Source organism: Erinaceus europaeus, chromosome 13, assembly GCF_950295315.1.
Source record: "Erinaceus europaeus chromosome 13, mEriEur2.1, whole genome shotgun sequence".
NCBI lineage: Eukaryota > Metazoa > Chordata > Mammalia > Eulipotyphla > Erinaceidae > Erinaceus > Erinaceus europaeus.
In genome coordinates this window covers 38,708,467-38,851,275 of record NC_080174.1, presented here as the reverse complement: position 1 = coordinate 38,851,275, position 142,809 = coordinate 38,708,467, and the positions used below count along the sequence as shown (strand labels likewise).

The following is a 142,809-nucleotide window of genomic DNA, read 5'->3' as shown; positions in this document are numbered from 1 at the left end:
AAAGTGTAATACTATCGGCATGGCATTGGTTCAGCCATCACAAAGAACAATTTTCAAAATCTTTTAAATGGGGACCAGGTGTGTTGTGTACACATTATAATGTGCAAGGACAAGCTTTCAAGCTCCCAGCCCCCACCTGCAGGGGAGAAACTTCACAAGTGGTGCAGTAGTGCTGCAGGTCTCTCTCTCTCTATCTCCCCCTCCCTCCCTTTCTTAACTTCTCTCTGTATCTATCCAAAATAAATAACTAAATGAAAATATAAAAGTTCAAATGCACACATCCTATGACTTGATAGAGCCATATCTCTGCATTACCTGTCCCAGTGACAAACCTACCCAGTTGTATACACTTGAAGGATAGAAGTGGTCATTGTAATGCTTTGTCATCATGAAAAATTACAAACATTCTGAGGACTCATTGATTAAAGAATAATTAAATAAAATCTGGCATATCTGAATTGTGGCATACCTTGAAGAGTATGCATATGAATGGGGTAGGAGTGGGGGCTGTCCCCATATATAGCTATAGAAAACTCATCAAGGAATTTTGTTGAAATAAAAACATCAGAAATAGGCTGCAGAATGGTAGAATATGACACAATTGATGTAAAAACCACACAAAGAGACATACAATTACATATATATTTTCTACGGTTCCACTAGAAAAGATTGGGGGAAAAAATCACCCCTAAACTGATGATGGGGGAATCTGCAATTTTAACGTGTGAAAAAAATCATCTATTGTTTATTTAATTTAAAATGCATTATTGGAAAGGTAGAGATAAAAGAAAGAGATGTGGCACACAGTGGGCCCACAAGGACAGGCAGTCGGGGATGGAGGCTGAGGTAACTGAATGGATTCTTCCAGAGAGGAGCAACAGCTCAGGCCAGAAGAAGGATTCCTGGGGTGCAGATTCGTTCACTGCCGCTTCCGCTTTCCCATGTGCAGCCCTTGTGCCTCCAGCTCTGGTCGGGTCTTGGCAGGCACAGAGCGGCCCCTGCAAGCCGGGCCACAGATGCACCTGGGCACCGTTATCAAATGCCTGGGGGCCTTTCCCAGGCCTGGAAAGAGTGAATAAAAGCAGGTTTGCAAAGAGCTTGGGTGTTCCCAACTGAAAGATAGAAGATTACAGGTTAGGGTGGCCCTCCCCTGTCCTTGCTCCTGGTGGGGGTGTAGTGGGAGGTGGGTGGCAACTGTAGCACTGCTCATAGAATCCTTCACCAACCAGCCCGCTTGATGCACAGCGGGTGAGTTTGAGTCCAGAAAGGGAAGAAAAAGGTGACTCAAGACCAGAATTTGCGAACTTTTTCCCAGGCTGCCATATACCCTTGGGCTCAAACCCAAACCTCAGCCCCACCTGTCTCCAACTTTGTGACTAAGAATCCTCCCCTCTCCTCTAATGGCAACATCATTCATCTGCCGTAAAATTCACTTTTAATAATGTACAACTTCTCTCCAAGACTTTCAATTAATTTCACTGTGGATCAAAATTCTTGTTTCTCTCTCTGCCTCTCTGTGACACACACACACACACACACACACACACACACACACACACACACAGTTTAACAAGGAACTAACCCAAGTGAAATGGGAAGATCAGATTTTCTTCCACCCTATAACATGATGTATTAGAGTTAGAATCAATTCAGCATTGCTCCTGAAGTGCGGAGCTCAGACCAGCAGTATATAGGAACTTGTTAAAGTGCAACTCATATTGGTACACACCCTTGTCCTCTGGTCCTGCTTTTGCCAATGTCCATTGATTCAACCTTGTACCCTTTGCAGGCTCAGGCAAGAGGGAGAGCCTATGAGCTCCCATTCAATAATGCAGATTTATTTCCCTGCTATACATTGTTACATATTATTCTCAGGATCTATGAAAGAGCTATAATTGCAAAATCCCATATGGAGGGAGGCATGACCATGAAGTCATATTTTCAAAAGAGATACTGAGGTCTTTCATGTATGAATCATATGCCAAATTCAGCTCAGTGAACACTTGCTACCCAATTAGTAAATTTAGCTGCTGCAGCTAACCATGTGCCAGCTATGAGCCAACAGTAGGTCTGGGTTGTTCTGGGCATTTGAAATTGTGTTTGGCTGAGCCCTGGACTTTAAAGGTCTGGTACTCACTACTCATTGAGTATCTACTATATACCAGACCCTGAAAATGTGCCCAGGAAGAGAAACATTAAAGACACAAAAATTGTTTCTTTGGAATTACTAATTAATAATAATTAATATTAATACTAATGAATAATTCATAATTCATAATAATAATTACTAATTAAATACTCCCTAAGGACACACATGGAAGCTGGGAACAAATCAGTGTAGGAAGGGTAAACAGGGCTCCCTGAGAAAGTGACTCATAAACTGTGAAGCTAGAAGCAAGAATAGGAGCTGGCTAGAGAACGGGAGAGAAGTAGAAAGAGGTAATGCTAGATATGGTGTTTGAAAAGGCCCAGAGGGCCTGAGTGGTGGCACACCAGGTTGAGTGCACGTTATATGCACAAGGACCCAGGTTCGAGCCCCGGTCCCCAGCTGCAAGGGGAAAGCTTTGCAAGTGGTGAAGCAGTGCTGCAGGTGTCTCTCTGTCTCTCTGTCTCTATTACCCCCTTCCTTCTCAATTTCTGGCTGTCTCTATACAGTAAAGAAATAAAAGATAATTAAAATAAGAAAGAAAGAAAGGAAGGAAGGAAGGAAGGAAGGAAGGAAGGAAGGAAGGAAGAAAGAAAGAAAGAAAGAAAGAAAGAAAGAAAGAAAGAAAGGAGAGAAAAGAAAAGGCCAGGGGCCAGGTGGTGGTGCATCTGGTTGAGCACACATGTTAGAATGTGTAAGGACCCAGGTTCAAGCTCCCAGTCCCTACCTGAAGGTGGAAAGCTTTGTGAGTGGTGAAGCAGGGCTGCAGGTGTCTCTCTGTCTCTCTCCCTATCACCCCCTTCCCTCTCAATTTCTGACTGTCTCTATCCAATAAATAAAGATAGTTAAAAAAGAAAAAAGAAAGAAAAGGCCCAGAGTGGAGAGGCAGAGGGAAAGGTGAAAGGAAAGGGAGAGGTAAAGGGAGGAAGAGTGAGAGAGGGAGTGGAAGATAGAGAATCAGTCTAGTGGACAGGTAACTTCAGAAGGTAGATAGTGGAGGCCATGTCATAAAAAATATAAAAAACATTGCTATGTAAGAGATCTTGAGTTGTGAGTTGTGAGCTATGGACCAGAGATGTTTTCTTTTTTTTTTTCCTCAGCTTTAAAAAATTTTATTAGTGATTTAGTATTGATTTACAAAATTATAAACAGGGGTAATTCCCACCTTTCCACCTTTCCATACTTTTCAATGCCTTTTCACCTTTCCACCACCAGAGTTCTGTGTCCCCATTCCCTCCTTTGGAAACTACATTAGATCTTCCAAAGTCACAGATATGGGCTGACTGTTATTTCTATAACTATCTATATTTTTATATATTTTCCAATTTTTTTCTTATGGTCCTGCCTTCTTTTCCTTAGTAGTAGTAACACCTACTACTTCTGAGTGTCCTTCCCTATTTTTTTTCCTCTTCTCTTTCCAAGTTCTGATGGAATAATTGGAGTTCAGACCCCTCTGGTCATCTTCCCCTAACATTTACCCCTCTGGGAGTATAGATGAAAAACCTTTACGGGGTGCAGAAGGTGGAATGTCTGGTTTCTGTAATTGCTTATCCACTGGACATGGACATTGGTAGGTCAAGCTATGCTCCCAGTCTGTTTCTATCTTCCCCTAGTCCCCACTCTGGAGAGGTGAGGTTCAGGGACACATTGGTGAGGTCATCTGCCCAGGGAGTTTTGAATGAAATCATAATAGCTTCCCCAACTTGGTGGCTGTGGCATAATAAGTTTCTGGAGAGATTATTTTTGTATTTTGTTGGGTTTTCATTGTTTTTTTCCTAGTTTATCAGAGGTGCAATCTGAAATGGCTCCTATTCCATAGCCACACCTTCAGAAGTCTGGACCAGAGATTTTCAGCATGAGTCCCATTGGCTACTTAGTGTCTAGGACATGGTTTATTCTTAACATCTGAAAGTTTAGTTATAGATCTCTGACCCTGTGGTGAGCTTGAAGTAGGCTGGTACAAACTTGGGAAGGCAGATGATACATATTTCTTCTCAACTCTGTGTTCAATGACTCAACATTGAAATTGACAGTAGCAGGGGTATTTACACCACAGAAATTGACACGAGCTACAAGAAGGGCTTCACCATGCCTCCTCTACCCCCTTCTCCCAGACACAGTTGCTAAATATTTACCAGCACCACTGATTCCACCTAATATTTAGTGTAGAGAGGAGGTTGATACTTGTGAGAGTTTTGTGCTCTGATCTTTACAAATTGGGAAGTGCTCAAGACTGGGGGATTTTGGTTTTGTCTTCCCTTAACCATCTCATGACTGAGTAGTATCAAAACCATAGGATCACAACCTGATTGGAGTCTAAATCCCAGCCTTGTATCTAATTAGCTGTGTGACCTTGGGCAAGCAATGTCACCTCTCAGAGCCACATCTGTCAAAGGTGAGTACTAATAACCATCTCATGGGATTGTTTAGAGGATTAAATAGTATATGTAAGTGCCTAATGCATAAAATCTTAATAAATATCAATGCTATTGAACACTGTTTTAGGTAAAGAAGTTGCAACAGGAATATACCCATTTCATTTCAGAATGAGTTTATTATTAATGTTTGACATATGCCCTCTCCCCTGACAAGGAAAAAAAAAACACCTAATACAACATATTAGGACTTATTCAGAGGTTGGATTCTTAAAATTTCTTCTTGCTTTTTTTGTTTGCTTTATTTTTATTTTTTCTTATATTTGATAAGACAGAGATGAATTGAGAGGTAAGGGAAGAGGTACAGAGGGAGAGATAAAGAGTGACACCTATAGCACTGCTTCACCTCTGATGAAGCTTTGCCTGCAGATGGAGACTGCAGGCTTGAACGTGGGTCCTTCCACATGTTAAAGTACAAGCTCCATCAAGTGCAACCACCTGACCCCCTGGATAAGATTTTCTATCCTGCATCCAAAATTACTGTTTTCTTGGGGGGAGAGAGTGGTTTGATAGAGGACACTCCCATGTTTATTATCAACAAATGTCCTTTTATATTGATGTACCAAGGTACCAGACACACAACTACCCAACTTGAAAATCTGGACTGGAGGGGAATGGAGCAAAGAAGAGCAATTTACAACAGATTTTGTCAAAAGAGCAGGTACCAACACTATCTGAGTGCTAGGCTGTTGGAGAGGAAAGACTCGTGAAAAATGAAGCAATTCTGGGTGTAATAGCATATCCCATCAAAAAACAACTGAGTATGAATATCTGAAGATGAAGAGAAAGAGAGAGGAGCAGAGGTCATATTCAAAGAAATCATAGTAGAAATTTTTCACACCTGGGAAATGCTATAAATATAAGCATAGAGGAAGCATAGAAGAACAGCCAAGGCTTATAACTTAAAACAGCCCACACCCCCAACACATCATTGTAAAACTGTCTAAAAGCAAAGACAAAGAAAAGTTAATGCAGGCTACTAGGGGGAAAAAAGAATTTGATGTACAAAGGCAGAACCATCAGGCTATCTTCAGATTTCTCACCATAAACCCTAGAAGCAAGAGGAGAATGGTATGACATATCCACTGTACTAAAGGATAAAGATTACCAGTCACAAGTGATCTACCCTGCCAAATTATCTTTCAAATATATAGAAACAAAAGGAAATCACCATCACCAATCCTGCCTTGCAAGAATTACCAAAAGGAGTACTACATGATAAGAAGCAAACTCCAGCTCTAACTGAGTTAATCAGTAGTTGAATAAAATTGGAAACACAACAGCAACAAAAGGAGCAAAGGCTTCAGAAAAACGAGGACAAAAGAGAGCAATATGAACCAATGTTGACGAGCCAAGACCAAATATCAAACAACAAATACTAGACCAGAAACTCTAAAAACCCAATCTTTTACCAAATGGTCACACATCTGGTTAAGTGCTCACATTACAGTGTGCAATGATCCAGCTTCACGGGTGCCAAGCAGGGTTGCAGATAACTCTCTGTCTCCCCCTCTCTGCTCAATTTCTGTCTATCTCAATCCAATAATAAATAAATAAATAGCTCAATATTTGCCTCACCTTGGCTAGGTGAGGTGAATCAGAGACAGCAGGAGGAATGCCAGTTGGCCACACATACGACAGAGTCAGAAATGGAAAACATAGGGTAAAATTTGGACTAGGGGTGGGGTACTGAACCAAAGCAAGGAACTCTAGGGAAGGAATGAAAAAGGGGGGATTAGAGTGCTAGGTTGGGAGTGAGAGTGTTTTTCGGACACCTGTTAGTATGCATGAGACCCCTTCTGTTTCATTTGGTTTAAATCCCCCCTGCTTAATACTATTCTATTTACATAACCACTTCATTCTATTTACATAACCACTGTTAACAAGTTCCACCCTCCTTCCAGGGCATTTGTGCTTCAGTGATAGGATTCTCGCCTAATCTGCCCCCTCTTTGTCACACTCTGATTTTCACCAGTCACTTTTCTCTCCACCCTCTCTATGTCACATCCTGTTTCCACCTTACTTGGCAAGTATATATAAAGACAGCATTGTGAGTTTTACAGTACTTTACCTTTAGTTTAGCTCAGCTCAGCTTAGATTGCGCTGCGTCCTGCATGAATAAAGAGATACTGCCTACAGCTCAACCATGAGTCCCTGGTTGTCTGTTACCCGCCCGTGAAGCCAGCCCGGCGAAAACAACATAACCCGTCGAAAACAACAGACACCCATGATTTGTAGCTAGGAAATAAGGCTCATGTGTAGACAGTTGTGCTATAAACCATGAAACTCTTAGTAAAATTGGGGGAGGGGAACCTTATTAGAAACAAAACCAAAAAAAGAGCAGGTACCAGCTTCAAATAAGCCAAGTAGGTGAAGCAGATGACAAACGAAGACAACTCTGTCTCCCACTACCAGTTCTACAGGATTCTGGGTCATCACTCAGATGAAGTCAGTTTCAGAGGAGATTAAAAGATGCTAAGATACCAAGGATCTTTTTCATCAGTTGTCTTTTGAGGTTCCAACATGACCTCTGTGAGCCCCTATTAAGAAGTACTGATTGCGGGTCCACAAGATAGCTCACCTGCACGTGGCCCAGGTCTGAGTCGGATCTCCAGTCACCGGGGAGAAGTTTCAGCACTGTGTTATTGTAAGGGACAGATTAAAAGGAACAGATTCAGGGAAAGATGTATGCCTTCTTCTTTCCTGAGATTGTCTTTGCAGAGATATTAGTGACATATTAGTGAGGAGGACTAGAAAGTGGAGTGTAGAGACAAAGAGAAGACCCCAAGGACAAAAAACATCAGCTTCAAGCTGTGACTCTTTCTCCTGAGATAAAGCAACTCATTGTCAATACATACTCAAGGGTAGGGGGACGCTGGTACTTTGAACCAGGGCAGGGTAATAGATAAACAGTGTAAGACTACACCACCTATATAATAACCATTAACCAATGTATGCCTGCCTGATAGCCTTAGAAAAGTATAAAAAGAACGCTGTGAAGTGTAACAGGACCTTTCTGTCTCTCAGTGGCTCACACATATTTCTGTGTGTATATTTCTCTAATAAACTTTCTCTTGCTTGCCTGAACCTGAGATCTCACTGGAAAAGCAATGCATGTTGATAATGAAAAGCCTAGATACTAAATACAAACAGAAGAAAGGCAGTGGGCAGTAGCACACCCATAGACCACAAACATAGAGGGTGAATCAGTGCTTCAGGTATCTTTCATTCTCTCTCTCCTTTTCCCCTCTCAAATTCTCTCTGTTTCTAACAAAAAATAAAACAAAATAAAATATCCTTTCTGTGGGGTTAGAGATAATATGTAGAAAGTGTTTGGTTTAGTACATGGCATGTAGAACACATTCAGAAAACAATGATAAAGCTAATAGTGTCTGAGACTGCACTGTTCAGCTGACCCCGAATTCATCCCTTATCCCTATTAAGAAGTCTCATCTTTTAGAACCTGAACTGGAATTGGCGTATTGCATCAAAGTAAAAGACTCTGGGGTGAGTGAGGGGGAGAATACAGGTCCAAAAAGGATGACAGAGAACCTAGTGGGGGTAGCATTGTTATATGGAAAACTGGAAAATGTTATGCATGTACAAACTATTGTATTTACTGTTGAATATAAAACATTAATTCCCCAATAAATTATATAAAAAAGAAGTCCCATCTTGGGGGCCAGGTGGTGCTGCACCCAGTTAAGTGCACACATTACCATGCATAAGGACCCATATTTGAGCCCTTGCTCCCCACCTGCAAGGGGGGATGCTTCACAAGTGGTGAAGCAGGTCTGCAGGTATCTTTCTCTCTCCTTCTATCTCCCTCTCCCTTCTCAATTTCTCTCTGTCCTATCCAATAAAATAGGGAAAAAAATTCCCATCTTATATACAACCACCTGGGTTCAAGCCCACAGTTGCCATCTGCAAGGAGGAATCTTCAAGGAATGATGGAACAATGCTATATGGTGTCTGTCCTGTCTTTCTCCCTCTCTGTCTCTCACTCTCTATAAAAAGGAAAAAGGGTGAACAGGCTGTGGTGCCCTTGGTAGAGTATACATGTTACCATGTGCAAGGATCCAAGTTCAAGCCCCTGATTCCCACCCGCAAGGGTGAAGCTTCATGAATGGTGAAGCAGTGCTGTAGGTGACTCTCTTTTTAATTATTTTACTTTATTTATTTTCCATGTATTGGATAGAGACAAAGAGAAATCAAGAGGGAAGGAGGAAATAGGGAGAAAGAGAGACATCTACAGCACTGCTTACAACTGGTGAAGCTTCCCCCCTGAGGGTGAGAGAGGGCTTGAACCCTGGTCCTTCACTCAGCCCGGTGGGCCACCACCTGGCCCCTCTCTCCCTTTCTAACTCCCCCATCTCTTTCAATTTCTTTCTACCTCTATCTAAAAGGGGGGAGGAGTACTGACTACAGGCACCAAGTCTCAGCAAAAACCCTGGTGGCAATAAAAACTTAAACAAAACAAAAACCGAAACAAGAACAACAACAAAAAACAGTCCCACCATACCAGGTGGGAAGGTGGCTCAGCTGGTTACAGACAGCAGGTCCTGCATGCTCGGGGGCTCCTGCTTTGATCCCCTTATATATACCGCAACTATTCTCTACCTACCCCACCCCACCCCCATAAATAGTCCCATCTTTAGTCCCATCTTGGAATTCCTCACTGCAGTTAATAATAAAAGTTTTCATCCGCTCCCTTCCCCCATATACGAACTTATTGATGCACGCCCTCCTCTCCCCTCCCCTCCTTTTCCCTCTCCCCCGCAGAAAGCAAACAAGAACCAGTGACTGCACTGCAGCACTGCTGAGTTTGAGGGTGACCCGCTTAAGGCCAGCGTGAGGATGCCTCTCCCTGCAGAGGTGCTGCGGAGGTGGGTATAGCTCCTAGAGGAGTCGCGGCCAGCATGGGGGCGTGGCCTAGGCTCGGCCTCCCATTGGCTGCGCGTCGCGTCACCAGGTAGGCCCAGAGGCTGGAGGCTGGAGCTGACTCTGCTGAGCCTCGGAAGAGCGACATGACCTGGGCGTTTAGCTGGGCGCCCCTGCTCCTGTGTCTGCTGCCCTTGGTTTCAGGTAAGGGCGCGGGGCTGCGGGGCATTCTGGACAGGTTGCGCTCAACTTGATCCGGGAGAAGTGGGTGGGTCGCAGCCAGGGGAGCGAGGGACCTGCCTACCCTCCACTCAGGCTCTTTCCCCAAGTTTCTCTCTCTCTCCCTCTCCCTCTCCCTCTCCCTCTCCCTCTCCCTCTCCCTCTCCCTCTCCCTCTCCCTCTCCCTCTCCCTCTCCCTCTCCCTCTCCCTCTCCCTCTCCCTCTCCCTCTCCCTCTCCCTCCCCCCTCTCCTTTCCATCCTTCCTTCCTTCCTTCCTTCCTTCCTTCCTCTCTCCCTTCCTTCCTTCCTTCCTTCCTTCTTCCTTTCTTTCTGTTCTTTTCCTGAAACTGATTCCGTTTCCTAACTTCAGCCCAACTTCAAGTGAACAGGAAAGAAGAGGCAGTTTAAAAAAAAAGAATCTGCACCATTTTAAAAAAGATTTTTAAAAGACTATTAATGAGAAAAATAGGAAAGAGAGAAGGAACCAGACATTATTCTGGTACATGTGCTGCCAGAGATTGAACTCATGCTTGAGAATTCAATGCCTTATCCACTGTGCCATCTCCAGGACCACACACTTTTTTAAAAAATAAATAAACTGGTTTTTTTTAGGGTGACCCATTGTCCCCTACATTAATCCCACACTGGACTCTTACAAGGAGTCAAGGAGCTCCCACAAACGTGCCCTTCCCCTCCTGGCTGGTGTCATACTTGCCACCAAGGACCCAGATCAGAGCTGTTGTTTTCACAAGAGGCGCCTCCCCCTAAAGACCAACTGGTAAATAAGCGGGCAAGGTACAAAATACCTTGGAATAGGGCCCAACTCTTCCACCCCCAATCAATTCGGGTTCCCAAAAACTGCACAGAGAATAGCTTCCTGATCTTGGATTCTCAATTTTAACAACTGGAAGAGACCTCACGCATAGCCTGATGATGTAATTAAATGTTTAATATTAAAACTAAATGACTAATATTAAAACTCACCTTTTATCATACAACTTCTGTGTACCAAGCACCGCGTTTATCCTATTTGGGTTTCACAGCCCAACCATCCTACAAATTGGGTATTATTTTTTCCCTTTGCAGATGAGGGAAACTGAGGGTCAGAGCAATAAAGGAAATTGCCCAAAAAGGAGGCAAAGGAGAAATGCATAGAACAGAGACAAGGCTGAATCAAGCATGTCCAGCTTTGGGCAGGCAGCTAGAGCAGGACCATTCATCTACCTAGGCCATCAGGTCAGTGCTGCCCAGCCCTGGCACCTCTGAGCATTAAGTGTTATTTACAGTTGATGAGGGACAATGTACTTCCAGGGTGTGTGTGTGTGGGGGGGGGGAACAGGGGGATAGGAGGGAGGATTAGTCCTCTGTCCCCCACCTAACTGTCAGATTTTTCTGTCTGAACATAATTTTATCTTTACTTGACAGATTCAGTATACAATAAAAACTGTGGTGTAAATCTTTAGGTATGATTGCTAGAATACAGTGAGATCCAAGTTCAAATCTTGGCTCTCATACAAATTAGTAGCCTCAGATAAATTACCACCTGTTTGTCTCTAAGCCTAATGTCCCTCCATAGAAAGGAATGACACCTATCCCATAAGGAATTTTGTCATGAAGACTGAATGAGGTTTTGGGTGATAAATGCCAAACCAATTATACTTGGCACCCTTTGAAGACTCAGTAGAGGCTAGTTATTGTAGTTACTATTACTTCACTGTGATCGAGTTCAGCCTCTGCATCTGTTCTGCCTATGAGCTCTATTATAAGCACAAGCAGATAGACTATGGTCTCCTCCTCATCACCCTGCAGAAAGTCCAAAAGCTGAGAACAATGATAACATAAGAGTCGCTATGATCAGTTCCACCTAGAGGACACAGGCTGGGAAGGCAGCAGGCACCCACATTTTGGTCTAAAAGGCTAGCAGTGGAGGTGCTGAACTGAGAGCCATCAATAGAACTGGTCCCTCCCTCCCTCATGCCATTCTGTAACTTGCATGAATTTTTATCATAGCCCATGTTAAAACACAGAACATTGAATTTTCAATGGGATCATGAGCTCCTGAAGGACAAGAATGGCATTATATTTCTCTCTCAAGCTTCTGGCATGTAGTGATCAGCAAATGTTGGAAGAATAAAGCTGATTAGGACTGACAAAATAGCCTGAACAGTGCACCTGCTTTGCCATACACGTGACCACATTCACACCCAGCCCCCAGTCACATTAATGGTAACTTTAATGCTCGTGCTATCTTTCATCCTCTATATGCCTCTTGATCTCCATTTGAAAAAGCATCCCAGAGGGGGTTGGGCAGTAGCACATTGGGTTAAATGCAAGGACCAGCATAAGGATCCCTGTTCGAGCCCCTGGCTCCCCAACTGAAGGGGAGTCGCTTCACAGGCAGTGAAGCAGGTCTGCAGGTGTCTATCTTTCTCTCCCCCTTTCTGTCTTCGCCTCTTATCTCCATTTTTCTCTGTCCTATCCAACAACAACGAACGACATCAACAACAACAATAATAATCACAACAAGGTTACAATAACAAGGGCAACAAAGGGGGGGAAAATGGCCTCCAGGAGCATTGGATTCACGGTGCAGGCACTGAGCCCCAGCAATAACCCTGGAGCCAAAAAAAGAAAAAAAGAAAAAGCATCCCAGAGCTGAATGCCTTACAGCAGCAATAAAACAAAACAAACAAAAAACTGAGTAAACCTAAGGAGGACCTGAGAAAGGAAGTGTGTAATCAAGAATTCGGATTTTGAAGTTGGCTAGACCTGGATTTGAATTGTGAGTCTCTTAACTTACTAGCTCTAGTGGCCTCACTTTTCTCATCTGTAATGTGATGGTCATAATTAGCGTCCATCTCCTAGGAGTACAGGGAGCCTTGAAAGGTAAAATACAAGTGAAGTGTTTAGCAGAGTTCCTGGCATATACTTAGGACACATAACGTGTTAATTACAGTTATTACCACCACCACCATCATCATCACTACTACCACTTCTTAAAGATGTCAGGGAAAATTCCCTGGAGGAAGTAATATTTCAGTCAAGTTTTTAAAGTATTAGTTGGTGTTCACACCTGGCAATTGTCAGACACTTGAGAGGATACAATAATTTGACAACAATTAAACCTAAAATAGGGGAGCTGTTAGGAAGAGGCTGACTAGATGACTCAGTCGTGCCCAGCTGGGTAGGGTCTCATATACCTTGATAAGGACCATGGACTTTATTCTGAAGGTAGGGGAAGGATATGAAACTGGGGAGTAATCAGATACATATTTCAGATGATGCTGGTTAGCAGTGAGGAGAAGGACATGCTAAGGAAGGGAGATGAGAGCAAGTTAAAGGTGATCAAGGAAAATCACTGAGATATCAACATCTGAGTAGAGAGATGAAGGAACAAAGGTGTGAGCCAGGCTCATATCCAGGAGGAGATCATTCTAGGTGAAGGAGCAGCTAATGCAAAGGCCTGAAACCAGATGTTTGCTGTGGCATGTTTCAGGGACAGCAAAAAGGCTAGTGTGATAAAAGAGGAAGAGAAGAGTAGTAGGTCAGGGTAGGTGGGGTCTTATGGGTGATAATTTCTTTCAGTTTTACTTTGAATGAAATTAAAACCATTTGACAGTTTAAAGCAGTAGGTGACATGATTTTCATTTAACTTTTGCTGCATGTAGAGAATGAATTGAGGAAACAAAGTTGGAAACCAAGGGAACCAGTTAGGGAACCTCTGGGATATTCACTCACCAATGATCTGTCAGAATCTACAGATTCTGGGGACATGACTGATAATGGGACAGAGTTCCCACTCATTGACACCCAATGAGTAGACCATCCTAGAATCCACAAGACTCAGGAGTTCATTAGGTGGTTTCTGTTCTTGGCTGTCCTGCTGGACCCCTCAGATGCCAGAGTGAGCAGGACTGCCTCTCCTAGCTCAGGAAATCCATCCAATGAGGCCTTGGGAGGGCTCAGAGCTGCAAGACAGTTAGTGGGTAACATAGCTGTGACTGGAATCCTGATCCCCCATCCCCGGCCCATTTCCTACCCCACACCACGCCACTCTAATTGATTCCTGTTTCCGCAAACTCAGTAGCTGGGGCTGTTCTTCTGCTCTGACTGGTCTGTGTGAAGACAAAGCAGGAGCTCCAGATCTCACAACCTCTTTCTCTCCCCCCCCCCCCCCACAGGGAGACACTGCCTGGCCCCTCCTCAGAACGTGACACTGATCTTTCAGAACTTCAGCGTGTATCTGACGTGGCTTCCAGGGCTTGGCAATCCCCAGAATGTGACCTATTCTGTGCACTATGAGAGGTAGAGAGGGGTCTCCAGCCTGGGTGAGGAATCTGAGAGGGTGAGCAAGGGGCTAAGGATTTCACTGGGGAGAGCTGCATTTGGTGTGTCAGCACTGGCTCTTCTCAGTCCCATGGGAGATAAGATATGGTAAGTATCCGGAAAGGGATTTAATAATGTGAGAATCATGTGAATGGAGAATGGTACATAGGTGATAGGCTTCCTGGGGAGGAGTCTTTGAGAAAAGTCAGAGCAGGGCTTGAGTGGAGGAGCTGTGAGGAGCCTGTAATGCAATTTTTTTTTTTTTTTAGTTTCTTTATTGGGGAATTAATGTTTTACATTCAACAGTAAATACAATAGTTTGTACATGCATAATAACATTTCCCAGTTTTCCATATAATAATACAACCCCCACTGGGCCCTCTGTCATCCTTCTTGGATCTGTATTCTCCCCCACCCACCCACCCCAGAGTCCAGAGTCTTTTCTGATGTCATACATCTTTTCTGATGTATGACATTCTCATAGGAGTGAAGTGGTATCTCATTCTTGTCTTTATTTGCATTTCTCTGACAATCAGAGACTTGGAACATTTTTTCATGTGTTTCTTTGCCTTTTGGATCTCTTCTGTAGTGAATATTCTGTCCATGTTCTCTCCCCATTTTTGGATGGGTTATTTGTTTTCTTGTTGTTGAGATTTGCAAGTTCTTTATATATTCTGGTTATTAGCCTCTTGTCTGATGTATAGCATGTAAAGATCTTCTCCCATTCTGTGAGGGGTCTTTTGGTTTGGGTAGTAGTTTCTTTTGCTGTGCAGAAGCTTTTTAATTTGATGTAGTCCCATAGGTTTATGCTTGTCTTAGTCTTCTTTGTAATTGGATTCGTTTCATTGAAGATGTCTTTAAAATTTATACAGAAAAGAGTTCTGTCAATATTTTCCTCTAAGTATCTGGTAGTTTGTGGTCTAACATCCAAGTCCTTGATCCACTTGGAATTTACTTTTGTGTTTGGTGAAATATAGTGGTTCAGTTTCATTCTTCTGCATGTTTCAACCCATTTTTTTCCAACACCATTTGTTGAAGAGACTCTGCTTTCCCCATTTAATGATCTGGGCACCTTTGTCAAAGATTATGTATCTATAGTTGTGGGGGCTTATTTCTGGGCTCTCAATTAGATTCCACTGGTCAGTGTGTCTATTCATGTTCCAGTACAGTACCAAGCAGTTTTGATGACAGCAGCCCTATAATACAATTTGAGATCTGGGAGTGTGATGGCTTCGGTTCTGTTCTTTCTTCTCAGGATTGTTTTGGCAATTCTAGGTCTTTTCTGGTTCCAGATAAACATTTGTAGCATTTGCTCTGTTCTCCTAAAAAATGTGGTTGGGATCTTGATGGGGATAGCATTCAATTTGTAGATGGCTCTGGGTAGTATGTTCATTTTGATGATGTTAATTCTTCCAACCCATGAACATGGAATATCTTTCTACTTCTTTGTGTCTTTTTCAATTTCCTTTAGCAGTGACTCATAATTTTCAGTATAGAAGTCTTTCACTTCTTTGGTTAGGTTTATTCCTAGATATTTTATTGTTTTTGTTGCTATAGTAAAAGGAATTGATTTCTGGATTTCAACTTCTTCTAATTTAGTGTTTGCATAGAGGAATGCCACTGACTTTGACTTTTGAATGTTAATTTTGTAGCCTGACACCTTACTATATTGTCTGATGATATCCAAAAGATAATTGCTGGATTCCTTAGGTTGTAATGGAATTCTTGAGGTCTAGTACTGAGAGTGGTTCCATCATAGAGCGTTAATATATTTGTTATAGAGCTGGTGCTAGACACCACCAGGTGATCCCCTTTCCTGCCATGGAGTCTTAAAGTCCTTCTCAATTTATGGTTCAGACAGTCACTATGAATTCAGAGAAATCTAAACTTGGAAATCATTTACCATCTCTGCACATAGGTGGGAATGATGTGAAGTTCTTTAGTAGAAGAATAAAAAGGTAATGGCAGATACTCAGGAGGATTGCTCTAGAATTGGTGAGAAGGAGGAAGTAAGAAGGGCAAGGAAATGCCAGATAATCTGGGCTACCCCATATCAGGTCTAGTGTGGATCTGGTTCACGCCTTCTAAGAATGAATACAGCTAACACTTAAATGATCCATAGGCCAAGGAGGCTGGATATAACACCACCTTCCCATTGGAAATCTATGTAATAACTTTTAACTTCCTCCCAAAACTTAACTCCAGTTATCCATTGATACAAAAACTGGCTTCATGACTCCTGTGGGTACCAAATCTGAGACTGCTCAAGCCCCTGACAGTCAGCTCTCCTTATCTGTAGGTTTTATACCCAAGGATTCAACCAATCAACTTCCCTAACTGATGGAATCCATGAATACACAACTACAGATATAGAGAGCCAAATGTATTTACTAAAATGTCCACATATAAGTGGGCTCTTACAGGTCAAGACTATATTGGTCAAGAGTGGACTGTATTTCCTTTCTTCCTCAATGTCACCAGGCAGGCGCACACACATCCTTCATTTTGGAATAGATGAAACTGAACTTAGCTCAAAGAAGTTCTTGCCCAAGGAGGCCAGTGAGAGAGAGAGAGAAGAAAATCCAAGTCTCTTTGACCCCCAAACTGGTGCTTTTCTTGTTCCATCATTACCCCATCTTTCCCTTTCTATCTGAAAATTATGGCTGGGAGTGGTAAAGCCCTGATGATAACCAACAAACAAACAGAAAGAAAACCTCTTCAATAGTGAGAGAGAGAGCTCACCAAGTAGGGTGCATGCACACAGCTCAGGTTTGAACCCCAACTCCACATGGAATTGCCATGGTACTAGGATTAGCTCTGGTACTGTGTGATCTCTTTACTCTCCATCTGGATGGGATAAAAACACTACTTGGTCTAGGAGTGATGAAATTGCACACTTGAGACTCTGACCCAAAAATAAATAAATAAAAACTTTCAGCCTGTAACCATTACCCAGTTGCAAAACCATTTTCACATTTTAGGTATTTGTTATATTGATTCCAATTATAACAAATCTGCTTTAGAGCTGCCATAACAAAATGTCACAATGTAGGGGACTAAATAACAGAAACTTATTTCTCACAGTCTTAGAGGTGAAAAGGTAGAGAGAGAGCAAGGTGACAGCAGGCTTGGTTTCTCTTAAAGCCCCTCTCCTTGACTTGCAGGTGTCTACCTTCTTGCTGTGTCCTCATGTGATCTTTTCACTGTTTGTGCATCCTTGATATCCCTTCCCATCCTTATCAGACACTAATCCCTGCTCTTAAGTAGGGCCCCACCATTAGACCTCATTTAATCTTAATACTTTAAATGCCCAATTTCCAAATATAGTCACAAATTTGAAGTGGGTAATACAATTCAGTCCATAATAGGACTATTATCAATTCAGCTGCCAAACATATACTGTGAACAAGTCTTTATATGGGCAAGTGTTGTCATTTCTCTTGAATAACAATCTCCAACTAGACTTTAGGAAATTTGGCAACTAGATATGTAACATTATAAGAAACTCTCAAGCTGTTTTTGAATGTAACCATTATGCACTCCTGCCAACATTGTATGAGAATCCTAGTTATTGGGTTTTCTGGTCAACAATTAATGATGTTGAACATCATTTTCATGTGCTTATTAGCCATTCATTTGTCTTTTGTAAAGTAAATATTCAATTATTGGAGTGATTTATTATCTTATTGAGATATATCAATAGAAGGTTTTTTATTGTCTTTTTATATTTATTGGCTAGAGATAGCCAGAAATTGAGAGGGAAGGTGGTATTAGAGAGGGAGGGAGACAGAGAGACACCTGCAATGCTGCCTCACCACTCGTGAAGCTTTCCCCCTGCAGGTGGGTACCGGGGGCTCGAACCTGGGTCTTTGCACACTGTAATGTGAGAGCTTAAATAGCTGCACCACCGTTCAGCTCCTCAATAGGTTTTTTTTGTTGTCGTTTTGTTTTGTTTTATAAAAAGGAAACATTTACAAAAGCATAGGATAAGAGGGGTACAACTCCACACACATTTACTGAATAAAGTATTTTTTCTCATTCTATGAACTTTCTGTAGTTTTGTTTGTTTTTACTGTGCAGAGTGTAAAGCTACTTAGAATTTTATATCTGTTGAAGAAACTCATTTGTCATTCTTTTCATCTTTAGTGTTTCTTTGGGCTTTGCTTCATATTTGGTTCATATTAGTATAAATGCAACTGTACTAGTTCCTTTTCTGTTAATATTCTGGCACAAAGCAGGTGGTCCACAAATTCCTGAGTGAATAAACACACAGAATATGTTACTTGTACTAGCAAAGGTGGCTCCCACAGCAGCCCAATGAGGAAGGTAGCAGATGAGGAGAATAAGGAGTAGGGGCACCTAAGACCCCCAGAGTCAGTGAATGGCTTCCAGAGCCTGAGCTCCTACCCTCACTGTACCCACCCTGTCTCAGCTACTGGCTGTCTGACTGGACAGCTGGACTGAATGGAAAAGAGAGTGGTCTTGTGTTCTGTAAGCCCCCTCGGCCCCAGAGGCAGACCCTCTGACTTGAACTCTCCTGCCTTCTCTCCCAGCTCTCCCAAATATGGACAGTGGCGAAGAGTGAAAAACTGCACACAAATCAAAGAGCTGAAATGTTCTCTGATGTGTCTGGAAAAACTGGACCTGTTCAACAAATTCAAGGCACGTGTTTTGGCAACTTCTCCCAACTCCAGGTCCCACTGGGTGGTGTCTAAGTCTCTGGATTACCTTTTTGATGGTAAGTCTGTGTGAGGCCCTTTGCACAGTAATTTGGCTTGGTGGCACTACTATTTGTCTCTCACCTCTCCAGAGCAGAGGACCACCCTCTCGGGCAGCTCCCCACAGGCCCAGTTCCTGTCTGAGCAGCCTGACTTTGTGGCAGGGAATTGTGGAGAAAGGAGAGAGGGGAGAGAGAGAGAGAGAGAGAGAGAATAGATGGGTTAGTAGAAAGTAGACTGACAAGCTAGAATAAATGAAGGAAATATATATGAATAAGAAGAAAAGGTAGATTGAAAGAAGGAAAGTTGGATGGAAGTAAGAAGGAAGGGTGATTAATAATGATGGGTGAATATAACAGTTCTGCAAAAACTTTCTTGTGTGAGGCTCTGAGGTCCCAGATTCAACCCCTGCCACCACTATAAGGCAGAACTGAACAGTTCGCTGGTAAAATAAATAAACAGGCAAATAGATAAAGAGGGGCTGGCTGGTGATGCACCTGGTTGTGTGCACATGCTACAATGTACAAGGTCCCAGGCTCAAGTTCCTGTTCCCTACTTGCAGGGGGCAGGGTGGGGGGACCTTCCACAGAGTTGAAATAGTGTTGTAGGTCTCTCTTCCTCTCTGTTTCCCCTTTCCCTTTCAATTTCTCTGTCTCTAAAATGAGAGGGGGGTGGGAGAGAGGCATGTTAATAGGAAAAGAAAGAAAGGTGGGTGAGGGCAAGAAATAAAGGGTGGGAAGGCAGGCTGGGAAGCAGTCTGGCTTAAGAGTGCTGGAAGAGGGAGTCGGGCTATAGCGCAGCGGGTTAAGCGCAGGTGGCGCAAAGCACAAGGACCGGCATAAGGATCCCAGTTCGAACCCCAGCTCCCCACCTGCAGGGGAGTCGCTTCACAGGCGGTGAACCTGCAGGTGTCTATCTTTCTCTCCTCCTCTCTGTCTTCCCCTCCTCTCTCCATTTCTCTCTGTCCTATCCAACAACGACAACAACAACAATAATAACTACAAAAATAAAACAACAAGGGCAACAAAAGGGAATAAATAAATAATAAAAAATAAATATAAAAAAAAGAGTGCTGGAAGAACCATTGCAGTAGTTGAGTGAATAATAGAAGATTCAAAGAGGTTACTTTTTTTTTTTTCTTTTGCTTCCTCCTTTCCTAGGTTTTCTTGCAACACACCCCCAATCTAAGTGACCCTCCCCTTTCCCTCTCAGTTTTTCTCTATCTCAAAAAGTAAAAGGGGAAAAAAATGGCCACCAAGAGCAATGGATTTGTCATGCAGGCACTGAGCCCCAGCAATAATAACCCTGGTGGCAATAAAATTAGAAAAGGAAGGATGATCCCACCTGAGAAATTTTACACATGTACCAACAACTGTATTTATTGTAAACTATTAATACCACCAATTAAAAAAAGGGGGGAGGATGATTCATATAGTGTAAAGTGAACAAAGCTGAGAGCCAAGAAATATTTCCAGACCTTGAATAAAACCTGCTGGAGCTTGTCTAAATTACCTAAATTAAGTTGCTTTGAGTCAGCACCTCCTTTTTATTTTTATTTTTTTACTTTCAGTTTCTTCTTACATGAGCCAGAGAAGATAAAACTGTTATCCTGGGTCTGTCTCACTATTAATTTGTTTTTTAGTGTCACTGGCCACAAATGGCCAACAGGTGTGCCACCAGAGGTGTACTGGAATGTTTCCCAGAGCTTCATCTGACCTGATGTAGATACTTTAGATGGTCAGATTATAAAATTTGAGTTGATACTGTAATGGCATGAGACACTTGGGAACCTGGGGTAAAGTGAGTGTATTTTCTATGTCAGAGGGACAGGAGTTAGGAGAGAATCTCAGAACCGTAGTAGGCAGACTGACCTCCATCTCTACCCCCACCCTCCAGAGATGTCCATTTCCTAATATCTAGGGCCTTCAAATATGCTAGCTATTAATATTTCATGGTACAGGTGTTTTAATTAAGTGCATAGACTTTAAAACAGTGATATTATTTTGGATTCTAATCCCATGAACTCTTAAAAGCAGAGAACTTTGCCAGCTGGAGGCAGAAAAAAATATATAGACTAGGAAATCAGATTTAAAGTGTGAGGAGACTCACATTCAGCTAGTAATCAGGAAGGAAGCAGACCTCAGCTTTATAGTTATGAGGAGCTGACTTTTGCCAACAATGTAAATGAGTATGGAAGTGAATTCTTCCCTAGAGGTCCCTGATAAGAGTCCTGGCCAGACAACTCCAGCCTTGTGAGACCCAGAGACAGATCCTGCCCAGCCTCCTAGACTCTGACCTGTAGAGCTATGAGATATTGAACGTGTGTGTGTGTGTGTGTGTGTGTGTGTGAGAGAGAGAGAGAGAGAGAGACCATAACATCAAAGCTTTCTTCAATATAGTGGGAATCAGGCTTGAATCTAGTCCACACACGTGGTGAAGCAGCACACTATCTAAGTGAGCTGTTTTGCCAGCTCACTAGTGTGGTTCTGAGCCACTAAATATGTGGCAATGTACTACAGCAGCAATGGAAAACCCACATAAATGGGTGGGATTCTGACAGACCTGTGCTATGTGGAGGGCTCTGAGTTGGAGGAGACAACATGAATTTGCTTCTGTAGACTCAGTTTACCTATGAAATGAGAATAATGATCTCTCCCATCCAGGGTCACAGCAAAGCTTAAATAAAATCACGTTTAGGTTGACAAGCACGTGGGTCATTTTCCCCTTCCCAGGAGAGTTCTCCAGGTGAGAAGAGGAACAGGCCTGCCTGGAGGTGGCAGTGGCTTGGTCCCCAGAGGGTTCTGACAGGCCATGTTCTGTTTCTGCCAGTGGAGCCTGCACCACCTGTTCTGACATTCACTCGGACAGAAGAGTTCCTGAGCATCAATGCCATGTACCAACTGCCACATTGCGCACCCCTGCAGAATCTGAACTATAGGGTGGCTTTCTGGAAGGAGGGAACTGTGAACCAGGTAGGAGGCCCTTTTCTTACCCCCACTGGTGCCCCACCTAATCCCCATGCTCTTCATCCTCCTAGCCTATTCTCTACACATTTTGTCCAGAAAGCCTTTCCAGCATGCCCCTCACTCCTGGCAGCTACCCTCTGATTCCACCCGCATGACCAGCCTGTGTGCCCCCAGCCCTCCTTCACTTACAAGGCCAAGCACAGTCCGTCTGACTCTTGCATGGGAGGCAGCTGTCCAGGTTTCTTTTTTCTTTTCTTTCAAGTGTCCTTCATGAGACCTGAAGGTTTTCCTTTGTTTTCTAAATAATTTATTTTTTTAATGGCGAGTGAGGGGAGAGAAAAAAGAACCAGAGCATCATTCTGACACATGGCATGCCAGGAGTTGGACACTGAGAGAGAGTTCAACGTTCACTGTGCCACCTCCCAGGCCCCTAGCAACCCAAGTTTCTAACTAATATTTTATGCTTTTTTATAATAAACTCTGTTTGAAGTATGGCCTGCTTGCCAAGCCACTTGGTTTAAAAAAGAATCAGAAAAAAAGAAAGCCAAATAACTCTCTGTAGATATCCAATTCTAGACTTATTTTCTATGTGTACATCTATGTATGTGAATGCCTGTGCATGTGAAATTATTTATAGCAGGGCTTGGCCAACTTTTTCCTGAAGAGTCAGATAGTAGGGACCAGGTGGTGGCGCACCTGGTTGAGCATACACATTACAGTGCTCAAGGACCCAGGTTCAAGCCCACCTGCAGGGGAAAAGCTTTACGAGTGGTGAAGCAGGGCTATAGGTCTCTCTCCATCTCTAGTCAGATAGTAAATATCTTTGGCTCTGTAGGCCATATGGTTTGTCACAGCTACTCAGCAAAGCAGTTGGAACACAAAAGAAACCATATGCAACTGAGACAGGAATGGGCAGAGCTGTGTCCCAGTAAAACTGTTTATTCAGAAAGGGCTCAGAGTGAATGAGGGCCACAGGTCTTAGTTTATTAATGTGTCCTTTTTCCTTCTTTCTTCCATGTATACTCTAGACCTCTTGCATACTCTGGCTCCTCAGGATTTCTTCATGTCATGGTCCCTGCACAGACCTAACAACTATTCCAGAGCAGTACTGCCCAAGAGAAATAGAATGGGATCCATTTAGCTAATATTTAATGCTCCACATTAAGCCCTGTAAAATAGAAGCATGTGGATTTTATTTTAATTGTAGGTTTTATTTCATCTGATAGTTTTATTGTTTTTGTTGTTGGCCATCACCAGGACTCCACTGCCTTGGGCCAAATTTTTCAGATAGAGAGAGAGAGAGAGATGCCACAAAAGCTTCCTCCAGTATAGTCTGGGTTAGGCTCAAGCCTGTGCACATGCCAAAGCAGGTACTCTATCCAGGTGAGCGATCTTGCCAACCCGGAATTTTATTGTGAAAGTAATGTTAACACTGTTGAAATAGTCTACATTCTTTTTCAGTGAGATTTGAAAATTAGGGTGTACCTTATACTTGGAGCACAGCTCACAGTGGACCAGCCATACTTGAAGTGCTCACTGGCCTCTATACAGACAGGGACTACTGCACTGGGCAGGGCAGCCCTTGAGTTTTATGTGTCTGTAATGGCTAAGTGACGTTCTCCACCCCACAGTATATTAGGAGGCCTGAGGACTCTGCCCCACAGACTGAGGACCTGGTAGAGTGAGCCTGCATGTGTGACTGGTTGTGAGCCCAACCTACCCCTACCTCAGCTGAGCAGAAGAGAAACCAAGGAGCATTGGGAAGGAAGTGATAATCTTAACACTTGAGCTCTAATGCAGGAAGTGAAGATGCAGGGTTCACGGCAGGTGTGCCCTACTTGCCAGTCTACCCCATCTTGACTTTGTGGAGCCAGTCCTCACAGCAGGTCCACTGCCCTCTGTTTCTCTATCCTAACAGACCCTCTTCCCAGTCACTGCCCAAGACCAGACAGTCCAGATCCCCCTCCCACAAGCCCCCAATGGGAGATACTGCCTCAGTGCCAGAACCATCTACATCTTCACTGCTGTCAAATACAGCAAGTTCTCTCCACCTACCTGCTTCTCACTGGAGGCCCCAGGTGGGTACAAAATGGTAGGGAAGGAGGGCATTGATCCCAAGCCTCAGGATCTTCATATCAAAACGGTAAGACTTGTGACTTGAGAGATGAACTCTGACCCTCCACATGTCTGTGTGTGTAGGTGCAGCTATTTATGTAACCTTTGTGAACCTTGGTTTGCAAATTCTCTGGGATGGGTTATTTCTCTGAGGATCAAGTAGATATTGTATACAGAGCCCCACACAGCTGATAGATGGGAGTCACAGCTGTTGTCGCTGTAGTTGTTATTATTTTTCTTCTCTTAGGAACTAATTGGGCATATCTGGTGCTGTTCCTGCTGCCGGTGCTATTGGTGATCACCATAGGGTATGTGATGTGGAAGAGCCTCTCAGGGAACCCCTGGTATCAGCCAGCAGAGCTGCCACAGGCCCTGGTAAGACAAATAAGGGGTTGAGGGGTGAGAGGGGGAGGCATTGAGGAAGAAAATGAGGCCAGATTTAGAGGTAGTTCAAAGTAAATATCTAGTTGATCTGGGCAATAAAACATATTCTATCTCTGCATTTCAGTTTCTACCATTAGTTATTTGGCACTTTAGGATCTTTCCTGGGAAATGCAAATTAGAGCAGACAAGCTTCAGAAAGTCCTGACTTCTCTCTTCTCTCCCCTCCCCAAATCAGGATTTCTCTGGATACAGATACTCCATGGCAACCTTGCAAATCAGTGGCGCAGAGTCCATGGATAACTTGGTCCTTTGTCCCCCACAGAAGCTAATCAGAAGGTTCATGCTGACTCCTCAAGTCAGGACACTAGTCACTGTGCATACAGGTACTGAGAAGGACAGTTCTGAGGAGGAGGAAGAGGACACTGATGACAGATTCAGTTTCTGTCTGTACACTGAACCACCTCCCTTTCTGGGAAAGGAACACCAGGTTCTGGGGCACTCAGAGGCAGGGGACCCCAGGATTCCTCTGGTCTGGGTCAAAGAGGCCCCTGCTTGGTATTCCTCAGGCCAAAGCTGGCCCAGCAGTGCTGACTCCTCCTCCTGGGATGAGGCTGGGTCTTCTGGCTATTTGGCCAAGAAGGGGAGAGGCCACAGGCAAGGTGTCGACCAGATTCAGGAACCACTCCCTCTTCTAGAAGTCTCTGAGGACTCAGGTTCAGTGGTAAAATTCTCCAAAGATGACTTCTTGGTCCACTGGAGCTCCTTATCACCAAGACAGAATCTAGTCCCTGGGGAGCCCCAGATTTCTCTTCAAACACTGACCATCTGCTTAGACAGCGACCCTGAGGAGGACAACCAAGAAAAGGAAGAATGGAGGGAGAGAGAATCAGAAACTGAGGACAGTGGTGCTGGCAGCTGGGAGGCTGAGAGCTTCCTAGAAACTAAGGACAGGAGCCAGACCCTGGGACACTACATGGCCAGGTGACACACACACACACACACACACACACACCCATCCTATCAAATCTACTGCTACTATGGCTGCAGAGCTTCTCAAGAACCCCTCAGGCCACCAAGACTTGTAAGCCTAGGGGTATCATCACCATTATACCAAGGCAGCAAATGGTTCTTGCAGCTCTTGGGGGAACCCCACAGAGGCTATCAGTCTGGGTGAGCAGTAAGAAATAAGCTGGGCATCAGATCATCCCACTACCACTAGAGCAAGAAACCAGGTTGAAGAATCCTCCCAGGACCACAAGAAAGCCCTGAGGACTGGCCAGACTGGACACAGGCACTGAAAGACCAGCTGCTATTCAGGGAGGGTGAAAAGTGGAGGGCATCAACATCAGAGTTTTATGTCTTTCCCCTGGACTTGAAGAACTCTCTCTCCCACAAGTCCTAGCCAGGATTCTAAAAATACCCTCGGGTGAGGACAGATTCAATTGGTAGAGGGCTGTCAGCCTCCAAATCGCATTCTCATAGGATATTTTTTAAGTTTATATATATATATATATATATATATATATATATATATATATATATTTATTTATTTTCCCTTTTGTTGCCCTTGTTGTTTTTTATTGTTGTAGTTATTATTATTGTTGTTATTGATGTCATCATTGTTGTATAGGACAGAGAGAAATGGAGAGAGGAGGGGAAGGCAGAGAGGGGGAGAGAAAGACACCTGCAGACCTGCTTCACTGCTTGTGAAGCGACTCTCCTGCAGGTGGGGAGCCGGGGGCTTGAACCATGATCCTTAAGCCGGTCCTTGTGCTTCACACCACATGCGTTTAACCCGCTGCGCTACTGCCTGACTCCTTATAGGATTTTTTTTTAATGCCAGGCAGACCCAGATCTCAAGCCCAACTCTGTCGTTTACCGGTTATATAACCCTAGGTAAGTCATCTCCCTGTTCTGTGCCTCGGTATCCTCATCTGCAGCTACACCCTGGGATGTGGTTAGGATTCTGAGAGAAAGAGTTCAGTATGACATGCTCCCTGCCCTCTCAGGCTCTGGACATCTCCTACCAGTGACCTCTAATCTCTGAGCAGCAAGAAGTGCTCCCCTTCCTACTCTGCTAGTCTACCTCCTTCCACTGTTGCTACTACCCCCACTTTCTCAGGAAGCCAGGTTCTCAGAAGTCACAGCCCAGATAAGGGTACCCTGACCCCTTTCCCTTTTCCTACCAATGAAAGAAGTGAGTGGTCCTCTTTCCAGGGATCCAGTTTATTGTTGGTGAGGTACCAGGGGTAGGAAACTGGACTCCTTGGCCTAGGCTTTCTGTTCTAGCACTTTAAACAACTTGGTTGACTACTGTGATTATAAAGTTCCATTTTTCCTGCCACTTATGGAATGCCATTATCTCTGAAAATAGATGACTGTCCTTTCCTGGGGGTAGTGCCTGGTGTTGTCACTCTCTCTTTGTGCATGAGCAGAACTGAGTTCCCACCCAAAGAGAGGACCCAGTACTTTCATAATTTTTGTGGCTATGGTGTTGAGTAGTCTTGACTCGGTAAGGAGGGCCCTCCACTTAGCCTGTCAGGACTTAGATTTTTCTATCTGTAAGAAAGGGACCTTCATAGCATTTTGCCCACAACATAATATTGTTTTGAAGCCAAAATGAAAGATTTGGAAAAAGGTCTCAAGGGCATCTGGCCCAGACATTGTCAAACTATGTTCTCAAAAGGACTTCCATTTCATGGGTCAAATTTCAATGGAGGAAGAGCATGATGGGACAGTGACATCCAACTCCCTTCAACATGGTGGCCTCCATGTCCTGATTTATTCCAGCAGTCTTCCACATGGATTGCACTTAAGCAATTCCCCTGCTAAAGAAAGGAAGACTGCTTTTTAAATTTTATTAATGAGTTAATAACTGGCTTATCAAACGTATAAAATAACATGGGTAGAATTCCTCACTGTTGCCACCACCAGAGCTTTGTATCCCCATTCCCTCTATTGGAAGCTTCAGCAGTTCTCCCAAGGTTGTAGATATGGGTTGACTATTGTTTCTATAACTATCTGTATATATATATTTCCCATCTTTTTTTCCCCATGGTCCTGCCTTCTCTTCCTTTCTAAGTCATACCTACAACTATTATTATGAAGGACCTTAATTTTTCCTCTTCTCTCTCTGGGTCCTAATAGAGTTGGCATTCAGAGCCCTCTAATTATCTTCCTTTAACATTACTTCCCCTCTGGGAATATAGATCAAAATTCTTTTTGGGGTGCAGAAGGTGGGGATTCTGGCTTCTTTAATTGCTTCTTTGTTGTACATAGATGTTGGCAGGTTGATCCATACCCCTAGCCTGTTTCTGTCTTTTCCTAATGGAGTAGGGCTCTAGAGAGGTATGGACCTGGGGCACATTGGTGAAGTTGTCTGCGCAGGGAAGTCATGATGGAATCATGATAGTATCTGCAACTTGGTGGCTAAAAGGCAGTAAGATAATAAAGCAGGGTAAAATGGTTAATGAACAGGAATGAAAAAGTAGGAATAGAGCAGATGAGAATAGAGATTTTAGTGTGGAAAGAAGTGAAGAAGTCTATTTTAGGTATGTTCCAAGGAGCCCATAATTTTCATAGTTTTTGCTTGAGTTTGATAGCTAACATAGAAGTGGACAAATATATTGTCTAGAAGATGGTCTCAGAGTTGAGAATAGGGTTAGAAAGTTGGATTAGGGCAAAGAGTAGCTCCCAATCTTGAAGAAAATCTATGAATAAAATTAACTTTACCCCATCAACCGGGGGCCCATATGTATTCATATTTAGTATAGGAACTTGTGTAACCTCCTTGTCAGTCTGAGATCACAGTTCATTGTCACAGCTGGGAATATTCTAGGCTGCCTTCATTTCAGGACCAGTGTTCCTCAAATGGCAGGGTAGGATGACCCAGCCTCTCTTCTGAGAGTGGAACAGTCCTACCATTGCTATGTTACAGTGAGGACAAGTTCCTGGAGTAGCCCACAAGAGAACTTATGATGGTATTCCTGATGAAAGTGACCAGTGATGGTGGAGTGATCTATTAGACTTCTAGGCCCATCATATCTGTGTGGAAAAGAAAGACTACTTTCTAACTTGAACATCTGAAGCTGAAAGGTTGATTTACTGGGTTTGCCCCTAAGGGTGAGACGTCTCTTTGATCTCAGGCCACTTGGACCAATTTTTGTCCTTCCCTTTGGATGGCAACAAAGCCTTTTCTGGAACTGATGTTCACACATATATGCACATGCAATCAGACTTGTTCATATCACTGAACATAAATAAAGGAGAAAGAACAGACCAAAACCATTGGGACTGGAAAACACTGGGTCTCAGGCCAGTTCCTGGGAAATGTCTGGAACAAGTTGAAATGTTTACAAAACTGTCATGTCTAGGTGCTGGGAGCTTCACAGCATGAGCCTGAGGGCCCTACTTGGAGAGTGTTAAGTGAAGAGTAGGTCAGGTTCAAGCAGCTTCCCCTGCCCAGGTCCTATTAGCATACTGCAAAAGTTATATATAGTTCTAGGTATTTTTTATGTATTTATAATTCTCTTCTGTGTTTATGTCATATTTAAACAATTTCTAATGTTTGTTCTCATGACCTTAAAACTGTTTTTAAATAAAGAGCTCTATTTTTAAGAAAAACAAAATTGAATGGGAAAGTATGTGCTTGTATTTTTCAAACTTCTTACCACTTGTAGGGAAATCTATTTGTTAAAATTGTAAGAGCCTTTGGTGGTAGAAATGTAAACGGGTGCAGCTATAATGGAAAAGTTGTATTTGAATTATTTTTAATATGTATGGGTAGCTCCAGGATCTCACACAGAAGTACAAATTGCACTTCTCCTGTGCTGAGTTTTTCACTCCTTTATCTTATATAGAAAAGGAGAGACTCCATACCACCACTCAGCTGTTTGTGGAGCTTCCCCTGGTGTTGTCCATAGTGTTCTCATGTGGTTCCAGGGCTTGAACCTGGATCTTGTGCATGTTGAGATGTGTTCTCTACTAACAATCTATTTGCCAGCCCCCTAATAAAATAGAAATTTATGACAGAAATTCCATACAATCCAATTATCTCATTTCTGGGTTTCCAATCCAGAATACAAAACATTAAATCAAAAAGAAGTACACACATTTGTTGAGGTACTATTTACAGTAGCTAAGAGTTGGAAATAACCTTATCAATTATCAGCAGATGATGGATAAAGAAGATACAGTGCAAATGTGTACTCAGCCATTCAGTTATAATGGAATGCCACTCAGTAAAAAAAAAAAAAGATGGAAAGGTGGCTGGGCAGTAGTGCATCAGGTTAAACACACACAGTATGAAGCACAAGGACATGTCCAAGGATCCCGGTTTCAGCCCCTGGCTCCCCACATGCAGGGGGTTGCTTCACAAATAGTGAAGCAGGTCTTCAGGTGTCTTTCTCGTCCCTTTCTCTGTCTTCCCCTCCCCTCTCAATTTCTGTCTCTCCTACCCTATAAAAAAATAAATGGAAAGATAGTTCTCTTCCCCCCTCTGTATATTCCTCCCCTCTCAATTTCTTTCTGTCCAAAAAAAAAAAAAAGGAAAGATGGCTGCCAGGAGCAGTGGATTCGGAATGCCAGCACCAAGCCTGAGAAGAGAGAGGGAGAAAGAGAGAAGCTTATGAAGCTTCCCTGCTTCAGGTGGAGGCCAGGGGATTGAGACCAGGTCCTTTAAAAAGAAATAAAAATTAAATAAAAAATATAAATCATGCCACTTGTAACAACATGAATGGACCTAAAATGTGTCAAGCTTAGTGAACTTTCAGAGAAATATGAATCCATATGTTACACTCATAAGAGGTAATACAAAATTGAACCAAATAAATAGACCATGTGAAAATTAGTGGTTAATTAGACAAAACAAGTGGTTTCCAGAAGGGAAAAGCATAGGAGAGTCAACAGAGTTTAAGAGATCAATTTTATGGTAAAGGATAAAGTTGTGCTTTGAGTGAGTAACTTAATGTGGTTTATACAGGTGATGATTGTCATGATGTACACCTGAGACATATAAGACAATCTTCAGTAAAAAAAAAAAATCAATGGACAGGTGGTGGTTCATCCAGTAAAGTACACATATTACCATGAGCAAGGACCCCAGTTCAATCCCCCAGTCCCTACCTGCAAGGGAGAAGCTTCATGAACAGTGGAGCCGTGCTACATGTATCCCACCTTTTCTCTCTCTTTATCTCTGTCTCTCATGTTCTTATCAGAGAAAGAGTGAGGGGCCAGGAATGGTGGAGCCATGCAGACATCAAATTTCAGTGATAGCCCTGACTAAAAAAAAAAAAAAAAAAAAAAAATCCATGAGGGAGATAAAACCTGATTTAGAGAAATTTACTGTTAAATACATGTCATCAAGTTTAGGCAATAGAATGCATAAGTACTAAGTGGTTAATGGGTTTTGTTTTGTTTCCAATGAATGTACCAAACTTAAAGGTTGAGCCCCCAACAGCAGGCCCAGAGAAAGAATTTCAGGTTGTAAACCAGGCATAGGTTGCAGAAAGCACCCAGAAGCACCCAGGGGGGGTGGGGTAGAAAATGAGACAGGAAGGCAACCAGCCCAAGTTCATCATCAAACAGCTCTTTACTGTGGGCGGTGGGGCTCAGTTACCCTGGGAAGTCTCTGGGAGATCAGTGTCCAACCCTCCAGACTTGCTCCCCTCCCAAGACGGGCTGAGGAATTCACACACCAATTTTTCTGGTTCTGTATAGAGGACCACTCTCTCTAAGAGAGCTGCAGGTCCTCCTAATTGGAATCCATCAAGCCTAATGCCACAAAAAGTCAAGAAAACCTTTACTGGAACTTGTGCCCATATGTACACATCACCTGCTGCCATGTGGTCAGAAGCAGGGCCACCAGCTCTAGCAGCTCACCTACCTGCAGCTATCACCCATGGAAAGTAGAGAATATCCTCTGTGGCTGGTCCTGCATAAGATCATAGACAATATATGTCTCTCTCTGATTCCTGAAATCCCTATGATTCTCTTAAGTAATAAGAGCACTCATGGAATATTTTATTTGAATATGTGGGACTTTTACCCACCCCACTTTCCTGACACAGGACTTCTGAAACTCTGGTCATTTTCTGGATAGTAGAAGCACCTTTTGTTCTAATAAGATGATTCTGAGTGGATTCTTCATTGGCTTTGGATAGGAGTTTGTCACCCAGAAAAACTAAGTCATGATTAGAGGCTTGGGGCTTTCAGTTCTCCCCCTTGAAATAGAGAAGGACTGCAAATGGAGTTAATAATTGATTATGCCCCTGTAAGGAAACCTTCATAAAACCCAATGGTATGAGGATCAGAGAGCATCCAGGCAGGCAAACAGCTATATCAGAAGGGTGATACATCCCAACACTGCGGACAGAAACTCCTGGACTTGGAAACCTCTTGGACCTCACCCTGTGTATCTCTGCATCTGACTGGTCATTTATGCCTTTTATGTATATTTTAATAAACAATTAAGTGTAAATGTGTTTCCTTGAGTTCTGTGAACTAATCTAGCAAATTAATCAAGGAGGGTTGGGGAGGGCAGAGCCTTTAAATGTCAGATCTAATGTTCTCTCCAGTTAGTGTCAGAACTGAGTAATTATAGGTTGGCAGTGGGGGTTGTAGAATTGCTTGGGTGTGACGAAAATGTCTGCATATCTGTCAGAAGTGGGTGAGTGTAATAGTGTGAAAGTTAAGGAGAAACCTGATAGGAAAATCTAGAGGTTTTGTTTGTTTGCTTGTTTTTATTTCTGTAAAACATTCTGCAAACTCAAGCCACAGCAGATATCTCTTAGGGACAGTTTTCCAACTTGCAGCTACTGGGAACAGTGCCACCTGGCAATGCCTGGGCACTATGCTTACATATTGTCACCATTTGACAGCACCAGGTCAGGTGCAAGACAAAAGCTGAAAAGAGCCAAAAGTTCCTGCCTCTTAAAACTAGAAGTCTCCCTGGCTGGCAGGGCCAGAAACAGTTCCAACCTACTATGGCCACATTTCCCACTCTGAGGAACTAGAAATCCCAGTGTGTAGAGTCCAGAGTGTGATCACTACATGAGCAATTGAAATGAGAAACAAAAAAGCCCTGGCTCCAGTCCATTTCCAAGGCCCAGCTTCAGCACTCTCCTCAGCTTCACCACAACCTAGTTTTAGCCAGCATTTAAGCCTTCTCCCAGGATACTATCTTCTATTACTTGTTACCAAATAGCCTTGCTAGTTCACAAAGAGAAGGAGTCTGTCAGCTTGTGGCCACGCTTGAGTACCTGCTTCTTGGCCTGTTTTGAACTATGGCAGGATGGTAGTACTGCTGAATGGCCTAGAGTTCAGACAGCTTCAAGAGGGAGGGTTGGACATTGAGTTATGAGAACTCCTTTGAGGAAGGGATTCTTCCTCCTGGCACCAGCACATGGCAGAAGGTGGAAGCTTGCTGTTTGACAGATAGATAGATAAATAAATAAATAAATAAATAAATAAATAAATAAATAAATTGATGTATGGTATGAAGCACTAGTAAGGAACTGACTGACTTACATATGTAGGTATCTCCCACTTCTCAAAAGTTCACATTCCGGGGGCCTGGCGGTAGCGCAGCAGGTTAAGCACACATGGCGCAAAGCACAAGGGCTGGCACAAGGATCCCAGTTCGAGCCTGTCTCTCCACCTGCAGGGGGATCACTTCACAAGTGGTGAAGCAGGTCTGCAGGTGTCTATCTTTCTCTCTCCCTCTCTGTTTTCCCCTCTTCTCTCGATTTCTCTCTTTTCTATCCAACAACAATAACAACAATAATAATAACAACGATAAACAACAAGGTCAACAAAAGAGGAAAATAAGTAAAAAAAAATTTTTAAGATTTTTTTAAAAGTTCACATTCTTTGTTTTCATGGAAGAGCTTTATTTTGAAGCAAACAATTAGAGCATCAGTGCACCCCAAAATAGTGAAAGTGATACCTCCCTCCATAAAACTACCATACAAAAAAATGGAAAAAATGGCCACCAGGAGCAGTGGATTTGTACCTGGAGGTAAAACAAAAAAGACTATTTACATTAGTATGTATCACATCACTCTTGCTTTTACTATATGTTAGTGTGATCGTGGATTTCGTGTGTTATTTAGTATTATTTTGTAGATTTCTTGTGTGGGTGGGTTAGGAACACTATAAATCTGAGGCAACTGCTTCTTCATTAGATGCCATTTAGACTTGCTAAGTTTCATAGAAATGCTCTGCTTGGGGGCCGGGCAGTAGTGCAGTGGGTTAAGTGCACATGGCAAGAAATGCTCTGCTTTTGGACAAGGGAGGAGTACTGTAATGCAACTGGACATCTTGCCTTAAACTATGCCATACTAAATTCCAAATTCCTTTTGCATGGGGGTGCCTGTCTTCCTTCAACCCAGCATTGGCTCTGACAGAGGGATCAGTGCTGCTCAGTGAGGGAAACAATGATTTGATTGATGGAGGAGGCAGAAATGGGAAATAAAACAGGACCTTAATCCACCAGCTGTAACTTGTTATTGTCACTCAGCTCTAGCTCTGCCTTACAGATCCCTGAGCTCATTATTATGTATACAAAGTGGAAAAGTGATGATATTTTATGTTATTTTATTTTATTGCCACCAGGATTATCACTGTGGCTCTGTGCCTGCACAATAAATCCACTACTCTCAGCAACCATTTTTTCCTTTCTCTTTTTCCTTTATATTTGATAGGATAAAAAGAAGTTGAGAAGGGAAGGCAAGTTAGAGAGGGACACAGAAAGAGAGACACCAGCAGCACTGCTTCATCACTCATAATGTTTTCCCCTGAAGGTGGGGACCAGAGGTTTGAACCCAGGTCCTTTGGCATAGTAATGTGTGTGTTTAACCAAATGTGCCACCATCTGGTCCCACAATTTTTTTTTCAAGCAGAGCCCAGGTTTGATTTCAATCCCCACCATGGTGGAGGAAGCTTCAGTGTTATGGTGACTTTTCCTCTTTTTCTATGCCTCTCTGTCTGTCTCTCTTTTTCTATCAGAAAAAAAAAAAATGAACCTAGAAGGGGAAAGCCCTAGTGATAATAAAAGTCCAAGTCATATGTTATATCTATAAACTCTGAATGAATGAGTCAGTTCTGTGAGTCAGTTACTCAAGAGGTACTGATGGGTGGCAGGTCCCAGTTCTAACCCAATGAGCCCCACCCCTCAGTGTGTGATGGAATAAGACATGAAAGTGTGGAACTCCTGAATAAATTTTGAAGTCTCTCCTCTAATTGCCTCTTTAAAGAGGTTGAGAAGAAGGAAAAGTGTGAGTCCCAAAGTCGAGATGCTTTGTAATACCCTGTCCTTGGAAAACCTCAACTGGTGTGGGGGAGCTCCTCTCAAAGTGCCACCACTAGGGGGTGTCTCATCCATTATTGCACAGTTTATCCTAGCTCACTTGGTTTCCACTTCTCTAAGACTAGATGGACACCTTGGAAATCAGATTCTGATAGATGCTCAGAGCCCTACTCTACTCCCTCCTCTGAGCTTCACAGATTACTTCCAACTAACTCTAGCCTGATTTAATCTGATACAATATCTTAAACCCCCTCCTTCCACATGCCCAGAATTTGATCTCAGAAACTACTGCCAATTCCTACTTCTGAAGGAATGCCTATCCTTGTCCTCATTGTTCCCACCTGCCACCCATAAACATATACATCCCAGAGTCTGGGTTTTTGCAAAGAATCACAGGGACTTCAAGTGGTCCTTGGTTCCTCATTTGTAACAGAGGAGACTCTCTGCATATTATCTTCTCCACATCAGCTATTTTATCCTCCCATCAATACTGAAGGTCAGAAGCCATTATTTCCCTTATGTAGATAACAAATTTGGAGTTGAGAGATTTAACAGTCTATCAGTTGTGGGATAGTGGCAGAGCTAAGATTTGAACCTGTGACTGTATCACTATAGCACAGATGCTGTTTCCCTCCTGGCCCCTGGAGGCTGTATGAACCCATCCCCTAACACTGGTATGAGATGTGGAAAATTAAAAAATATTTTATTTATTTATTCATTGAATACAGGGAAAATGAGAGGGGAGGAGAGAGAGAGAGTGAGAGAGAGAGAGAACACTATAGCACTGTTTGTTCACTTATGAAGCTTCCCTCCACAGGTGGGGACCAGGGGCTTAAGCCAGAACCTTATAGCAGATGATTTACCAGATGTTTCACTTCCTAACCACCATGAGATGCAGAACTTCTTGATGCTTTTAAAGAAGAAGAATGGTGTTTTGAGCAAGCTTCTGGAAGTCCTTATCCTGAGAGCTGAAGTTGTAAACAGAATCAATAAATGCTGAACTGAATGTTTCTCACAAATAGTAACCATGAAGAAAATTCTGGGGGGAGACAAGTTTCTAATTACACAATGACACAGAAGCAGAAGTAGTTCAAGTTCTAAGATCTTTAGAGTTTTCTAGAGACATTCAAACATAAAGAAACTGAGGTACAGAAGGGACAATATCCACTCAAAGTCAACTGGAGTCAGGTGCAGAATTAAATCAGACCCAGGCTCCTAATCAGGGGCATCTGTGAGTGGCACAGCCTAGGCTCAGAGCCAGATTTCCCTTGCTCCTCCCATTCCTGGATGGTCAGGGGCCCTCTAAGTCTCTCTTAATATTGATTCACCAACCACAGTACAGCTCCCAGCTCCCAAACACACCCCACTGCTTTTTGATGTTCTTCTTACTTTCTGCTGAAAAAGTCCTGACATCCCTGGGATGAGAGAAGGAATGGACACAAACTGCATTCCTGAATATTGTCGTCTTAGGATATGCTTTTTTTCCCCCTACAGCTCAGGATGTCCCACAGCCAGCACTGAAGCCCATGGCTAATTCCACCCAACACACTCATCCATTCAACAGATGTTGCAAGTACCCACTATATGGAAGTCATACTGGACACTGAGACAGCAAGAAGGGTAAATCACAGGCCTTGTCCCCTGCTCATCAGGAGAAAACAATATCAGCTACACTCAGTGATGAGGGGGTAGTGGGAGAGGCATGGGAACATACAGCTGGGACACCTAACCAAATCAAATGAACAGCTCACATGGGGAAGGCTTCCTGGAGGAAGCAGTATGAAAAGAGATCTGAAGAAAGAACTAACAGGAATCAGACAGGAAAGGTGGTGGAAAGGGTGTTCAGGACACTGAGCACAACTTTAATATATACCCAAGGCAAGTCAATGCAAGCTGAATTGGAGAAATTTATCAGAGAGAACAAATACAATTTTTCCTGGAAGTTTGAGCTAAAGAGAATTAGCAGAGTAAATTGGCTGCCATCCTGACTTCCCTGGGCAGACAACCTCAACAATGAGTCCTGGAACCACAAATCCCCAGAGCCCTGCCCCACTAGGAAAAAATAGAAATAAGCTGGGAGTATGGATTGACATGTCAATGCCCATGTCCACTGGAGAAGCAATTACAGAAGCCAGACCTTCCACCTTCTGCTCCCCATAAAGATCTTTGGTCCATACTCCCAGAGGGATGAAGAACAGGGAATTCCCCAGTGGAGGGGATGGAATATGGCACTCTGGTGGTAGGAATTGTATGGAATTGTGGCCCTCTTATCTCACAATCTTGTCAATTATTATCAAATCACTAATAAAAAACAAAAAGAATAAATTGGCTTCTCTAAAGGTCAATTCCATAGATTAATGTTGAATGACTGGACTATATTCAGCTATAAGAAGGGTACAGAGAAGTGCAAGAGGTGCTCTTTGCATTCAGACTATTTCCTCACTTTCTATGAAGACAGGAACCATTGACTTTTAGAGACCAAAGAATGAGGTTATTCAGGGAACACACATCAGTGGACAGGGTATCTCATCACCATCCTCAACAGCCCAGAACAGTCCAGTCTCAAGTCAACCACACTATTGTAGCAACAGCTATTTCCTTAAGTCAGCAGAAATTAGCAACCTGGGGGATGGCTCTGCCAGTAGAGTACATACTTTACCACAAGCAAGGACCTAGATCCAAGACCCTGCCACTGCTTGGGGGCATCAATGCACTGCACCAAAGGAGCTTCATGAGCAATGGTGTGTCTTTCCTTCTCTCTCCTTCTCCCTAAAATTGAAAGGAAAAAAAAAAAGTCCAGGTGTGAAGTCCTGGTAAAAGAGAGAGCAGGAAAGAATGAGGGAAAAGGAAGAGAGAGAGAGAAAGAGAGAGAACGAGAGAGCGAGAGAGGGAGAGGGAGAGAGAGAGAGAGAGAGCGCTTTGTGACATGCTGCCTCATTATCCCCCTGATTTTCTTGCTTAGAGGTGATTACATGTAAGGGGCTCAACCCTTCTTACTCAATAGCCCCTCTGATATTTGAAGACAGTGCTGGAGTCTTCTCAAATCACTTTATTAGGGGTAAATAATGAAATGCAAGATAGCTGTTGCCATGTGAGCACATTGTATTTCCACAGGATGAGTGTCTGCACAATAGTGCTGGAGTTTTACCTTGCCCCTACCCTGCTGAATGCAAACACAGCTGAAGCAGAATATTAGACAATGCCAAAGGCACAGCTGACCAGAGTCAGGATGGATTTCCTAGTAATAGCATGGTGGGCTGGAGCTGTCCTTAACATTATGTAGGAGAAAGCATTTCAGCCACCTTCAAAAAGGGAGTTTGACTGACAGAAAGGAAATGACATTCCAAGAGGGGGGCAATTCAGACAAAGGCACTTTTTATTAGAGAGAGAAAGAGAGAGAGACACCATGGCACCAAAGCTTCCTTCAATGTAATAGAATCTGAGCTCGAACCTGAGTTACACACAAGCAAAAGAGCACACTCTAGTGAGCTACTATGCAAAAAAAAAAAAAAAAAGCACTTATTTTTGTTAGTGATTTAAAGATGGTTTACAAGATTATACGATATTAAGGGTATAGTTCCTCACCACTCCCACCCCAAAGTTCTGTATCCTCTCTCCCATGATAACTGCTGTAGTTCTCCCAAGGTCTTAGAGATAGGTTGCCACCTTTTTATTAATTAATTTATTTTTTGCATGTTCATGTGTTTCTTTTTCTTTTAATTTCATTGTTTCAATTCTTTATATTCCACGTATGAGTGAAACCATCTGGTAGTTGTCTTTCACTTCCTCACTTACTTTTAAAAGTATAATCATTTCCAGTTTCATCCATTATCTGCAACCCTAGGAGAATTGCTGTAGCTTCCAGCAGAGGGAATGGGGACACAGAACTCTGGCGGTGGGAACGGTGTGGAATTATACCCCTGTTATCTTGTAATGTTATAAATCATATTGAACCACTAGTAACTTTAAAAATATATGTTTCCTATAAAAACACTGGAAAATGAGGTGCCCGGCAGTGGCACACCTGGTTGAGTATACATGTTATAATGCACAAGGATCTAGGTTCAGATCCCTTGTCCCTACCTGCAGAAGGAAAGCTTCATATGGTGAAGCAGAGCTACAGATGCCTCTCTCTCTTTCCCTCTCTCCCCACTCCCCTCAATTTACATCTCTATCAAGTAATAAAATAATCTTTAAAAATACTAGAAAAAATGAATATAAGCAAAGGAAAGAACCACTTGTGATTTCTCTCCCACCTAGAGACAGCTTCATGTGTGTGTGCTGTAGCCAGGTTTGCACTGTCCATAGCTTATACCACTCCTCTCTTCATTTGACGAAATACAGTGACAGTTTGCAAGCTACCATATATATTTCTTCAGCATTGTGCTTGTGCAAGGCTGCTTTCTTCTTGCATCAGGTAGACATAATTAATTTAACCAAACCCCTGTCACCAGACAAGAAGCTGTTCTCACTTGTGAGAACTGCAGTGGTTGTCTTTGGGAGGTGGGAGGGTGCAGACACAGAATTTAGGTGGTGGATGTGATGTGGAATTATACACTGTAATCTTACAATCTTGTAACCTATTATTAATCACAAATTAAAAAAAATTAAAAAGAGGATTATCTCAAGTGTTGTGTTTTCTTTACTATCAGAAATGAAGTTCTTTAAAAATCCAGGTGTCTTTATTCCTATTAATCCATACATAACCATAGTCCCTCAAAACTATATCTACTCCACCACATCCCAGACCAAAAAGTCTAAAGATTAGAATAACCAGGCTCCCATCCCAGTGTTCTCTTGAGGAAGAAAGTTATCCCCAGGCCTACTGACTAGCATGGGATGGGAGGCATTAGGGTGCACAAGGAGTGACAGCACATACCTTATATCTCCTCCTGCCAGGACCAAACCAAGGAGTCATGGCTTTGCCACTCCCTTGCTGGCTTCAGTTTTTCCCCCTCAGGGTAAATCCCCAACAGCAGAATGACTAGGGCAAAAGATATGAATGTGTTGCAGGCTTTCCATGCACAGTGCCAAATGGCTCTCCGATAAACTCATGTGTGATAGATTATTTTTACCTTTTCTTCATCTCAGCTCTCTGGTAGGCCATAAGAGTCTTGGGATGAATCAGCCACCAGACCAGATAAACAAGCCGGCCTGTCATTGTTGCTGCTTTCTGTAACTAGGAAGGGAACTCCCTTGGATCCCTCCCAAGAGCTGGAATTCTGAAGCACACAGACCAGGTACCTTTGTACCCCGCTCCCCATGGCTCTGGTCCCACCTCCCTTCTTTCCCCGCCCAGGGTGGAGCCATCTGCCAAGGCGCCAAAGCTTCCCACTCTGCCTCTGTGTTCAGTCTAGACTGGAGACCAGATGAAGGCACTGTGCAGGGACTTGATGAGGACTCTACTGATGACCATCCTGGCTGCAGGATCCCTGGCTGGTGAGTTTCCACCTTTGGTCATACAACCCCCCCCACCCCGCTACCTGCCATTCCCCAACAGATACACTCACTGCTACTCTGGGGCCATGGATCAATGTCATCTCCTCTACACCTCGTCCTGCCCCTGTGTGGTTGGTTTCAGTTTTATCTCTGCCGAGGCTGAACTGGGATCCTCACTTTTCTGGAGGGGGCTCAGGTTACCGGGAAGGCTAAGAGGGTACCTCAGACCATGGGCTCTTCCAGAGAGTTGCCTGACCCTCATCACTTGGGAATGGGGCTGAAGAGATGTCACAATGGTGAAACACCAGACTTTCATACCTGAGACCTCGTTGGTGACAGGGTCAATCTCAGAAGCACCATATGTCAGAGCTTTCTCTCTCTCTCCCTCCCCACCACTCCCGTATAAACAGTAGCACTTTTTAAAGATTTGGGGGTGCAGCCAACCGTCTGAACTGGGAGTGCTAGACCCCTAGCTCATGCATGGAGACTTAGCTCAAAGGAGGCAGGTATATTGTGACCCCTTGAAATCATTCTGGTCGAAGTTTTACCATCCATTCAATTGCTCCCGGTGGTGCTAATTTAGTAAGCAGAGGCAGAGAAGGGGCAAGATGGATAAGTCCCTGGAAAATAAAGAGAAGTTTTTTTTTTCCCCATAGTAACTTCCACAGCATCTACTAGATAGTTATGTCTGAAAATGCCATGGCCTGGGAGATGGTGCAGTGAGAAAAGTGCTGGACCCTCAAGTATGAGCTCCTGAATTAGATTCCCAGCAACACATGCCAGAATAATGCTCTGGTTTTCTATTGCTCTCTCTATTTCTCATTAATAAACATTTATTTTAAAAATGAATCTTTTAAAAATTCTGGGGCTGCTTTGAGAACAGGATTGAGGGACATAGTTTTCAATTCCATTAAATTGGATTTTTCTAATTTATCGTTATGGATAGTTGTTATCGTTATGGATAAGTCTTCAGACACATGAGATCCTAGATTGCATAATAAAATGCAGAAAACATTGTCAGAAAGTGAAAGTGTAGGCCTGGCTAAAGAAGGAATGGAATAGTTTCTGCGAGTCCCCTTCTAGAGTCAGAGGGTCCAAAGCTCTTCTGCTACCCTTCTCAGTCAGTACTCCCAGCTGCTACTCAGCCCCTGCACTCTGCCCTCCCTGGGGAATTAAATTGGCATGCCCAGCCCATGGGTCCATGCTGAGATGGGAAAACTTGATGCAGCCTCCCAAACCTCCCAAGATGTTCCACTGGATTCTCATCCACTCTGGCTAGGAGTTTTGGAGGCTCCTGATCACCTTGTTTTGTTTTGACAAAAAGTGTGTGTGTGGGGGGGGGGGGGTACCAAGTGGTGGCACAACTGGTTGAACACACAAGTTTCTGTGCACAAAGACCCAGGTTCAAGCTCTTGGTCCTCACATGTGGAGGGGGAGAGCTTTGCAAGTGGTGAAACAGTGATGCAGGTATCTCTCTGTCTCTTTTCCTATCTTCCTCTTTTCTCTCAATTTCTCTCTTTCTCTATTTAATGAATAAAATATTAAGAGAGAGAAAAAGGAAAGACACCATAGCACTTATCCACGGTTTGTGACACTTTCCCTGGTGCCATGCATGGTTCTCCCATGTGGCATTGGGGGAGGGGGTCAATCCCACCTTGCACAAGGTAAAGTGTGTGCTCTTTACCAAGTGGTTGACCTCTCTCCCACCCCCACCTTACTCTTAACAGTTTCCTAAAGGCTTTTTTCCATGGCCCCTCATCTGATAAGACCAGGGTGTTTTGCCATGAGCCCAGTCCCCACTGCATTAAAGGTAGTTTTGGCTCTCTCTCTCTCTCTCTCTCTCCTCTCTCCTCTCTCCTCTCTCCTCTCTCCTCTCTCCTCTCTCCTCTCTCCTCTCTCCTCTCTCCTCTCTCCTCCTCCTCTTCTCTTTCTCCTCCTCCTCCTCCTCCTTCTTTTCTTCTTCTTCCTGAGATTAAAAGAAGTGGAAAAGATACAGCTGAGAGTGGAGGAATCCCAAAGGTAGACGGAATCTAGGTCTCCTCTCCCCAGCACTCTTAGGCTCATTCCATAGCAGGTTGAATTGTTTTTCTTTAGCTTCTCAAGTGGTTGACATAAAATCATTTTTCCAGGAGATATTAAGACTTCGCTTTCATAAAGTCTACCAGTTTCTAGACAGCACACATTACCCCTGAATTTCACAATGTGGATTTTTACCCCAAAATTGTAGGAAGAAATTGGACTGAGGAGTGGAGGATAGGTCTGAAAAGGAAAAGAAGGGATACGATGAGAGGAGGGGGGTCTGGATCACCCTCAGTGTCCCCACAAAAGGAGGATGAAACAAGGTACATGGCAACTCACCTTAGGTGGTCAACTTCATTTCCTCAGATATGATGGAAACCACCCCCATCCAATGGGGTCGTTAGTCTGCCTTTACCTCCTAAGCCCCAGCCTCAGTCCACAGTCTCCCCTGAACTCACACTGCCCCTCTAAGATACAGGCCCTAATCAGCAACTACCCCCATAGGTCCTAACCCATTTCTAAGGGATCAAGCCCAGGTCAGGGTAGACCCCGGTTTACCCTCAGACTTGAGCTCATCAACCTGCTGGAAGTCAGCATTCAGCTCTGACCACAAGAGGACTCCTCTCTGCTACTAAGTCCTAGTCCCTCTCTTCAGAACAGACAACCAAGTCTGCCAGTCTCAGATCCAAATAAGAGTTTAGCAACACCTTGAGGACACCGCTGTCATTCTAGGTAGAGGAAGCAAGACACCCCCACCAAGGCCCCACTATGTGGGGTGGGAGGTAACCTGGAAACCTGGGGGGGAAAAATTTACAGTGTCTGGGTCTAACCAACCCAGATTCAGAATGGAATGCAGCCCTAGATTTAACTAGTAGATGCAATTGTGATCAGGCTGTCCTAATCCTTTCCCACCCCCTAACCTATGGAAACTTCTTGCAGAAATTCCATATCTGGCCTTACACTTGCAACTCCGGTTCACTGGTAGTCATGGTCACATGCAGGTGCAAGCGCTCCCCCCTCCTCTCTCTCTCTCTCTGCTTCAAGGTCTGAATTCAGCCAAGGCTACACCTGTTAATTTCCCGCCCCAGCCCACTAGGCCCCAAGCCAAGTGCCAGCTCTGGTCTCCACATTCCTGTGCTTGCTCTCTCTGTCTATAAGCCAAGTTTAGGGAACTGAGGTGTTTTTTTTTATTATACTTTATTTATTAGTTATTTGGGTAGAGACAGAGAGAAACTGAGAAGGAGGGGTGATGAAGAAGAGAAGGAGAGAGACACCTGCAGGCCTTTTTTCTTTTCTTTTCTTTTCTTCTTTGCATCCAGGGTTATCACTAGGGCTTGGTGCATGAACTCTACTCCTGGAGGCCATTTTTTTCCATTTTTGATGCCCTTATTGTTGTTATTGTTGTTGTTTGGATAGGAAAGAGAGAAACTGAGAGAGGAGGAAAGATAGACACCTGCAGTCCTCCTTCACCGTTAGTGAAGTGACCCCCCCCCCCCCCGCATCTGGGAGCCAGGGATTTGAACTGGGATCCTTACCCTGGTCCTTGCACTTCACGCCATGTGTACTTAACCTGCTGTGCTACTGCCCCCCCCAACCCCGCCTTTTTTTTTTAACCACTCAAGAAGATTTCCCCCTCCCAGAGGGATAGAGAATGGGAAAGCTATCGGGGGAGGGGGTGGGATATGGAGATTGGGCGGTGGGAATTGTGTGGAGTTGTACCCCTCCTACCCTATGGTTTTGTTAATTAATCCTTTCTTAAATAAAAAAAAAATGTAAAAAAAAAAAAAAAAGATTTCCCCCTGTAGGTAGGGGCTGGGGACTTGAACCTGGGTCTTTATACATGGCAATTTATGCTCAACTGAGTGTGCTACTGCCCTGCCCCAGGGGAGTTGAGTTTTATAAGTTGAGGGCACTTATTTGGAGGGAAGGTAACATTAGTGACGTGACAGAAGTCTCTCCCCAAGTCCCTTTGTGTGGCTCTAGAGGACCTTTGCTGCCTTTTTGCCCAGCATTAGCAGTGATGATCGAAGTCCCAGGCTGGATCAGATTCTCCCCAACTACCCTCTTTACACTGGTCCCATTACTGTAGAAGCTGCCCCTTATAAACGGTAAACAAGTCAGGGCCCAGTTTCAGTAAATCTCTTGTTTTCTCAAATTCTTTCAAACTTAACACACAAATCCACATGTGTATGCACCCGCTATGTGCTGGAAACTTTCACAGATGTCTCCCCCATACATCCACCCCACAGTTGGCCAGTGTGAAGTACTGCAAGCTTCACACACACCTGTCAACTATGAGAGAGCAAATATTCCTTGCTGGGCCTCCACTTTCCTCACCCACAAAATGACAGTTACTGCCTCATTTGCCTGTCCTGAGGATTTGATAAATCAAAATGGCTTAACCAGTCAACCAGCTGTCACTGCTGGTGGTATCATTATGGTTTATAGTTCAGTAAATCAAATTATTATCATTGTGGAGATGAAGACATTGAAGCAGCAAAGTCATCTTGCCTGCATGTGGCCTCAGTCGGCATCTGTCCCCTTTCCAAAGCCCATTGGTCAGAGAAGGTGTCTTTTTCAACCCTAAGAAGGCTTGACCAGTAGAGGAGCAGAGACAGGTTAGACAGAAATTTACAAACCTCTTCAACCATGTTTGAAATTATGGCCACTGGGAAACCTAGTTCTTAGGTGTTTTAGTTTACTATCTCTCAAATATCAAATTGGTGAGCATCAGATGGTGTGAAGTGTGAAGCATCAGATAGTGTGAAGCATCAGCATGAGTGCTGGCAAATGTGTAAATTTCTTGGACCACTCAAATGTTGCTGGTGGGAATGCAAGATGATGCAGCTATTGTGGAAATGTTTTCTAGTCCTTCAAAATATTAGGAAAATTCATAAGAGCTGCAGAATCATGCAGGCAAGCAGCCCCAGTGAAAACCCTGACAGCAAGGGGAAAAAACCTTGTTCACAAATATTCGTAGCAGCATTATTCATAGTAGTAAATTAGTGGAGCCAATCCAAATATTCATCAACTCCCCATCATTGGTGAGAAGGTGAACAAATGCAATATATTATTATGGTGAAGTATTATTCATGCTAAAATGTGGATGACTCTTGAAAACATTACGCTAAATGAAAGATGGCAGACACAAGAAGTCATATATTGTATGACTATTAGATGAAAAGTCTTAGTAAGCAAATGCATGGAGACAAAAAGACTAGTATTTGCCTAGGGCTGAAGGGGGATCAGTGAGTAATGAACTGTGTCCCTGAACAAGGAGTTTCTTTTTGGAGTGATGAAAATGCTCTGGAATTAGAGAGTGCAAATGGTTGCAAGACTTATAATACTAAGAAAGTACTAAAATGTGCACCTTAAAATGGTGAGTTTTTGCATGCCTAAGGAGACAGCACAGCTGGTAGAGCATGGGACTTACATTCCTGAGGCTCCTGGTTTGAGCCTCAGCTGTGCAAGTACAGGTGTCATACTCTGGCCTGTCTCATTCTCTCTCCCTCTTCCCTCCCTCATGCAAAGCTCTCTCTTTCTTTTTTAAAATATTTATTTATTTTTATTTATTCCCTTTTTGTTGCCCTTGTTGTTTCATTGTTGTAGTTATTATTGTTGTCATTGATGTCGTTGTTGTTGGATAGGACAGAGAGAAATGGAGAGAGGAGGGGATGGCAGAGAGGGGGAGAGAAAGATAGACACCTGCAGACCTGCTTCACCGCTTGTGAAGTGACTCCCCTGCAGGTGGGGAGCCGGGGACTTGAACCGGGATCCTTACGCAGGTCCTTGTGCTTTGCACCACCCATTCTTAACCTGCTGCGCTAGCACCCAACTACCCAAAGCTCTCTTTCTAATATGAAATAAATGAAAACAAATCTTTAAAAGTAATAAAATTGTAGATTTTTATGGAATTTGAATTATTATTCATAAAAGAGGCAGATGCACAAATGAAGATGGGTGTAATTGCGAACACTTTTGGGGGGTGGTAGGTGGTGATAGCCCTTAGACCCCCACACACTGGACAGCTCTTAGGAGGCTACGGGGCAGGCAGGGTCCTTGATGCTACCTGTTTATGCTACTCCCACTTTCTGCAGCTCAGTTGGCTGAGGATGCCTCAGATCTCCTTCAGCACGTGAACTTCCAGTCCAGCAACTTCGAGACCAACCTGACATGGGACAGTGGAACAGAGAATGCCGTGGACACAGTCTACAGTGTTGAGTACAAGGAGTAGGTTTCCTTCCTAACAGGATCTCTTTTGACTGTGCACTGAAACCAATCCCTCCCAGAAAATCCCCTCCTTCCAAGTGTCCCCCAAGTCCCCTCACTTAGTGTTACACATACACCCCATATAGCTTTGAAGGGAATAAAATAATGAATAAAAGTGCAAGTTCTGAGGGGCTGGGTAGTGGCACACCTGGTAAAGTGCACATATTACCACGCACAAAAACTGGGGTTCGAGTTTCCTCCTACAGAGGGAAAGCTTCACAAGCAGTGGAGCAGTGTTGCAGGTGTATCTTCTATCTATCCATCTATCTCTCTCTCTATCTCTCTCCATCTCTGTCTGTCTCTTGCCCTATTAGTAAAATAGCTGTCAAGAATGGTGAAATCATCATGCAGGCACTGAGCCCCATGATAACCCTGGTGGCAAAACAAACAAAAGGATAAGTTCTGGAGTCAGACTACCTGGCTAGAATACCAGCTCTCTTATATATAACCTTGGGCAGCTGGGTAGGCTGAGCAAGCTGTTGCTCTCCCACCCATCATGCCAGGGTAGCACTAGTATCTTCATCACAGGGTTGTTAAAAAGGTAGATCAAATACACTATTTATTAACACATGTGCCTGACAGATTATAAGATACCAATAATTGTTTTATTATTATTACTGGCAAAAGCAGATCAATCAAAATTTTTGTTTTGCTTTCCTGTCTCCCCATGGCAGGTTGACATGGGTTTGGTTCCCTTATCTATAAAATGAGGGTGAAAGCATATGCCTTAGAATGTTATGGTAGGAAATTAAACTCAAACTGTTTGGGGTCTCTTGAGCCTGTATGTGCATGTTCTGAATTGTAAGCTTCACCTTGACTTCTTTAAGCCTCGCCTTCCTTATCTGAAAAGATGGGAGAATAATGCATGCTCCTCACAAGATCATTGTGAACACTAATAGATAACCCACAGAAAGAGCCTGGGACACATAATGTGCTAAGTAAACATGGTATACATATCATTATCTTTATTAATAAAACCCGATGCCAAGGTTGTCCATTAAAGCTGCACTCTACCACTCCCCTGCCTACAGATACGGAGAAAAAGACTGGCTGATTAAGAAGGGCTGCCAGCAGATCACCAGGAAGTTCTGCAACCTGACCAAGGAGACAAGCGAATTCCGGAAACCCTACTATGCCAAAGTCACCGCCATCAGCACAGGAGGCCGGTCAGTCAGCAAGATGACACCGAGGTTCATATCTCTGGCACAGAGTAAGTGGGAGCCCGTCATTGCAGACAAGGAGGTGGGCAGTGTAGAAAACTGGCTCCTCCAGGAGCCAATTAAGGATGTGGCTTTTAGGGAAGGCAGCTCTGGCTAGAAAACACCTGCAGTGTGTCTTTTCACCTTTCTCCATCTCCCCCACACTGACACCCACCCCTTGACCTTGCCTCTTGACTACAGGCTTCCCAGCTCATTTCACTGCCCCTCTGGCCCCTTTCCCAAGCCCCATTCTCCATGCAGCACTCAGAAGGGTCTTCTCAGACACCTCCATGTCATGCCAGACAGATGCAGCACATGCTTGGCCATGTCTATGGCCCAGATTCAAACCCTAGCACCACACAGGAAAGTCACAGCAGCACTGGAGGAAACTCTACTTCTCGATCTGAATGATAAGTTGACCCAGGAATAGTGAAACCAAGTATGTGCAAGAGCCTGGCTCACAAGTGTGTGTGTGGTGGTGGGGAGGGGGAACCATCCTTAGCTTAAAACCCTCCAGAGGTTTGTCATACTTCCCAGAATAAGATCAGACTCTGCCATGGCTTATGAGGCTCTGCCTATTTGGGTTCACAATTCAAGCCCTCCCCAGCTATACCACCACAGCAGCCTCTGACAGTTTCTGACCCAGGACTCCAGCTGCCCCCACTCTTTGGGGATCTCCTCAAGCCAGCTCTTTCCGTCCTCATCTGAGCTCCAGCATCATCTTTTAAGTGACTATCTCTATTCCCAGCCCCAACAACCTGATTTCACTGGGCCACCACCTAGTATACTCTGTCAGAATAAGCCCTTCATTGTCTTCACAGTTGATAGCACAATCTGCAATTACTATGTTTGCTTAGGTAAGGAGGCAGGTCCTCCCCCACTGAAACATGAACTCTGAGAGGGCTTTGTGTGGGCCTGGAATTCACTGTATTTCAAGCCCTTAGCAGAGTACCTAATATATAGGACATGCTTCATACATAATTAAGAAGTAAATGAATGAATAAATGAGTGAATGTGAGTTACCAAACTCCTCATACCAGTTAATCAGGCAGCCATGTTCACCAACTGACTTAACAACCATAGCTATGTAAATTTTTAATAAAATAGAAAATAAAACCTATCAAGATATTATTGTTTCTTAACTTGGAGGATGGATGTGGTTATTACAGGAAAACAGTAAGTAGATAAGAGAAATGAAAATAGTCTCAAATAACTTGACCACCTGTATATAACTATAGTTACTATCAGTTGTATCTATTCTTCTATAATCTGATTAGATTTCCCCTTATAATATTATCATAAACATTTTCTCATATCATTAACTATTTTCCCACAAAATTCTATTTCATTGCTGCATAATACCATGCCAGGGGGCGTGAATCAACCTAGAGGCCCAGTTCCCTGCTCCTAGGGCTCTTTCCTCTCACCTTTGGTTACCCCTGAGCCAGCCCTTAATCCAAACACCAAATATTTTCAGAAATCCTCTCCTCTCCTCTTTATTTAGCCGACACTTTCAGAAATGAGGTGGGGTTTTGGATAAGAGATAGTGTGCAAAAAATCTTCATGGTTCAGTGTCGTTTTCGACGGGTTATGTTGTTTTCTCCGGGCTGGCTTCACGGGCGGGTAACAGATGACCCGGGACTCATGGCTGGGTTGTAGGCAGTATCTCTTTATTCATGCAGGACGCAGCATAATCTAAGACGAGCTAAGTTAAACTCAAAGTACAGTACTCTAAAACTCACAATGCTGTCTTTATATATACTTGCCAAGTAGGGTGGAAACAGGGTGTGACATAGAGAGGGTGGAGAGAAAAGTGACTGGTGACAATCAGAGTGTGACAAGGAGAGGATCAGGGTGTGACAAGGAGGGGGGGGTGGAGCAAAAACATATCATGAAACAGTGGGGATTGAACCAATGCCCTGGAGGGAGGTGCTTGTTAACAGCGGTTATATAAATAGAATGAAGTGGTTATGTAAATAGAATAGTGTTAAGCAGGGGGGATTTAAACCAAATGAAACAGAAGGGGTCTCATGCATACCAACAATTCCCCCTTTCTTTTTAACTAATGGCCATTGTGGGGTGAACAGAAACGTATATCGTACAGGCGTTTTCAAAAGAACTGGCATAAGACATGGAAAACAAAATAGGTGAGCAGCAATAACCAGTGTGATGCCAAGTGGAGCTTTTCTTGCCTCAAAGGGCAAGGCCTAGCAGGCGAAAGGGCATTTCTTGCCTCTGGGAATGCTTCATGCCTCTGGGGGCATCTCTTGCCTCAAAGGGCATTTCTTGCCTCTGGGAATGCTTCATGCCTCTGGGTGCATCTCTTGCCTCAAAGGGCATTTCCTGCCTCTGTGGGCATCTCTTGCCTCTTGGGGCGCTTCATGCCTCTGTGGGCATAACCTAATAAGGAGGGGGAGCTTTCTGCCTCTGGGACAGAGCCTGCAGGCGAGGGGACATGGTCTATAAAGTTTCAAGGCAATTGGCTGAAGTTAGTCTTTGAGAAACACAGCAGTGTGTACCAGTAAGTCCAATGGAGGTGTCAGTCCAAAGTAGCTGACCGCAGAAGAAAATGCCGGAGGATGAAACGCTGCACGTCTGTCTCGATGGGGAATGTTGGCCACCAGAATTTTGCTTTTCTGTAGAGAGTGATCTTTGGAGTCTGTGAATCTGTTTCTTCAGGTCGTGCCAGGTCACCTCATTGGTTTCCGGGGGCGATGTCAGAGAACAGGATCCAAATGGATTTCCAGGAATTCCATTTGAGTAGATGCTTTTTCATGTGAAGATTTTGACAGCTGAAATTCACTTATTTGTCAAACAAAACTTGTAGCAGATTAGAAGTTTACTATAATTGATAACTCCATTATAATTGGAAGTCGTTTCTAGTATGATTTTAAGGTTGTTTAAACAGTTTAAACTCAATAATATGTGGAAAGGTAAACAGAAGAACCACGGTTAAAAGCCTCAAGCATGAGAATAATTAACATAATCATTGCACTATCTGCCCCACCCATAACTCATACAGTTTTCAGGATTAAACGTTTCAGATTCATGTCAAGACGTAAAAGAGAAATCAAAGGAGGAAAAAACAATTTTTTGGATTGTTTCTGGATGTCTCTAGAAATCATGGCTGCGTCCAGCATTTTTTTTTAAGTCAATGTCAAACAAAAATTCAGTCATTCAAATCATTCTCTTATGAAACGCAACTAGAACCAGATTATCAAGATCTCACCATGTAGGATTAAGAATCCCCGGAGGGCGACCTAGTCCAAAAAGGTCCTCGAAATTCCATTTAGGGTGTTTCTGACTGTTCCTGCTGGATTGCTTCAGGCACCCATTTTTAAAAGCGTCTTCCCATTGAAGAAAGAATCCAATCAAGAGAGTAGAACTAACCACGTGTCTCCATACTTGGGAACTGCCAGGGTACTCGAGAATGCTCCTCAAACTAGAGTAGTCCTTCTCCACGGGAAACATTCGAGAAGAAGTCCAGAAAGTCCCAGGGGAAATCCCCATGCATATCCCAAGGTCTACGATCACGGTCATAAAGAACGAAATTATGGCCTGGAGCGAAATGTAGTCCTTTTCCTCGGGAAACATGAGAGAGGGAATCCAGAAAGTCCAAGGAGAAATCTCCGTGCATCTCCCAAGCTCTATGATCCCGGTCATAAGAAACCAAAGTTCCTGGTCAGGGAACCGAAATGTGGCCCAGAGTAAAATGTTCCAGAGACAGAGAAACTGTCTCATAATGAAACAGTAGAGGCTTTGGCAAACCTCTTCGTAAGTAAAAGAGAAGACCATAGTGCATAGGTAGGCAAAGTCTTCACTTATCTGGGAGTTGCGCAGGTCTGGTCCCACGTTGTGGCGCCATATGTCGTTTTTGACGGGTTAGGTTGTTTTCGCCGGGCTGGCTTCACGGGCGGGTAACAGATGACCCGGGACTCATGGCTGGGTTGTAGGCAGTATCTCTTTATTCATGCAGGACGCAGCATAATCTAAGACGAGCTAAGTTAAACTCAAAGTACAGTACTCTAAAACTCACAATGCTGTCTTTATATATACTTGCCAAGTAGGGTGGAAACAGGGTGTGACATAGAGAGGGTGGAGAGAAAAGTGACTGGTGACAATCAGAGTGTGACAAGGAGAGGATCAGGGTGTGACAAGGAGGGGGGTGGAGCAAAAACATATCATGAAACAGTGGGGATTGAACCAATGCCCTGGAGGGAGGTGCTTGTTAACAGCGGTTATATAAATAGAATGAAGTGGTTATGTAAATAGAATAGTGTTAAGCAGGGGGGATTTAAACCAAATGAAACAGAAGGGGTCTCATGCATACCAACAGTTCAGGACAGCCACTGCTGTCTGATTCTGACTTTTTCTTTTCTCTTTTCTATCTCCCTTTTACAGCTAACATAAATCCACCTGATGTGACATGTATCCCCAAGGTGAGATCCATCCAGATGGTTGTTCATCCTTCCTTTACACCTGTGCACTCAGGTGTAAAACAGTTAACCTTGGAGGACATCTATGATGATCTGTGTTACCATTTAGAGCTCAGTGTCAACCACACCTACAAAATGGTAAATAAATGGTAAATACATGTTCCTCCCTGGTCTTTCCCAATCTGGGAAACTAATTTTCCTCTATTAGCTCTGCACCTGAGAAGCTAGGCAAAGTCATGCTGTGGAGGTGTGGGATGGTGAATGGAGACATCTTTATTTCAATAGTCAATCGGGAGAAATTAGAAATCATCAAATAGGAAGAATCCTTTTTATAACTATGTTATGAAACATATCTGTAGTGTTAGTGAATATTTTATTATTATCAACTTTCAGTTCAACCGTGAGTTAAATTGAAATCTAACCACTAAAAATTCATTTCAGTCAGAAAAAGCTTACACTGTAGGATTTCAGTCCTTTTATGCCTATGGACTCATTTTATTACCCAGCATATGGCCTGTTTTGATGAATGTTCCAGGTACACTTGAAAAGGATGTGTATTTGACAGCTGTTTAGTGGAATGCTCCACAAATACCAATAGGATAAAAGGTGGCTAGGAGCACCTTTCAGCTTTTCTGTGTCTTTCCTCGTTTGGGGGAGGTCTATTATTCTTTTAATTGTTGAGCATATGAAAATCTTCAATTATAATTGTGGACTTGTCTACTTTGCTTTCAGTTATATGTATAGTTGAAACTCTGATCTGACACATATTCATTTATGATTATTAAAGCCACCTAACAAATTGCTTTTATCAATATGAAATATTCTTTTCTTTCTTTTTAATTTTTCTAAAAATATTTTATTGTACTTATTCATTGAGTAGGATCTGAGAAACTGAGAGGGAAGGGGAAGGGTAGAGGGAAAGAGAGAGACCCCTGCAGCCCTGCTTCACTGCCTATCAAGCTTCTCTCTGCCCCTACAAGTAGGGAACAGGGACTTGAAGCCTGGTCCTTAAGCATACTAAGGTATGCACTTAACCAGCTTGCACTCAACCTGGCCCCAAAATGTCTTTTTCTATCTCTAGTAATATGCTTTACATTGAAGTATGTTGTAGCAGCTCTATCTTTCATGATGTAGCCTTTTTTAAAAACATTCTTTTCTAAAAAATTTTTTAATTATTTTTATTTATTGGATAGAGACAGCTATAAATTGAGAGGGTAGGGGGAAATAGAAAGGGAGAGAGACAGAGAGACAGCCCTGCTTCACCACTCATGAAGCTTTCCCCTGCAGGTGGGGACTAGGGGGCTCGAACCTGGGTCCTTGTGCATTTCAATGTGTGAGCTCAACCAGGTGTACCACCACCTGGCCCCTGCATGTAGCCTTTTAAAATCAAGTACTGCTCATGTCTCACTTATGGTGGTATTAGATATTGAACCTGGGATCTCAGAGCCTCAGGCATGAAAATCTGGTAGTCTGCTGAGCTATCCTTTGTATCATTGCCTCTGCTCATCATCTATCTTATCCTTGAAGCTTGCACATTGTATATTTTTTGCATCCTTTTCAACCTATCTGTATCTTCATATTTAAAACATATTTCTTGCAAATAGTATTCTGACCACTTTGTCTTTTTTATTGAGACAAAAATTTTGAGGTATAATTCACATACCATAAAATTGTATGCTTGAAAATATGCCATTGAATGGTGTTTAATGTATTAAAGATGTGCTCAAGTGTTAATATAATCTAGTTCTCTCTGTCCCAGTGAACTTTTTCAAGTTCTTTAGTTCTTCTGTCATTTCAAAACTGTTACTAAGACCATTCACTGTTTTTATAATTTCAGATATTGTTTTTTATTCTAGAATTTCCAGTTTTTATAGTTTTTGTGTTCTACTAGAATCTCCCACTCATCTTCACTATGAGCATATTTTATTGAACTCACTGCCTTGAGCATAGTTGTACTAACTGCTTAAAACCAATACCTAAAAATTTCAACATTTTTGTCATCTTCGGGATGACGCCTCTTGAGTATGAATCAAGTTCTCTTTCTTTGTAGACTTAACAACTTTGATGTGTTTCCTAGACATTATGAAAGACATGTTGAGGGGGTTTTGGTTTGTTACATTCTTCTAAAGAGTTTATCTGCTTGTTTATCTGTTTTAGTAGACAGTTACTTTAGCTAAATTCAAACCCCTGAAATCTAAGTACTTTTTAATTTACCTGGGTTTCTTGGAGATTCCCCTCAATTAGCATCCAGAGTGTGGGCAAAGTTTATACGCAGACGTTGGGACTCTGTTTTTCTCCCTTCACTTTCCAGCAGATAGGGATCTCCGTGTGGCTTTTTTTTTTTTTTTTTTTTTTTTGCCATGAAGTTATCACTGGGGCTCAGTGCTGACACTATGAATCTAGCACCCCCAGTGGTCCTTCCTTCCTTCCTTCCTTCCTTCCTTCCTTCCTTCCTTCCCTTTCCTTCTTTCCTTCTCTGGCTCTATTTCTATTTGATAGGACAGAGTATTTGAGACAATAGAGGGAGATAGAGAGGGAGAGAGAAAGACAGATATCTGCAGACCTGCTTTGTGAAGCATTCTCCCATTCAGATGGGAAATAGGGGCTTGAACCCCTGTCCTTGTACATGGTATTGTATGTGCACAACCTGGTGTGCCACCACCAGGCCCCTAACACATAAAAAATTTAAGTATACAAAGGTCCAGTTTCTAAACCAGCATTGCTGAAGTCTAAAGAGAAAAATGACCTGTAAGACCAGAGAAATGGACAGGATTCAGGGACCAGACTTTTATCCTGTAACATGAGCCAGACTGCCTTAGGACTTTGAATAAAGGAGCATTATAACTATATTAACTGTTTAGAAGGAATGTGGGGCAGCACAGGAGATAGCTTGATCAGTAAAGTACATACTTTCCATGTATAAGGACTGCGGTTCAAACCCACCAGTCACCACATGGGAGTACCATATAAAAGAAGCTTCACACGTGGTAGAGTGGTGCTGTGGTGTCTGTCTCCTTCTCTGTCTCTATCCCTTAAAAAAAAAGAGCCAGTTTTTCCCTTTTTATAAGTAAAAAAATCTTTTAAAGTAAAAAAAAAAAGAAAAGAAAAAGAGGGGGGCAGACAATGGTGAACCAAGTTAAGAGCACATAGTACGAAGCACAAGGATCCTGGTTCAAGCCCCCGGCACCCACCTGCAAGGGGACTGCTTCACAAGCAGTGAATCAGATCTGCAGATGTCTGTCTTTCTCTCTCCCTCTCTATCTTCCCCTCCCCTCTCAATTTCTCTCTGTTCTATACAAAAACAAAACAAAATAAAATGGCTGCCAGGAGCAGTGGATTTGTAGGACAGGCACCGAGCTCCAGTGATAACCCTGGAGGAAGAAAGAAAGGAAGAAAGAAAGAAAGAAAGAAAGAAAGAAAGAAAGAAAGAAAGGAAGGAAGGAAGGAAGGAAGGAAAGAAGGACGGAAGGAAGGAAGGAAGGAAGGATGGAAGGAAGGAAGGAAGGAAGGAAGAGGAAGAAAGAAAGAGGAAGAAAGATAGAAGAGTCCACCGGGAATTGTTCAGGCATGAAACCCCAGTGAACAATAAGGCAGCAAAATACAAATAAATAAAATTAAATGCAAAAGAAAGATTACAGTGGTACCAGAATGAATATGGAAGTGGCAAGGTGAAATAGGAGAAAGGTGACCAGTAAGGAAGCTACTTCATGAGTCCAAGCCAAAGATACTGCATAATAGTCAAGTCAGTAGCCATGAGGAATTCAAGAGAGGAATGGCTATTCAAAGCGCTTTAGATGTTTGCCAAAATGGAGTAAAAGGAGAAGAATTAAAAAAAGGGATCATGAAGTGGTAGAGCTGCTGGTAGTGATGTGACAATGGCGGTAGTGATAACAGTGGCGGTGATTAACATCATCTAGTATCTGTAGAGTGGTTGCTAGAGCCAGACATTGTTCTCCAAGAAAGCACACAGATTTTGGTGAAATTCATCGGTTTTGGGAATAAAATGGAAGGTAGTGGGATGGGAATGGAGTATCAAAGACCAATGGGGTGGGTGGTGGGTGGTATATTCTGTGCACCTGGTTAAGTGCACATATTATCATGTACAAGGACCTAAGTTCAAGCCCCCACTCCCTACCTGTAGGGGGAAGCTTCACAAGTGCTGAAGCAGGTCTGTGGGTGTCTATCTTTCTACCTTGTTTTTTTGCCTCCAGGGTTATTGCTGGGGCTCAGTGCCTGCACCACGAATCCACTGTTCCTGGAGGCTTTTTCCCCCCTTTTGTTGCCTCTGTTGTTGTATTGTTATTATATTGTTGTTGCTATTGATGATGTCATTGTTGTTGGATAGGACAGAGAGAAATGGAGAGAGGAGGGGAAGGCAGAGAGGGGGAGAGAAAGATAGACACCTACAGACCTGCCTCACCACTTATAAAGCGACCCCCCTGCAGGTGGGGAGCCAGGGGCTCAAACTGGGATCCTTATGCCAGTCCTTGTGCTTTGTGCCATGTGCACTTAACCCACTGCACTACCACCCAACTCCCTGTCTTTCTACCTCTTTATCTCCACCCCTCTCAATTTCTTTGTCCTATCAGGTATAACAGAAAGAAAAAGAAAAAAGGGGGGAAATGGCCACCAGGAGGGGTGGACTTGTAATGCCGGGATGATCCCCAACTTTATCCCTGGTGGCAGTAATAAATAAATAAATAAATAAATAAATAAATTCCAACCCAGCAGTTTCTGCTTCAAGTTTCTTCTAAATTTGGTAACCTAGCAGGAGGCATGGGCAGCTTGGGCTACATATGTAGTTTGGCAAGCTAAGAGGAATCACTCTTATTTTTCTGTCAGACTCAGTCCCTTGAAGGGAAGCAGAGAGAATATGAGTTCACTGAACTGACCCCTGACACAGAATTCAGTGGGACTGTCACAATTATGGTTCCCAGCTTGTCCAAAAAGAGCTCCCCCTATGTGTGCCGAGTGAAAACACTGCCTGGTAAGTATCCTGACATCAGAAGGTGGTGGGACTCTTACATTCAAGTCTTTTTTTTTTTAAGTACTTACTGAATTATTTTAATTTCTGGCTATATGGAATATTGTGATCCCGTGAGTACCCATTCATTGGGGAAACTGACAATCCTTCCTAGCCGACTGAATCCACATGGATTCCAGTCACTTTCAAAGCCATTGACTGGCTATGGAAGAAGGGCAAACGCTAGAAGAATTGTGATTTGTCAATAAACTGTCTTGTCTATCTTGAGTTATTGCTGAACACTTTTTTTTTTAATATACCAGAGCACTGCTCAGCTCTGGTTTATGGTGGTGCTAGGGATTAAACCTGAGACCTAGGAACCTCAGGCGTGAAAGTCTTTTGCAAAATCATTGTGCTATCTCCTCAGCCCCATTCTGATTCTGTACTTTCACTTCCTGCGACCAAGGTGAGGCTTGGTTCTTTGAAAAATAATAATAATAATAAAGGAAGAAAGAAACTATAAAAGGGCTATTAGTATATTATCAGAATTAATCTTCGCTTATCTGCAAACAGATAATCACTTGTGATAAGCACCTATTGAAGCTCCAGCCTCCAGCTCATGTCGATTTCCTCTTACTACCAAGATGCTCACATATCCTGGCAAAGTAATTTCACTTTAATATCAACCTGAGTGAGATATTCTATGTAGACATGATTTAAAAGATCCCTTCCTAGCTCTCAAAGACTAATATTACTGGGGAGTTGGGCAGTAGTGCAGTGGGTTAAGCATATGTGGTGCAAAGCACAAGGACTGGCCTAAGGATCCTGGTTCGAGCCCCTGGCTCCCCACCTGCAGAGGAGTTGCTTCACAGGCAGTGAAGCAGGTCTGCAGGTGTCTATCTGTCTCTCTCCCTCTCTGCCTTCCCCTCCTCTCTCCATTTCTCTCTGTCCTATCTAACAATGATGACATCAATAACAACAAAAATAATAACTACAACAACAATAAAAAACAACAAGGACAACAAAAGGGAAAATAAATAAATATTAAAAATAGATGTATTTTTAAAAAAGACTAATATTACTGACAGTGGTGGTGGCATTCAGCATTTCTGCAGTTCGAAGCTGGGACCAGGCATGACTAAGTGCAGAACTGGTAAACAACTGATGAGGCAGGTACCACTGAGATGCTCACTTTACAAGTAAAGACATTGATGCTAAGGGTGGTCAAGTGCCTTGGTCAAGGTTGCACAGTTGGTGAGAACTGGGACTCAGCTTAATATTGGAAACAATATCCTCACCACTACACCACTCATAGAAATCATCTTGAGTCACCTGCTAAGTGAGGCCTCTTTGCTCTAGCACATTGTAACCCAACTCTCATCATAAATGCCATGATTTTTATTAGTGTCTGTTTTCATAGAGATAGATGTGTCGTAGAATAGCAGGTCTGGAGAAGGAAAGTGATAGCAGTGGGTCCATTTTAACCATTCTGTTCAGACCATGATGCTAGCTGGTGATTACTGTTCAACCACACCAACATTCAGATCAGAGTTTAATTTGAGGGCTGGACACAGCTCAATGCATAGTGGAAAGAGGGGTACCATATGAGGAATAAGGAGGCTCAGAAGGCAGTTCACAGATATGGGTCAGCTAGCAGGCCAATCCTCCCTTTTAGAAGTAGGGGGAGCATAGCTGGAGCTGCAGTAACAAAATGAGGCCTGAAAACTTCAAAGCCTGTTCTAAGGAGTAACTGCAGCCTGGGAGAACCATCACTGGGCAGGTCCCAGTTCAGAAGCTTATTAGAGGCCCAACAGTCCACAAGTGACTGACCTCTCCACTGGACTCCCAGTGCATTAATATTCCTAGGATCAGATGAGGCTGGCAGAGCAGCATCTCTGACCCCTGCCACAGGGCATGGCCTTACTGGGGAGAGGCTGACTCAGGAGACCAAAATAAAACTTGGCAAAAGGACTCGAAAAAGCTTACATGAGATTTGTGACTCTCTCTGCATGATGACATTAGATTAATCTCACCCTTCCTGACCTATCCCTCCCCTCCCTGCTTTTCAACAATGGGCTGACCACCCTGTCTTCACCTTTCTTTTTTTTTTTTTTAATTTTTATTAGGGAGGTACTCACTGCTAACGCTAGTATACTTCTGCTTTCTTACTTTGGTGCCATACTCCAAACTCAGTCAATTTCTGCTTTGCGTTTCTACTTCTTTTTTTTTTTTTTTACATGCATAACATTCCCCAGATTCCCATTTAGCAATACAAACCCCACTATTTCATTCATCATTTTTCATGGACCTGTGTTCTCCCCACCCACCCACCCACCCCAGAGTCTTTTACTTTGGTGTAATACTCCAATTCCATTTCAGGTTCGACTTGTGTTTTCTTTTCTAACCTTGTTTTTCAACTTCGGCCTGAGAGTGAGATCATCCCATATTCATCCTTCTGTTTCTGACTTATTTCACTCAACATGATTTTTTCAAGGTCCATCCAAGATCGGCTGAAAACGGTGAAGTCCCCATTTTTTACAGCTGAGTATTATTCCATTGTGTATATAGACCACAACTTGCTCAGCCACTCATCTGCTGTTGGACACCTGGGTTGCTTCCAGGTTTTGGCTATTACAAATTGTGCTGCCAAGAACATATGTGTACACAGATCTTTTTGGATGGATGTGTTGGGTTCCTTAGGATATATCCCCAGGAGGGGAATTGCAGGGTCATAGGGTAGGTCCATTTCTAGCCTTCTGAGAGTTCTCCAGACTGTTCTCCACAGAGGTTGGACCAATTGACATTCCCACCAGCAGTGCAGGAGGGTTCCTTTGACCCCACATCCTCTCCAGCATTTGCTGCTGTTACCTTTTCTGATGTGTGACATTCTCACAGGAGTGAAGTGATATCTCATTGTTGTCTTGATTTGCATTTCTCTGACAATCAGAGACTTGGAGCATTTTTTCATGTGTTTCTCGGCCTTTTGGATCTCTTCTGTGGTGAATATTCTGTCCAATTCCTCCCCCCATTTTTGGATGGGGTTATTTGTTGTCTTGTTGTTGAGTCTGGTAAGCTCTTTATATATGTTGGTTATTAAACTCTTATCTGATGTATGGCATGTAAAGATCTTCTCCCATTCTGTGAGGGGTCTCTTGATTTGGGTAGTGGTTTCTTTTGCTGTGAAGAAGCTTTTTAATTTGATGTAGTCCCATAGGTTTATACTTGCCTTAGTCTTCCTTGTAATTGGATTCGTTTCATTGAAAATGTCTTTAAAATTTATGCGGCAAAAAGTTCTTCCAATATTTTCCTCTAAGTATCTGATAGTTTCTGGTCTAACATCCAAGTCCTTGATCCACTTGGAATTTACTTTTGTATTTGGTGAAATACAGTGATTCAGCTTCATTCTTCTGCATGTTTCAACCCATTGTTTCCAACACCATTTGTTGAAGAGACTCTGCTTTCCCCACGTAATAGTCTGAGCCCCTTTGTCAAAGATTAGATGTCCATAGGTGTGGGGCCTCATTTCTGGGCTCTCAATTCTATTCCACTGGTCAGTGTGTCTGTTCATGTTCCAGTACCAAGCAGTTTTGATGACAATGGCCCTATAATATAGTTTGAGATCTGGCAATGTGATGCCTCTGGTTCTGTTCTTTTTTCTCAAGATTGTTTTGGCAATTCTAGGTCTTTTCTGGTTCCAGATAAACATTTGTAGCATTTTTTCTATTCTCCTAAAAAATGTGCTTGGGATCTTGATGGGGATAGCATTAAATTTGTAGATGGCTCTGGGTAATATATTCATTTTGATGATGTTAATTCTTCCAACCCATGAGCATGGAATATCTTTCCACTTCTTTGTGTCTTTTTCAATTTCTTTGAGTAGTGACTCATAATTTTCAGTATACAAGTCTTTCACTTCTTTGGTTAGGTTTATTCCTAGATATTTTATTGTTTTTGTTGCTATAGAAAAAGGAACTGATTTCTGGATTTCAATTTCTTCTAACTTAGTGTTTGCATAGAGGAATGCCACTGACTTTTGAATATTAATTTTATAGCCTGACACATTACTGTATTGCCTGATGATTTCCAAAAGCTTCTTGCTAGATTCCTTAGGTTTTTCCATGTATACTATCATGTCATCTGCAAATAAGGAGAGTTTGACTTCTTCTCTTCCAATCTGTATTCCTTTAATTCCTTGCTCCTGCCTGATTGCTATGGCAAGAACTTCCAACACTATGTTGAATAGTAATGGTGATAGTGGGCAGCCCTGTCTAGTACCTGATCTGAGGGGAAATGCTTCCAGTTTTTCACCATTGAGTATGATGTTGGCTGTAGGTTTGCTATATATAGACTCCACTATCTTCAGGAATTTTCCATCTATTCCTATTTTTTGTAGTGTTTTGATCATAAAGGGATGTTGTATTTTGTCAAAGGCTTTCTCTGCATCTATTGATATGACCATGTGGTTTTTGGTCTTGCTTTTGTTGATGTGGTGGATCACATTGATTGATTTACGTATATTAAACCAACCTTGCATGCCTGGGATAAACCCCACTTGGTCATGATGAACAATCTTTTTGATATACTGCTGTATCCAGTTGGCTAGAATTTTGTTCAATATTTTCGCATCTATGTTCATCAGAGATATTGGTCTGTAGTTTTCTTTTTTGGTTGTGTCCCTGTCTGCTTTTGGTATCAGGGTGATGTTGGCTTCATAGAAGCTGGCAGGGAGTATTCCAGTGTCTTCAATCTTCTGGAAGACTTTTAAAAGTAGAGGTATTAGTTCTTCTTTGAAAGTTTTGTAGAATTCATTTGTAAAACCATCTGGTCCAGGACTTTTATTTTTGGGAAGATTTTTGATAACTGTTTCAATTTCATTAGCTGTGATGGGCCTGTTCATGTTATCCACTTCCTCTTTACTTAGTTTTGGAAGTTGGTAGGTATCTAGGAAATCATTCATTTCTTCCAGGTTCTCTAACTTGGTGGCATATAGTTGTTCATAGAAGCCTCGCATGATATGTTGAATTTCTGCAGTGTATGTTGTGATATCTCCTCTTTCATTTACTATCCGATTTATTTGGGTCTTCTCCCTTTTTTGTTTTGTGAGTCTGGCTAAAGGTTTGTCGATTTTGTTTACTCTTTCGAAGAACCAACATTTACTTTCATTGATCTTTTGTATGGTTTTCCTATTCTCAATGTTATTTATTTCTGCCCTAACTTTAGTAATTTCTGTCCTTCTGGTTGCTTTAGGGTTCCTTTGTTGTTCTTCTTCTAGGTCTTTAAGATGTGCAATCAGGCTGTTTATTTGTGCCTTTTCTTGTTTCCTAATGTGTGCTTGTATAGCTATGAACTTCCCTCTTAGGACTGCTTTAGCTGTGTCCCAAATATTGTGATAGCTTGTGTCTTCATTTTCATTGAACTCTCGAAACATTTTGATTTCTTCCTTGATTTCCTCTTTGACCCAGAAGTTGTTAAGAAGTGTACTGTTGAGCTTCCACATTTTGGGACTGTTACTAATCTTTTGTTGATTGTTAAGTATTAGTTTAATTCCACTGTGGTCTGAGAAGATGCTTGGGATGATTTCAGTGCTCTTGAATTGGCTGATGCTGTCTTTGTGGCCTAACATATGGTCTATCCTTGAGAATGATCCATGTGGAATTTAGTAAAATGTGTATTCCAGTTTCTTGGGATGAATGACTCTGAAAATGTCCAATAGTTCTAGTTTATCTATCTCTTCATTTAGCTCCCTTATGTCTTTACTGATTTTCTTCCTGGATGATCTGTCAAGTTGAGATAGTGGGGTGTTGAAGTCCCCTACTATGATTGTGTTACTGTTAATATATTTCTGTAGCTCTTTCAGTAGAAGTCTGATGTATTTAGATGGCTTCTCATTGGGTGCATAGATATTAATAATTGTTAAGTCCTCTTGATTGACTGATCCTCTGAGCATTAAGTAGTGTCCATTCCTATCTTTTTTAATCTTATCTATTTTCAAGTCTATCATGTCAGATATGAGAATAGCTGTTCCTGCCCTTTTTTGTGGGCCATTGACTTGTATGATAGTTTTCCATCCTTTCACTTTAAGTCTGTGTTTGTCTTGTTGCGTTAGGTGAGTTTCCTGTAGACAACATATTGTTGGGTTGTGTTTTCTGATCCATCTTCCTACTCTGTGTCTTTTAATAGGTGAATTCAGGCCATTCACATTTATTGATATCAAAGATTGAAGATATTTTAACGCCATTCTTGTAGAGTTTTAGAGTGTTTTGATATATGTTCTATTTGTGGTGGTCTGGTTGTTTATAGGAAACCTTTCAGAACTTCTTTCAAGGCAGGCTTGGTGATGGTTGCTTCCTTCAACTGTTGCTTGTCTGAGAAGGTTTTGATGCTTCCATCTAGTCTGAATGACAATCTAGCAGGATATAGTATTCTTGGCTGAAAGCCTTTCTCATTGAGCACTCGATAGATATCTTGCCATTCTCTTCTGGCCTGTAGTGTTTGTATGGAGAAGTCTGCTGCTAATCTTATGGGTTTTCCTTTGTAGGTGACTCTTTGTTTTTCTCTTGCAGCCTTCAGCATCCTTTCTTTATCCTTATTCCTTTCCAATCTAAGTATGACATGTCTTGGTGTCTTTAGGTCTGGGTTAATTCTGTTTGGGACCCTCTGGGCTTCTTGAATCTTTATGTCTTTGGTGTTGTCTAGACTAGAGAAATTTTCAGCTATTATGGCCTGGAGAACGCTTTCTTCCTCCCCTTCTCTTTCTTCCTCTGGTAAGCCAATAATGCGTATATTGTTTCTTTTGAAGTCATCCCATAGGACTCTGTTGTTGTTTTCAGCATCTCTTAATCTCTTTTTGAGGTCTCTTACTTCTTCTTTAGTTGTCTCTAATTCATCCTCAATCTTGCTAATTCTGTCTTCAGCCTCATTGATTCTATTCTCTCTGCCCTCTACTGCTTTCTGGAGTTCATCTATTTTGTTGCCCTGCTCTGATACTGTTTTAGCTTGTTCAGCTAGTTGCCTTCTTAGCTCAGCCATTTCAGCTTTCAGCTCTCTAATAACCATGAGATTATTAGAATTTTCTTCCATATTCTCATTTGTTGTTCCTGCAGTTCTGATTACAATTTTTTCAAATTCTTTACTCACTCCTGTTATTATTTCCTTAGCTAATGTTTGGATGTTGAACTCGTTGTTTTGTGCTTCGCCCTCTGGAGGACTTTTAGCTGGACTCTTGTCCTGGTTCGAGTCTCCATTATTTTTTCTTGTTGTTTTAACCATTTTATATAAGTTAACAGTTTTTTCAATCCCTGAGTTGGAGTTCAGTGGTGTAAAAGCCTTTTTTTTTCCCCTGTAGGCTATGGTAGCCTGAGGGCTTTTAAACTATCAATAGGCTTCTTGGCTTAATCAATGACTGTTGACCAAGAGATAAAGCAGGGTGTGGCAGAGATAATCCAGTGGTTATGCAAAGAGACTTTCACAGCCCTTCAGCTATGCCACCGAGGTATAGGTCTTCTCCTGAGTTTCCCGGTTAGATCTCTGTGCCCTCCCTGTTGCTGCTCCAGATTCTGAGGGTAATAGCAATGGAGACTCAGAGTTGTACTTGGTGAGTCTCTGGGGAGTCCTTTCCTCCCTTCAGCTGTCCCCTTGTTGGTGGAGCAGACTGGAGGTGGTGTCTCCACTGACAAACTGTCGAACTGTTAGCAGTCACTTAATCTCTCCTTAGGCCCCTCTCTCCTCTCTGTTACCAGCCACGCGTGTTTGTACTCACGGGTGATTTACTGGGTTTCTGTGGTCATTCTAGTCCTGTCTTGTTTCGGTCCGGGTGGTCTCCTTTGGTATTCCTAGTTGATCCGGGAGAGGAGACTGTCTTCACCTTTCTGTTGGCTGGGCCTTGCCTGATCTAGTTCTTGATGTGGTACCATTTCTTTTCTTTCTTCCTTTCTTTCCTTGTTTTTTTTCCAACAGGTTTATCATTTGGGGCTTCAGTGCCTGCATAACCCCACCACTCCCAATAGGTCTCTCTCTCCCTCTCTCTCTCTCTCTCTCTCTCTCTCTCTCTCCCCCTTCTCTTTTTTTTTTTGTTTGTTTGTTTGATATAGCATGAGAGGCAGAGAGAGAGAGAGAAGAAGGGAAAGAAGAGATACCTATAGCACTACCCCACCACTCCTGAAGCTTCCCCCATGCTGGTAGGACTGGGGACTTGAACCCAGGTTGTCAAACAGGATAACATGTGCACTCTGCTAGGTGCACCAGTGTCAAGCCCCCATGTGGTGTCATTTCCCCTCTAGGGCTGTAGCTACTTTTATATAACTCATGTTTTTAAAAAATATTTTTTAATATTTATTTATTTTCCCTTTTGTTGCCTTTGTTGTTTTGTTGCTGTAGTAATAACTCATGTTTTTAAGGGTTATTTATTTCTGGCATACAGAAGGAACTTTATCTTTCCAAATAAAGCATATTAGTACTCATCCTTACCATTTATTAAGCATCTACTACATTGTCAAGCCACTATGTAAATAATCTACATATACAGTCCCCTTTCATCTTTACAACAATCCTGCAAGCTAGGAAGAGTCATTTCCATGTGACATGGGAGGAGTTTTGGCTCAGAGAAATTAAGCAATTTGCTCATGATCACATAGCAACAGGTCAGTGAACCTGGTTAGGTTCACAGTTAAGTTCACTAAATTCTGACCACCACTTTGCAGCATTCTTTGCAGCTATTGCACTCTTCGTTTTCTTACTTCCTTTGGGTAGCTGTATACCCTACCTTCCCTTCTCCCTCTGCCTCTGCCCTATATCCCCTGCCAGAACAGCGGAACCTCAGACTCAGGCAAGAGGGACCCTTAGCTGAGCACCTGAGACTTTAGAGTCTCTCTCTGTTTCTGCTCTGACCATGGCCTTCACCATACAAAGAGTCTTTACATCTAAGTGGACAGTCCTTGTCAAGTCTGAAGCCTCTCTGCTAGACTGCACACTGAGTACCAGTGATTCCAAAACTCCTTGTACAAATGCCCCTAGTCTGTGCCCAGCCTGGGCACACCTCCTCCTTATATCCCAGTTCCTGGGGCCAGATACTCTGCTACTGTGGAGATCCTTGGCCAAAGTGACCATGGGGTGACAATTTGGGGTTGGCCAGGGGTGGGGGAGTATTGGATGAGCTTGACTGGAGATCTCATAGCTCAGCAGTATAGGATAAAGTTAGGTGAGTGCTCTCTGTACCTCCACATTTCAGTACAATTTACCCTAAGGAGTCTATAAAAAGGACTTATGTTGATGAGAAGGTAGTGTAGAATATATTTCATTTAACTGTAAAAAGCTTGTTTATGAATTCTGAGCATCTAGTATGTGGCTTCCATTGGTGCTCTTACCTAGATTTCCACACCCCAAATAATGGGGGAAGAGATACCTTCCCAAGTCTAACTCAGGAGGACAGGTGAAGGGAAGTCCCAAGTTGTAGCACCCATACTTAGGCTCAGGGCCAGGTGGGATCTCAACCTCACTGTCTCTGCTCTGTCCCTTTGTTCATCTAGACCCGGCATGGACCTACTCCTTCTCAGGTGCCTTCCTGTTCTTCATGGGTTTTCTGGTTGCAGTGCTCTGCTACCTAAGCTATAGATATGTCACCAAGCCACCTTCACCTCCCAACTCCCTGGTGAGTATCATGACAAGAGGAAAGGGCCCACAAGGGCTCCAAGGGCTCCAAGGCCTCCAGCAGATGGCTTGTCTCAGGGACCCCTTGCTCTCCTGGAAGAGCAGGAATCCCCACACAAAGCATACTATTAGGCCTCATTGCTCCAATGAAATCTGATGGAGGCATGACCCAGCAACTCTCTGGGTGGACTGGAGAAGGACAGGTGATCAGAAACAGCAGGATTGATTTTGCATCACAGTGCTCAGGACCAGACAGGTGATGTAGGACCTAAGAGAGCAAGGCACTGCAGGGGTCTGAAGATCAGCAGACACCAAGATAAGCTGCAGAGAACATGTCCTATCCAAACAGGCAGCTGAGTACTGCCAACTGGGGGTGAGGCCCAGTGCCACCAGATTGTTTTCAAGAGAAGTCAGAAAGTTCAGACTGCAATGGGAAATCGCCCAATTTATTTTTCTTTTGTTAACTAGAGCTCTACTCAGCTTTGGCTTATGATGACACTGGGGATTGTACCTGGGACCATAGATACTTGAACATAATAATCTTTTACATAATCATTATGCTCTCTCCCCACCCCAAATCTCCCAATTCTTAATTGTCAACAACTATTTAATATAAAGTCTTTTCTAATAAATAAATATTTGTTTAAATTGCTATGACAGAAATTAAGATGGGAGGGGAGAAAGAGAGGGAGGGAGAGAGAGAGACACCTGCAGCCACTAGTGAAGCTTTCCCCCACAGATGGGAAGCACCCTAGGGCTTTGAACCTGGGTCCTTATTCATGGTAATCTGTGCACTAAACCAGGTGTGCTACCACCTGGCCCTTTAAATATAAAGTCTCATGCAAGCTACATCAACAGCCCTGAACTGACCACCATCTCTGTGGTTCTGCTAGAGGAGAGGGCCCCAGGCAGCACCCCCACCCCATTGAGCTGTCTGGGGTTCAGGGAGTTGGCTTGCACCCTTCAAAGGGACAAAAGTACTTCAGGACATTTCTCTCAAGGTTCAAATCCAATGATCCATGTCCTGGCCTTCCCTTGCTCCCCATCTTGTCCCATCTTGCCACCTGCATTGTTCTTGGTGTGCCAAGAATAATGTAAGCTCCCATATAGAGACCATATCCTGAGGTAACCCCAAGTCTGATTCATCTGCTTCCTGTATGGCCTATCTCCTAGTAAAATTTCAGCCAAAAGTTCTCCCAGTGATAGTCCAGACTTTAGAAGTGGCCCTCAAAAAAAGGGCTGGGCCTTTCCCTTCACTGAGAATCCAGAATTTAGAGGAATCCCCGGGAAGCAAAGGGAACATGGAGTGTGTGTATCTCTAACACCCCCCTGACAGTCTGCCCCTTCCTCAGCCTTCCATGGGGAACTTCACTGTCCAGTGTCCCCTCAAGGTGCATAGAGCAGGTCCTAATGGTAGAATGTTGTCCTTGCACAGAACATCCAGCCTGTGCTGACCTTCCAGCCTCTGCGGTTCATCCAGGAGCATGTCCTGATCCCTGTCTTTGAGCTCAGCAGCTCCAGCAATTTGGCACAGCCGGTCCAGTATTCCCAAGTTCAGGTCTCTCTGCCCAGGGAGCCCCTGGGAGCCCCACAGCTGCACAGCCTGTCTGAGACCACCTACCTTGGGCAGTTGGACAGCTCTATCCTTCAGCCTGCCAGAATGCCACCTCACCAGACCCTGTCCTCACTGTCCTATGCCCCCCAAGCTGCCACTGAGGTCAGCCCCCCATCCTATGCACCTCAGGTAACCTCCAAAGCTAAGCCCTCATTCTACAAGCCACAGCCCCATCCTGAAGTACAGCCTCCTTCCTACATGCCTCAGGCCACTCTGGACACCTGGCCTCCTTCCTATGGGGTGTGCATGGAAGGTTCTGGCACAGACTCTCCACCTATGACACTCTGCAGTCCCAAACACCTTGGGTCTGAAGGTCAGCTTTTGCAAGAAGCACCTGCAGGCAGCTACGTTCCAGGTGGCCCTTCTCTGAAGGAGGTAAGTTATCTGGCTTCAGAAGAGCTCCAAGAAGCAAAATTCTCCTACCGGCATCTGGAAAGTCACAAGGATCCAAATCTGTTACATAGAGAGGATCCAGGGACTCCGGACTACCTAAAGGGCCAGCTGCCTCTCCTCTCTTCTGTCCAGATCGAAGGCCAGCCCATGTCCCTCCTTCCGCAGACTGCTTCCCTCCCATGTTCCCCCACAAACCAGGGTCCAAGTTCCTGGGGCCTACTTGACTCCATCATGTGTCCCAAGGATGAGGGGCTAGTGTCCGAAACTAAAGCCAAGAGTCTAGACTGTCAGGACTCAGAAGTAGAGCCACAAGCAGAGGTGGACTTTGTTTTCAGAGACCTGGCATTGACTGTGCAGTGGGAATCCTGAGCAGAGAACTGGGCAGGGCCAGGGCTCCCTCTCTGCATCCACCCAGCCTCACAACTATGACTGGCACAACCACAACCAACCATGCAGCCCTCTAAGCCTAGCCCTTGTTGAGTGCCCTTGAGCAAAAGAGGTCCCTGGTCCCTGCCAAGGGTGAGTGTTCATGGGAGGAACAGGCCCAGAAAGGCCTCCAGCCAGAGGAGCCGTAGGCAGGCATCGTGTGTATGTGCTTGAGCTTATGCAATGAGCTCATGTGTGCAGAACTTCGAGGAGCAGGACCAACCCACAAAGGGCAAAGAGTTAATGCCAGAGACTTCTGGAAGATCAAGGTTCTGCCCAAACTTGGAATTTCACAGGAGCTAACCTCTCTCTTCTCCTCACTTGTGGACAGTTTCATAATCAAGTCCTACGGAAGCTCCTATCTCTTCTGTGATTCCCCAAAGTGGAGAAAGGAGGATGGAAAAAGACATGGCAGAGCAGATTGGGCAGAACCAGCACAACCTGTGCTTCTGCCAAGGCCAGAGGCGGCACAGGCATGACTCCAGGGAGGAGTGTGGGAGGCGCAGTCTGGGGCACAACCCCACCTAGAGCTTCCATCTCAATCAAACTACACCCATACAACTCCATTCTTCTTTGAAGGTGTTGTCCCCAAAGAAAGCAGTGCCCATGTGGAGGAAAGAGCCAGAAATCATTTCTAGAGACAGAAGTTTCAGAGCCTCCCCTAAGACCTGGGCTTGAAAGGAACCTGGGACCATGCAGCCCCAGAAGGAGCCACAATCATGAACTGAACTAAATTCACAACTTTGGAAAGTCAGCTTGAGCTTCAGCCCAGGTGGGACCAAATTCCAGCTTTAGCACTTACAGCGAGGTGACCTCAAGTAAATGAATCACCGATCACATCCTCTGTTTCCTCCTCTGTAGAGTTGGGGACAATCCCTACTTCATGGGGTTGGTGAAGAGGAAATTAAATGTCTATAGAAGGCTTAATAGTGCCTAGTACATGGGCAGTGCCCAAGAATTAATAGATGTCTCTTCTTATGATATTTTTTCTATTCTCACCAGTGCTTTATGACTCCAGACTGGCATTTTAAGACAGAAAGAGAGAAACAGAGAGGCGGAGTGTGGGGGAGAATCCACAGCACTAAAACTTGTCCCAGTGCAGTAGGAGCCAGGCTCAAACTTGGATCCCAGGCATGGCAAAGCAGGCATCTTCCCAGCTTAGAATCTTGCCAGCACCCTGCTCTTGTGAATTTGTAATCAGGCAACAAAGGAGGTGCACCTCCACTCTAATCCTGTGTTCATGAGGGGTTGGGAACAAGTATTTTCTGATGGGCTCTATGTTCCAGTTTCAGCTAGAGGGCAAGGGAAGGAGTTATAGGGTGTTCTGGAAACAGGGTCCAGAAACAACTGGAGCCTTCTCCCTGAAGTGGAGGCTGGGGGGAAGGGGTGGGAAGGCCAGTTCCTGATGATATTCCCAGTGGGCCTACTCACTTGGAACCCCCAAGTCTGCCTCCTCCACACCCCACCATAGGCGGTCCCTAGTATCCCTTGATCTGTGCTTTCAGAGTGCTGTCAAACACTTTGCACTATTTGCATCTGAGATGATGTAGAAACAGAGGCAGAAAGGAGGCAAACCCAATGGCCACCTCCTGAGACTGACATAGCTGCAGCCCACACCTAGCCCTTTCGGACCTCATCAAGAGAAGGAATGTTCCGCACCCTTGTGAATGCTTGGAGACTGAGTCTAATGGGACATAAGGAGGGGAGGACCCCGCAGTGGGGTTGCTGGGAGCTAGATGGCCCCACCATGCTTTCCCAAAGTCCCTTCTGAGTATTTCTAGCAAGATCAAAGTCCCATGACCTCAGTGGGCCCTTATGGAGTACACAGTGTCCTCCTTCCACTGTACCCAGATATGCCCTCAGCTTCTTCCTTCCCCCTCCCTCCCCAGTACCAGGTGGTGGTGTTCTTATCTGTTTATAACTAATATTTAACATCCCTCCAGGGTCAATAAACCAATATCTCCCTGGTGAAGGGATTATGAGCCGCCCTGAGCACCCCAGCTTTTTCTGTACACCCTCCCTCAGCAGCCACTAGGTTGACCCTAATGGTACCCCACCACCACCACCACAAACACACACACACACACACACACACACACACACAGATTTGAGAACAAATCTGCTTTATGTCACTTGGGATAAACTTGGCTAAAGGTTGGCCATCTTCACCTTGTTCAGTAATGAAAAACAGCTTAACAGCAGGACTATTCTCACCAGGTAAGTAGGGCAGGGAGTCACAGAGGTTTTTATCAAAAGTCATAATTCTCTTCCAATTCACGTGCCACAAAGCTCTTCAAGCTCCATGAAGTGACTAATGTTCCAAGTCCTCCATGACTCCTCAAGGGTGGAGCCTGAGTGCCTGGGGAGGGAGGCAAATGACTGAGTCCTGTGACCTCCTCAGGCTGGCCTTGTCCCCGGTGAGGGCCAGGCACCAGGCTACATGGCACCTCGGGTCAACAGTCTCCCAGGCAGGGACCCTAGGGCTGCATATTCAGCAGAAACTTTCCGGGGGAAGAATGTCTGAGGCCCCGGGGACTGGTCTGGGGCCTTGGCACCCCTGAGAGTCCTAGGTCTTGACCCCACCAGCAAGAATCCTAACAGTCTGGCCCCACCTGGCTCAGAGAAAGATGAATCCCCAAGGCATTGTCTGTGTCCAAGGCACAGCAGCGCTTAGGTCAGGAATGGTAGTACCATATGTGAAAAGAAAGAGGAGGAGGAAGGCAGCCATGCAGCTGGGCAGTTTCTGTGCTTTATCGCTGCTCCTTGTGTTAACTTTCTGTGATAGATTGCATTACTTGTTTGTGCAGAGGAGGAAAATGTGCCTCAGAGAAGTTATTTGCCCCAGTTAGAATTCCCTGGGAAGATTCTATTGCTAGAAATATAGCTTCCTCCCCAGCCCCTCCTTAAACTTGCTAAATCCTTTGTTCCTGGGGAGTCTGGATGTTTAATAAACTCCTTTGGTTTATTCCTTTGTCTGATTCCTTCAGGCAAGTGAAGGGAACAATGCCTTTATATCAACAGTTTCTCTGGCCATCATCTCAAATCACCTCCCTAGAGTTGTCTCTCCCCACCCCCCATATGACCCTAGATGGCATGAGGCAACTGCAAGGAAATGAAACCAGCCAACTCTTGGCCTTCCAAGGCTTCAGCCCTGAAATTTATGGAGGGTGTCTGAGTTTCCACCCAGAAACTAGGATTGATCCCAAGACAGGGTGTCCTCCAGGGTTCCAAAGGACTGGGTCTTCTTCCTCACTGTCTCTGGGTGTCAGCCTGGATAAGGAGATTCTAGCCAGATGTTATCACCAAGGCTGCTCTCCACCCTGTCTTCCAGAAAGTGGGACAGAAGCAACAATATAGAGGCAGGAATGACCAGAGCGATACAGACAGTCCCTGCTAGGGCTAGGTGGGACATAGCTGTGGAGCACCTTGCCACTGCTCCACCTTTACTCTGCTTAAACCCGCTTCCACACTGAAGGAGCATAAGGAAGATACACTTTAACCTCCAAGTATGAGGACAACAGCAAGTGGAATTAGCTGAAGTATTAGAAGCTGGGAAGGGAGACTAGGACTGGGGAAAGGAGGGAGTAAGGTAAAACATTGAACTAGGCAGTTCTCCATATGGCCACCAGGTGGAGGCACCAGCCAAAAACAGTTTGGTGGCTGTTTGAAAAAAACAAAAACAGTGGTCCAGGAAGTGGCGCAGTGGATAAAGTGTTGCATTCTCAATCATGAGGTCCTGATTTCAGCTCCCTGCCACATGTACCAGATGTCTGGTTCTTTCTTTCTCTCCTCCTGTCTTTCTCATGAATAAATAAGGAAATTCTTTAAAAAAAAAAAAAAAAAAACAGTGGTGTGGAGGTTCTGGACAGTCATAGTTAAATCAGTATTCAAAGAGGCGCCCTTAGTGTCTGGAAGATAACTCATTCAGTAGAGCATGTGCCTTACCATGGGTGAACCCCACAACCCATGAGAGCATCGTGATGCCAGAGAAACTCCACAAATGGTGGATCAGTGTTTTGTCTGCAAAGGGGGCAAAAGAAATTTCTCAGTGCCCTCAGAGTCCTCAGGTTCTTTCTGGGGATCTCACTGAGCAAATATCTCCTGGAGGCTAGGGCCTGTGCAGAATCATTCACGTGGTTTAACAGAATCTTCTCTGCTTTTACCTTGAGGCTAGCACCATCCCCACTGACCAAAAGTCAACTGATACAGACAACAAGGACCTGTGGCACCTTCACCAGGCTGCCTTAGTAGGAAAGATGGACCCAGAGTCAGTTTATGTGTCTGTTTTAAACTGGATTGGCTGTTTGCCTATCTTTGCTATAAATGCAAATTTACTCCTGAATGTGTAACTGTGGATCCTAGTGGCTACTGTGTTCTCTCCCCCCCCCCCCCCCCGCCAAGATGTTGTTAGCACTATAGCCAGGGAGGAAGGAGGAGAAGAAGGAATACACCTGGGACTGTTTTCAAATAGAGCAAAAGACTGAACCCTCCTTGACCCCTACCCCATACCTACCCCCACCATTTGAGATTTTGGTTAAAGAATTTCCTGGTGTAGCTGAGAGATGGCTCAACCAGCAGATTACATACTATGCTGTGCATAAGACTATGAGTTTGAGTTCCAGCACCACATGGAAACACTGTAGACACCGGGCTTCTCCTCTTTCCATGTCTATTTCTTCCTGTCTTCTCTGTCTCTATGAAATAAAACAATGAGGGGGAAATGGGGCTAGTGGTCAAAAGGACAGACTAGCAGTAGTATCACTTCTGCTCAGGACCCTGGGACTTACATTTTAAAAAAGAAATTATCTCATTTATGTGACTTAGGTCTTCTCTTCTGTCATCCTCTTCCCCTCTGTCCCTTCTTCCTCTTTCCCTTTCTCTCCAAAAAGATTGAGAAGCCAAACATTGTACGCTGGAGGACAGTGTGAGAAGCTGTTCTTTCTGGACTTCAGCTGGCATAGCCTTCCCCGACCTGCTCACCCCCAATACCTAGTTCAGGTGTGTCTTCCTTATCTCCCTTTCCCCTCTCTTGTAACCACAGCACCAGAGCTTCCCCCAGTGCCATATTACCCCCATATGGTCCCAGGGCTCAAACTTGGGCTGTGTGCATGGCAAGCATGCACCCTATATAGGGAGGTATTTCTTGAACTCACATTACTCATTTTCCCATTATTATTGAGAAATGAAAAGAGAGCAGAGAGCCATGCTGCTGTTATATGCAATTCCAGGGATTGAACCCAAGGCCTCACACATGCAAAGTATGTTCTCTGTCACTGGGCCACCTCCCCAGCCACTAGATCACTTTGGTCTTATTCCCTTCCTCATCCTCCTGTCCCCTAGACCTGGTAAAAGGCAGGTATGAGTGAATATGTTGAGATGGGAGAAGGAATGTGGCAAAGGCTAGAAAGTAGGAGCCCGCAGTGACCTATCTGCAGTCCCTAGCATCTGGACCTGGCATCCCCTTCCCACCCCTTGTCTCCTGCCCATGCCAGCCCCACCCACACTTGACCCTGGCAGGGACACCCTGGGTCAGAGCTATGGGAGAAGGTCCAGAGATGAGAAACCACAAACGTTCTTTCCAGCCAGTGATGAAATCTTAACATGAGAGGCCAATTTTTAAGCCTCCTTCCCTCCGTATCTTCATGAAGTTTGGGTGCCCAAGCTCACTACCCATTTCAGAAGAGGACTCAGACCCAACACGCTGGGTAGTGACTTCCCAAAGGCACTCAGTCAATGGGGAGAGGATTTAGATCAGGAGGCCCAGCAGCTGGTGAATTCACCCCTTCTTTGCCTTCCACACAGCCAGGATTGGGTCATTACCTTCTTTCCACTTCACTAGGGGCTGGAGTTGGCAGAGTGGATCGAGCTGAGTGGAGTAGAAGGAACCCTATGCCCAGCTGGCTGGAGACAGAAACAGCTCCACCTGTTGCCACAGCCCAAGCAATGCTGGAAGGACAGAACGGCCCTCCCCTTACCCCCCCCCCCCGCCCCTTTTCATAGTCTCCATCCATTGTCATCACACAGTTTCAGCTGCTCTATTTAAAGCCTGCACAGGCTCCAGGCCACATTCTTCCTTCAGTACTTGTTGAGCCCAGAGCCAGAGGAGACCATTTCTTTAGGAAACCTCACTCATCCTCTGGACTTCTCTCCAGACTCCTGAGTGGACACGGCTGTTTCTGTGAGTGTCGTCTAGGGCTTGGCAGAAGGAGGGGATCAGCTCCAGAAATGAGACCCTCTGTTTTCACTGGGGAGGAGGGTGAGAGAGAGAGAGAGAGAGTGTGTGAGTGTGTGTGTGTGTGTGTGTGTATGTCTGTGAGTGAGGGTGTGTGTGTGTGTGTGTGTGTGTGTGTGAGTGTGTGTGTGTGTGTGTGTGTGTGTGTGTGTGTGTGTGTGTGTGTGTGTGTGTGTGTAGACAGACAAAGAACCAGAGACACATGGGTGGTTAGAAAAGGAAAGCAGACATTGACTTGGTCAGCATCACAAGTAAAAATGGGAGCGTCTTCAAAACCCCTACCCATCTATCCTACTGTTCTGTTTGACTTGGGGTCTCTGAGCCCTCTGTAATCTGAAAGATACAAGCAGACTTGGAGGGATTTCTTCAATGAAGCAGTAATCCTTGGGGTCTGGAGTAAGCAAGTGAGCCCCGCAAACCTAGAGCTATGAGCAGGGCCTTCCAGTCAAAGGAAGGAACCAATCCTCAGGACCAGGTTGCCCAGCCTGAGTTTGCTGACAGATTTTCCAAGGCCTAGCTGGCAGGGAGTTGCCAAGGGTCCTTGGTAGCAGGGTCAGAACTACAGCCTCTCAGAAGCTGGCACATATTTTAGCCTAGAAAGACCGACGGACAGACAGAGACAGACTATACTGTGCTTTGCTCATACAACTAGCCTTCTGCTCTCAGGCAGAATCACTGGATCACTCAGCCTCCAAGCACTTCCTTCCTGCAGCCCCCTCACTCAGAAAGGGAACAGGAGAAAGCATGTGGGGCTGGAGAGGAAGTGGGACTGACTGAAAAGACCACACAGCAGGACCTCTGGTTCAGGGTGTGGGGGAGCAGTTTTCCATCCTGACCCATACACTGTCAATCTCCCCCCTCCTGTGAACTGCACAAGTACACACACACACACAACAGCAGTACACAGTGTCCAGGGAAGAGGGCAGGGGAGGCTGTGCTCCTTGCTGCTTAATCCCGGGCTCAGTCAGTGCTTTAAAAAGAAAGGATGGCTCATCCTCTCAAACCAGGGGGTCTGGCTACAGGAGGCCAAGGAGATTAGGGGGTGAGTGCCAGGCCTAACCAGCTGTGCTAATCAGAAACAGAGCATCAGGGAAGGGAGCCAGTGGTCAGTGCAGGGAACATTAACCCTCAGCTGTAGGGGCCAAGGTTCCAGAGTCCCAGGAATATTCCCCTGCTCATTTGGTACCCTGCTGCTGGCCTCATGAGCTGTGAGGAGCAAGGAGCAGAACTAGGAGGTGGTCATTCTCTTGCAGCAGGCAGAACCTCATTCTCTGAAAGGTCCCAAGGGTAATTCTTGTTAGACTCAGCTAAGGGATTACCAAGAGGCCTCAGAAGCTTTAGTGGTGGCTCTTGGTGCTGGCTAAGACCTCAGTAATGTGGCCTGCCTTGTGGACATGCAAAAGAAGTAAACTTTTAGGCGCTGGAGGAAGCGGATACCCACTGAGACTGACCCTCAGCAGCTTGAGCCCCCTAATACCTCACAAGAGCCTACCCCCAACCCCAACCCTTTTGCCAAGTATTGCTGGTGAGGCTGCAGGCCCAGCTCCTCTGGATTCAGAAAAATGATTATCCAAGTGCTGCCAGCAGGCCCCTTGGTAGAAGTAGGAACAGACAATACTGAGTTGAGGTGGCAGTCTCCTTGCTCACTCCTGTCTGCCATCTTATGTCACAGAATTGTCATTGATCATCACAGTGTTCACTAGCTCATGAACTGCAAAGTTCAGGCCCTGAGAAAGGAAGACTTGGCCCCAGGTCACAAAAACAGAGCTGCAGATGGAAGCCAGGGCCCATCTCTGGCTGTATGACTCTGTTCCAAGGTGAGACAAAAGTGGGGAGTGGTTGCCTGTGTCTGCAAACTTGGCCAAGTCTACCTCCCTCCCAGTGATGCTGGGAGGCCCTAGCTATGAGTTGCTGGGAAGATACCAAGAAAAGTGACCTCATGCTTTGGTTTGCCAGGTTGTCATTCCTGCAGCCATGACTCTGCCACACAGCCCTGGAAACGTGGGAGAGCCCCGCCCCCCCCAGGCTGTGGAGGTCCACAGACTGGAACACTACCAGGAGGAAGAACAGAAGGAGGAGAGGCAGCACAGCCTACATATGGGCTCCTCCATTCAGAGGAGGACCTACCGCAGCAGGTAAAGATCAGGGCCCCCCCATGACCTGGCCTCTGTCCTACCCTCCAGATCCCCAGTCTGAGGGAAACTTTGCTATCAGAAGACCCCACTCATAATGGGGAGGCATGACCTTACTTTCTGACCCCAGTTGGAGGAGGGAGGTATAACCTTGCCCAAGGCATCCTGAGGCTGAGAGGTGGGTAGCTGTAGTCTTAATTGCAGGGACCCTCCTGCCCACTTTGCAGCCAGCCCCACAGGAGCTATTAACACCCTTTTCTGGACAGTGATGAAGAGTACAGGTTCAGCTCAGCTGACTATGCCCTGGCAGCAGCCCTGGCTCTTACGGCCTCCTCAGAGACATCTCGGTAAGTGAGGTGACCTTCAAAAAAAGAGCTAAACCCTGGGTCAAGTCCAGGGCTCTCTTACTACACCCCCATGACACCACACTCTGGGTGGGTCCACAGGCAGCAGTGAAAGGCAGTCCACCACAGGGAGGGGGATGACAGCCACTTCACCACAGGATTTCACTCAGTGGGAAGATGGGGGCTGGAGGGAAAGGGTCCAGTAAAAAGACCCATATTTCAGATCCAAGACCCAAGATCAGAAGGCCATATCCTGGTCCCTATTTAGCTGGCTGAAACTGGTTCCAGAACCTCAGACCCCTGCCCTGTGAAATGGCACAAATGCTTGTCCACTTGGCTATTGTAAAAACAAGAGCTAGGAGTCATGAATAAACCTTGCAACAATACCCTATCAAAGGTATCTGTTATGGGGACTAGGATAGAGTGCATGCTTTACCATGCTCAAGGACTTGGGTTCTCACCCCTAGCCACCAGATAGGAGCATCATGCAAAGGGGACGCTTCATGGGTGCTTCTCTGTCTCTATATCTATCTCTCTACTCCATCAAAAAGATTATCTGTTTTGCACCTATAGTAACTGAGTTCATTTTGGGCATTTGGCAAGCAAGAGAACATGAAAAAGTCATTTTTGTCTTAAAGAAGTTTAAATCCAACTGGTAATCTTGGGTATGTAGTGAAAGTAGCTGGGATGCCTGCTGCCTAGGCCCAGTCCTCAGCCTGGCTGCCTCTTTCTCTGCAGGGAGGCCAAGCTGAGGCGCCAGACTTCCACCGTGGAGCTGGAGGAGCGAGGGCAGAAACGGGTGGGCTTCGGCAATGACTGGGAGAGAACGGAGGTAGCCTTCCTGAGGACCCGACAGCTACTACGCCAGAGACGTGACAGGAAGATGCTGAGACAGCGGGTGAGGGGGTTGACTGGGGCACTAGGGCTGTGGGAACCGTCACATATTGCCCACCTGACTCCACCTTCTGAAGAAGCAGCTAGACATGGAGGGGAAAGTCTGGGCCATGGACTTCAACCTGGGTTTGAGTCCCATTCCTCCACTGCTGTGTGAGCTTGGGCAAGCATAGTGTTCTTCCTGGGCTTCAGTTTTCTGGTCTGTGAAATTGTCCTTATGTTCGAGGTTGAGGTAAGGGCTAAATGAGATTGGGCTCTCTAACAGTGTCCAAGACACACAAGTTCCTCAGGAATTGCTACTCCTGATGAATGCCAGGAATCCACCCTGTGTCACCCCCTGTGTCAACTCCCCTCCCTGGGGCAGGATACTAATACTAAGCTGGGGGAAAAGGGTGGGGAGAGGTAGCAAAATGGTTCTGCAGAAGACTTCTATGCCGGAGGCTCTGAAGTTCCATGTTCCATCCCTGAAACCACCATAAGCCAGAGAGAAAGCTGAACAGTGCTCCGTTAAAAAATAAAATAAACAAGCAAATAAATAATAAGTACTAAGCTGAACTTTTTCAGTGTCCATAATGTTCACATGTTAACTGCCACTCAACAGGCAGGTGTGGGGGGGGCTCTATATTCCCCATTTACAGATCAGGAAACTGAAGACATGTGTATGTTCTCCCAACTGTGTAAGTGGCAGAGCCTGCCTGGGTGCCATGCTGGTGGCACCACTACTGTGCTAGTGCAGGGACCCTCTAGCCATGTAACTCTGACGTCATGCCCCAGTGTATGTGCTGGAGTGAGAGCAGGGGCAGCAATGTTGGGACAGTGAAGAGTCCTGGCTCACAGGAGTCACAGACACTTCCCCTCCCATCTGCAGACGGAGGAGAAGATCCGGGAGGCCAAAGAGCTGAGGGAGTTGTGCTCTGGCCGGGGTCCTTGGTTCTGGATGCCCCTGCGCTCCCATGCCGTCTGGGAGAACACCACTGTCCTGCTCATCTGCACAGTACGGGCCTCACCTCCACCACAGGTCACATGGTAAGCAAAACCTCAGACCCAGAGCTGCATATGCCAAGCCTCAGGATTCTGTGAGTGTGGCTCCTTACACCCCCATTCCTCCATCCTAGGAGCCCTGTTCCTCCTCCCAGAAGAAAGTCTGGAGGCCTCTGAGCTCTGCCCACTCCTCAAATAGAGCTGCAGCTGCTGGGGAGGCTCTGCTCTGGTTATTCTTAGCCACCTCCCAGCCAGGCTGGGGCAGGAAGATTGGGACCTTCAGGGAGCCAACACTTGTAAAAATATGATTCTGGTGGTGTGAAAGGCAGCTGTTCAGACTTGAGTGCCCCTGGAGTGGGAGGATGATGACAGAAGGCAGGGCTGAGGGAAGGACAGCAAGAAAGGAGGTGGCAAGGGTAGGGACCGACAGTCAGAAGGATCAGGGGTCTGGAGTGGGAGCTCAGTGCTCCAGGCCCATCTGTCTATCTGTCTCCTAACTCAGTCACACCCCTTGACCTCTCTGGCTCAACTTCAGTTGAAGGAGCCAGGTGGTGTTTTACCTGGTAGAGTAGCCACATTACCATATGCAAGGACCTGGGTTCAGCCTCCTTCCCATAACCCCCTATAGAGGAAAAGCTTCACAAGCAGTGGAACAAACAGTGTTGTGAGTAACTCTCTCTCTCTTCTCATCCTTGATAACAAAAAATGGCTGCTGGAAATGGTGGAGCCCAGCAATAACCCTGATAGATTAAGAAAAAAAAAGGGGGGGGGTGGGTACTGAAGACCTCCTCCCGTCTGACTTTCATACAGTGAAGATTAAATACCAGAGCAATCTGAAAATTCTCAGAACCTGGAAGGCACTGGAAAAGCAGGAGGTAATATTCCTGGGAGTCTAACCATAGCAGAACTATAGACTCTAGACTTTGCTGGGAATCAGAGGTCAGGGAAGGAAAGGGAAAGGACTAGGTGAACACGACTATGTCCAGGGACTCAAATCTTACCACAAAGGGAAGCATGCCATTCACACAGTTGAGCCCACTGATTACTGAGTTCCCTGGGTTCCCATTATGAGGCATTTTGGGGAACAAGGGAGAAATTTAAACAAGTATTTACCAGGAACATAATTTGTCCCAGACCCTGCAAGTGTATCTGAGGCATAGGAATGAATTGCACACAATGTCTACTCAAGGAGCACTCATCCCAGGAGAGAAATGTCAACACCCAGAGAAGTGCATTCATGAGTGACATCTACGATAAAAGAGTAAAGATGATGGGGAAAGAAGTGACTGCCTCTGCCTGGAGATCTGGGAAGGCTTCTCAGAGAAGATGGCCTATAATCCAGATCTTCAGGGTGAATAGACCATAATCTATCTAGTAGGAGAGGGAAAAGAAGTACAAGAATAAATAAAGAAAAACAGAAAGAAAGAAATATAATAGAAATAACAGAGAGGAAGAAAAATATATATGTGCTTAAATGCTTTTAACACTGATCCAGCACTACCCTCTCTTTTAAGCCTCAGGTCATCCATGAGATAGAGAGAATTCTCTCTCTCTCTCTCTCCCTTTTTTAAAAAAAATAGTGGGGAATTTTTTAAAGGTCTTTTTACTCTTTTTATCTTTATCTTATTTATTGTTGAATAGAGACAAATAGCAATTAATAGGAGAGGGGAAGATAGAAAGGGAAAGAGATATCTGCAGACCTGTTTCACCACTCATGAAGCTTTTCCCCTACAGGTGGGGACCAGGGACTTGAACCTGGGTCCTTGTGTATTGTAATGTGTGCACTTAACCAGGTGCACGATTGCCTGGCCCCCAAAATATTATCTCCATCTCAGATAGCAAGACTTGGGGATGTAATGTGATTGTCAGGGAGTCAAATCTGGTCTTCTTGCCTCCTAGACCATAACTCTTTCAACTGGCCAAGCAAGTAAGAAAGTGATCAAGACAGTTGCCCCCCCTCAAAAAACAAAAAAAGCACATATGATGTGCTTCAGAAGTCAGCAAGTGGGGGCTAGGAGATGATGCACCCAGTTGAGCACACACATTAACATATACAAAGACCTGGGTTTGAGCCCCCACTCCCTACCTGCAGAAGGGATGCTTTATAAGTGGTGAAGCATGTCTCATGTCTGCAGGTGCCTATTTATCTCCCTCCCATCTCAATTTCTTTCTGACTTATCAAATAAAATAAAGAGAAATGGAAAAAGAAAGAAGGAGAGAGGGGGAGAGGAGAAAGGAAGGAAGGAGGGAAGGAAGGAAGGAAAGAAAGAAAGAAGGAAGGAAGGAAAAAAAGAGAAAATGGCCATCGGGAACAATAACCCTGGTTAAAAAAAAAAAAAAAAAGAGGAGAGTAGACCAGAGAAACTATCTAAAAAGGTGTTGTGGGAAGACTTGGCATTGGAAAAATTGCCATTTGGCATTCATTCCAAAAAGTATACCAGACACTGTACTTGGCACAGGAATTTTGGGGAGACTGAGTCAGATCCTGCCTGCAACATGCTGGTCCAGAAGATCTGCTTCTGACAAACAACCTGAACTAAGTGGAGGTCAGCATCTCAGCTGGCTTGGTCTGACAGTCCTGCCCTCCCCTGCCCTGGCATGGAGACTAAATCTGAGGCATTCCAAGGGAGGCTCTTATGAAGGGGATTTGTTTCCTTCCCGGCTTCTAAGTTTGCCACAACAGGGAGCTGGGCATTCCTTGCAAGGGGTAGAACAAAGGTCCTGCCCATCCCACTCCAGTAGGTCCATAATCCACCACCCTGCATAGGGCCAGTGTCATCTTTGAACTGGCTTCTGACCTCTGCCTGGGCCAGGCCCTGGTGAAGACCTCAGCCCCAGGACTGAAGAAGGGGGTTTGTCAGAATCATTCCTGTTTTTATTTTTTAAAGTGACTTAATAATGACCAACAAGACTATGAGATAAAGGAGTACAATCCCCACCACCAAAATTTCATATCCCATTCCCTCCACTGGAAGCTTCCTTATTCTTTATCCCCGTAGAAGGTGGAAGTTCTGGCTTCTATAATTGCTTCTCAAGTGGACATGGGCATTGACAGCCCGTTTCTATCTTTCCCTAGTGGGATAGGGCTCTGGGGAGGTGGGGTTCCAGGACACATTGGTGAGGACATGTGCCCAGGGAAGTCAGGTGGTGTCACGATAGCATCAGCAACTTGGTGGCTGAAAAGCATTAAGAACAAATTATTTAATAATCATGAACCTAAAGGTAATAATATATCAGTTGAGGTTGGGGTCTTCATGTTGGAAGAAGCTAGTAAGTCTATTTTAGGTATATTTCAAGGGGCCCGTGACTTTATTAAATTTTGCCTGAGCCTGACAGCTAACATGCAGGTGGGTTGCAAGTATTGTCTAGGAAAATAGTGTAAGAGTTGGGAATATGACTAGAAATCTTGATCAGGGAAGATGTCAGGAGCATTCTGTCATTTAGCAATTACTGAGCATTTCCTGAATGCAAAGACAACAGCTGGGCAACTGAAGCAAGGCCTAGTCCACCATAGTTATGCTGCAGAGGCAGGTGCTGGCTGTAACTCCACCTGACATCAGATCAATCTCCCAGGCCATGCAGGCTTTGTAAAAAAGTATATATATGTATATATGTACATATATATATATTATATATGAGAGGAGAAAGAGAGAGAGAGAGAGAGAAAGAGAACCAGAGCACTACTCAGGTATGTGTGATATCAGGGATTAAACCACAGACCTCAGACATGCAAGTCCAGTGCTCTACCATCTAAGTTATTTCCCCAGCCATCAAGAAGCCTCTAAAATGTTATTGTATAGAAACAGAGAGTTGTCGAGAGCCAAGGAGGAGATAGAAAGGGAAAGAGAGAAAGAGAAACACCTGCAGTCCTGCTTCGCTATTCGTGAAATTTTCTTTCACAAGTGGGGACCTGGGGTTTGAACCTGGATCCCTAAGCATTGTAATATGTGCACTCAATTTGGTGTGCCACCACCAAACTCCTAAAAAGTAAAATCTATGGTTTAGTGAAATATTTCATTTGGATAGTGCACTGCTTTGCCATATGTGCAACCCAGATTTGAGCCTGCCCCCCCCCCGCACACACACACTACACTGCAAGAAGCTCTGGTACCATGGTCTTTCTCACTGTCTTTCTCACCCTCTGCCTCTGCCTCTATCTCTATCTTAAAAGGATAAATAAATAAATAAATAAATAAATAAATAGTTTAATATAGCATCAAAATATGTAGGGGTAAATTTAAGTAACTAAAATCTCACTGTTCAATGAGAGGCCTAAGCCAGGCAGAATTTAAACAAATAATAAATCTTTTTTTTGATGAGATCCTCTCTGACCCAGGTGCCCAGCTGGGCACCTCACTTCTGTGGCCTCTTTTAATGTTGTTCTAGTGCTGATGCCCACTTGGAATCTTCTGTACAGCCATGTTCTGTATATGGGCTAGGGATAGAAGCCCAGAGAAGGCAAGATGAGAGCTGAGGGATCCTCTGGCCAGACAGTGCTCAGAGCTGCAGCTGCTGCTTTTTACCAGGAAAGGCAAAGGGTGCCCTGGCTATGACTTCTGGAATGTTCTTGATAGGTGTGAGGACCTGACTTTGGCCCCCTTGGGGGGCAGTGGGGAGAGAAAGATTGGGTGACCAGATTAAACACTGCTCTTCCCTGACAAGTGTCAGTGGGGCCTCTTTCAGAAGAGGGCACAGTCCAGGGTCTGTATGGTCAGGTTTCGCCTTGTTTGGTTGTCATGGGGACAAACAGGGCATGGGAGGAACAGGTCAAAAGAAGGCCAGGGGGCCTTCCTTTGGCTGAGGACACTTCTACCTCAGCCATCCCCACTGGGATACTGTTTACTCAACAACCTCAAAAACACAGAAGTCCCGATAGGGAGAGAGGTTTGCCCAATGTCACACAGCAAGTTGTATCAAGAACTCAGCCCTCTAAAATTTCATTCCCTAGTCTTATTAGGCCTACTAATAGCCCCCCTATATACACTATGAATAGAGGCAAGGTCACCTTACTGTCTAGTGTCTATAGAAAGGAGAAGAAGACCCCAGAGTTTACAGAAGATGCATGATGGTGTCCAAGGTACAGAGGTACAGATGCATGATGATCCACTAAGCCAACCTTGGAAATCACAAGGAGAACTTAAGGTCACTGATGCCAGGGTCTCACTCCCTGAAATTCTGGTATCATTGATCTAGAATGGAGACTGGACACTGATTATTTTATTATGACTTAGGTGAGATAGAAGTTTGTTTTTCTTTCGTCAGAGTCTGGATATAGATGGGTATAGCTGCTATGAGCACCTCGCCCACAGATGACTGTCTTCCTGATGCAGGACAACTACCTCATAGCCATGCCTTAGCAATAGGATAGAGGAAAATAAGGCATAAGGGGGCAAAACAGGTCATCAGAAACAGTCAAGTGACATTTGTACTTACTTTCTTTGACAAGGCTTAGTCATAGGGCCACACCTATCAGAAAAAACCTGGAAAATAAGCTCTATATGGACTGGCTCAGTGAGAAAGACTGTTTTAATAATAATGTTTTTAGTCTTTTTGCTATCCTAAAAATATTTACTTTTTATGAGAAACAGAGAGTGGGAGAAAGAGGAAAAGAAAGAGAACACAGAGCACTGTTGAGTTCTGGTGTAATTGACCCTGGAACACTGGGGTCTCAAGCATTTAAGTTAGTGCTCTAAAGCTCAGTTATCATTCTAGACTTAAATTTTCATTCCTTTAAAATAAGAGGGGAAGGGTGGGGTAGGTAGCATAATGGTTATGCAAAAGACTTTCATACCTGAGGTTCTGAAGGTCCCAGTTTAATCCCCCACACCACCATCTAATAAACCAGAGCTGAGAAGTGCTTTGGTAAAATAATAATAATAATAATAATGAATTATTAGAGAACAACTAATAATTTTGATGCAAATTCCTAGTGGCTTATGTTCATATCTGAATATGGAGATTCTCTAGGTTTTTTCAGGTGATTCTACCAAGAACCAAGAAAATGAACTGTTATCCTGAAGAAGCAGTGGGGAGGTAGATGTGAGGGTTCCTTCCTTGGCAAACCTCCTCCTCAGACAGGAAGGAAAGACGGGGCTTGTCCTCTGGGGTTATCTGGAGAAGGCACTACCACACCTGATTGTGTGCTCCCTCTCTCCTACCTCCCAGAAAGGGAATAAGCCTTGAGCAAATGATCCAATGTTCGGTATCAGAAAGAAAAGCTTACTATATTTTGTCCCATTTAATCATTTCAGCAGCCCTAAAAGGTTGATGCTGCTATTATTCCCCGTTTCATAGCTGAGGACTTCAGGATTTCAAAGCTGCAAGAGTGCTGCCCTGGGTCTCATAAGCAAGGAAGCAGCGCATTACTGAGGTTGAAGTCCAAGTCTAAGGCTGTCTGAATCCTTCCTGCTCAGAACTACTGTCTGTCACAGACCACTGTGTCTCCACAGGTACAAAAACAATGTGCGGATTGATCCTCGCCTCTTTCCTGCTGGAAAGTATCGCATCACCAACAACTATGGGCTGTTGACCCTGGAAATTAGGAGGTAAGCAGGAATCTTGTTTTTATATGAAAGGGAAGCAAATCTGGAAAATGCCAGATGAAGCCAGGCACAGTTTCTTATATGAGAGAAGAGAAAAAAAGGAAGGACACCCAGAAATAGTAATAGGTGTGGGGGTGACTTAGAAAGGAAGCGGGAAGTCGAGCGGTAGCACAGTGGGTTAAGTGCAGGTGGCACAAAGCACAAGGACTGGCTGAAGGATCCCTATTTGAGCCCCTGACTCCCCACCTGCAGAAGAATCACTTCATAAGTGGTGAAGCAGGTCTGCAGGTGTCTATCTTTCTCTCCCCCTCTGTCTTCCCCTCCTCTCTCTATTTCTCTCTGTCCTATCCAACAACAACAGCAATGGCAACAACAATAATAACTACAGCAATAAAAAACAAGAACAACAAAAGGGAATGAGTAAACAAATATTTTTTTAAAAGAAAGGAAGTGAAGGCGGGGGGCTTAGATAGCATAATGTTTATACAAACACTCTCATGCCTGAAGCTCCAAAGTCCCAGGTTCAATCCCCCACCACCACCACCATTATAAGCCAGAGCTGAGCAGTGCTCTGGTAAATAAATAAAAACAAACAAACAAAAAAAGGAACTGAAGGCAGGACCATTGAAAAAACATACATAGATATAGATAATTATAGAATTAGCCCATATAGGTGATCTTGGGAGAACTACAGCAGTTTCCAGTGGAGGGACTGGGGACACAGAACTTTGGTGAAGGGAATCATATGGAATTATACCACTATTACCTTAAAATTTTGTGAATCAGTATTAAATCACTAATAAACAAAAAAGAAATTAGGAAGTGAGACTGTAGCCCCAGAGGCCCCCATGACCCATAGGCCCTAAGAACACTGAGGCTAGGCCTGATTTCCAGTCCTTTCCTCAAAGCTGTTCTTGAGTCACCTTCATCTTTAGAAGTGTCAGGGTTTTTTCTTAAAGCACCAGCTGACAGGATAGATCCTCCTCTGGTACCCTAAGAGTCTGATTAAATAAGTCTGGAATGAGACCCAGGGAACAGTATTAAAATACAGTTGAGGTGATTCTAATGCCTTGGAATGCACAATGACAAGTTGAGACTCAAACAGACTGGGATGTGGTACAGTGGGCAAAGGATGGACTTTCAAGCATGAAATCTCAAGTTTGATCCCCAGCATTTCATATACCATTAAAGCTCTGATTCTCTCTCTCCCTCTTCTCATTTGTAAATAAATAAATATTAAAAGAGAGAGAAAGAAAGAAATGAAGAAAGAAAGAAAGAAAAAGAGAGAGAGAGAAAGAAAGTTGGGACTAAGAAGCCAGCAGTGAGGGCTTAAATGTTAAGTTAGACATACTGAGATATCACCTTGCTGGGAGAGAGGAAACACACACATCTACATGTACATGAGCACGCATGTGTACATGTGTATACACAAGGCAAACGCTGAAGGGGAGATAATTAGACAGGTGTCCCAGAGGATGGTGACTTTTTAAAATATTGTATGTGTGTGTGTATCTCGGATAGAGACAGAAAAATTAAGAGGAAAGGGGGAGGTAGAAAAGGCAAGAGAGAAAGAGAGAGAGGATGGACCTGCAGCACTGTCTCACCATTCATGAAGTTTCCCCACTGCAGATGGGGGCCAGAGACTTGAACCCCAGTCCTTGAACACACTAATGTGTGTGCTTTACCAGGTCGTTTTTGTTTTGTTTGTTTGTTTGTTTGTTTGTTTGTTTTTTTGGTGAGAGGGGTTGTGGCCCGGATGTCACCATGCCAGATCAACTTTTATAGATAGAAAGAGAGAAACAGAGACACACACAGAGAGAAGGAAAGACACTACAGTGCCAAAACTTCCCCCTGTGCTCTGGAAGCTGGACTCATACCTGGGTCGTGTGCGTGGCAAAGCAAATGCACTATCCAAATGAGCTATTTCTCCAGCCCAAGATGGTGACTCTCAAGCATGGTTTTGAAGGCAAAGGCAGTTTGCCCCAAGGGATTATTAAATGTAATAGAGGGATAATTATCTCTAAAGGAGCACAGTCTCCTTCTGTATTACTCATAGAAGCTGCCAGTGTTGCATTCCTCCCTGTGCAGGACCCTAGGCTCAGTGTTCCCTGCAGATGGCTGACAATATCTGTCAGCACTCTATAGGGAGGTATCATGGTGTCTAGGTTGCAAATAGGAAAACCTAAGCTTCCCAAAGACTGGGGGTTTTACAGACCTAGTGCACAGCAAGTCTTGGGTTTGAATTCTGGATTGACCACTTTCCCTTTCCATATCTCAGTGTCCTTCTCTGGAAAATTGGGGACATAATACCAACTTAACCCTCCATCTAGGTTCTTCCCAATATACCAAACCCTCAACCACCTGGGACTCCAGGGATACAAGAATGAATGGGACATCATTCTGCCCTCCAGAGTGCAGCAAATTGTGCCCACATGAGCCATAGCCACCTGGCCATACATTGCTACAAAGGGAGGAACCCCACAGGCTACACAGTTGGGGAAAGGTATGTGGGGCCAGGAAAGGCCCTTGGAACAAGAAAGGCATCTGTTCTGGTCAGCTGAGGAGAGAGGAAGCACCAATGAGCCAGCTCTACCCCTTCTACCAACTACCCTCTTGGTCACCGAGGCAATCTTGGAATAGAGCTGGGCCAGTCCTCTTCAGCAACATGACAGGGTTGCTCTCCTTGTGGTGGAACCCAGGCCTGAAATCAAGAGCACCTGGGCACTTGGCCCATCCCTGGCAGACTGGTACTGTGCACAAGCAAGTCAGTGCTCTGTCCCTGTTCGTTGGTTCTGATCTGGAGGTGTTAATAGAGCAGGCAGCAGCCTGGGAGAGGGCTCGTCACCTTGGAACTGGGTTAAATTCCAGTTGCTCTATGACTCTGGGAGTCTTATTCTGGTCCTATAACAATGATTGTTTTTCAAAGCACTTTAACCTGAGGTAGGTTAGGTTGGTATTATGTTCCCAATTTTCCAGAGGAGGACACTGAGATATGGAAAGGGGGTGTGGCCAATCCAGAAGCACACTGCTTTTCAGAGATAGAGACTGAACCAGAGCTGAGAGCCTCCCCCTCCCCCTCTCCCAGGGCCTTCTATTAACCCTCATCTTTTCCACCCCTAGGTAGGGACCTGAGTTTTGCATGGGTCCCAGAGATCTCTGGGCAGACTTCTCCCTCTCTCTTTTTCAGATGCACCACCGAGGATGCAGGCACATACACCGTGATGGTGAAGAACATCTATGGCCAAGCCTCCTCCTTTGCTAAAGTCCTGGTCCAAAGTAAGCCCTCCCAACTCCAAGAGGCTGGGCCCGAAAGAGCAGAGGAGGATGTGGGTCTGTGGCAGACTCGGTGGAAGAAACAGACACAGGAGTGGCTTGGGATCGGGTGACCAGGGCAGTCAACAGAGCCTGGAGGATTCAGAGCAAGCTCCACTGCCAAGCAAGGGGTCCCCACTGCCTAGCTATTGACCCCATTGAGTTGGTCCAAGCCCCTAAGAGGGTGGCCTGGTCCTGCCAGGCATATTATGGAGAACTCAGACACAAACTCCCTATCTGACCACCTCTGCCACACCTGTCTTCTGGTAGTTTCCAGGTGGGCTCAGATACCTCCTGAAGGGTCTCCTGGAGGCATCTAGAGTCACAGCATAAAGCAGGGGAGACACTCAAGGCTGAGCTAGCTCATGGCTCTACAGCTGACAGGCTGTGTAAGTCTAGGCATGTGACTACACTTCTCTGAGCCTCCAGTCTATAGCTTCCCTTGTAGATCATAGTAGCTTCTTGGGAATTTATAATTCTCCCTCTCCCTACTTGAGCAGAGCACAGCCCAGGGGACCACACCTCTGGGCCCCCAGAATACTGCACCTTGCCCTCAGGGCCCCTGAGGCACAGGCACACACACAGACACTCCCTGGGCACCAGATGGGCAGAAGTCCAGCTCCCCTCCCTGCCTCTCATTAAACCTTGTTAAACTGCCCTTCACGGTTCTCACCACCCTGAGCCCTGTTCCCCAAATAGCTCTTGGGCAGCAGCTATCCCCACCTGCCAGGCAAGGCTCTCCTCAGAATCTGAGCTATCCTGACAGGCTGAGCACAGAGTCAAGTTTAAGGTCAGGCACCAGGGCCCTACCTCCTTTAGTCCACCCCTAAATTCCTCCAGATTCCTCTATCAAGGCCAGTAACATCAGGATCCACCAATCTCCTTCCTGCCCACCACCTCCCAGGCTCTAGCATCTACTGACCACCCCTCTCTTGCTCTCATTTCCATAGCAAAATGGTGGTGGTCCTAGTGGGAAGCCCTGGGTTATAGTTCTGGATCCCCTCGAACCGACCCTCTGTGTAGCATTGCACATCCTCCTGTACCTTCTGGTCTTGCTCAGGAAAGGCTGTGCTAAGGACCTGTGTCAAGTCATGGCTCTAGGCTGCTGGGATACTAGCTGGGCAATTGCATCTCAGTTTCTTGCTTTGTGTGAGAAGATTATAATGGCACCACACAGCATAGCTGTTGTGAGAATTAGATGGGTTGATAAGTGACCCAGGATACACAGCTGTGAATGGAAGCAGCTTTTATTATGGTTTGTCAGTGTGACCCTGAGGGTATTAGCAGAGGAGGGAAATGGCCACTTTCAAACATGTCGCAGCAAGCTTGTTTATTCAGAGCCCACCACCAACTGAGTAGGAATTGCTGTCCCCATTTTACCAGTGAAGAGACTGAGGCACAAAAGATGAAAAAAGCCCTTTCAAAGCTGCCTCAAACTACAGACCTCCAAGATCTATCAGCAAAGTGAAGTCTTATCACCTAAACTGCATTTGTTTTGGGTTTTCAGCTTACATGGGGAAGGATGCTGGCTTCGATTCGGAGATATTTAAAAGTAAGGAGGCCGGGCAACCAAGGGACCCTGGAGGTGGAGGGTTTCTGGGACTCATTATCAGCCCCCTTTCAAAATACAAATATTCTGCTTCCAAAAGTGTGGTGTTCATATGAGATTTACCTGAGAGCTGTTAACACTTGCAGACTGACTTTGATGGGGACCCCAGAAATGTTCTTGCTCCCATCTAAAAAGGCTCCTGCCCTAAATTCCTGTTTCCATCCCAGGACTTATGTTTGGCCCCAATGTGGAGTTTGCATCTGTACTGAAGCCAGTTTTTGCCCGAGAGAAGGAGCCCTTTTCCCTGTCCTGCCTATTTTCTGAAGATGTTTTAGATGCTGAGAAGAACATCCAGTGGTTCCAAGATGGTGAGGACCCCTAATCTGGACAACTCCTTCCCAAGTCTTCAGAAGCAGAGGCGAGAGAGTCAATGAGTATCTAGAACTTTGGCTCCATCCCAACCCTGAGACAACCTCCCCACCCACCCCCCCCACACACACACAGTGGAAAAAAGAACTCAGAAATGTCACTCTCCCTGTCCCTCCACATGCCCTAAACTGTGCTGAAGAGGTAACAAGAAACTGGAATGTCAGCAAAGTCAGCTCAGCTCAGCCTACAAAAATTCACCAAATACCTAGGGTGCTGGGGCATGCTATGTGACAGGTCAGGGGCAGGGTCGGGCTCAGATGTTCATGAACTTCAGGGGGGGGGGTCCTTCCTCAAGGAGGAAGAAGGAATCAAAAACACAGTTGTGATTGTTGCCCCTTGGGACCCTACAGTGGTCAGGCACAGGCAAGGTCCCTTATACCTGAGGGCCCTCACCACCACTGGGGTGGGGAGGGATGGCATTAAGAGCAAGAGTAACAGAGGCCAACGCCAGAAAGCAGGATAGCACACAGGACCAGGCTGGTGGCTACATAGGATTTTCCAGAGTCAGGGTGTAAGTCCAGATGAAGAACTGTTCCCACTGAGCTGCAAGACTCTGAGCATGTCCGAGACAAAGGCTGAAGATAGATGATCAGCTAAGGCAGGAAGACAGAGTGTAGCCAAGGAGGAGAAGGGACACCTCCTGCCTCATCAATGATCAGGTCTGCAGCCAAAGGACAAGGAGTACTGCATGCCTTCCCCATGACCCCCCTAGATTGGAGTCTGGGAGGCTGCACCTGCTGGAGCCATGGGCCAGAGAAGCCCTATTAGACAGCTGCACTAACAAGGCTGAGATGTTTTCCCAAACCTATAAATCTTCCAGAATAGAGTTGCTGACAGGAGGGAGGGACTGTTGAGTGGGACAAAGGGCATGAAAAGCCCAATAGCAAGGCCTCATAGCAGCACCTACTCCCTGAGCCCCAGAATGCTTTACCCAGACCCCACGCCCCTAAGGCCTTGTCTACTGGAGCCTCATTTTGCTCACTGATCTCCAGCCCCCCAAGCAACTAGGTCTTTATTATCCTTTTTGACACTCCGTTCAACTCTCTCACTGTGGACCCACCACGGTCTTGAGGTCCCTCTCAATAAACCCCCACTTCCTCCATTAAGCTTATAATCCCCACCCATGGAGTCCCCTACACCTTCCATGAGTCCCAGGCCCTGCACAGGAGCCCCTGACCACTAAACAGGTCTCCTCTTCTCAATTCCTTACCCAGCATTTCAATAAGCTCTTACTCCCTTGCTGAACCCCCAACCTCTTTCCTAGGCCCTGCCCCACTTCTCAAACCCTCAGCAGAGGAACTCTGTGGACACCTTGGCTGAGCCCTAGAGTCCCCCTGCCCCACCTGCCCTAAATTCCACAACTAAACCCTGCCTCTGCCTAGACCTGCATGCACCCTGTCCCAAGCATCTGGGATTCTGAAGTGAAGCCAGGATCCTCCACAAACTCACACAGGTTCCCTCCCTCTGCAGGGAGGCTGCTGAGGTCTTCAGAACACAGACAGTCCTTCTATGCAAACCGCCAGGCGTCCCTGAAAGTATCCTGTGCCTACAAGGAGGATGAGGGGCTCTACATGGTGCAGGTGCCTTCACCCTTCGGGCCTCGGGAGCAGAGCACCTATGTGTTTGTAAGAGGTGAGATGGGAGGCAGAAGTTGTGGGGGCAGAGGCAGCTGGCATCTAAACTGACTTGCACAAACCCTCTGTTTTCTCAAGGTTGTCATTTCCCTGCTATAAGAAGGGCATGCTGGGCTAGAGACTCTTTTAAGATTTTCTGGGGCACCCTGTGGCTCTCCACACTAAGAAGAGAGAGCTGAGCATAAACCAGGGTGATTCCATTCCTGGTTGATTTCTGCTTTATGGTCTTTGAACCCATCTGGGTATGGATCCTGGCTTTGTCTCTTCACTAGCTGGTGATCTTTGGCAAGTCATTGTATTACTCTGAGATCCAGTTTACCCACCTGCAAAATGAAGGGTTGCTGCACAGCTCAGAGATAAACCATAACAATTCCTCAGGAGTGTGGTGTAGCCAGGTCCCCTCATGAAGTATGCTCCTGCCACCCACCCACACAGGCTGTTGCTTAGAAGAAGGAAACTAAGAGACTGGGGAAACAGCATGGTGGTTTACAAAACAAGCTTGCATGTCTGAGGCACCAAATGTCCCAGATTCAATCCCCAGCACCACCAGAAGCCAGAGTTGAGCAGTGCTCTGGTAAAAAAAAAAAAAAAAAAAAAAATTGGAAGGAAGGAAAGAAGAAAGGAAGAGAGGGAAGGAGGGAGAAAGAAACAAAGAAAGAAAGAGAGAGAGAGAGAGAAAGGAAAGGAGGGAGAATAATGGTTTTGCAAAAGACCTTCATGCCTGAGGCTATCAGGTCCCAGGTTTAAGCCCCAACACCACCATAAACCAGAGCTGAATTCTGGTGTTTCTCTCTGTATTCCTCTCATTAAAATAAAATAAATAAAATATTTTATTTCTTAAAAAAAGAAAGAAAATAATTAAAGCCATAATTTACAAAAAAGAAAGAAAGAAAGAGAGGAAAAAAGAGAGGCTAATGCCAGAGAGAAATCTTACTGGGTAGGGCTATAGCCTTGCTGTGTGTACAGTCGAAATTTAAACCCCAGAACCACATGAGAGGTGCTACAGTATCTGACAGTTGATGGTGTCCTCTCAAAAATAAGTCTAGTCAGTGTGGTAAAATATCCCCCAACAGTCCATAAAATAAATAAATATAATAAATAAAATGAAGAGGCTAATAAACAAAAGGAAGAAGCTATTGTACAAGTTCAGATCTGTAAGACGGAAGCTGGAACCCAGAGGGTTTATGAAATAAGAATGCAGGGTGGGGGGCCAGAGAGTAGTGCAGTGGGTTAAGTGAATATGGTGCAAAGCACAAGGACCAGCTGAAGGATCCCGGTTCAAGCCCCCAGCTCCCCACCTGCAGGGGTGCCACTTCACAAGTGATGAAGCAGGTCTACAGGTGTCTATCTTTCTCTCCCCCTCTCTGTCTTCCCCTCCTCTCTCCATTTCTCTCTGTCCTATCCAACAGCAATGACAGCAATAACAACAATGATAAACAGCAAGGGCAACAAAAGGGAAAAAAAATAGCCTCCAGGAACAGTAGATTCATAGTGCAGGCATCAAGCCCCAGTAATAACACTGGAGGGGAAAAAAAATGCATGGTGGAAGTGGGAGAAGCTCATTGCTCAGTCCTTCTTCTCTGCCACTCCGGGCTCCAGATGCTGCAGCCGAGAAGCAGGGAGCCCCAGGTTCCCCACTAAATGTCCAGTGTCTAGATGTGAACAGAGACTGCCTCCTCCTGACCTGGACCCCACCCAGCGACTCCAGGAGCAGCCCTATCAGCAGCTACTCCATTGAGTGGTGAGTCAGGTGGTAGAGCCCAGGAGCAGGGGGGAGACTGCCCTGTCATGAGGACAAGAGTGGGACCATAGGAAAGAAGGGCCTGGTGCTTGGCCTCTGAATAGGGCAGGAGGTATACAGCATTGCATAATTTAGACAACGGAAGGCTGCCCAAGCCTCCCAGTTGGGCACATTGTTTCCCAAGGTGTTGCGGACCCCTCCCAGAACCACTCCCTCAAGTAAGGGACAGCGGTTGCAGAGAAGGGACCAAACACTATGTCTGAAACATGCTGACAGCTCAAAGGCTTCGGTTTGAGGTAGCACCTAATACTGGGGCATCTGTAATCCCAGAGGCATCTGTAACTGTATTCTTTATCTCTTTAAATCCTTATAGCTGCTTCTATTTAGGGCTGAGGGGAAGCATAGTGGTCACACACCAGGCCTTCATGCCTGAGGCTCAAATGTCCTACATTCAGTCCCTGACACACACCATAAGCAAGAGCTGAGCAGAGTTCTGGCCTCTTTATTTCATTAAAATAGATAAGCACATGGGTATTTGGTGGTGACTCACATGGTAGAGCATACACCTTACCACATACAAGGACCCAAATTTAAGCCTTTGGTCCCCAACTACAGGGGAGAAGCTTTACAAGTGGTAGAGCAGTGTTGTAGATGTCTGTCCGTCTCTCCCTTCCCTGTCACCCTCTGTCAAAAAGAAAGAAAAAGGAAGGGGTATGGCATTGGGAACAGTGGCGTTGTGCAAGTATGGAGTCCCAGAAATAAACCTAGTGGCAAAAAATAAGTAAATAAATTCTTTTTCTGCCACCAATGGGGTTTCACAGTTCCAAGTCAACTTTTTCAGATAGAAGAGACAGTGGGCTGGAAAGACACCACAGCATTGAAGCTTCCTCTGGTGCAGTGGGAATCAAGCTCAAACTCAGGTCATGCATATGGCAAAGCAGGTACACTCTGAGGTAAATTATCTGGTTAGCCCAATAAATAGTTCTTATAAACAATAACCCCAGCCTGTGGGTGAGAGGACTCTTCATTGTCCCATTCTACAAGTCACATTGCCCAGTGGAGTCTGGATTTGGACCCCACATGACCCACATCCCCCCCTCCCCATGGCAACATATACTGAGGTCCCCCCCAAGGACACTGGCACCAAGAAAACATAGGGAGCCTGTGTCTAAATGTCCCTCCAGAATACACAGATACAAGCAATTGATCTATGTTATAGTAAAACTTTTGAGAGCTTTTAAAAAAAATAACATAAAATAAAAGATTAGTGAGGCCAGGTGGTGATAAACCTGATTAAGTGCAGGTATTACCATGTGATAGGAACCACGTCCAAGCCCCCAATTCCCACCTGCAGGGAGGAACTTCATGAGTGCTGCAGGTGTCTCTCTGTCTGTCCCTCTCTATTTCCTTTCCCTAACAAATTTTCTCTATCCTATTAAGTAAAATAAAGTTAAAAAAAAAAAGAGGTCTCTGAAGGTCTACCCATTTCTGTACCTGAATGACTCCAATTTCAGACTGAAGTACTCCTCATCCCCAGCCAACAGCCCAGCTGGGTGAGTCATGGACGTGCTGAGCCAGGATCTCTCTCACAGGTGCCAAGGTGAGTCTGAGCAATGGGTGCTCTGCCACGAGGCCCCAGGTGGAACCTGTCGGTGTCCCATCCAAGGTCTCATGGAAGGTCAGAGCTACCGGTTCCGGGTGAGAGCCATCAACAAAGCAGGAAGAAGCCTCCCCTCCAAGGCCTCAGAGCCCATTGTTATGGGTGACCATGTTGAAGCCCATAAGAAGACAGGTGAGTACTGATGGCTTTGGCCATCAGTCAGGACACATCCAGAACTGCCTCACACAGCAGACTAATGGCACAGCCTCCACTCCAAGCCCTATTTCTGTGGAATAGAACATCCAACCCTCAGGAAACCCTGATTTGACAGAGGAGACATACCACTATATGGAGCAATACATGTTATAATGCATGAGGACCCAAATTCAAGCCCTAAGAACACACCTGCTGGGAGGGAGATTCATTAGCCTTTGTGGCTCTAGAAACTCTGGGACACAAACTTGGTGGCAGGGGGAGGAATCAGCACCCAGAGAGTGGCCCTGTTTGACCCCTCCTAACCCAGCAACCCCTACACATCCTTCACCTACTGTTTCTTCCCCAACATCCCCCTTCTTCATCCTAGAGATTGCATTTGATCTGGGAAACAAGATCACAATCAGCACAGATGACTTTGAAGGTATGTGGGAACCTCATGACACTGACTTACCACTCCAGCCTCCTTTGTGGCTCTGGAAACTCTGGAACACAAACTAACAAAGAAGCAGAAGCAGTGGGATGGCAAAAGTGAGAGGGTCTAGTCAGAGGAGGTCAAGTTTCTCCAAACAGTAGCCCACCTTATTGACTACTCATGGAGAAGGTAGCCCATTAAGAAAAGTCCCATTGTAGGTTGTCAGGAGACCTGGGTTCTGGCTCCAGCTCTCCCTGGTCTGGTGGGTGACCTAGAGCAAGTTCCTACCCCACTCTGGGCCCCAGTTTCCTCCTCTGAAAAATGAAGTCAAGGAAATAGATCAGTAGAGCACATCTGTTACTGTAAACAAGGATCCAGGTTCAAGCAAGGTGCCCACCTACAAGGGGGGAAGCTGATGAGCTATGGAGCAGTGCTCCAGGTGCCTCTCTTCCTCTCTGCATCTCCCTCCCTCCCTCTGTCTCTATCAAAAACTAATTTGCTGGGGCTAGGTGGTAACATACCCAGTATAAAGGCCTGGGTTCAAGCCCCTGGTCCCCACCTGCAAAGGGGAAACTTCACAAGTGTTGAAGCAAGGATGCAGGTGTCTGTCTCTCTTTCTCTCTGCTCTCCCTCTTCCCCTCTCAACTTGTTCCTGTCTTATCAAAAAAGAACAAAGAAATTTTAAAAAATGGCCACTGACAACAATGGAGTCATGTAGGCACTGAGCCCCAACAATGACCATAGGGGTGAAAAAATGAGTAAACAAGGGATTAAACTTAGAAGTCTCTGAAGACTCACTCACGACTCTGATTTCAGATTTTGTGGTCATCCCCTCACCCCCAACCAATGTCCATGCTGTGGAGATCCGAGAGGCCTACGCACTTCTGGGCTGGGATGAGCCAAGCCCCCGGGGCAAGTCCCCACTGACCTACTCCTTAGAGAAGGTATGGAGACCCCAAGAACCACGCTCTCAGGCAAGCCTGAGGAGCAGACACACTGGCATGTCGTGCCATGTCAGCAGCCTGAGTTCTGTCCCTGGCACCACATGAAAAGTGCTATGGTCCCTCCAGAGGAAGCTCTGACGCTATGGTGTCTCTCCTTTATTCCATTGACCCCACCCACCCCTGCAGATTAAAAAAAAAAAAAATCAACCTGGCATGGTGAAATCACACATGTGAGGCCCCAGCTCTGAAAAATTTCCTAGCTACTTCCCCACCCCTAAGTCTGGCTAATAATGTTGGGTTACACACGGGAGTTAAGTCACTCTTCTCAGTGAGGGCTGTGTGAGGAGGGAAACTAAACTAGCACCCAGCAGTCAGAGTCACTCACTAGGTAGGACTCAGGGGTATGTGAAGGGGAGATAGCCCTGGGAGGAGGTCCTCACTGAGGACAGAGTGGGGACAGGTGTCTAGAAGGGGAGGCAGCTATTGTGCAGTGGATTCACCAAAGAGAAAGGTGGAAGCATGGCAGAGTAAAGAGCAACTCAGGTGTTTAAATCAATTCAAGGGGGGCTGGTGGTGGCTTACCTGGTCAATCGTGTACATTGCCATATGTCAGGACCCAGGTCCCACTCTTTACCTACAGGGTAAAGCGGGTCTGCAGGTGTCTCTCTTCTTTCTATTTCCCTCTCTTTTTACCTCCCTCTCCCCTCTCAATTTCTCTCTGTCCTACCAAATTAAGGAAGAAGAAAAAAATGACCACCAGGAGCAGAGAATTTGTCTCTCAGACAATGAGTTCCAGCAATAATCCTGATGACAGAAAAAAAAAGAAAATCAATTTGAGCCCTGGCTTCTGCTATTTGGGCCTTGTTTCCTAACTTTTATGGCCCTCACTTTCCTCCAGCATAGAATGTACAGCCTCTTCTGTGGGGAAGAAAGGGGAGACAGCACACAACTAAGAACATTTCATAGGGAGACAGTCTAAGCCTGAGCCCCCTCAAGAAAGAAAGCAAGTTTGCTGTCTCATTATTCCTGCGCCCAGCACAATGCCTGACACATAATTTAAAAAATTAAGATTTCAGGGGCCAGGCAGTAGCACACCTGGTTAAGCACTCATATTACAGTCCACAATGACCCAGTTTCAAGCTCCTGGTCCCCACCTGAGGGGGAAGGCTTTGCAAGAGGTGAAGCAGGGCTGTAGGTATCTTTGTCTCTCTCTCCCCTTCCTCTCAATTTCTGACTGTCTCTATACAATAAAGACAATTTAAATTTTTTTAAAAGAGTGATTACCTTTTTAAAAAATCTTTAAAAATAAAGATTTCTTCAGTCAATGAATCAAAAAGTTCCATGGAGGAGGTTATGAATGTGGTTGTCTAAATGAGCCTCAGCACACTCACAGGTGATCCTACTTCTCCAGCATAGGAAGGTGATAGACAGATGAGGAGTTATTTTATTTATTTATTTATTTATTTTTCCTTTTGTTGCCCTTGTTGGTTTTTTATTATTATTGTTGTAGTTATTATTGCTGTTGTTATTGATGTCATCATTGTTGGATAGAACAGAGAGAAATGGAGAAAGGAGGGGGAGACGGAGAGGGAGAAAGACAGACACCTGCAGACCTGCTTCACCACCTATGAAGCAACCCCCCTGCAGGTGGGGATCTGGGGGCTCGATTCTTACGCCGGTCCTTGCGCTTATGCCACATGCACTTAACCCGGTGTACTATCGCCGGACTCTCGAGGTGCTATTTTATGAGGCTGTAATAAAACAAAAAAAATGGTTAAGACTTTGGATTCAGACTTCCTGTGTTCAAATATTCCTCTTATCTCTGCTACTTACTAGCTGTGCAACTTTGTCCAGGTATTTGGTCTCTCAGTGCTTGTGTCTTCTTCTGGGGTTCAGCAATGCCATTGGTTTCTATAGCAATTTTTTTTACCTGCGTTTCAAGCCCCTAACGGCCAGAGAGGCCATGGGAGGGAAAAGTTCAGGGAGGTCAGTGGGTCCTCCCCCCCAACCTAATCCTTGCACCCTTTACCCCTAGTGCATCTCGGTCTTAACTCTCATACACAAACTGGAGTGTCTCACTGGCCTGTCTCACTCTTAGCTCTAGAATCTATCTGCCCAGAGTTGCAGTGGTGTTTGTAGCTACATTTTAGACCCCTTGATTCCATTGAGGCTGGACGTGTTTAGGGTATCTACAACTGAATTTAAATTCCAAACCCATTAAGCAGGTCACCAAATAGCTCACTTGAATAGTGTGCCTGCTTTGCCATCTGCGTGACCCAAGATCAAGCTGGCTCCCATCACATTGAAGAAAGTCTTGATGCTATGGTCTCTTTCATTCTTTCTCTGCCTCTATCTTAAAAATAAAATAAAAATAAAAGACAGAAGAGGAAGGGTCAAGATGGTCTGGAGATTAGAGCCTAAGTAATTGGGAGAAAGGGTACCACTTTGAGACCCAGTGATAAGTTCTGAGCATGTTGGATGTGCAGTACTCAGTCAGCACCTGATGAGGAGGAGGAGGAGGACTCAGTGCTCTGGGGCAGCCTGAGTGGGGATGGGAGTTCTTGACAGTGTGTGTGTGTGTGTGTGTGTGTGTGTGTGTGTGTGTGTGTGTGTGGTACCACACAGAATCTGGCATAGTCTTAAGTAAGCACGTAACCAGCTCAAGTTCTCCCCTGTGTCACAGTCAGTCATAGGCAGTGGCACCTGGGAGGCCATCAATTTGGAGACTCCTGTAAAATCCCCAAGATTCGCCCTTCTGGATCTGGAGAAAGGGAAGTCATATGTCTTCAGAGTACGAGCGATGAACCAGTATGGCATGAGTGATCCCTCGGAGCCCAGCGAGCCCATCGTCTTGAGGGGGAAGCCAGGTACCCATGTGATGTGGGAGAGGGATTGGGCCAAGACAGGTGTCAGCATCCTGGGCTTGGATTCCTATGGCTGCCAGAACAGAGTTGAGCCTGTTTTCCCACCCCTGGTCCCATCTACTTATCATGCAGCTGAAAAGCAACACTATCTCAGGCTTACGAAATGCTAGGACATCTGTGATTACATCTCAATGATTCGAAGGCTGCAGAATCCAGCAGGGGGTGCAGCTTAGGAGCAAGTGGTCCATCAGTGCTAGACATCTTTGACCAGTGCCCGGGCTTCCTCTTGCAGTCAGGAGTGAATTTCCTGAGCAAGCCCTGTCCTCTCCTTTACAGCGGCCGAGTCTCCTGCTCAGCCAGTCCTGGCAGGATTCCCCTCATCTGTAGCACCCGTACCTGGGCAGCATGTAGACCTTGGAATCCTCACCCGCCAAACCCATCATCCTTTCAAAGGCGTGGTGATGGCTCCCATTGTCCCCTTCCCCAGTCTTCCTGCTTCCGAGTCATTTTGTCCTAACTTCTTGTCCTCTGTAGCCCCTGGATTCTAGGGTTCTTTTCTTTTTGATCAGATTGTATCAAGAGGTTCCCTGAAGCTGACATTATCAATTAATCCTTTAGGGAAACCAGTTGGAGCACTACCCACCTACAAAAAGTCTGATATGCTTTAAATCCGTTGGGAAGATTGCAAAGTTTAGACTTGCTGTGTTTCAAATATCTTCCCAATTCTAGATCCACATAGAACATGGACAGACAGACAGATAGACAGACAGACATAAATAGATAATGTAATGTAAATGAATTTGTGATCAAGTGGTGCTTTATTTAACAGTAGCTTACAAAACCATAAGATTTCAGGGATGGGGAGTCGGGCTGTAGCGCAGCGGGTTAAGCGCAGGTGGCGCAAAGCACAAGGACCGGCATAAGGATCCCAGTTCGAACCCTGGCTCCCCACCTGCAGGGGAGTCGCTTCACAGGCGGTGAAGCAGGTCTATCTTTCTCTCCTCCTCTCTGTCTTCCCCTCCTCTCTCCATTTCTCTCTGTCCTATCCAACAACAACAATAATAACTACAACAATAAAACAACAAGGGCAACAAAAGGGAATAAATAAATAAAATAAATATTAAAAAAATTTTTCAGGGATGTACTTTCACACCATATGTGTTTGTATAAGTTACTGCACCCACCACCAAAGTCCTATGCCTCCCCCTTTCTCTACTAACCATCAGAGTTCAGTGATTTTCTTTCTTTCTTTTTTTTTTTCCTTTTTATTCAATAGGACAGAGAGAAATTGTTAGAAGATGGAGAGATAGAGAAGGAGAGAGAAAGATAGACACCTGCAGACCTGTTTCACCACTTGTAAAGCATTCCTTCTGCAGGTGGGAAGCAAGGATTGTGGGAGCTTGAACTGAGATCTTTGTTCTGGTCCTTGAGCATAATATTATGCGCGCTTAATTGGGTGCATCACTGCCTGGCCCCCATTGATTTTCTTTAATTCTGACCCAGCTAGCATTTGGACTTGATTCAGAAATCTAAATTCAGTGAGTGGTTGTGACTGGATGTGGACTGTCTCTGATCCACAAGCATTAGGGGAAGGTTCTGGTATGGTAGAGAAGGAGAAAAGAAGAGAGGGGAGGAGTGAATGAAATGACATTTACTTTTACTAATAAAATAAAATTATGGGGGAAAAATGAAAGATAGAAAGTGGGAGGGAGGGAGGGAAGAAGAGAAACAGTAAAGAATGCCCCATCTCCATTCTCTATAACTCCTCTACCCAGAGGTCACTGCAGCAATTGTCTGGGTGCCTGACTTCTAGTGTTTGATCATATGCTGAGGAGGGATAGTAAAAGTGATTTACACAGCTGACTTTCATGCCCGAAGCTCAGAGGCCCCAGGTTCAGTCCCCAGCACCACCATAAGCCAGATATGAATGGTGCTTTGACAAAAAGAGAATAAAAGAAAAGGAAAGAAGGGAGGAAAGAAGCAAGGAAGGAAGAAAGGAAGGAAGGAAGGAAGGAAGGGGGAGGGAGGGAGAAGGAAGGGGTGAAGAAAAGAAGGGAGGAAGTAAGGAAGCCATTTGTGCATCCGTTCCATCTCCTTGTTCATTCACGCACTCTTCTATCCCTGTACCCACTAATCCATTGTCTATTTAAAATTCACAGTAGCCTCAACCTGAAGGAGTTTAGTCTCAGGAAACCATGAGATTTCCTGGGAAGAAGTTTCAAGAAAATAAAATTAAGTTTTCTAGAGAATGAATGACTGAGGAAAACTATCAGATTTGATGACCTTTAAGAGAGAGGGAGAGAAGTTGTTTGGGTTATGTAAAGAAATGGAGCTCTTTTGTGACGAAGAGATACTTAGAGGTAAGACAGGAGAAGACTTTTATCTACTTATTTATTTATATTATTGTATTGTATTATTTCTTACTGCTACCAGGGATATCACTGGGGCTTGGTGCCTGAACAATGAATCCACAATTCCTGGTGGCCATTTTTCCCCTTAGTTTTTTTTCTTTATTTAATAGGATAGAGAGAAACTAAGGGGGAGAAGGAGATAGAGAGGAAGAGAGACAGAGACACCTGTAATACTTGTTTCACCACTTGTGAAGCATCCTCCTGCAGGTGAGGGATAGGTGTGTGATTTAACCAAGTAAACCACCACCTCCCCCATAGGACTTTTAGAATACAAGAGTCTGGGGAACATCTCTGGGTCTGCACAACTGTGGCCTCAAGTCCCAAAGCCCATCTGGACTCCCTGAACCACCTCAAGTGCAGAGAGGACAGCTCCCTGCTTCTCCCCCAGCCTGTCACCACCAAGTCACTCAGCATCCTCATCCAGCCCGTATTTCTGAGCAGGGTGTATGGTGATTGTGGGATTAATGATTCTACTAGGGAAATAATAATTTATAAGACAGTTGTTGTCACATGAGTATAATTTCCTATCTCGCCATAATAGGTATCTGTACATCATTTCTCCACTAATTTCAGTCCTCCTCCACCATTGGGCTTTGGGTCCCCAGTACCCTCTCAATACCCTCCTCCCACTCTCCCAGAGTCCTTGGCTTTGCTACCACAGACCACAGCCAGTCCAGGTTTCATTCTCAGTTTTCCCTTTCTTTCCTTGTTTCTTAAATTCCACCTATAAGTGATGGTGTCCAGTATGCATCCTTTTCCTAGCTGATCTCACTTAACATGATTCCTTCAAGGTCCAGCCAAGATGTAGCAAAGGAGAAGATTGCATTATTTTTTACAGTTGTACATTGTGATACATGTTTCTGTGTTTTAGCTACCCTGCCTCCTCCAACTCAAGTTCAAGCTTTCCGAGACACCCAGACCTCAGTGTCCCTGATCTGGAATCCTGTGAAAGAAGGCCCAGAGCTCCTGGGGTATTACATCTACTCTCGGGAAGCAGGATCATCTGAGTGGCAAACAGTTAATAACAAACCCATCCACGGCAATAAGTGAGTGCCCCACAGCTTTCTGCCCCCAGGAGCCATAGTAACAGTGAAGTGCCATTCACAATACAGCACTGGGCATGGGCCACTGTTCTAAGCTTACACATATGCACTGGATCTTTTAATCCTGACTTCAATCCTATGAACTTGAGGCTATTACTTTTATTGTTCTTGAGCAAATGGGAAAAAAAAACAAACCTTAAACACAGTGTGCCTAATTTGGCAAAACTCCTTTAGCTAGGCAGTGGAGGGACTAGATGCTGTGAAATTGCTCACTTGGATAGTGTGCTGCTTTGCCATGTGCACAACCCAGGTTCAAGCCCAAACTTTTCACACTGAAAGAAGCTTCAATGCTATATCCTGCCTCCATTCTCCTTCTCCTTCTCCTCCTCCTCCTTCTCTTCTTTCTCCCCCTCCTCCTCCTCTTCCTTCCTCCTCCTCCTCCTCCTCTTCTTCTTCTTCTTCTTCTTCTTCTTCTTCTTCTTCTTCTTCTTCTTCTATCTCTCTGTCTCTCTCTCTTTCTCCTTCATTCTCTATCAGAAAAAAAAAAAAAAAAGAAGGGACTAGCATTTGATCCTGGTGGCCTCTTTTTTCAGCAAATACCTGGTGAGGCAATTGACTGGGCCTTGCCATCCCACTACTTTTCCCCACAGCAGATGAGAGACAGAGGGTACAATCACAGAGGCCTGGTTCAAGCTCCTCGGCTCATACAGCATCTCAGTTTGGAGGCTGTGAGGTGAGGGAATTGGGTGGCAATATCTCTCTCCTCCCTTTCGACCAGAAAGAATGAATGAACTGGCCAGGCCTTGAGCAAGGCTGGTTGGACTTCCTTCACCATGGGGCATGAGGCCAACATCATCTTCCTCAAAGAAAGGGTCAGGTCCCTGAGCCTCGCTGGCCTTTGTGATAGGTAACTCATAATTTATTACTGATGAAGTTTCTTTTCTTAACTATAGGTCTTTATTGAGTAACAATTTGCAGTATAGTGAGTCTTTTTTTTTTAATCCCACCACTCCCATCATCAAAGGTCTGTGTCCTCATCCCCACCCTCATAGACAACCACTATAGTTCTTCCACAGTCTTAGATATAGGTTGATCTTTTTTTTCACATCTGTATGTTCAATTCTCTATATTCCACATATGAGTGAAATCATTCTGTAGTTGTCCTTCACCTCCTTACTTGCTTCACTAAGTATCATCTTCTCCAATTACATCCACTTTATCCCAAAGGACACAATGTTATCTTTTTACTGCAGAGTAGTACTCTACTGAGTATATGTCCCATAACCTTTTTATTTGGTCATCTGTTGGAAGGGCATGTTGGTTGTTTCCAAGGTTTTGCTATTGTGAATAAAGCAGCTATGGACATGGGGGTGCATATATCCCTTCAAATCAGTGTTATTATATCCTTTAGGGTAAATGACTAGGAGTAGAATTGCTGGATCATAAGGTATTTCCATTTGTATTTCTTTAAGGATTCTCCACAATGGCTGCACCAATTTGCACTCCCACCAGCAGTGCAGTAGAGTTCCCCTCTCTCTACATCCTCTCCAACACTTCTCTTATCTTGTTTTATTGGAGCCCATTCTCACAGGTGTGAGGTGGAATCTCAATGTGGTTTTAGTGTACATTTCTCCAGTGATAAGTGAATCAGAGCATTTCTGCATATGTCTGTGGGTCATGTGTATCTCTTCTTTAGAGAACTATCTATTCATATCTTCTGCCCACTTTTTATTGGGCTGTTCTTTTTCTTTTTGCTGAGTTATATGACTTTGTTATAGATGTTTGGTATCAACTGTTTATCTAAAATGTAATGTGCAACTATCTTTTTGCTAGGCTTCCTGTTTATCCTTATGGAATTGTCTTTTGATGTGTAAAAGCTTTTCAATTTGATATAGTCCAATGTGTTCATTTTTGGTTTTGTTTCTTTGCTCATGGAGTGTAATCTCCAAATAAGTCTTTACTGTTAAGTTCCTGAAATGTTTCACAGATTTATTCACCTATGTATTTTATAGTTTCAGATCTAATATCCAGATCTTTATTCATTTTTTATTTTTATTTTTTTATTTTCCCCTTTTTGCCCTTGTTGTTTTTTATTGTTGTTGTAGTTATTATTGTTATTGACATCATCATTGTTGGATAGGACAGACAGAAATGGAGAGAGGAGTGGAAGACAGAGAAGGGGAGAGAAAGATAGACACCTGCAGGCCTGATTCACCGCCTGTGAAGGGATTCCCCTGCAGGTGGGAAGCCGGGGCCTCGAACCAGGATCCTTACGCTGATATTTGAATATTTTTATTCATTTTGAGTTAATATTGGTGCATGGTGTTAGGTGGTGGTCTAGTTTTGTTTGTCTACATGTAGCTTTCCAATTCACCCAATACCATTTGTTAAAGAGACGTCTTTCCCCACTGGGCAGTTTTGGCACATTTATCATGTATAATATGCCTATAGATGTGTGAGTTTAGTTCTGTGCTGTCTATCATGTTCTGTTGGTTCATATGTCCATTTTTGTTCCAGTGCCACACTATTTAAACTAATACTGCTTTGAAGTATAAGCTGAAGTCAGGAATTGTGATGTCTCCATTTTTCTTCTTTTTCCCTTGGCGAGCTTTTGCTATTTGTGGGGTTTTTTTTCTCTAGTTACACATGAATTTTTGGATAAGTTGCTCAATTTCCTTTAAATATGTCATTGGGGGGCCAGGGGATGGCACACCTGGTTAAGCACATACATTACAATGTGTAAGGAACCATGTTCAACCCTCTGGTCACCACCTGCAGGAGGAAAGCTTCATGAGTAATGAAGCAGGGCTGCAGGTGTCTCTCTGTCTAACTCCCTCTATATCTCCTCCTCTCCTCTCAGTTTCTTTCTGTCCCTATCCAATAACAAATTAATTAATTAATTAATTAAAATGTATATAGAAATATTTCATTGGGATTTTAATATGGACTGCATTGAATCTATAGATTGCTTTTGGCAGGATAGCCATTTTAATATTTATTCTTTCAATCTATGAATAGGGGATGTTCTTCCATTTCTTTAGGTCATTCCATTTCTTTTAACATTGTCTTATAGTTTTCATTGAAAAGGCCTTCACCTCCTTTGTTAGATTTATTCTTTGGTATACTATCTTTTTGTATTCAATTGTAAATGGAATTGCCTCATTGAGTTCCTTTTCCTCTGGCCCATCTTTTGTATAAAGAAATGCCACTAATTTATGAGTATTGATTTTGTAACCTGCTACTTTACTGAATTTGTTGATGATTTCTAGTAGTTTTTGCTGAAGTCTCCAAGTTGGTAAATAGCAAGGCTTTTGAAAATTAGCTCAGAGTCTAGGTTATCCCAAGAATAGCATCTCCCCCACCCCAACCCACCCCACACACTTGTACTCAGTATATTTCCCTGAGGGGGAGGGGAAGCAGTTGAGAGAGCCATATGAAAGGAGTGACACAGGAGGATGAAACACTCCCTTGTATATCTAGAGAACTCAGTACACACCATCAGGCTGCAGTGATACAGTGTGCTGCTGAATCACTAGGCCCTGGAGAACCTTGCTCACAGGTGTTGCTCAAACAATACAAGAATGAATGAATTAATGAATGAATGAATGAATGAATGACAAATGGGCAGGTCTGAGGCCCATTTTGAAGGGTCCTTAGGAGGACTCTGCTTCCTAACTACAGCATTCATACGTCTAGTAAGAGCCACTTGTGTTTCAAGGTCAAGGCCCACAGTTCTGAAGATGTACTGAGCAGTACAGTTCAGGGATTGGCTACCTGAACTTTCAACTGATAACTTCTTCCAGCATGTTTTCAGTTTAATAGTGGACTCTACAAGAGCCACATCCTTAAAAATCCTTAAGGACTTCACCCTCCAGTGTATAGCCATCACTTTGAGTGACTCCCACCAGTAGCCAGTTACCCCACAAAGTTCTAAAAAGAGTAGGAATGTCTCTGGGATGCCTGGCCTTCTCTGAATCCTGCAACTCTGTCTCCCAGGTTCTCAATTCCAGGGCTGAGGACTGGAAAGGAGTACGAGTTTTGTGTCAGATCAGTCAGCGAGGCTGGCGTGGGGGAAAGCTCAGCTGCCACTGAACCCATCAGAGTCAAGCAGGCTCTGGGTGAGTCCGAAGGGGCAGGTCCAGCCTGAAAATCTCTGAGACAGCCCTGGATTGGGTAGAAAAATAAGGTTTGTAGACCCCATTTTGGAGGGCCCAGCCATAGAGGCCAATGGGGCACAGCCCTGTGTGGGGAGCTGGGGCTCACCCTGATTACTCTTTCCTTTGAGGAAAATATGACAGTAGCCTGGGGCAGATACGGCTGGTTAAGATAGTACTTCTTAAAAAAAAAAATTATACTTCTTAAGTAGCAACCACCCAGAGAAGTTGCTGGTTCCCTCAAGCCCCACCACTCAGTCTGGTTACCCCAAGGGAGTATCTGCCCTTAACCTTCTTGTCTCCCCATAGCTACACCATCTGCCCCATATGATTTCACCCTCCTGAACTGTGGGAAAAATGACATGGTCATCGGATGGAAACTCCCTAAGCGCTGTGGAGGAGGCAAGATCCTAGGTTACTTCCTAGACCAACATGACTCAGAGGAGCTGGACTGGCACCCAATCAACCAGCAACTGGTCCCCACTCGAGTGTGCAAAGTAAGCCTGGAATATGGCCAGGACCGTGATCTCAGGACGGGCCACTGTGGGATGGTCAGAGGCTGAAAGAAGACTCAGCCATGTGTAGCCAACTCATGTGCAAGTGCTAGCCCGCTTAGCCAATCTTGTTTAAAGTCCCAGAGAGTGCTGGGTCTGCACCTCTTCACAGATTGTTTCTGCTCTTCAAGGTCAGCAACCTCTGCCAAGGCCACTTCTATGAGTTCCGAGCCCGAGCGGCAAACTGGGCAGGTGTCGGTGAGCTGTCAGCACCCAGCAACCTGTTTGAGTGCAAAGAGTGGACAATGCCCCAACCAGGTAAACACCTTGGGGGAGTGGGGGACTGGGGCTCAGCACTGACCCTCATCAACCTTCCCTCCACTAACCTAGCCAAGGGGTAAACAACCACAGAGCTCTCTGTGTGTCCAAGCTCACTCTGTTTGGCCCAACCCCTGTCTGTCACCTACCACAATAATCTCTGGCACAGTCCATCTTAACCCTGACTCAAAGGACACCTGACCTAGACCATCCACTGGCCCTGTCCTCTCAACATAAACTGTCCCCTAGGTTAATACACCAACTCACTCTTTCTGGTGACTAACCAATCTTAAACCACACTACCAGGGTGACCAACTCATGCCAGTTTGCCCTGAGCGTTCCTGGTTTTGTCCCTGAAAGTCCCAGGTCCCAGGAAGCCACTCAGTTCTGGATAAGCAGGGAGTATTGGCCTCTGACACACCAATCCCAGAAGCCCCTTAGCTTTCTTACACAACAGTTCCTTGTCCCCCCAAAGGAAAGAAGGACTATAACCTTCTACTATTCTCTTACCCTGATTTCTACTCTCTACACAAAACTTTGCCTGGCAGATTATTATTATGTGTAATGCTTTAGATAACAATGATTTTAAACTACCAGTATTTCCACAACCCCACTTTCCATAAGTTGTGCCATTAATACAAGCAATAGCATTGTAAGAACTGCAATTATTACTACCCCTTTGCAGATGTATTTACACTTACAGGCTGAATTACCTGTCTAGAGTCCCCATAGCTAGATAGAATGGAGCTGGGATGTGAACTCCAATGTCAGGGAAGATAAAGATTGCTTCTGAGAAGAAGTGATGCTGAGCATATCATGAACCTAACTGACCAGGTCCCCACCTTGCTCAGAGCAAGTGCCACTGCTGGTCAACAAGCTTGCTGGCCAGGGTTCTCCACTCAAATGGCTACTAACAATTATCTGATGAGCTGGTGAAAGAATTCACTTAAATAGTGCACTGCTTTGCTATGTAAACAACCCAGGTTCAAGGACGGACTCCAAATATTGGAGAAAGTGCTGTGTAGTATCACTCCCTATCCCACTCCCCTCCTTCTCCCTCATCCTCTCTTCCACAGGCCCCCCATATGATGTTCGGGCATCAGAGATATGTGCCACTTCCCTGATGCTGCATTGGGAGCCCCCAATGTACACAGGGGCTGGACCAGTCACAGGCTACCACATCAGTGTCCAGGAAGAAGGCTCTGAGCAATGGAAGTCCATTACCCCAGGCCCCATCTCTGGCACTCACCTCAGGGTGAGTCCCTGCCCCATCATCTGTAACTCATTCTGAACATTCCCTGATACAAAACCTCAGGGCTGGAACAAACCTCAGAAATCACTGCCCTTACTTATTAGGCAAGAGAGGACCAGAGAGAGCAGATGCTTGCTTGCCTCAGGTCACACAGCAAGTTGGTGGTAGATCTGGTGGACTGATTGTCTTAACCTGTTCCATACTGGCCACACTTGTCTCTAAAATCTCACTTAAAATTGACTAGGCAGATCAACATTAGATTATATACTTCCTTGAGTCAGGAATTCTGCTTCTAGGATTGAACCAAAGAGCAATAATTTAGCAAATTTCCTAAGACCTAGGTCAGTGATGTTCATTGTAGTGATATTTATAAAATCAAATTAAAAACAACTTAGATGGGGGCCAGGTGATGGTGTACCTGCTTGAGCACACATATTATAATGCATAAGGACCCAGGTTCAAGCCCTGGGTCCCCACCTGTCCCCACCCTGCTTTAAAGTAGTGAAGCAATGTTTCAGGAATCTCTCTGTCTCTCACCCTCTCTATTTCCCCTTTCCCTCTCAATTCCCCTGGCTGTCTCTATCCAATAAATAAATAAATAAAATTAAAAATTAAAAAAACTTAGGTGTCCATTCTGTGGATGATTTGTTTAAATAAATCAGTTTGCCCTTAAAGTGGAATCATGTGCCAAGTAGTACAAAGAACATGGCATTTTAAGAAGTGGCAAAAGTATTAAGAATGTAAAACAGGGACCAGGTGATGGCTCACCCAGTAGAGCACACACATCATGTGCAAAGACTAGAGTTCAAGCCCCCAAGGCCCACCTGCAGGGGGGAAGCTTCACAAACCATGGAGCAGTGCTACAGATATCTCTTGTTCCACCTGTCTGTCTGTCTGTCTTTCTAGCTATCTATCTATCTATCTATCTATATCTATATCTCTCATTCTTCATACAAAGCCTGCCCGCAAATGTTTATATCTATCTGAAAATATCTCCCTACAGGAGAGTTGACTAGTACTGGACAGTTGATCAAAGAATGAGAGGGAGATAGAGAGAGAGAGAGAGAGAGAGAGAGAGAGAGAGAGAGAGAGACTCCACCTCCTCGTGTGCATTGGCTCTGGCCAAGGCAGGGCTGGTGACTTGACACCATCTATGCATGTGAATGGTCGACCAGAATTTACTCAATCTTTCATTAAATATATCTTGACTCCTTATTTCCACATCTGGAATTAGGTCCTAGACACTAGACATTAAGAATCTAAATAGCTCACAATACACAAGTAATAGGCAGTATGCATTATGTGAGGAAAGGTTGTGTGAGAGATTCTGAGGACTTCCCAAGCAGGGAAGTCAGAGACCTGTCCTGGAATCCTGGCTTATACCTGAGCAGAGTGAGGAGCTGGGACTGGCTAGACCAAAGAGGAGGGGACTCAGAACCTTATGCTTGAGAGTCCAGTGCTTTATCCACTGCACCACCTCTCTGGCTACCACACACTTAGATTATTATCTCAGAAAGATAGACAGAGGGAAAGCTAGACTGGGCAGGGAGAGTCTAGGGGGAGACAAACCATTTAGGAAACTGCTGTGCTAATCCAGATGAGGAGAAATGGAAAGTTTTGATCAGAGCCACCTTGGAAGGACAACAGTCGAATTCAAGAAACAATAAGGAAATAAATGAGTAGAACTTGGTACATGGCTCAAGATAAAAATGTTGAAAATGACTCCTAGGATTCTCTTTGAGGTGATGGGCAGAGGAGTGTTAAGGGCACAGAAAGGAGGAAGATTTTCTTGCTAGAAAGCAGGTGAAAAAGCTAAGCTGAGTGAGTAGAGTCCAGGTGCAGACATGGAGAACAGCCCCAGGAGAGAGGCCACAGAAAACTGTCACTCAAAGTCAGGAAGGCAATTAGCTTCTTTTTTTTTTTTTTAACGAGCTTCTAACCTGCCTCACCCCCAGGACAATCTGTGCTCCACAGAGAGTGGTTCCCTGCACCTTATAGCCAGGATTGTGGTACAGGTGAGTCTTGATTGTCCTCAGTACTCATTCTTGTTCCCTCACTCCTAGGTTTCTGACTTGCAGACGGGGAAGACTTATCTGTTCCAGGTACAGGCTGTGAATTCAGCAGGTGCAGGGAAACCATCCATGCCCACCGACCCCATACTTCTGGAGGATAAGCCAGGTAGAGGCAAACAGAATGTGCCAACAGAGCACTGCTGGGCTGTGCCACAGAGGTTGGGGTGGAGATAGAGAAGCAGGAAGCCTGCAGCAGATCAGAACCTGAGGAGCCTCCAAACAGCCACTGTTCTTCACCCCTTCTAGGTCTTCCTTTCCTTCTTTCCCATCCCTTGTTCCCATTTCTTTCTTGGCATCCCAAAATATGAGCATAGCTTGCTTGTAAGTTGATGGGGGCTTCCATCTTTCATATACACATCCATAAGCTCATAAACACATACTGTTCATGGGTATATAAAATAACACCTTACTCCATGCTCAACACATAGCTTTGCTTGTCTCGTCCCCTGACAATACCATGCCAACTGCTATGCTAGGTCCTTCTACTGCCCCAGCCCTCCCAACAAATCCCTCAGTGAGGAGCCATTGTCCCCATTTTAGAATTAACTTTAGAGTTGCTCAGAGAGGTTAATGACCACATGTCATAGTTACTATAAGACAGAATCAATCCAGTCCTCCAGTTATAAGGTTTATTCTGATTTTAAATTATTCTTTTAACCATTCATTATTTCTTCCCACTTTTTAAATGTATTCATTCATTTGACAGTGACTGAAAAATCAAGTTTCTTGTTATAGGGTGAGAGAGAGGCAGGATGAAGGGACAGTCAACAAACAATACACAAGCAAGACAGAGATAAATGCTCCAAAGAAAATAAAACGATATGGTGGGTGCGAGTTTCTATATTAAAAGTACTTGATTAGGGCCTCTATGAGGAGGTGATGTTTGAGTTGAGAAAGGGTCAGAGCATGCCAGACCTTGAAGATCATAGCAAGGAATCTGGTGTTTATCACTTTATTCATTTGCAGTGGGAAGATCAGCAAAGATTAAAGCAGGAGAAGGGCACAACCTGGTTTATTGTTATAAACATCTACTGTCCTCTATTGATTCCTGTCTTTAGATGCTCAGGAGATTGAAGTTGGAGTGGATGAAGAGGGCTTCATCTACCTGGCTTTTGAAGCTCCTGAAGCCCCTGATTCCTTGGAGTTTCAGTGGTCAAAGGACTATAAAGGCCCTCCAGACCCCCAGAGGGTCAGGATTGAGGAGGGAGAAAACAAGTAAGTGAGAGGAGGGGATACAACTAGTCCAGAGGTCCCAGATGTTGTCAGATGAGCTGACAGAAGGATAGAGGAGACCTCTGGCAGGATCTAGAGATAATGGGCATGAAAGGGACCACATGGTCTGTCATTAAGGATATTATCTACCCTCTGAGGAGCAGGGAGAAGACAGTGTGTTTAAGGGGCTGAGTTGGTGATATTTGGAGACTCATCTGCCTCTGCCTGTGACTCTGTGTCAGTGCTGCTGAGGAGATGCTCAGGGCTTAGTTTCTAAGCTGAGTGCCAATGACTTGTTTTTGCAAATTTTCTGAGCTGAGCACCCCATCTATAGCTGGCGGGGTTGGGACCAGAAGAGCATAGATATTGTCAAATATCCCACATTTCATGCTTCCACCAGCCCTGTTCAGAGAAGGCAGGACAACCCATAAGAAGACCCTGTGCCAACATGATCACTGGTGGTGCCAGGCCAGAGCTTTCCTGGGCAGGGGACCATGAAGAGTTCTAAGGAGGCGTCCTCCCAGGCTTCTTGGCTTGCCCAGGGTCTGGGGACCTGGGCCCTCCAGGTTTCCACTGTCCTCTCTTTGTCAGGTCCAAGGTCATCCTGAAAGAGCCTGACCTGGAGGACTTGGGTGTCTATTCAGTAGTGGTCACCGATGCTGATGAAGATATCTCAGCAAGCCACACACTGACTGAGGAAGGTAAAAATGCTGCTCCACTGCCACCTTCCCCCCAAAAAACAACCTCGGATCAAGAGTCCTAGACACAAATACCCTCAGAGGCTGGCAAGAAGGAACAGACAATAACGCAAGTGTAACAATCAATTGCAAATGACAGACTAAAGAGGGAGGCTTACAATAGGGAGTGGTGAGGTCTGTAGAAAACCAGAAAGTGGGTGGATGTTTGGTTATTTAAATAGAACAGAAGGCAGAACTAATGACTGACAAGATTTATTCTCTGTTGTCTCTGTCTCAGTGAGGGATCGTTCATTGCTTTCCCTGCTGATTGAAAAAAAAAAAAAAAAAACTGTGATTGTTTAGTTTTGTTGAAGAGCAGAAGCCAAAGCAGCTTGAATTCCAACTCCAGTTTCATACTCTGCTGGTTATTAGACTTTGGGCAAGTTATGTCACTTATAAAGCCCTTGGTATCTTCATCTATAGAAGGAGATTATAATCCTTGCTTGTCCCAGTTAAAACTAGGTTGTTATATAGATATGACTTAGGGCCAGGCAGTGCATACTCAGTTGAACACACATATTACCATGCACAAAGACCCAGGTTCAAGTCCCTGCTCCCTATCTGCAGTGGGGGACTCTTCACAAGCTGTGAAGCAGGTCTGTAGGTACCTATCACTTTCTTTTTTTGTTTTTTGTTTTTATTTACTTTATTTATTTTTATTTATTTATTTATATTTAAGAAAGGATTAATTAACAAAACCATAGGGTAGGAGGGGTACAATTCTACACAATTCCCACCACCCAATTTCCATATCCCACCCCCTCCCCTGATAGCTTTCCCATTCTCTATCTCTCTGGGAGCATGGACCCAGGGTCATTGTGGGTTGCAGAAGGTAGAAGGTCTGGCTTCTGTAATTGCTTCCCCGCTGAACATGGGCATTGACTGGCCGGTCCATACTCCCAGTCTGCCTCTCTCTTTCCCTAGTAGGGTGGGTCTCTGGGGAAGCAGAGCTCCAGGACACATTGGTGAGGTCTTCAGTCTAGGGAAGCCTGGCCGGCATCCTGATGACATCTGGAACCTGGTGACTGAAAAGAGAGTTAACATGTGAAGCCAAACAAATTGTTGAGCAATCATGGGCCCAAAGCTTGGAATAGTGGAGAGGAAGTGTTAGGGGGGTACTCACTGCAAACTCTAGTGTACTTCTGCTTTCAGGTATATATTTTGCAGTAGTTTATGGATACGTGTGAACATAAGCTCTCTCTCACAGAAACTGGTGTATATCTAGGTTTTGGGACTTTGTTAGAAAGTGAACCACCTGAGATGGAATTAGAGTATACTATGAAAGGAAAGGTCTCACCCGAGTAATGAAGCTGAAGGGTTGTCATTCCACACGTGAAGTCTCTGGACACAGTCTGAAGTGAAGCATGTTGAGGTGGCAATCGTTGCGTTGGTTAGGTTGTGATTGGCAGATGCAATATTATTTGATATGGATTGGGAGAGGCATACGGGAAAGTGGGCCCTATCCAAGGGTTCCAGGACTGGGGGAAGTAGAGGCTCTATAGTGGAGATGTGAGGTTCCTGCTGTCTTAGGGTTCAAAAAGACAATCGATAGTTAATGTTATCATCACATTATTTGTTAATTGGGTTAACTTTGAAAAGTCCTTTTGTTAGGGTTTGCTGTACAGTACCCAGTATCTTGTATATAGCTGTGCTAACCTATCACTTTCATTCACTCTATCTCTCTCTATCTCCCCCCTCCACTCTCAATTTCTCTCTGTCCTATCAAATAAAAGAACAGAAAAAAAAGGAAAAATGGCCACCAGGAACAGTGGATTCATCATGTAGCCACTGAGCCCCAGTGATAACCCTGGTGGCAAAAATAAAACAAACTCAAATACAATTTGGATTAACTAAAGCTACTCATAAGAGTAATGGTTGGGGGGGGGGGTGTACTCCTCTTCAACGCTTGTCATGAGTCCCAATTTACCATGTTAGTGACTCTAGGACTTACTGAGAAAATGAGGATGAATCCCATCCCAGCCAATTCATTCATGTACCATGTATTTATTGGACAGTCACTGTGTGCCACTTTCATAGGTCAGAGTTCAACTCAGCAGAAGAGACAGGCCTATCACAAACACATATTTAAGCAATCGAAGACTGTGCTCTACAGAACAACCCTAGAGACTTACATATAGAAGCACTCAGTGTAGGGCCAGGCCCTCTGAGACTAGGACAGCATACTAGAGTGGACTAAGACTACTTTTAAGGATCATTTCTGTAGTTTCTTTCTATTTTTTCATTTTTTATTTTATAGAGACAGAAGAAATTGAGAGGGGAGGGGGAAATAGAGAGGAAGAAAGACAGAGAAACACCTGCAGACCTGATTTCCCCTTGCAGGTGGGAGCCTAGGGCTTGAACCTGGGTCCTTGTGCACTATAATACATGCACTCAATGGAGGGCACCACTACCCAGCCCATTTCTGTAGTTTCTCGATAGAATGAACTAACAAAGAGACTCAGGAGTCAGAGGGCCAGGAGTAGACAATGGTGTTCACCCTACAGCACTGCATGAGGATGAGTGAGCTCATGCAGGGTCTGGCACATAGCTGGTGTTTCTCTAGAGAGGTGGCCCCAAGCCAGACCTGGAAGGGCTTAGAGGATAATCTACCTCAGAGTAGCCAGCAGAAGCCCCCACATCTTTTTCAGTGTCCCAAGACCAAGGATCACAGTGCCCATCACCAACCTCTGTGTCACAAATATCTCAAACTGAGCAACTTCCACCCAGCATGAACCTTAGGATGGTCCCCATAAACTCCACTGGTCCAGTATTGCCTCATTTATGTTTGTTTTTCCTTTGTTCCTCCCTGACTCAGAACTGAACAAACTGAAGAAATTAAGCCATGAGATCAGAAACCCAGGTAAGCAGCCATCTTGCCACTCTGGGCAGCTCCTGGGCAGCTCCTGAGCAAAGCTGAGAACTACAAAAGCCGCAAATTAATAAGATGGTGGGAAAGATGAGGCATCATGGGACAGGTCAGGGAGTTGGCAATCAATGACAGAGAAAAGGACAGTCAGCAGACAGCAAAGGGGTATCAAGGGAAAGCAGTAGGAATGGTTTCTTCTTGGATATGGGTTTTCTTTTTATTGTAAATAATATCATTATATCTCCTTTATTTATTTTCTCACCACTCCCATCACCAAAGGTCTGTGTCCCCAGCCCCACTCTCATAGACAACCACTATAGTTCTTCCACAGTCTTAGATACAGGTTGACCTTTTTTTTTTCACATCTGTATGTTCAATTCTCTATATTCCACATATGAGTGAAATCATTCTGTAGTTGTCCTTCACCTCCTTACTTGCTTCACTAAGTATCATCTTCTCCAATTACATCCACTTTATCCCAAAGGACACAATGTTATCTTTTTACTGCAGAGTAGTACTCTACTGAGTATATGTCCCATAACCTTTTTATTTGGTCATCTGTTGGAAGGGCATGTTGGTTGTTTCCAAGGTTTTGCTATTGTGAATAAAGCAGCTATGGACATGGGGGTGCATATATCCATTCAAATCAGTGTTATTATATCCTTTGGGGTAAATGACTAGAAGTAGAATTGCTGGATCATAAGGTATTTCCATTTGTATTTCTTTAAGGATTCTCCACAATGGCTGCACCAATTTGCACTCCCACCAGCAGTGCAGTAGAGTTCCCCTTTCTCTACATCCTCTCCAACACTTCTCTTATCTTGTTTTATTGGAGCCCATTCTCACAGGTGTGAGGTGGAATCTCAATGTGGTTTTAGTTTGCATTTCTCCAATGATAAGTGAATCAGAGCATTTCTGCATATGTCTGTGGGTCATGTGTATCTCTTCTTTAGAGAACTATCTATTCATATCTTCTGCCTACTTTATTGGGCTTGGATATAGATTTTCTAAACCTCTGCTGGGAGTAGCATACAATCTTAGGAGCAGTTGGTCACAAACTTGGGGGCCCATTGCAGTCACCCCAGAGCTTTTCAAATTCCTGATGCTTACTCATGTTGGCCACTGCAGTTTTGAAAGCCTTCTGAACCCAGGACCCAATCAGAGTGAGAAATGCAGCCTCAGAATCATAAGAGGAAATGTTTGCCTGAGATTAATTCAATCTAGAGCTAGCAAGGCAAGCAAGCAAGCAAGCAAGCAAGCAGAAAACCTCGCCAGCCTCCCCCCTTCCGTCTTCTCTCCTTCAGGCTCCCTAAGCCTTTAATGTGTCAAATGTCAGAGTGTGCTCAGGGAGGGGTTGGTGGGGTAGAGAATGAAGAGTGTGCCCCACCCACCCTCTGTGCCCAGTGATCAAACTGATCTCCGGCTGGAACGTTGAGGTCCTGGAGCAAGGAGAGGTGCGGCTTTGGCTGGAAGTGGAAAAATTATCTCCAGCTGCTGAGCTGCATCTAATTTTCAACGAAAAGGAGATCTTCAGCTCACCGGTAAGCAGAGGCTCAAAAGTCCTTAGCAAGATTCCCAGTTTCACATAGTTCACAGTCCAGCATCTCCCCCTAGTGAACATCCTCACAGAAATGGCAATATGCTTTTGCTATCCTTAGACTGTAGGGGTGGGAGGGGGCGCCAGGACATCTTACTTTTAGTACTTGAGAGGTTTGATAGGGACCCCAGATGACCTCCAATGGAAGTGGCACTCCCACAATTTCCCACACCTCCTACAACTTTTGAATGTCCTGCCAGACATTCTTGAGATGCAGATCTACATTCATGCTTAAGCCTGTATACATCCACACCTATACCTGTAAATCAGATATAAACATATTTTTGCACTGTTTCAACACACACTGAATAGAATATTTTTATTTCTTTGATAGCTTTGCCTAAGTTTTTTCACTCTCCTTCCTGTTATTCTTCTAAAGTGCAGCATGAATGAAATGCATAATATTGAAATGCATAACACTTTTATTTCTTCTTCATATTACAACTGTGTTGTTAGGTTGTTTTTTAAAACCATATGTATAGTGGTAACTCCTTGTGTTTTAATCATATGTATAAATATATTTTATGAAATTGAATCATATGTGTTGCCCATATTCAGATGTTTTTACTTAAAGGGCCATATTTTTTATAGGCATGGCAGTTTAAAGCTCTAGACAGACTCAATTATGAGGTCATACTACTTGTGACTCACTGCCAGATCCAAAGTGGCAATAAGAAAATGCTTGTTCTAAATAGAAGCATTGGAGCAAGAATTATAGAATTATAGAAATAGAATTATAATTATAGAAATAGAAGCAGAGGAGAAAGAATTAGAAATAGATGTCAGAAAACTCATATCCTTTCCCTGTGGGTTGTGGTGTTCCTGAATAGGCCTCTTCACCTCTCTGAGCCTGTCTGTGCAACTGTGGAATGTTACTGACTGTCTCAAAATCAGCAGGAGCAAATGAGAAAATAGACTCAAAAGTTCTATTTCAAAAAGTGGAAACTGAGAGGTAGGGAGATAGTGTCGTGTTTATGCAAAAGACTGAGTCCTCAGTTCAATCCCTCGCACCATCACTGCCCAGAGCTGAGCAGTGCTCTAGAAAGAAAAAGAAAAAAATGACCTTGTCACATAAAAGTATTGAAATATTACAGTGTTTAGACTCTTCTATACACATCACTAAGACCATCAGTGGAAAAATAAAATGAAATTAGATGGCTCCCTCAAATCTTATATATAAATAAAGCCAGAAGGTGTAACGTCCTAAATGTGAAAAAGTTTTCATAACTATAAAAATATTAGAATATAAATGAGTATTGATTCTGGTTAGCAACTAAGTAGCTAATTTTATATTCAACAATGTCCTTAAAAAAAAGCCATTCTTTTATTTTAGTGAGAGAGAGTTACAGAGAGAAAGACACAAAGAGAGAGGGACCAGAACATTGTTCAGCTCTGTCTTATAGTGATGCTGAGGATTGAACCTGAGACCTCTAAATCTCAGGAATTAAAGTCTTTTTGTATCATCAATATGCTATTCCCCCACCATTTATATTATTGTTACATTTTATGGAGACTTTTATATGAAATTGTAAAATGGGAGCAGGTGATGGCACACCCAGTTAAGTACACATATCACCATGTGCAAGGACCCAGGTTCAAGCCCCCGCTTCCCACCCGCGGGGGGAATGCTTCATGGGCAGTGAAATGGGTCTGAAGGTGTCTATCTCTGTCCTGTCAAAGAAAAATAGAAATTAAAAAAAAAATGAAAAATGGTCCCAGGGGGTGGGTGCATATTGCAGGCAACAAACCCCAGAGATGACCTGGATGGCAATAAATAAATATAAATTAAATTGTAAAAGAAATAAATATATATATATACATATACAATGTGATAATGTGGTGGGATGAGTTTTTTGTTATTGTTGTTTTATTTATTTTGTTTATGTTTTTTAGATTAGTTTATCCTTATAGGAGATAGAGTTGAGAGAGAGAAAGAGAAGTCAGAACATCACTTTGGTACATCCTACCAGGAGGCATTTGTAGCACTCTATCAGCTAAGTTATTCCCCTAACCACATGGTTTATTATTAATTACAATTAATGCAAACACCCAAAACTTTTCCTATGTCCTCGAGGTTCTGAGGAGTTCCCAGGGACCGGCCATTAGGGGAGTCCCAGTCTACATAAGCAAAAGAACATTATACAGTCTCTGAAAGCATCTAACTCTCTACATATTATCCCCCAACAATCCAACTACACCCAGTCTGTACCCCATGACAAAAAGCTCCTGTGATAACACAAACACAGAAAAGACTTCCAGGGTTTTTTCCTCTCTAGGACCGCAGAATCAATTTTGACCGAGAGAAAGGCCTAGTAGAAGTGATCATTCAGGTCTTGACTGAGGATGACAAAGGGTCGTACACAGCTCAACTCCAAGACGGAAAAGCCAAAAACCAGATCACCCTGGCGCTGGTGGATGACGGTCAGCCTACCCTGCCCGCCCCACCCTGGCCTCAGCCCTTAGCTCTTGGGTTTGCTGGCCTATTCCTTGTCTACTATCCCCTGGTGACCACCCTCTGGACCTGGGAGATTCTGTATTCATGCCCCTCTCCCCTCCCCCGCCACCCTGTGTGTTCACAGATTTTGACAGACTTCTGAGGAAGGCAGATGCTAAGAGAAGAGACTGGAAGAGAAAGCAGGGTAAGGACTGCTAGGGGGAGTTCAAAAGTTTCAGTCACAGGAGTCAGGCTGTAGCGCAGCGGGTTAAGCGCAGGTGGCGCAAAGCACAAGGACCGGCATAAGGATCCCGGTTCGAACCCCAGCTCCCCACCTGCAGGGGAGTCGCTTCACAGGCGGTGAAGCAGGTCTGCAGGTGTCTTTCTCTCCTCCTCTCTGTCTTCCCCTCCTCTCTCCATTTCTCTCTGTCCTATCCAACAACGACAATAAAAGCAACAAGGACAACAAAAGGGAATAAATAAATTAAATAAATATTTTTTAAAAAATTTAAAAAAAAAGTTTCAGTCACTAGACCAGGCAAGGATCAGAAACGGAGGCCACTGGACAGGATGGAAATATCATTTAGGGCAGAAGCCTCCGAGGAGGACTACTGAAATGCAATCCAGTTCTGTCCCGGTGCCTGAAGGGAACAGCAGCACTTGCCCACCCCTGAAAATGTGCACCATACACTCCCATTTTGCACCATAGACTCCTGCCTGCCTCACTTAACCTGATAGGGGCAGAATCTAGCCGATGAGGGCTGGGAAGACAGCATGATTATTATGCAAATTACTTTCTGCCTGAGGCTCTGATAAGTGGTTAGCTGTCCTCTCCCCACTTGGTTTCCTCTATCTCACCACCAGAGGGCGCCCCGATTGAGCCTAGCACCTGATTCTTGGTCACGTTTGTTTTGCCCTCACAGGTCCCTACTTTGAGGAGTTCTTGCGATGGAAGATCACAGAGGACTGCCAAGTGCTGCTGACATGCAAGGCAAGTTCTGCACTCCCTCCCAACTCCAGCCTCAGGACTCAGTGGCTTGTCCCCAAAGGGTGGCTTTTCTTGCCCCACTCTCCAAATTTTATTCCCTGTCCCTGGTTGAGCCTATACCTGAGAAGTACTCCCTGGGAGAGCACCTAGCAGGAGAACAGTCACCCTACAATGTCCCTGGAGCAGAATTAGCTGAGTTGGGTCTGTGGTAAACTAGATCTCCCAGCTGCTCCCTGAAGAGTTCTGCGGAACCAAGGATTCTAGGAACAGGTAAGGAATCTCTGAAGGAGAGTTCCTAGTGCATTATTTTATCTGCCTCATTGTCGTTTGTGAGATTAATATTACTGTCCCCACTGTATGGGCAAGAAAGCAAATGGAAAAATAGCTGAGGTCACATGGCGGAGGGGGGAGTGGAGGTGGGAAGAAATCACCATCAGAGATAGTGTCTAGTGCCTAGACATGGAATCTTTCGTAACTCCAAAGGCTAACGCCCCTCCCTTCTCAACAACCTGAAGACTCCTTGGCTATCTAAGGAAGGGCAGGGTGGGAGAGCCTGCTCTCCCAGAAGTGTAATTATTCAGCAAATGCAGAGCACATCTGTGTGCCAGATACTCTGCAGGCTGCTGGACACTCCTGGATGAAGAAGTGGTTTCTTTACATCTCTAGGATTAACCATGATGGAGGGGGGGGGTGAGTCTAGGTGCCTCAGGGAAGGCTTCCTGGGGGATGTGACTTTGAGCTTGAATTTTTAAGATGCAGGACATTTACAAGGGAAAATAGGGGTCAGGAAGAGCTCAAGAGGTAAAGGTAACATCACTGGCAAAAGCTCAGAGTCCAAAAGTCAGCAGTACAAGCTGGTCTAAGGAAGGAGCTAACTGAGACCTGGCCTGAGAATGTGTTCCATGAAGGGAGCAGGAGAAAGAAGAGAAGAAGGAAATCTTATGAGATTGAGTTTTCACTTAAAAAGAGAAAGCCTGATGAAGTCTCCTATTCCCCCACCTTCCTCAGGTGACCAACACCAAGAAGGAAACCCTGTTTCAGTGGTTCTTCCAGAAGAACGAGCTGCCAGATGGCCAGTACGACACCCAGACTGGAGCAGGGCTTTTCTGCATTGAAGAAGTAAGGGCAGCTCATACCCTCCAAGTGGTGTCCAGGACACCTGCTGGGAGTCAGGGGCAGGCTTGCATCTGGGTGGAGAGCAGGGAAGATCACCTGAGACACAAGAGTCTAGGGAGCAATTAAAATGATCAGTGATGGGGATCAATAATTTCTACTTCCTGCAATTTTCCCAGAGCACTGCTCAACACCATAAAGTGGTGCTGGGCATTGAACCTGGGACCTTTGTTGCCTTAGGCATAAAAGTCTTTTGCGTAATCATTAGTCTATCACCTCAGCCCTCCTGCAGTTATTTTCAAATCAAGATTAAAAAGTTAAATACCATGGGGGTTAAGTAAAGACAGAATTAGCATTCTTTGTTTAATTATAAATCCTTTAAAAAAAACATTTTTATTAGTTATTTACCTGTGTTACACAAAATTATAAGATTTCAGGAATATATTCATACCCATAAATAGTACTTGTAAATCCCTATGCCTTCGCTTTTTATTCTAATTAGCAAAATCACCTCCAGTTCCATGTATTTTATTCCAAATGATATGATCTCATCTTTTTTGACTGTAGAGAAATATAGATAGGTAGACAGATGTTGTTTTCGACGGGTTAGGTTGTTTTCGCCGGGCTGGCTTCACAGGCAGGTAACAGACGACCAGGGACTCATAGTTGAGCTGTAGGCAGTATCTCTTTATTCATGCAGGACGCAGCACAATCTAAGACGAGCTAAGTTAAACTCAAAGTACAGTACAGTACTCTAAAACTCACAATGCTGTCTTTAAATATACTTCCCAAGTAGGGTGGAAACAAGATGTGACGACGTAGAGAGGGTGGAGAGAAAAGTGACTGGTGAAAATCAGAGTGTGACAAAGAGGGGATCAGGGTGTGACAAGGAGGGGGGGTGGAGCAAAAGCATATCATGAAACAGTGGGGATTGAACCAATGCCCTGGAGGGAGGTGCTTGTTAACAGCAGTTATATAAATAGAATAGTGTTAAGCAGGGGGGATTTAAACCAAATGAAACAGAAGGGGTCTCATGCATACCAACAGACAGACAGACAGGCAGATAGATATCACACTACTTTGTTAGCCAGTCATCTGTTGTTGGGCATTTAGGTTGTTTCCATACGCTAGCTATTGTAAATGGCAGCTGTGAACTTTGGGGTGCATGTATTCTTTGTATTAGTGTTTCCAAGTCCTTTGAGTATATTCCTGAGAGCAGTGTTGATATAAGATATTTCCATGTCTATTTTATCCTCCAAACTCTTTTCCACAAGGACTACACTAGTTAACATCCCCACCAGTGGTGTACCAGAGTTTCTTTTTCTCCACATCCTTCCCAAGATTTGTCTTTCCCTATTTTGTTCATGTTGGAGGACTAGTACTCTTAATTTTCCCTTGTGTGTTGGCTCCAGTCCTTCCCTGTGACATACTGTATGGCTTTGGGCTAGTCAATGTCCTCTTCTGGCTACCTGTGTCCTTGGTGTGGAACTTTCTGGCTTCCAAATCTCCTCTGTTCTTACAGTAACTATAGCACATAGCCAGGGCAAGGATTACGCCACATTTTACAGAGGGGAAAACTCACGCTCTGAAGGTTTGAATACAAATACACAAGAGGACTGGGCTGTGGTATACCTTGTTGAGTGCGCACATTGCAATACACAAAGACCCAGGTTCAAGCTCCCAGTCCCCACCTACAGAGGGAAAGCTTCGCTAGTAGTGAAATAGGGCTATAGGGCTCTCTTGCTCCCTTCCTCCTTCCCCCTCTCAATTTCTCCCTTTCCTCTCTCAATTTCTCTCTGTCTCTATCCAAAATAAATAAATAAATTTTAAAAATGAAATATTTAAAAATAAACTATGAAATGAATTAAAAAGCAAAACAAAGACACAAGGCTGGGGAAGGGAGGATCAGAAGTCATTCTAATCACTCTCCCTGGAGTTTGACTGAAGTGGAGCCTTCAGTAGGAGAGAAGGGAGGGATGAAAAAGAGGGCTACCGGAGTTCAGTCCTTGATTTCCCAGGTTAAAAGCTGCCTCTCCCTTTAATCCTGTTTCAAAATACTCACTAAGTAGTGGTGGGTAGGGTATGATAGGATGTCAAGGAGAAAGGCAGGCAAATTTTCTCCTGGAGTCCTGAGGAAAATGATGTATGAGGAGCTCTGAGCTCTGGATCTGGCTTTCAAAGCAGTCTGAGTTCTTGCTTTCCTGAGTGGGTTAGTGCAGGCTTGGGTTGACAAGTATGTGCTGGAAAGGATCTCATAACTACCACTACAGCACACACACACCCCACCCCAGCAAAGGAAAGCACATTTCCTACTAGAAAAGGGAAGAGGGGCTCCTCCATGCAGGGCACCTCCACGAAGCAGGATGCCACCCACACTCCCAAGCTGAGCAAGGAGTGCTGTCTGCCCTCTGCCTCGAACTGAAATGTGGAGCGTATTTCTGTCCTCATCTTCCCACACCCCACCCCAGGCTCCCAACAAGCTTTGAGACTCTGGAGTTCTCCTTCTGATAAGGTGAACCCCTCCCCCCCAAAAAAATATATCACCTGAAGTCACATAGAGAATTAAGAGCAGCTTAGCCCAATTTGCTGTCCTTCATTTCTTCTGAAACTCATGCCAGGGGCTTGGAGACCCTGGGTCAAGTGCTTGGCACCACACTAGGGCACCATACAAAGGGGAAACTCTGAGAGTGATGGAGCAATGCTGTTATGTCTCTTACTTCTGTATCTCTGTTACTCTCTCATTCCTCTGTCACCCCTCCATCTCTCTCTATTTGATATGGGGAAAGGAATAGAATCCACTGGGAGCCATGGGATTTCACAGACACAGAAAACCCTAGAAGCAAAAAAAAAAAAAAAAAAAAAAGTTTTTAATTTTTTAAATGAAACCCATACCAATACCACTTCACCTTACCTTTCTTTCCAGATGTCCAAAGAAGACCAGGGAGTTTACCGAGCAGTGGTCTCTGATGATAGAGGGGAGGATGACACTATTCTCGACCTCACAGGTGAAGGTAGGAACTGCTGGTGTTAGAAGTACAAGGAACAGAAGGATAGGCCTGGGATGGGTGTGCTGAACCAAGAGAATGGTGTAACCTGTGGGCTTGAGTTTATAGGTCCCCATGTCACTTGGGGCAACTGAGGCATAAACCTGCCTGAGGCTGCACAGTCAGTCAGTGCAAGAGCCCTGGTCGGTGATCTTGATGCTCCTGTTCACTGCACCACAGCATAGTGAGCTGGGGCTGCACGACCAAAGTCTGACTTCATGCCTTCAGCCCCTCTAACATACACACACATCCTACAGAGGACCACAGGCTCCTCAGCAACTGGTTGGTTCCACCTGCTGGAACTTGTCAGGCCCATGTGCCCTCCATCCATGACACCACATGGCTCCATCAGTCACTGGGTACTCCAGATCCTATGCTCCCCTCACAGGAGTCATCCTGTGCCCTTCCCAAAGATACTCACAAGCTCTGCCTTTTCCAAGGGTGCCCCCTCCCCACTCCTGCCATGCCCCTTATGGAGCCCTACATCAGCTGACCATTCTCCTTGTCTCCCTCTAGCCTTGGATGCCATCTTCACTGAGCTGGGCAGGATTAGTGGTAAGCAAGTCCCCCTCTTAGCCCACTTGAACCCTGATGTCAAATAGTCTCCCCAGGACCTCCACCCAGGCTTGGCTACCAGTGGTGGGTTTAATTTTAAATGCCCAACGACTGGGGGAGAAGATTTTGCTGCTTCACAACACTTCATCCCCACTCCCCATCTCACCCTGCATAGAGCAGGGCAAAGGGGCTCCCCCTAAAATGTGCTGCTCAGTGAGCTGTGGGGAAGACTCACCCTTTTCCTATGCCTCTCCAGCCCTCTCTGCAACCCCACTGAAAATCCAGGGAACCGAGGAGGGAATACGGATCTTCAGCAAAGTCAAGTACTTCAACGTGGAGTACATGAAAACCACCTGGTTTCATAAGTGAGTTGATCTTACCCTGAAGCCTGCCCCAGAGCTTGGTCTCTTGAGATGGGCAGGAATGGGGTCCCCCACTGACCCTGCTACCCACAGAGTCAGTGGGGTACAGGGAACAAGTGTCAGAGGTGGGGAAGGAAGATTCCCTTGGGAAGGTGGGGTCTCTGATGGCAGCACTATTTTTCCAGAATATTCATGACTATGGAAGGATCATTGTCTTAATAGCATCTAGGAATTGCAGAAGGGAAAGAGGCGAGGACAAGGAAAAATCAGAAGATGCAGTGGATTGTGGGCCTCTGGAGACTTAGCAAACTACTTGAGATAGTCAGAGTGAAGAAAAAAATAGTGCAGAAGAAGAGGGTAGTAGTGAAGGAGAGTGACAGTTAACTCAGGACCAGGGCTTGAAGGCACAATAGGTAAAATATCAGAGACTTAGCAGCTGGGGGCTGAGTGACTTCAGATGGTTTGAAAGCAGAATTATCTCAGTGTTTCTTGACATTTGCACACCTCACCCTCGAGAAGCAGATATGACTGCACCCAGTCTGTAGAGAAGGTTAGGTCAAGTTTGTCAAATGAGTGAGAGCAAGTGGAATTTCAGGACAGCAGCGCTCTTTCCCTAGCCAAAGTTTCTGAGTAGTGTGACTGTTTTCAGAGATGTCACTTTTATTACAGCTCACTGAGAACATAGGCCAGGTGTTTCCAAAAATAAAATTTAAGTAAAGAAACAAAAGTTTGTTTTATTTTTTTTATTATGAGAGAGTAACAGACCAGAGTACTATTCAACCATTTTATGCTGTGCTGAGAATCAAACCCAGGGTCTCATAGATGCAAGAGATGCATTGCACTCTACTGTTGGGTCACTTCCTAGATCTTTTTTAAAGATTTATTTTGATTTATTTATTTATTAACAAGAGGGAGAGGTAGAGCAAGAAATAACCATAACATCAATCTGGTGTATGGCAATCTGCCATCAAATTTGGGACCTCCTACTTGAAGATTCAATCCTTTACCTATTGAGCCACCTCCTGTGTCACACCTTCATGTGGTTCCTAATGGCTGGGAGGGTTTAGGGTGAGAATAATGATGTGAAGCTGGAACTCCTAGAGATGGAGGAGGTGGAGGTCACCAAACATGAAATACTGTGACCTCAAAGTCCCAAGTGCAAGACATATCACAAGTACCAACTCAGCACTGGCCTATAGAAAATACACCCCAAGATCTGATGAATGAATGAATAAATGAAGAGTGGATGGGTGGATGGATGGATGGATGGATGGATGGATGGATGGATGGAGAATAATATTCACAGGGGGCTGGGAAGATAGTATAATGGTTATGCAAAAAGACTTTCATGCCTGAGGCACCAAAGGTCCCAAATTCAATCCCCAGCACCACCATAAACCAGAGCTGAGCAGTACTTTAGTCTCTCTCTCTTCATGTAGACCTTTCTCTCTGTATCTTTCTTATTAAAGCAAATAAAATAAAATAAAATACAGCGAGAGAATGATATTCACACATATTCAGGGCCTATCTCCTCGATGGTCACCACCTTCAGCCCATGGATCTGGAACCAAAACCCCAGGAGAGGACTTTGAGGTAGGGGTTGCCAGTGGACTGTGGGCAGGTAGCCTATCTGGGGCAGCAGTGCTCACCATTTCTTTGTCTCATATTCAGAGAGAAACGCCTGGAGACTGGTGATCGGGTGAGGGCTGGCACCACCTTGAATGAGATCTGGCTCCACATTCTGGACCCCAAAGATTCGGACAAGGGCAAATACATCCTGGAGATAGCTGCTGGGAACAAAGTCCAGCAGCTCTCTGCAGATCTTTCAGGACAAGGTGAGCCACCCTTCTCTCTGGATATCTCACAGTCTTCTTTGGAAGAAAGCTGGGGCTGATAAAATAGCTCTCTTGGATAGTGTGCTGTTTTGCCATGTGCATGACCCAGGTTCAAGTCTGGCCCTTACCTCATTGGAGGAAGCTTTAGTTCTATGGTTTCTTTCATTCTCTTTCTCTGCCACTGTCTCTATCCAAATTAAAAAAAAATTAGGGGCCCAGCAATGGCACACTGGGTTAAGCATACATGGTATGAAGTGCAAGGACCCACACAAGCATCCCAGTTCGAGCCCCTGGCTTCCTGCCTGCAGGGAAGTCGCTTCACAAGCAGTGAAGCATGTCTGTGGGTGTAGCTCTGTCTCTCTCCCTCTCTATCCTCCCTCCCCTCTCAATTTCTCTCTGTCCTATCCAGGAAAAGTGAAAAATAGTCTCCAGGAGTAGTGGATTCATAGTGCTGGCACCAAGTTCCAGCGATAATCCTAGAGGCAAAAATAATAATAATAATAATAATAAAAATGAAGACAACCACCTTCCCACCCAGTCCCACCATTGCCCCCAGGGAAATACTGGAGTTGGACTCTGCCCTAGGTTAGTCCTAATCTCTATACCCACCATTCATGAGCCAGATAACCTAACACTGGTCTTCTTCCCCCTTTTCCTTTCTCACAGCTTTTGACGATGCCATGGCCGAGCACCAGAGACTGAAGTAAGTGTTCTCTCATTTCTCAGTGTGAATCCTGGGCCCCTCTCACAGTGTGCATGGGACCCCTCCTGGGAGCCTGGCTAATTCCACCTTGCCTGCGTGATATCACCCCTCACTCTGCCCTGTCTTTAACAAGTGGAGTCCCAAGTCTTTTCCCTCTTTCTGTCTTTCAGAGCTGCAGCCATCATCGAGAAGAGTGAGTGTACCTACGTTTCTGTTGCTTTTATATCTGGGTTTGAAGTGGCTCCCCAGGAGCTCACATCTTGGAGCAAGCTATGGAAACCCTGGCTCCCCACTAGCCTCTGTGTGATTCTGGGCTGTCACAGAGCTGTGGGGAAATGTGTAGTGGCAGGATGAAGACAGATAACATCGGCAGAGAGGAGTTGGGGAGGAGACAGCTTTAAAGCTGAAATTGGTTCTGTTGAGACTTCAGTTAATCCAGATTGCCCATCCAGGACCCTCAGAGAAGTATACTCATCATATATGGTTCTTTGGGAATGGAATCAAGAGGCATGGGGGTGGGGCCTCAGGCAGTGGTGCCCCTGGATTCAAGCCTCTGGTCCCACCTGTAGGAGGGAAGCTTCACAAGCACTAAAGCAATGCTGCAGCTCTCTCTCTCTCTCTCTCTCTCTCCCCTTTTCCTCTCAATTTCTATCTTATCGAAAAGAAGAGAAAAGAAAAAGAGAGAAAATGGTCATCAGGAGTGGCAGATTCATTATGTAGGCACCTATCCCCAGGGATAGCCCTGGTGTCGAAAAAGAAAGAAAGAAAGAAAGAGGAGAGGAGAGGAGAGGAGAGGAGAGGAGAGGAGAGGAGAGGAGAGGAGAGGAGAGGAGAGGAGAGGAGAGGAAAGGAAAGGAAAGGAAAGGAAAGGGAAGACAGGCACAGGACGGGAATTATTTCATCTACCTGTGAAAGATCTGGACGCATTGGAGTGAGGATACAGCATAATGGTTATGCAAAAAACTCATGCCTGAGGCTCTAAAGTCCCAGGTTCAATCCCCAGCATCACCATAATCCAAAACTGAGCAGTGCTTGGTATCTCTCTCTTTCTGTATGATGATGATGATGATGATGATGATGATGATGATGATGATGATGATGATGATGATGAAGAGGAGGAAAAGAGGATCTGGAGGCATCTACCTACAGCAGCAGCATCCACCTCTGGGCCCTTACTTTCCCAACTAGGCCCTGCTCCTCTAATGCCCACTGAACCATCTCTTCTGGCTTTCTGCCCACCCTTGGTATTGCAGCTAGTATCTGTGCTGCCCACCTCTCTCTTCCTCTGGTCCAAATTGCAGCATAAGAAGTAGACTGAACCTCTACTTAGAGACTTATAACCACAGTGCACCCACAGTGGCACCAGGTCCCCTTCTTGAACAGAATCAGAGTGTCCCAAAACCTTTCACCCCACATTTCCTGTCCCCCACCGTCTACCCATTCCCTTAGCTGATTCATCAATCCTGTGTGTGCACTCTGCCATTTTCAGAACTCTGAGCAATTTCATTTACCTTCTCTCCTAATCCCTTGAAGGGAAGGAAGGGTACTTGTCACCTCTAGTCTTGACAATGACATCATATCAATGACAGAAACAAAAGGTGTCCCTCATCTGTCTATGATGCCAAAGAAATAACTAATGCAAATTTGAAGACTTCCACTCAAAATGATGAAAACAAAAAAGAAAAGAAAAGAAAAGGCAATGATTAAAAATGGCCCTTAATTTAGGATCATCAAAATAGCTCATCATCTGGGAGGGTGCCTGCTTTATCATTTGATGACCTGAATTCAAGTACACCATATGGGAGTACTATGGCACTGGGGGAAGCTTTGGTGCTGTGGTCTCCCCCACCCCATCCACTTTCTCTTTCTCTCTCCATATATATATATATATATATATATATATATATATATATATATATATATATATATATATATCTTTAAGCAAGAAGAAAGCATCCTGGAGTAGTAAAGCCGCAAGCATGACAAATAATAATTAATAAATAAACATGAATTCTGAAACCTGCTTCTGAGAAGCAGCCTGTAGGAGGACACTCATCCCTACGGGTCACATCTCTCTCTTCCAGATCGTGCCAAAGTGGTGAGGGGCCTGCCAGATGTGGCCACAATCATGGAAGATAAGGTACTATCCATCCCCAGCACTCAGCTAGCGGCCCCCGGCTATTCGCTTGCTCTCTCTCTCTCTCTCTCTCTTTCTCCAAACCTGGTGTCAGACCCAGGGGCTACTCATCCAGCTCCATTTCCATCTCTCCAAGTGGCCCTGAGCTTCCTGAACTTCAGTTTCCACAGAAGTTCAACAAGATGACTCCTCAAAGTCCTTTCAGAACTGAAAGTATACAGATCTTTTTAAAAGTTTTTTATTATCTTTATTGGATAGAGACAGCCAAAAATCAAGAGGGAAGGAGGAGAATAGAGAGAGTGAGAGACAGGGAGTCACCTGCAGTCCTACTTCACCACTCACAGAGCTTTCCCCCTGCAGGTGGAAACTGGGGGCTTGAACCTGTGTCCTTGAGCATTGTAACATGTGCACTCAACCATGTTTGCCACCACCCAGCCCTAGAGTACACAAATCTTATTCTAGAAAATTTAGCTGATACTTGTATGGTGCCTACTCTATTCCATATTATTACATATTTTAACTCACTTAACTATTAAGGAAACTTAATGAAATAGGGTGTTAGTACTACTCATACTTTATAGCCAAGGCCTAGAACTTGAGTACTTAGCTAAGGTCACACAGCTTGAAGGAGATCAGAGATTCAGATTCTGGGGAGTCGGGCTGTAGCGCAGTGGGTTAAGCGCAGGTGGCGCAAAGCACAAGGACCGGCATAAGGATCCCGGTTCGAACCCCGGCTCCCCACCTGCAGGGGAGTCGCTTCACAGGCGGTGAAGCAGGTCTGCAGGTGTCTATCTTTCTCTCCTCCTCTCTGTCTTCCCCTCCTCTCTCCATTTCTCTCTGTCCTATCCAACAATGATGACAACAACAATAATAACTACAACAATAAAACAAGGGCAACAAAAGGGAATAAATAAATAAAATATTAAAAAAAAAAAGAAAAGAGATTCAGATTCTGATAATTGACCATTGCATTACAGTACCCTGTGTTAGAACTTGTTCAAGAATTTTCAACCCATAAATCTTCATCTAAAACAACATTTGAATAGTAAACCCCAAATGACAGGCACACAGTAGAAAACAATAAAACAAAAGTTCAGGCCATACCAAGACAGATTATTGCTGGAGAAATCATGATCTGAAATTCTGACTAGTATTTCCATAGAAAAGCTGAAGGGATCAGGAGTGGGTGATGCACATTACAGTGCACAAGGACCCAGGTTCAAGCCCACAGACCCCACCTGCAGGGGAAAAGCTTCATGAGTGAGTGGTGAAGCAATGCTGCAGGTCTCTCTGTCTCTCTCTCTCCCTGTCTCCATCCTTCCCTCCTCCCCCTCCCCCTCCCTCCTTCCCTCCCTCTTTCTCCCTCTCTCCCCACCCTTTCCTCTCAATTTCTCTTTGTCTCTATCCAAAAATAAATAAAATATATTTTTAAAAGCTGAAGGGGGAGGAAGAAGTATTAAAATAAATTATCTTTCTCTTTAATACATCCATTTATGAGTCACAATAAGAACACACATAAATAATTGTATCACAAGGAGCAACTTGTTGAGTTCTGGGAACTCTCTGGGGCTGTGAAGGTAAATTCCAAGGACTATTACAAGGAGGTTCCCTGCATGTTCCCTGCCTGCCTTTTCAAACAGACCCTGTGCCTTACCTGTGTCATCTCGGGAGACCCGGCCCCTGAAATCTCTTGGCTGAAGAATGACCAGCCCGTCACCTTCCTTGACCGATACCACATGGAGGTGAAAGGAACAGAGGTTACTATCACCATCGAGAAGGTCAATGTGGAAGACAGTGGACGATATGGGGTCTTTGTCAAGAACAAGTATGGCTCTGAGACAGGCCAGGTCACTATCGGGGTGTTCAAGCATGGGGAAGAACCCCAGGAAATGAAGAAGATGTGAAGGGTGAATTCAGGCCCTGCCTGAAGTCTAGACTGCCTGGACTGGGAGGGTCAACTAGGGGTCACAGCCTATCACAGAGGGGAAAGAACCTGTGGAAATCAGAACACAGAGGTAAGGCTAGAGTGGACACACAAAAATGGAGGAGCAGGGACCTTGGCTGGGGTGCTGAGAGGCCTCCAGGACAACAGGACCCATGAAGTACTTGAAACTGGAAACTTCCCACAAGGCTGTTCAACTCTAAACTTGCTGTGAGCCTTTCTCATCTGTCAAATAGGAATGCTTATTCCTAGGAATTGTTTATGAAACCCCTTTATAGCCATATACCAGTTTCTTTTTTTCTCTTTCTTTCTTTTTCTTCCTCTCTATCTCTCATACAGCCAGGGCCTTGAGCATGTGCAGCTTCCCCACTCCCAGGCTACGTTTTCATTAAGAGAGAATTAGGGCTGAGAGACACCACAACATCAGAGTTTCCTCCAAAGTCATAGCACTCACAGGTGGAACTCAAGCCTGGGCTTTGCACATGCAAGAAACCTTTGACAATATTCAAATGCTTGGTTTCCACAGCAGCACAACTGGGGGTGCCTACTGGCATTGACTAGGAAGAGGCCAGAGATGCTGCTAAACACCACAGCTCCCCACCACACATAATGATCAATTCCCAAATGTTAACAATGCTGCAATTGATGAACTCTGCCACAAACTGACAAAGTACCATGTCCTTCTCTTAGGATATTATATATTTGAACCACTAAGTTTAGCAAACACTCATTTAAAGTCTAGCATACAGCAGGCTGAGGATGGCACTGGGAACACAATGGTAAATATTACCCAACCTCCCCAAAATATGTAGCCCCCTCAACTTTCAAGGAGGTCTCAGTCCAGTAGGAGAGAGACTAACCTGGATGAAAATTATTCTAGGTGATAAGGATGGCAAAACACATCCCAAGAAAGTGCCACAAGTGATTAGAGAAGAGAGACAGATGTTTGGTCTAGTTGAAGAGAGTAGGCTTTAAAACCCCTTTGCAAATGAACTAGCAGAATTGGTATTGGCCTCTGAGAGGTGAATTAGGCTTGGCAGTGGTCATGGGAAGAAGGCATTCAGGTGCAGGGCATGGTAACAGCAAAGGAAAGAGGATGGGCTGGTGCTGCCTGGGCAGCCTTGGGCCAGGCTGGAGAGTGGGGTGGATCTTCAGGACCCCTTCTAACACAGGAGCCTCTGCTAGCATGACAGATATTGCTTGATCTTGTTTGAAGGATCTCAGCAGAGTGGTGCTTTTCATTGTGCTTCAGTTTGCTTTCTTTCATCCTTTCTTTATTCAAATAAAATTTAGAGCGACTGATATTTAAGATGTCATCTGTAGGGAGGAGGGGCATTTTGGGGCCACAGGAAAAGATGGACAGTGTCCTGGCTGGGAATGGGGTCGAGTGCAGATCCTGCAGAAGAGCACCTCCAAGTTGGAAGCCACACATTCACTGGGCAATCTTGGCTATGCTCTTTCTTTTTCTGGGCTTCTGTGGACCCTTGCAGCTGACACTAATATTTGTGTTACTTTTCTCCTCTTATGATTATGTGATAAAGGGGGGGGGGGGAAAGATTCCACCCTCCAAACTCTACATGTGGAAAGACTTAACTGCTTTCATGTGTTAATAGAAAATGTCAAGGACTGCCTTAGAAAACACAGTATCTGTGCATGTTATCCTTAAAACCATCAGAGCCTTACATATGCTTACACATGCACTTCATCTTCACACAGAGTGCCTTCCCTCCCTCACAGGATGCCCCTCAGCAAAGAGTACAGGGAGGGAGGCAAAAGGTCACAGTGATGACAGTAACTTATGGGAACATGATGCTTAAAAGGTTAAGAAGCTTTCTCTCAGTGGTCATCAGATCAAATTTAACAGCATTGTTGGTCTTGTCTTTACAGACAAGACAGTTAAGAGTCTAACTGGTAATTTGTAGAGTCCCTAGCTCAGAAGGTGTCTGCACTGTCATTCCACCCTATGTGGAGAGCTGCACTGAAACCAGGACCCAGAGGTTCCCAGAGAAGCTGTGCAAAAGCTCTCAATAAGCACTTGTGAATCCCCAAAATAGAGAGTGAACAAATCAATGAGCAGCTGGGTAAATAGAAATTACTCCTTGACCCCATTGATCAAAAGGGTACAATTTTCTCCGTTTGAGAGGCAGAACGATGTCGGGAGCAGCAGAGAAATTTGAAACACTGCCGTTTGTCAAGAGTAAGAAACATCTATCCCAGCTGTGGCCCCAGATGGAGCATGATGAAAGCGCCCCCTTATGGTAGAAAGTGAGTTGGCACTCTAAGAATTCAAGCTAAGCATAAGGGGTTGGAGTTGCAGTAGGCTGAGGTTGGATGACAGACAAGTCGTTGGGAGCAGGAATTGGTCCCTGCTGTGCTGCATGTGGAGGATTTTTCTTTGTCCACCCCACCACCCCCACCCCCGCAGAGTCTCCAGAGCAGCATCCTTAAATAGCCTCCTGAGGACAGGTCCCCAGCGCCATGTTTACTCAGTGCCCTCTGCCCACTCCCACCTCACAAAGTTCAGACTCAACTGGTTTATTCCACTGGGGTCATGCCTAGGTTATGCCAAGAGTGCAGCAGTGAGGCTAGGAGTCCTGAGACTTTACCTTGTTCTCTCTCTCAGCTCTTCCCACTTAATCCCAATGAAATGAAATCTCAAATACTCTGGTGGAAGAAGGTAGGGGAAGCCTTGTTAAAGAATATTAAGGATATTTCTGTGTAATAAAATAAATATTCAGGGGTTCTGGGGAGATAAAATAATGGTTATGCAAAAGACTCCACTCCTGAAGCTCTAAGGCTTCATGTTCAGTCCCCAATACTACCATAAGCCAGAGAGGAGCAGTGGTCTTGTCTGTCTATCATCTATCTCTCATTAAAATAAAGTGAAATAAATATTCAGTAGGGGTAGATAGCATATTAAATATTAAATTAAATCAATATTTAGGGGGGTCAGGTGGTGGTGCACCTGGTTAAGCATACACATTACAATGCGCAAGGGCCTGGGTTCAGGCTCCTGGTCCCCACCTACAGGGGAAAAGCTTCCTGTGTGGTGAAGTACAGCTGCAGTGTCTCTTTGTCTCTTTCTCTATCTCTATTCCCCCTCCCCTCTCAATTTCTCTCTGTCTCTATCCAATAGCAAATAAATTAAAAGATTTTAATGTAAGAAAAAAATATAATAATAATGAAATATATATTTGCCCTTTGATTTGGGCTCCTGACACACAGCTCCTAAAACTTTAGAATCTTCAGGATAAGTGTCAGCTGTATGCTAAGACGACGACTTTTCATCCCCATAATGTAGGGCATTGCGAATTGCCTTGCAAACTTCCTGCATGGAATCCTGGTACCACATGAGCATGCCACAATACCAGGGTAGGTTCTGGTGCTGTGGTGTCTCTCCCTTCCTCTCCAACTTCCTAAGTGAATGGGAAAAAAGTCAAGCATTGAAGTCATGCATATATAAGGTCTCAGCTCCAGAAAGAAGGGGGGGGCAAAGGTGATTGGTGTTGAGGGGTTTTGGGTACCTTCTGCATAGGCACTGATAATCATACAGAGAAAAACACAATTAAGGGTTAGAACCATCATTCCCTAGGGCTAAAGAGATAGCATAATGGTTATACAAAAAGACACCTGAGACTCCAAGGTCCCAGGTTCAGTCCTCCACACCACCATAAGCCAGAGCTGAGCAGTAGTCTGGTAAAAACAAAAACAAAACAACTTTCATTCCTCATCCACCTCCACCTCATCCACTCATTTTCACCCCAACCTCTGCCTCATGAGAAGGGAGAGGGATTGAGTTGATCTTATCAGTCTGACCTAAGCAATGAAACTTCCATAAAAACCCTAAACCATAGGGGTTGGGGGGCTTCCAGGTGTGTAGATACATCAAGGAGGAAGGTGCTGTATGAAACAAAGTCATGAACTATACACACACACACACACACACACACACACACACATTCCTTGCTCTATGTAGCTATTCTTTGGGTCTTCTTTGTTTCCTTTATAATAAGTCGGTAAATGTAAGTAAAACATTTCCCTGAGCTTTGTGAGCCATTCTAGCAAACAACCAGATCTAAGGAGGGTGTCATGGAAACTCTTGATTTATAGTCAGTGAGTCAGAAATTCCAGTAGCAAATTAGGGACTGAGATCAGTGTCTGCAGTGAGTACAATCTCATGGTACTGAGTCCTTAAATACCTTCAGAAAATGACCTGATCTGACATGACCTGAACTCTGGGCAGCTCATGTCAGAGCTGAAATGAACTGTAAGAGACCCAGCTGGCATTTGTAGAATGGATGTTGGTATGACAAAAAAAAAAAAAAAATCAGGCAAAATGGCAGTTCAACCAGTAGAGAACACATGTTACAGTTGTTTAAAGACCCATGTTCAAGTCTCTGGTCCCCACCTACAGGGAGAAAACTTCACAAGTGGTGAAGTAGTGCTGCAGGTATCAGGCTTTTTCTCTTCCTCTCTTTCTCCATCACCCCTTCCCTTTTGACTTTCTCTCTCTCTCTCTCTCCTTTCTCTCTAAGAAGAAAATAATCTATAGCATCAGAAATATTTTTGAACTAAAAACAGCTCAGAGTTATGAATCAGTCACTTCTGTCATGAGATCTTTTCCATCTTCATCTAGTCTGTATCACCTGAACCCACTGCAGATGGAGATGGCAAGCCATCACCCAGGGAAGTGAGGCTCCCCTGCTTCACTTCACCGACACTTCACAGGCTGGGCACTGGCCTTCACCTTCCTGTCCCCTTCCCAGTGGCTTCTACTGTAGTCTTCATTCCTGTTCAGACTCATCCACTCCCAGTGAAGGAAGCTCTAGTGCTCACTGCTCAAAATGCCAATTAATTAAGAGACAAAAGATAGTGTAAGAAAAATAATTTTTAACCAGATTGCAAAAACAAAGCAAAAAAAAAAAACCACGGGAAAATGGCAGATCAAGATCTCAAAAAGCTTTACACCTTGAGCTGAGAACAAGGTTCTTAGGGGTAAAGCAGAAAGGTGGGGGCTGGGCTGGGCTGGGGAGAAGTTGTGACTCTGGCTTTCTTGAGAGGTCTTCATAAATTCTTCAGAAAATGTTCTGTTAGAAGTTGCAGTTCTCCATATAGAATCTCTGGGTATGCCTGATCCCCACTGTCCCCAGGTCAGTATGATCACAACATATTTGTGAGTTTTCTCAAGGCTAGCACCTGGGATTCTTTTAGCTATGTGGACAGAAAATGAACTTTATAATGCTCAGTAATTTCAGCATCCCATTTGCTGGACTTTTCTAGATTCTCATGACCTACAGTGCCCACCAATTCATCCTGAAAAACATCTTCATGGGCCCTACAGGGGACTCAGAAAGTCAAGGACGCAACAAAAAAGCAAATGACCCCATCCAAAAATGGGCAGAGGATATGAATGGGACATTCACTACAGAAGAGATACAAAAGGCTAACAAACACATGAAAAACTGCTCTAGGTCACTGATTGTCAGAGAAATGCAAATAAAGACAACACTGAGATACCACCTCACCCCTGTGAGAATGGCATACATCAAAAAGAACAGTAGCAACAAATGCTGGAGAGGCTGTGAGGACACTTCTGCATTGCTGGTGGGAATGTAAATTCATCCAACCTCTGTGGAGAGCAGTCTAGAGGACTCCCACAAGGCTAGACATGGACTTTCCATATGACCCAGTAATTTCTCTCCTCAGTATGTACTCCAAGGACTCCATAACAGCCAATCAAAAAGATATGTATACACCTATGTTCATAGCAGCACAATTTGTAATAGCTAAAACCTAGAAGCAAACCAAGTGCCCAACAACAGATGAGTGGCTGAGAAAGCTGTAGTGTATATACACAATGGAATACTATGCAGCTATTAAGAACAATGAACCCACCTTCTCTGACCCATCTTGGATGGAGCTAAAAGGAATTATGTTAAGTGAGCTAAGTCAGAAAGATAAAGATGAGTATGGGATGATCCCACTCATAAACAGAAGTTGAGAAAGAAGAACAGAAAGGGAAACTAAAAGCAGGATTTGACTGATTTTGGAGTAGGGCACCAAAGTAAAAACACTGGGTCGAGGGTGAGGGTGGATGTTCAGCTTCACAGGGCGGGGAGGAGGGAAGGGGGAGAATGGGATGGGACACAGCCTTTTGGTTGTGGGAATGGTGTTTATGTACAGTACACTCCTATTAATTTGTAGTCATATAAATCACTATTTAATTAATATGAGAGGTGAAAATTGATTGAATATCTCAAACTTTTTAAATCACAGACTGGGTCTTTTTAATACATAGGCTGAGTTTTTGATATGTTGACTCTTAAAATCTTAGACCAAGGAGAACAGAAGCAACCGGTGGCACAGCTATATACAAATAATATCAAAGGACATAAATTATGGTGATGTTGTATATGATACAGCAAATCCTAACAAAGGGACGTTTCAAAGTTAACCCAATTGCCAAATAATGTGATGATAGCAATAACTATCTATTGCCATCTTAAACCATAAGACAGCAGAAACCTCCTATTTCCTCTATAGAGTCTTTATTTCCCCCAGTCCTGGAACCTCTAGGATGGGGCTCACTTTCCTGCATGCTTCTCTCAATTCATACCAAATGATACTGCATCCAATGATCCCAACCTAGTCAACACAACAAGTACCACCTCAGCATGCTTCACTTCAGACTCTGTCCAGAGATGTCAGTCATGGAATGTCAACCCTTCAGCCTCATTACTCGGGTGAGACTTTTCCTTTCATAGAATTCTCTAATTCCATTCCAGGAGGTTCACTTCCTAACAAATTCCCAAAACCTAGATATAGACCAGGTCCCATGAGATAAGCATATGTTCATGTGTATCCATAAATTAGGGCAAAATATATACCTGAAAGCAAAAGTACACAATAGTTTGTAGTGAGTCAGTATAAAGTTAATAATGAAGTAGTGTCTACTTAGACTTAAATACCCTCCTCACCTACTTCCTATTACACTTCCCTCACTCACTCCAAAGCTGACCTTATCAAAGCAAGGACTGCAAAAGCTGAATAAGAGCAAGAGACTGGCATACTTTAACGATGACTCTTTAGTCACTATCAGGCCACCTCATCAGCTGGGGCCCTATTTGGGGAGTCCTGAGATTCCCAAACAGACATGATGGGCCTAGACTTCGAATAAATCCCTCTCTCCTATGTTAACTCTCTTTTCAGCCACCAGGTTCCAGATGCTAGCATTATGCCAAACAGACTTCCCTGGACAGACAACCCCACCAATGTGCCTTGGAGCTCCTCTTCCCCAGAGCCCCACCCCACTAGGGAAAGAGTGAGGCAGGCTGGGAGTATGGATCGAATTGTCAATGCCCATGCAGCCGGGAAGCAATTACAGAAGCCAGACCTTCCACCTTCTGCATCCCACAATGACCCTGGGTCCATACTCCCAGAGGGTTAAAGAATAGGAAAGCTATCAGGGGAGGGGATGGAATACAGAGTTCCGGTGGTGGGAATTGTGTGCAGTTGTACCCCTTATCCTATGGTTTTGTCAGTGTTTCCTTTTTTTAATATTTATTTCCTTTTTGTTTGCCCCTGTTTTTTTTTAATTTTTTATATATTTATTTTCCCTTTTGTTGCCCTTGTTTTTCATTGTTGTTGTAGTTATTGTTGTTGTTGTTGATGTCGACGTTGTTAGATAGGACAGAGAGAAATGGAGAGAGGAGGTGAAGACAGAGATGGAGAGACAAGGATAGACACCTGCAGACCTGCTTCACAGCCTGTGAATCGACTCCCCTGCAGGTGGGGAACTGGGGTTCAAACCAGGATCCTTACACTGGTCCTTGTGCTTTGCGCCATGTGTGCTTAACCTGCTGCGCTACTGCCGGACTCCCTGCCCTTGTTTTATTATTATTATTATTATTATTATTATTGTAGTTATTATTGTTGATGTCATCATTGTTGGATAAAACAGAGAGAAATGGAGAGAGGAGGAGAAGACAGAGATGGGGAGAGAAAGATAGACAACTGCAGACCTGCAACTCCCTTGCAGGTGGGGAGCTGGGGGCTCAAACCAGGATCCTCACGCTGGTCCTTGCACTTAGCGCCAAGTGCGCTTAACCCACTGCACTACCGCCTGACTACCAATGTTTCCTTTTTATAAATAAAATAAAAAATAAAATAAATAAATAAAATAAAATGAGATTAAAAATAGAAAGTCAGGGACTTGCTCCCTTTTATCTGGTAGAGACTGTCCACAAACGCAATCTTGGCATTATCCAGTACACTTGCAGGATGTCCTGGAAGCTGGACTCATAGAGGCAGGACTTGCACAGTAAAGGACAGTCAAGCAATGGATTTCGGTTTCCCCTACACATCATTCCTCCCCCACACTTGTTCCACCTCCTTTCACAAAGGGAGCCTGGGCTCAACTCTTGGCCTAAAGCACAGAGAAGTAGGAGAACAGGGACCAGAAACCTAGCGGGAAACAGCTGGCTTGTTGAGTAATATATCTCTACCCATACTGCCTCAACCACAGCTCTAATCAGATGCTTTCAGACCTGAAAATTTCCAGAAATTTGAGTGACATTTTCATGCCAGAAAAACATGTGGAAGCAGCATTCCCCAGGCGCCTCTAACTAGAGAAAGTCAGGTATTTAATTTTCAGCATGTGAGAAAAGTATAAATGTGAAATCCAGGGGGTTTTAGCAAAGCACCCATCACTGAGAGCAAAGCAACTTGTTTGGATGTCTGTCCTTCCACATGTCCTGCCTGGCCTTCTGGAAGTCTAGCTTGCAGGAAGTCCTCAGAAGCGCAAGGACCAGTGT

At 44.6% G+C, this 142,809-nt stretch overlaps 3 protein-coding genes and 1 long non-coding RNA gene across 6 annotated transcripts; 3 read left to right on the top strand and 1 right to left on the bottom strand.

Annotated features, from left to right (window-relative positions):
• Window positions 1–9,575: 9,575 nt before the first annotated feature.
• On the top strand, window positions 9,576–25,683 carry IFNLR1 (interferon lambda receptor 1). Of its 2 annotated transcripts, XM_007522585.3 has the most exons (7): window positions 9,580–9,666; window positions 13,864–13,987; window positions 18,562–18,746; window positions 21,556–21,698; window positions 23,611–23,770; window positions 24,055–24,182; window positions 24,427–25,683. In XM_007522585.3, exons 1-7 carry the CDS (start codon window positions 9,609–9,611, stop codon window positions 25,174–25,176), a joined length of 1,548 nt encoding a protein of 515 aa, XP_007522647.1. In that variant the 5' UTR covers window positions 9,580–9,608; the 3' UTR covers window positions 25,177–25,683. The 2 variants fall into 2 exon arrangements, with proteins under 2 accessions (XP_060061528.1, XP_007522647.1); XM_060205545.1 differs by lacking the exon at window positions 13,864–13,987 and having other exon boundaries at window positions 9,576–9,666.
• Window positions 25,684–39,625: 13,942 nt separating this feature from the next.
• IL22RA1 (interleukin 22 receptor subunit alpha 1) lies at window positions 39,626–69,105 on the top strand. Its single transcript, XM_060205544.1, has 8 exons — window positions 39,626–39,737; window positions 39,850–39,936; window positions 46,053–46,185; window positions 47,256–47,434; window positions 51,825–51,997; window positions 56,702–56,846; window positions 66,347–66,468; window positions 67,903–69,105. Exons 2-8 carry the CDS (start codon window positions 39,867–39,869, stop codon window positions 68,842–68,844), a joined length of 1,764 nt encoding a protein of 587 aa, XP_060061527.1. The 5' UTR covers window positions 39,626–39,737; window positions 39,850–39,866; the 3' UTR covers window positions 68,845–69,105.
• Window positions 69,106–70,669: 1,564 nt separating this feature from the next.
• On the bottom strand, window positions 70,670–74,846 carry LOC132542507 (uncharacterized). The gene is made up of 3 exons (XR_009553517.1): window positions 74,722–74,846; window positions 73,489–73,595; window positions 70,670–71,260 (listed from the first exon to the last, which is right to left on the bottom strand). It is a non-coding gene; the product is annotated as an uncharacterized LOC132542507 (long non-coding RNA).
• Window positions 74,847–74,964: 118 nt separating this feature from the next.
• MYOM3 (myomesin 3) lies at window positions 74,965–135,300 on the top strand. 2 transcript variants are annotated; one of them, XM_060205543.1, is made up of 38 exons: window positions 74,982–75,079; window positions 76,837–76,950; window positions 77,090–77,268; window positions 77,532–77,612; window positions 78,348–78,507; window positions 79,372–79,529; window positions 85,934–86,029; window positions 89,214–89,302; window positions 90,846–90,890; window positions 91,115–91,255; window positions 92,787–92,948; window positions 94,550–94,691; window positions 96,284–96,483; window positions 96,875–96,928; window positions 97,736–97,863; window positions 100,547–100,730; window positions 104,010–104,184; window positions 108,178–108,299; window positions 108,645–108,832; window positions 109,021–109,147; window positions 110,224–110,402; window positions 112,463–112,577; window positions 113,530–113,686; window positions 114,275–114,384; window positions 117,236–117,280; window positions 118,691–118,827; window positions 121,160–121,304; window positions 121,463–121,522; window positions 122,241–122,308; window positions 123,314–123,424; window positions 126,342–126,429; window positions 126,979–127,017; window positions 127,274–127,382; window positions 129,051–129,214; window positions 129,881–129,917; window positions 130,088–130,110; window positions 132,002–132,057; window positions 133,695–135,300. In XM_060205543.1, exons 3-38 carry the CDS (start codon window positions 77,108–77,110, stop codon window positions 133,956–133,958), a joined length of 4,320 nt encoding a protein of 1,439 aa, XP_060061526.1. In that variant the 5' UTR covers window positions 74,982–75,079; window positions 76,837–76,950; window positions 77,090–77,107; the 3' UTR covers window positions 133,959–135,300. The 2 variants fall into 2 exon arrangements, with proteins under 2 accessions (XP_007522687.1, XP_060061526.1); XM_007522625.2 differs by lacking the exon at window positions 76,837–76,950 and having other exon boundaries at window positions 74,965–75,079.
• Window positions 135,301–142,809: the final 7,509 nt, after the last annotated feature.

Bases quoted from the DNA above. Each gene is read 5' to 3' on its own strand.
- MYOM3 (XM_007522625.2), top strand. From the start codon at position 77,108: ATGACTCTGCCACACAGCCCTGGAAACGTGGGAGAGCCCCGCCCCCCC. The intron at 92,949-94,549 runs GTGAGATGGGAG...TCCGGGCTCCAG, and splicing joins CACCTATGTGTTTGTAAGAG to ATGCTGCAGCCGAGAAGCAG. The intron at 127,018-127,273 runs GTAAGCAAGTCC...ATGCCTCTCCAG, and splicing joins TGAGCTGGGCAGGATTAGTG to CCCTCTCTGCAACCCCACTG.
- IL22RA1 (XM_060205544.1), top strand. From the start codon at position 39,867: ATGAAGGCACTGTGCAGGGACTTGATGAGGACTCTACTGATGACCATC. The intron at 46,186-47,255 runs GTAGGTTTCCTT...CCCTGCCTACAG, and splicing joins TACAGTGTTGAGTACAAGGA to ATACGGAGAAAAAGACTGGC. The intron at 66,469-67,902 runs GTGAGTATCATG...GTCCTTGCACAG, and splicing joins CTTCACCTCCCAACTCCCTG to AACATCCAGCCTGTGCTGAC.
- IFNLR1 (XM_007522585.3), top strand. From the start codon at position 9,609: ATGACCTGGGCGTTTAGCTGGGCGCCCCTGCTCCTGTGTCTGCTGCCC. The intron at 9,667-13,863 runs GTAAGGGCGCGG...CCCCCCCCACAG, and splicing joins TCTGCTGCCCTTGGTTTCAG to GGAGACACTGCCTGGCCCCT. The intron at 23,771-24,054 runs GTGGGTACAAAA...TTCTTCTCTTAG, and splicing joins CTTCTCACTGGAGGCCCCAG to GAACTAATTGGGCATATCTG.